Source organism: Mus caroli, chromosome 7 (assembly GCF_900094665.2).
Source record: "Mus caroli chromosome 7, CAROLI_EIJ_v1.1, whole genome shotgun sequence".
Lineage (NCBI taxonomy): Eukaryota > Metazoa > Chordata > Mammalia > Rodentia > Muridae > Mus > Mus caroli.
Window position 1 is genome coordinate 93,172,694 of NC_034576.1, and position 136,965 is coordinate 93,309,658.

Here is a 136,965-nt window from a genome sequence, read left to right on the forward strand (position 1 = left end):
AGGACCACAGGCAAATTAGATGGTTTTCACTGGCAGCCTGGACCACAGGCAAATCAGATGGCTTTCACTGGCAGCCTGGGATTCTGTGACAGCCCCCTCTTGTAGCTCTCTGTTGAATGGGGAGAAAGTGACAGGTGGGCAGGTGAATTCCAAACACAGCTACCTGCCAACAAGGTATGGGATTCAATCTGGCTCTAGAACCCTCTGAGTGATAGCTGCCTTTGCCTCGAACAAAAGGAAAGGAAAGGAAAGGAAAGGAAAGGAAAGGAAAGGAAAGGAAAGGAAAGGAAAGGAAAGGAAAGGAAAGGAAAGGGAAGGAAAGGAAAGGGAAGGGAAGGGAAGGGAAGGGAAGGAAAGGAAAGGAAAGGAAAGGAAAGGAAAGGAAAAATAAACCACATTCAGTCTAAATGTACTGTCCATGAGCAGGTAGTGAGAAGGCTCCGTCTCGGCAGCAAGCTGTGTGGTCAGAAGTTAGGAGACTGTTTTATAAACACGGCGTACCCAACGCGGCTACAAACCTCTTGGCTTCTGGATGAGGAATGGCAGATTAATGAGGACAATAAGTTTCTCATAACAGCTCCAAAGTAGTGATGATCTTGATAGGCGTTTGTAAGCAATGCGACTTTGGATTTGTCATGCATGTCTCCTGCCTGGGCAGATCCCAGGCACATAAACCACTTCTTTTCTTCCAAATCCATCTCAGCAGCCCCACTGAGAATTTTCTAGACCACTTGGCCCTAGAAAAGCTGAGAATTCAAAGAAACAGGGACTGGAGGTCACTATCTGAGTCACCGGGAGAGCTAACATTAAGAGCCAATTTCTTTCCCATGGCTTGCTTGAGGTAATCAAAGGAAAATACTTGGAGAATGAGGACATGTATGACATGCTTATCAAATATGCAGATGATTAAAGACTGAATGCTAACTTAACTGTGTTTAGGTAAGTTGTGCAAACTCCTTGGGCATTTACAAATGTTTTGGAGAAACAAGATAGTTGTTCTAACCCTATTTTTTTTCAAAGCCAGAGATGGAACACAAGACCACTCATGTGTTGTGTGAGCATGCTACCCCTGAGCTACAACCCCACCACAAGGCAGCTGGTCAAAACCAGGTTTTTCCAATTTTGTTTCTTCTTTTACTCCTTTTTGCTTCTTTTCTCTTTCTTATAAGTAAGTCTTAATGTTGCAAACATTTGTTCAAAAGAACACTTTTGGTGTTATAAATTTAGCTGATAAAAGTTTAGCTGCATACAATCCCATGTACTGCTTGTTGGCTCCCACCTCTTCTACTGGGTTCCTGGATGCAGCCTAAGAATCAACAGATCAGGCAATCTAAAAACTTCTTTCTGTTTGCAAAGCCACTGTTGATTGTAAGAATTAGCTCTTTGAACCACCTATAGTAGGCTGTCACACGACAGCCTTAGAGTGACTAGGGATAGGGCTTCATAGAAGTCCTTGCCTTTAAAGCTTAGCATTGACCAAACAAATAAAAACCTACACAAAACCAACAAAAAATCCCAACCAACCAGAATAAAACAAACAACAGCAAACATAGAACCCACACCAACCAAGCCTCAGAGTTGGAGATCTGGGTGGATCCTGCTCCACAGACTAATTACTTATGTCACTTCCAGTTGCTTCATCCCTCTGTTACCTTATGTATAAAAATGGAGGAAGTAACCTTTGTCAGGCAAGAACGTTTTGTAAGCTGTAGCAGACTAGATGAATGTACAGTATCATTAGCATTCTCTCCTGTGCTCCTCGTCCTTCGCTGCGAAGAGATGGCTTTATCTTTAGAATGACTCAGAGTAACAAGTGGGTTGAACTACTCTTTGGCAAGCTTGTTTGGACTTAGAGGTGACACTTATCACATTTGGACTTCATCTTTCCTGTGAGACAGGGTAGACAACATGGGCTATTAACACAAGTGATTAAACCATGGAAACACCATTTAAAGGAAAAAACTGTCCCCCCATAATGTAGCCTTAGTAATGATCCAGCCATAATCTCTTCTCCAGAAAGCCCAGTCTTAATAATAACTAGTGTTATTATTGGGTGCACACTAAATGCTAGATACTCTTTTTTAGATGGGCTATCTCAACATCACAAAGGCTATCTGCAATGATGTTATTTATATTTTATAGTGAGAAATGACCTAAAGAAGTAGAATGAGTTTTCTTTTATTCTTTTTTAGGGGATAAGTAATTTGCTGGTGTACATGCCATGGTCCCTGAAAGAGCCTGAACTCTGAATTCAAGTCTCTGAACTAGTTAGATCTGTATCTCCCAGTTAGAGGAAATTCTTTTCCTCCAACACATTGTGAGGGCACTATGCCTCCATCATTGTCGTGCCCTGGTCAGCCTCATCCCTCCATTTTTATTTCTTCCTCCATTTAAAAAGGCTTCATTAATCTTCATAAAACGCAGAAGGAGAAAGCATGGATTACTCAGGGATCCTTCCTCCCTCTAACCTCCCTTTTGTCTTCCATCAATAGTCTCCACTCAAGGAATCTCAGGGGACAGAGCAGTCTCTTCCTTTGGGGAGCGAGTCCTGTAACTAATACGTCTCTGTCAGGAAGATTTTCCTCCTCTGCTTGTCTCCATCTTCGGTTTTGCATGGTTTTGCATTTGGCCCTTCTTTCTATTGGCTGGCTGCTCCAGCTCTTCAGATCACGCTGTCCAGGCTCTCGGCAGTGCTCCTGACGAGCTGCCTCTTTCCTTCATATCGCAGCCACAGTAAAGTTCTTATTAGCATCTGGAAGATGCTTTCCACAGTGGACCATGGAAACCCTGAGCTGGGCTGAGCTCTAAATGGATAGTGAGAGAGCAGTTGGGGGAGGAGAGATGTGTGCACTAGTCTTGAAACCTGCTTAGTCAGCAAATGGCTTGAACACTTCTCTTAGTTGTCCTTCCAATAGCAGCAGAGGTGTTTGCTGTCCAGCTTAGGGCATTTCATCTAATTCATTTCGTTCAAGGCTGAGCTCTAATATCAGTGCCCAGGTCAAAGAAATAGGTGGGAGGTGCTGTGCCGCTGCAAGAGAAGACAGAACAGTAAAAAGAGAACAAGCAGTCTCTGGGATATGAAACACTTAATTTCTACCCGTACCTCACTTTTTAGCATGGCTATATGCCTTTGGTAAGTTTTTAAATATCCCAATGTTCATCTTACTCACTGTGATGTGGAGAAATAACACCTACCATGGGAATTTCTGTACAAATTAAAGGCACTGGCCAGGTGCACTCCACCCATAAGAAGGACTAGTTTTTGATGTTCCAAATCAAACCCCGACAACTCATTTTCTCCTAACCATGTGTCTCTAGACAGCTTGTCCTTTCCTCTTACTCCTTTCATCTTATGGTGCTACAAACCGTCCCAGTGCATTCTCAAACTCTAGATCTGTATCAGCAGCTGCTGCTGCTCCAGTTTCCCACTGCCTAGAAAGCAAAGCTGCGTGTTAGCTTTAAGATCTACATCAACATTGATTTTGCCCTCCAGTGCTCACTTCGAGATGAACTTAGCATTGGCATGCTGAAATAAATGTGGATACTAATCTACTTTCTATTTTTTATAGCCTCTTATACAAATGTTGACAATTTCTGATCTGAATCATCTGCATGGATCTGGTGAGAAGAGCTTCATATAGAAACAAACCCCAAATTGAACAAAACATTTCATTGAAATGCATCTCAGATTTTTGCATGCAACCATGATCAGGGCACTGCTTGCTTGTCTCTTAGATAGTTGACATCTATTCATTTAACAAATATGCATTGACAATCTCCAGTTTACAATGGCCTTGGATGAACTGGGATGCACTGGTCAGCAAGGCAGTCATGGGGTCACTGGAACAAATTCTCATTCTCATGTAGCTTACACTATAGTGAGAAAAACAATAAACAGGCAAACATGTAGACAAAGAAAATAAATTCAAACAATGTCTTCAGTAGAAAAAAACAGAGCTCTGTAATACTGACTAGAGAGAGTCTTTTGTTTATTTTTATATTTATTTTAATTTGCAAATAAAATCTGCATGTAGTTTTTTTTGAAGTCTAATGATCAGGGGAAGAAGAGGAAGGCTCCTCCAAGAAGCTGCTAATGAGCCAAGATGTGAACCATGGAACGACAACCCTAAGGGCAATCCTTTTAAGGAGAGGGAGTAGCAGTCCAAAGGTTCTGGTGCAAAGGAGCTTGGGCAGGAAAAGAACACATGGCTAAGTCCACCTAAGCTAGAAAGTGAGACTGCAGAGATAGCCAGACGGAGATCATATAAAGTTTTATTGGGTATGGCAAAACTTGTTCTATTTATAGCGAGAGACTATGGACAGAGTTGGAGTGAGCAAGGAAGAGGTTAGGACTTGGTATGTGCATCATGCACAGATCCCTGTGCATGGTCATGTTTGTGTGAGTGCAGGTATGTGTGTGAGTCAGAGATCAGCCTCAGCAGCTATACAAAGTCTTGTACTGGGACCTGGAGATTCCAAATTAGGCCAGGCTTAGATATCCAGGAAACCCTAGGGATTTTTTTTTCCATCTCTGCTTTCCTAGCTCTGGAGATTACAGACACACAGTGTACCCGGTTTTTATAGGTGCTAGGAATTAAACTTGGGACATCATATTGCACTCTACTACCTTCCTAGATCCCCATTTTTGTCTTTAAAAGATAGGGATTGAGCTGATGAGCTGGTGAACTGGCTCAGAGCTGGTAAAGGTGCTCTCTACCAAACCTGATGACATTAGTTCCACATGGTAAAAGGAAAAACCTGACGAACTCCCACTAACTGTTCTGTTATCTGAATAAACACAGTGTGGCACATGTAAGCCCCCACCCCACGTGCATGTGCACACAACATAAGTTAATAAAGACAGTTTGCAGGGTGTGATACAAGTTCTTATTTTGTGAACCAGGCTGGCCTTGAAGTCACAGAGATCTGTCTGTCTCTGCCTCTTGACTGCTAAGTTGAGCCACCATGAGTGGCAAGTATATGCAAAAAAGACTGTATCTTTAGATGGAGCATGGAAGCATGTGAAAACTCGTTTTTGTAGAAGTCCAGGTGAATGACAATAGCTTTGGAGTATGTGATGATGATGGTGCTGATGCTGGAATTCACAATTTATTTTGGAAGGGATGGTGATCAATTGGATTTGGGGGAACCAAACAGATTGGAAGCCAGAATGAGTTTTCTTGTGACTATTTTAATGTAAATGTCTGTGGGTAAGTGATGCCACAGAGATAAGATAAGAGATAAGATAAGATTAAGACGTGTTTAAGGGTTTGGTGCCTGCTTTGGTTGTGCTAACCATACAACCTATGAAAGCCCCACATCAAGTTATAAAAGGTCAAGTTGCTTGTCTAATTCAGGGCCCTGCTACTCTTGCTCATGCTGTGCAGCCCAGTAGTTGGCTAAATTGGGATCTGTAAGAAAAGGAAGCAGACATAGTTGCCAACTGAAATGCCTTTGTAATCATGTGTGACATTTCCTGAGAGCTAAATCCTAGACTGGAGCCCACCATGGGCATTCCTTGGACATCTACATTACACATTACGATGTGTCTAGACACTTGTGGCTTACAGAGGAAGCAATTTCTCAGAACAGTTACATTTGTCTACAAAACACTTCCAAACTACATATTTCTATCTGTAGATCCACTTGACATAAATAGGTAGAATGTGGCATAGTATGAAAGGCTGGAAATCTAGGTGGAAAATGTTTCTCAGATGTAGATACTTACATTTCAGATGCAAGTTCACAGATTTATAACCCTTAGATGGAGACTACCTAAAAACAATTGATTCAGCAAGAACACAAATGCCTAAAATTATAGCACGTGTGGGGAAGGGGTTTTCTACTCAGAAAAAAAAATGGCCTTTCCTTCCCACCTGCAGCATTCTTCTCTGTGTATTTGTTTCCTCAAAGGCTGTTAAATATGGATGAAATTTATTAGAATAAATTTGTATGTATATATATATAAACTTGCTTTCAAGTTTAAGTGACCTGGATAGTTAGACACCAAAACATTCAATAGAAAGACTTAACAGAAAGCGTAGTCATAAAAGATTTATTAAGGGCTGGAGAGATGGCTCAGCAGTTAAGAGCAGTGACTGCTCTTCCAGAGGTCCAGAGTTCAATTCTCAGCAACCACATGGTGGCTCACAACCATCTGTAGTGGAATCTGATGCCCTCTTCTGGTGTGTCTGAAGATAGTGACAGTGTACTCATATACATATAATAGATAAATAAATCTTTTTAAAAATATTTATTAAATATTTATTTTAAATATATAATTAAATATCAGAAACTGGGCATAGAAGTACATGCCTGTGAGACGATGCCGGGGCCTAGCAAACACAGGAGTGGATGCTCACAGTCAGCTATTGGATGTATCACAGGGCTCCCAATGGAGAAGCTAGAGAAAGTACCCAAGGAGCTAAAGGGATCTGCAACCCTATAGTTGGAACAACATGATGTACTAACCAGNACCCCGGAGCTCTTGTCTNTAGCTGCATATGTATCGAAAGATGGCCTANTCGGCCATCANTGGAAAGAGAGGCCCATTGGACTTGCAAACTTTATATGCCCCAATATAGGGGAATGTCAGGGCCAAAAGAATGGGAATGGGTGGGTAGGGAAGTGGGGGGTGCTATGGGGGACTTTTGGGATAGCATTGGAAATGTAATTGAGGAAAATATGTAATAAAAATATTAAAAATTAAAAAAAAAGCTTTAGAGAGAATTAAGATCCAGGAAAAAAAAAAAAAAAAAAAAAAGAAGTACATGCCTATAATCCCTGAATTCTAAGAGTAGAGGCAGGAGGACTGAGAGTTTGAGTGTACCTTGAGCCAAGCTATACCAAGCCAATATCAGATACATAGTGAGAACTTGCCTGAGTAAATAAATGAATTAAAGTCTAAAATTCATAGAGGATTATGTTAAATATGAGGCTTGAAGCTGGGCATGGTGGTTCATGCCTGTAATCTCAACATTCAAGGAGCTGAGACAGGAAAATCATGAGTTCCAGGCTAGCCTGGGCTATAATTCAAGGTCAGTCTGAACCAACTAGGAAGACCAATCTTTAAAGGTGGGGTATGATAGTGCATGCCCTTAATCCCAGAATGCGAGAGGCAGAGGTAGGTGAATCTCTGTGAGTTCTAGGCCAGCCTTATTGACAAAATAGGTTCCAGGTCAGCCAGGGCTACATAGTGAGACTGTCTCAAAAGAAACAAAAAGGCAAAAGAGAAAAAGCTAGTTGTGTCTGTAAGAAAAATAATTTTCTTCTGGGTTCAAATTGCTAACTTTGAAGAAGTAATTTCCTTTTTTTGAAAACAAGTTTAATGAGATTTATTTTCTCTTTTGAGGCAAGGTCTCGCTGTGTATTCTTGACTGGCCTAGAACTCACTATGTAGACCAGGCTGGCCTCATACTATAGAGATCTGCCTATGTTTGTCACCCAAGTGCTGGGTTCAAAACCCTGTGCTACCACACCAGCCTCACTCCCTTGTTTATAAAAATTCCATGTGGTAACCATGGCTGAAGCCTGCCTCTTCTATATGAAGCCTCTGCTGCATGTTTAAATTGCTCTGCGAATTTCTGGTCAGGAGATTTCGTGAATCTGATTCTTTCCAGAGGTTGGAGATCAGGTGAGCTAGAGGTCTTGGAGATGGCATCAAATGTGGCCTTATTGGAGTCACCCATGGGATTGTGCTGTCCCTGGCTGAAGTGTAGCTATCATCCACAGCAGTAGTGCCCCCGTAGATAGGGAAGGAGCACAAAGCACAAGCCAGTGATTTCTCAGTACAGAACAATGTGGAGGGCTTGCTGATCTTCTTCGTCCAGTAGCATCTCTGCCTTGAGACAATAGAGATGTTGATCAAGATGGTGGCCCTCAGATGGCACGGGCTACCCAATTAACATCCAGAGAGTCAACAAATGCCTTGAACCTGGGCTCTTCATCATTGTGAATCATGTTCTGAACTGACATGATAGTTAAAACTTTATTCTCAGTGATACCTCCAGAGAAATAATCTCAGACTCCTTGATGGGTAGGGGAAACACATCTCCTGCAGAGACTCAATCATTGATCAGCCAGCCCTATTCACTGAATAGTGAACTCACTGGGGATGCTATTCACTGAATTCAGCTTTGCCTTTACCACCTCTGTCTGGCCCAGGCAGATTGTTCTAAACCTTGTGCCCCTCTCACTGCACCTAAGCCATCTGCCATCCAGTATCTTTTTAAGGGAGTTTTCTATTTTTAACCAAAAGAAAGTTCTTCCCAACAAAATAACATCTACCTCGACACTAGCAGAAAAATTAATTATAACCTTTCATCTATTTTGTGACCATCTTCAGAATATTTTTTATGACTTTTCATTTCTCACTTGGAGTATTTTATCATCAACCTACCTGTTTAACTTATTTTATCTATTCATTAATCTTTTTTGAAAAGCTGAAATATATCTGCTGAAATTCTGCCTCCTCAGCATTGCCACCCCTTCTCCATTATTTCTGAGAGGCAAGATTTGGCAACATAGAGATGAAAATAAAGAGTGCAGTACAATGAGCCACCAAGATGCTCTATGGGAGGCAGCACAAACTCGACCGTATGAATTCAATCCCCAGGTTCCACTATGAAGGAGGAGAACCAGATTCTGAAGGTTGTGCTCTGACCATACATGCACTGTGGTACTTAAGCACATGTGCAAACACACACACACACACACACACACACACACTTCCAATTTTATTGCCATGACAAAACATCATGTCCAAAACGACTTACAAAAGAAAGCATTTAATTTGGGGTTCACTGTTCCAGATGAGTAGAGTCTATGACCATCATGGAAGGAGCATGGCATCAGGCAAGCAGGCAGGCAGGCATTGTACTGAAATAGCTGAGAGCTTACACCACAAGCGTGAGGCAGAGTGTGAGTAAGCAAACTGGGCTTTTGAAACCCAAAGCACACACCCAGGGACAAATTCCTTCCTCAAGGCCATACCTCCTAAACCTTCCCTGACAACTCTATCAGCGTCAACCCAAGCATTTAAATACATAAGCCTATGAGGGCCATCTCCGTTCAAATCACCACACACACTAATAAAATGTGTATTTTATGTATTTTTTTTTCTTCTAGGCAGGGTATTACTACATATCTTTGGCTGTACTGGAACTCCCTGGAACTAGGTTGAATAAATGTTTTTTAATTTAATTAAAGAACCACACCATCAGCAACAGTACACTGAGTGAGCATAGCCTTTTGAGGCATGCGATTCGGACCCATTAAACTTTCCTGATATCCCAGCTATTCAACAGTTCAGACTTTGCTATTATTTCTCAAGCTTTCTTAAAGAGACCCTCCCTCCCTCCCTCCCTCCCTCTTTCTTTCTTTCTTTCTTTCTTTCTTTCTTTCTTTCTTTCTTTCTTTCTTTCTTTCTTTCTTTCTTTCTCTCTTTCGAGAGGGTTTCTTTGTGTAGACCAGACTGGCCTCAAACTCAGAGATTCACCTGCCTCTGCCTCCCAAGTGCTGGGATTAAAGGCATGTGCCACCACCACGAAGATAGATAGTTCTTATGTAATTCTTTAAAAATTGTTTCTCTGATTGTTCTTTAGACACGCTAAATCAGAAAGGTTTAAAGGTCAAGGAAGTTAATTTTTAATAAACATTTCTTATGATTTATATGATCACAAAGTTGTGAAGACAGTAATACAGGCCATCAATACAATGATATTCTGTAAGTAAAAATCATAATGGCATGCAGTATCTTTATAACTTAATTTTAGTATACATAGGTTTGTTATGATCTTAGACAAGCCAGTTGTGCATATATATATATATATATATATATATATATATATATATATATTTAACTAGGCAAAGAATTTTATTAACCTTTTCCAAACTTTATTCCCAGACTTCTTCAGCTTAATTTGCCGCAAAGAATGAATTAGGTGTAAGTGAAAACTGAAAAGAGCTGCAGTGTCCAGGGGGCTTGGGCTTAAAAATATTAGAGATCTAGATTTTATAAACAGATCCATAATTTAAAAAAAAAATTTTAAAGCAGACATGATATAAAATAGCAGCTCCTGTAACTTCTGCAAGTATAACCTTCTTCAGAAGTTGTTTCAGTTCAATTTGCCTCATTCTCAGAAGCCTCATCAAAATTCTCCACCAGACCTGGAACTTCATCCTCCTCCTCCTCCTGTCCAGTAGTAGCAAGTGGTGCTTTTCGGTCCACAGATTGTTTGGGCAGAGCTTTAGCCCGGCTCCTTAAACAAGTCAGACCGTCTGCATCAAGCTGGTTTAGGATGCTGGGAAGCATTGCTGTCCGCTGCTTCGTCTCAGCGTGGCCTGTAATGGTGAAGGTGTTTGCTGCCAGAGACGCCTGAACTTTAGAATTGTTAAAATGGATCCCTGTTCCTTGGTTTGTAAACATGTTCACTTCTTCAGTACCAGAGATACTGTTTACTCCTAACTTCTCTAAGGAGAACTGCAGTTTTTTATCGTCTGCTGTGGTTGTTCTGTGAGCCACCTTCTTTCTAAGACGAGCAGTTCCTTTCCCACCAATGTGCACTTGTGCCTGCAGTTTGGCGAGTTTTCCCTGGTTCATGATCATTTCTTTCATCTGTCGGAGTGGAAATGGGGCCGCGCAGGGAACTAAGGTTCGCGCTCAGGGGGTCTCCGCAGACCAGCTGAGATAAGGAACACACAAGTGGGGACCTGGGGATGCAAGATGGCAGCTAGAGGGAGCGCTGATTTATATTTTGTCACTTTAACACAAAGCCAGGGACATCTGGGAATGAAAGGTCCAGCCTTAGCTTGGAGAGGGGTTCCCGAGGAAGGGGTGTTTGGGAGCAGCAGAAGAAATGACTCAAAGTCACTCACAGAAACAAGCTGACAATTGCGTTCTGCTGAGACAGCTCTCTGCTAGAGACAGCTCTTCACTTGCTAGAAAAAAATTCTAAAAGCTCTCTGGGTAGCTCATAGGTTTTCCAGGAAAAAAAAAGCAAGAAAACTTGTTAGAAAAAATTCTTTGATTTTCTGACAAAAGTCAGAAAGTCTGACAGACAAATTCTTAAATAGAAATACTATATCTCTCTAGACAGCTATTTCTTGCATACCCAAAACCCAGTCTTTTATTTACATATCAGTCCAATCATTTAACCAGGTTGCCTTTTGATCATCCCACGAATCATCATTACCATTTGACTCTTAGAAGAAGATAGCAAGTACATATTTTTTTAAAAACATAGCAAACGAATTCAGAGATCCGCCTGGCTTTGTAAGCACAAACAATAAGTTTATCTGGGTGGGATCTTGTCCTATAATCACCACTTCCTAAAACGCCTTCCTTAATATCTTTCTGACAAGCTGGCTCATAGTGCAGCTGCCTCTGATCTTTTAGGTCCATGAAGCCCCTCATATAATTCATATTGCATCATTATATTTTGCATAGTTGAGAAATCTTGTTTATATATTTTTGAACTCATGTTTTCAGAGTTCTTTCCCACAGCCTTAAGGGCTGTTCTGATGGTCTCAGCATCACAGAAACACATTCTTGCTTCCTGGAGTCGTGCCTTTCCTAATTATCATGGAGTCATTATCCTTAACAGGGAGAACATTCCCTGAAAGAGGAACATGAAACTATGTATGCTATTATACAAACAAGCCTCATGCTTAGCAAGTGTCAACACTTGTGGAGGCCCATACCCTGCTAGCTCTGCTTCTGGGGTGGGAATTTTGTCCTGCTGTCCCTTCTGCATGGGCATTCAGGACTTAGGAAGACAGAATCTCTGCTGTAAAAATTACTCCATCAGATTGTCCTGTTGGCAAGTCTGTGGGGGAATTTTCCTAATTAATGATTGATATGGGAGGCCCCAACCCACTGTGGGCAATACTACCCTGGGCAGATAGTCCTGAGTTATATAAGATATCAGGCTAAGCAAGCTGAGTGTGAGCGGAAGCCTGTAAACAACGTTGTTGTGTGACTTTGAAGGGGTCCTTCAGGTGTCATATAGGGAAGTGAACCATGTGAAAAGGAAAGATAAGAATAAAAACCCAGTGCAAATTGACTTCATCAACCTGGATCAGACTTCAGGGAGGCTAATAACAGGCTGTTTATTCCCAATGTATTTAAGCCCCATATAATTTGGAAAAAAAGTTTCTTGATGTAATAAAATCCTCATTGCACAAGGAAGCATAATTACACTGAAACTCAACTAAGGGTACATGTCATTTCTTCCAAGAAGATAGGTCCTAGAGATTCACCTAAAAGCCTAAGGACCCAAGGTCTGGCCTGATCTTGGTCATACAGATAGCAAGGTCATTTAGGCTATTAGCCACCTATGATCTTGGTTTTGGGAGTTTTGGGGAGCCTCTGACTATAAGGTTCATTTATATTACTAGTCATCTCTGATCCTGGTTGTAGGAGCTTGTTATGGCCTGGCCCAACAGACAATGCAGATCACCAGACTGTTAATCACTTCCAGTTCTCAGCTTTCTGGATGGAAGAACAGGTTTTTCCATCTTTCTCATTGGAAAGACAATCCTGTGTGCTTAATAGTCTTGGTTTCTCTGGAGATCTGTGGACATACGGACCTTTATGTTATGCTCTCAACATGGCTTCTGCTTCAGTTTGTGCCCCCAGGTTCCTGCCCTGTTAGAGTTCCCTGACTTCCTTGATGATGAATTGTAAGCTATAAGGTGAATAAACCCCTTCCTCCAGAAGTTGATGTTGGTCATGGTCTTTATCACAGTAATAGAAACCTAAGTAAGAAAACAGTAGAATATTTTAATTGGAATTTATACTAAACTTTTTCTGTAGGTTTTATAAAAATATCAAGTTTAATTCTGATCAGTGAATAAGAACTCTTTTGGAGCATTAACTGGCTTAGTATCAGAAGAATAAGGGCATCAAGTATTGTAAACATTTTAATAATGTACAGTGCTACATACATGTTTATTATAATAATTATTAGGCATACTAATTATAGCTATAATGGTATAACCTACAAGATCTGACTTGTGTGTTAACTAGCACACTGCATTTTAGTATACTGCTAGAGAATTTTTCTAAGCTTCATGGAAACAAAGCCTAAATATTATGTAAAAACAGCACAAAAATCTATTCTTGGTTGAATCCAAATTGTGATTTCTTTTCTCAGATTGACTTTTATCTGATTGGATGTTTTAGGTCATATTTTATGTTCTTGCATATCTTGGTGCTTTTCAGGTATCCAGACATGTATTTTGTGTTTACTGTCAGGATGACAATGTCAATGGTGATAATGTACTTTGTACATAGTGTGTAGTAGGATCTTGAAGGAATGAGGAGTATATGAGACTTAAGAAAGGTAGATATATGCCAGGTGTGGTAGCACATGCCTTTAATCGCAGCACTTGGGAGGCAGAGGCAGGTGGATTTCTGAGTTCGAGGCCAGCCTGGTCTACAGAGTAAGTTCCAGGACAGCCAAAGCTACACAGAGAAACCCTGTCTCGAAAAATTAAAAAAAGAAAAGGTAGATATATCTGTGGAACACCCACGGTTCTTTTCAAATGAATGACTATCATGAGAAATTTACTGGACTCCTTAAAGGGAACCATCAACTGTTCCAGTGGCTTGCACACAATCGACATTGGGTTCACTTCTTTTCAACTTTGCCTCTGAGCCCTGCAGTCAGCTGGAAGGGTGGCAATAGTGGGGGATGAATAGACACATTTCTGTTTGGAAGAGCTAAGCAAGTTAGGTGTGATGGATGAGGCCTATGGCCCCAGTAGTGAGGAGGCTGAGGCAGGAGGACCACCACAAGATCAAGGGTATCCTGGGTCACATAGTGAGTTCCATGTCAGCCTGGGCTACAGAGTGACTCCCTGTTTCAACAAATAAACAAATTAGAGCCCAACAGCACATGGATCTTGAGCCATAGCTATGACATGTGGTTGATGAATTATTTTCAAACTGCCTATGATATTCTATTTAATAGTCATGCCTATCTCCTGTCAGTGTAACCCAATAAACTGTATATCGCAGGTTTATCCAGTGTAGTTAGTTTATTCATATAGTAGACATGATTTAGCATCTTGGTTTTATCATTTTTTTTTTTTTGAGACAGGGTTTCTCTGAGGCCCTGGCTGTCCGGGAACTCAGAGATTACCTGCCTCTGCTCCTGAATTCTGGGATTAAAGGCATGCCCCATCACACCCTGCGTTTTGTGAAGCTTTGAATTTTTGTTGCCTATTAGCTAACACCTTCTCTTTGTTCCTATAATATAGTTCCTAGGATAAGATGGTACGTTAAGCTGGGTATCATGGTAAATGCTTTTAATTCCAGCACTCTGGAGACAGAGATAGGTGAAACTCTTAATTTGAAACCAGCCCATGCTAGATAACAAGATTCTAATTTATCTTAAACAAAACACCACCTCTGCAAAGCCTACATGTGGAGGGTAATTGAGTGTTGGCTATATTGAAAATGCATAAGAAGTAATATGTTACCTAATTAACTGCACTGTAGGACATTATTAGTCTTTATTTCTCTTCTTCTGACATTCTGCAAGTGACAATGATACAATTCTTTATAACGTTAAAGCTTGATGAGCAGTGTGTTTTGGGAAGGAATTAAATTACCATCCATGTGAATATGTAAACATGCTCACTAATAACAATCAATTGTACACACAACGTGTACTTTATTTTTCTCTCATTCTGGAAGAATCAGAAAGTGTCCAAAAGTTTGAAACAAACAAACAAACAAAAAGTTGTGGCTTTTTTTTTTCTGCCAGTGTATGACTAATTTGTATAACTGTTATGCATATTTTTATGTTCTCCTGAAATTCTTTGTCTCTCTTTTTTAATATTTAGTTTTATGTGCATGAATATTTGCCTTCATGTACATATGTGTACCATGTATATGCTTGACGCCAAAAAGATGAGAAGAGGGTACTAGATCTGGAACTGGAGTTATAGATGTTTTTGAGCCTCCCTGTGGTTGCTGGGAACTGAAACTGGGCCCTCTGCAAGAGCGGGAAGGCTATTGCTTGAGTCAGTCGACAAGCAAGACAGTGGCCAACAAATCTGACTTGACAAACATTGGAGAGGACATGGAGATAAAGGAGCCTGTGTTCACTGTTGGTGGTGGTACAAAGTAATACATTGTGGAAATCAGCTTAGAGATTTCTCAAAACGTTGATGCAGCTATTTTGTTGCTGAGCATACACCAGAGAACCCCATACCCTAGCTGTAGAGATATTTGCACTTTCATGTTTATTGTTGCTTTATTCACCATGACCACAAATTGGAATCAACAAATGACTGGGTAATGAAAATTTGGCAGATAAACAGTTGAGCTTAGAATGTATAACATTAAGCAAGGTCACGTAATCTCAGAAAGAAAAAAATACAAGTTCTCTGTCATATGTGAGATCTAGCCAATAATATATATATAAACAAACGTGCATTTGGGACAGCATAGCATGTAGAAAACAGTACAAAATACCTAAATACAAGGGGATGACGAAGGACTGAACTTGGGCTTTGAAGCAAGATTAGAGCCAATTGTTCTAAGTGGATTAAGGAACTCCACATAAAACCAGAGACACTGAAACTTATAGAGGAGAAAGCAGGGAAAAGCCTCGAAGATATGGGTACAGGGGAAAAATTCCTGAATAGAACAGCAAAGGCTTGTGCTGTAAGATCGAGAATCGATAAATGGGACCTCATAAAGTTGCAAAGCTTCTGCAAGGCAAAAGACACCNTCAATAAGACAAAAAGACCACCAACAGATTGGGAAAGGATCTTTACCTATCCTAAATCAGATAGGGGACTAATATCCAATATATATAAAGAACTCAAGAAGGTGGACTCCAGAAAATCAAATAACCCCGTTAAAAAATGGGGCTTAGAACTGAACAAAGAATTCTCACTGCTTGTGGACGTTGTACATCGTGGTGCGGAGCCTAGTGCGCACCACGATGTACAACGTCCACAAGCAGATTAGCCCAAAAACTTAGGATACCCAAGATATAAGATACAATTTGTTAAACGCATGAAACTCAAGAAGAACGAAGACCAAAATGTGGACACTGTGCCCCTTCTTGGAATTGGGAACAAAACACCCATGGAAAGAGTTACAGAGATATAAAGTTTGGAGCTGTGAAGAAAGGATGGACCATCTAAAGACTGCCATATCCAGGGATCCATCCCATAATCAGCTTCCAAACGCTGACACCATTGCATACACTAGCAAGATTTTGCTGAAAGCATCCAGATATAGCTGTCTCTTGTGAGACGATGCCGGGGCCTAGCAAACACAGAAGTGGATGCTCACAGTCAGCTATTGGATGGATCACANGGCCCCCAATGGAGGAGCTAGAGAAAGTACCCAAGGAGCTAAAGGGAACTGCAACCCTATAGGTGGAACAACAATATGAACTAACCAGTACCCCAGAGCTCTTGACTCTAGCTGCATTTGTATCAAAAGATGGCCTAGTCGGCCATCACTGGAAAGAGAGGCCCATTGGACTTGCCAACTTTATATGCCCCAGTACAGGGGAATGCCAGGGCCAAGGGGTGGGGGTGGGTGGGTGGGGGACTGGGGAGGGGAGTGTATTGGGGACTTTTTGGACAGCATTGGAAATGTAATTGAGGAAAATACCTAATTAAAAAAAAAGATTAGAGCCAATTGTTTTCTAATTCTGTTACAAATCTTTTATTTGGGGGGATGGATAAATACATAAAAATGTTTTCGATAATAAAAGTGTAAAATCAAATGTGAAGCTCTATAGCTTACATTCTGAATGGTTATTCTAACTGTATAGAAGTTCATTGAGATTTATAGAGTTTGAGTCTGGTTTAAGTTTGGTGTATGATTTTCTTATTTGCAAGTTCTTTTTATTTGATTTATTTATTTTTTTTTATTTTTATTTTTTTGAGACAGGGTTTCTCTGTATAGCCCTGGCTGTCCTGGAACTCACTTGTAGACCAGGCTGGCCTCAAACTCAGAAATCCACTTGCCTCTGCCTCCGAAGTGCTGGGATTAAAGGCATGTGCCACCACTGCCCAGCTTGGTAGAACTTTCAATTCATAATTTCCTATTATTCTAAGAAGTCTTTCTACTAGGCAATGGTGGTGCATGCCTTTAATTCCAGGATTAGGAGGGCAGAAACAGGCAGATCTCTGGGTTCAAGGCTAGCCTGGTATACAAAGCAAGATCTAGGACAGTCAGGTACACAGAGAAATGCTGTGCAAAACAACAACAACCACAACAACAACAACAACAAGTCGTCTTTCTAAGGAATGCTAAAAATTCTTCATAAGGATGTCCTTTCATGTAAGGATAGGATCTCCTAGATTACTCTACTGTCTTCAAGAAATTAGGGCGAGTACCTGTACACCCCAAACACCTAGGTGACATCAATATTTTTCTGGATATACCAACAAAGAATTCTCACTGCTTAGTTTTCAATAAGAATATCATGAATATTAAGTACTATGAGTTTTAAATGCTTTTTAATATGAGAGGCATTGCATGGCGGTTGGAAAGTCACTGGCTTGGAAACTTGGAACACAGAGTTGGAGTCCTGGTTTACAATAGTCTAATAGCAATTATTGTCTTAGTCTTCTAGTACTTGGAAAGGAATGCTATTTTAGTTCTCTTTGGGTGCCTACAACCTGACACCCATTTTATACTCAGTTTATGCTTATTTAATCAGCTCTCAATTTGAGGCAGCTTGCAATCTTTCCAGACTTCACGTTTTTCCTTAGAAAAGAGAGTAGTTCTCTTCTGCTGTCATTTCCAGCTCTGACACTCTGACTGCATGATCTATATATCCTGAACCCAGCTTCCCTAAGCAATCCATCTTGTCTGGGTCATTGAGAAATGGCATAGCATTCTTGCTTTCTTGTAAGAAGTGTCTTCATTTCTGAGTCATTCTTACTGAAAGCACTTCCAAAGAGCCTGGAGCAGTACTGTGTATTTAGTGGAGAACAAGTTAAAGAATTACCCATCCAATATTTGCAGAATATTTCAGAATTCCCTACTCTATAAAAGCTGCTAAGTATTCCACATAGTTCCTTATTTTAAAAAAAAGAACTTATTTTTTTTGGGGGGGGGATATCCCCTTGGAGACAGGTGTGAGAGGAATAGGATGAAGAACTGTGGGAGGGCAGATTGGGAGGGGGGCAAAGACTGGACTGTAAAAAAAAATAACAGTAATAAAACATTAAAAAATAAACCTAACAAACCAAATTAAAAAAATAGAGAGTGAGAAACTATGGGAATTTTTTAAAAGGATTATATCCAAAGTGATTCTGTTAAATCAACTATTTATGCACATACACACACACACACACACACACACACACCATATTTTCATTTTATGTGTTCAGATGTTTTGCCTGATGTATGTCTGTGTACCAAATCTGTGCCTGGTGCCTGAGGAGGCCAGAAAAGGTTATTGGATCTTCCGTAACTGGAATTGTTTGGAACTGGAGTTGTGAACCACCATGTGGGTTCTGAGAATTGAACCCTGGTCTTCTGGCAGAGCAGCAAGTGCACTGAGCACTTTTTCCAGTCCTGATGTAGTTTCTTAGGGATATCTTTCATCTCAAGGAATCTGTTATCAGTCTGTTTAAACAGACTTTGCTACACGTCAACAAATTTGTTTGATAAGAAGAATTCAGATACTTGATCCATCTTTGATTGCCTTTAAATCCTTGGGAGGCCTGTCCATTTGTAACACACTATCTTAGGACTACTATTTCAGTGATGAAACGCCATGAACAAAAAAAGAAACCAAAAACCAAAAAACTTGGGGAGGAAACTTGGGGCTTACTTGTTTTACATTTCCACACAGCTGTCCATCATAAATGAAGTCAGAACAGGAACTCAAACAGGGAAGGAACCGGAGGTTGGAGCAGATGCAGAGGCCATGGAGTGCTGCGCACTGGTTTTCCTACAACCTGATCTTATGGGAGAATTTTCTCAATTGAGGCTCCTACCTCTCCAATATGTCATGTTGACACAAAACTGACCAGAGAGCACACTGTAGCTTTTCTTTACCCATTCTTACTTGAAAGAGCTTTGCTTGAAGAACAATGAAAGGACCAGAATGATGATGTCAACTTTTAAAGGCTAGAATTGGTGGGAATTTGATATTTGTTGTCAGAGGCCTCAGTAGCTGTGTAAAATGAGGACAGTGGGTGAAAATTTCTAATTAGATGGGAGTTGGAGTTCTTTTCATGGAAAATTCAATCATTTTAATTTATAACAAATACACCTTTGTTCTTACCTGCTAGTCGTACTGAGTAACTTTATTAAAAGTATTGGCCCTTGTCTTAAGAATCTGCCCGAGACTAAATTAAAAAAAAAATAATTGACTAATTTCTTTGGCAAAGATTTCACGGCAGCCTAAGATTGACTCTGTCATGTGGTTATTAGTAATCACTCTTATGTAAGTCTACAGTGAAGAAGCAAGTGGGGAAAAAAGAAATACAAAATATATAGTTTAAGACGGATGGAAAGGAGCCTCTCCCTTCCCTGGGATCTGGGACTTTCTAGTGGCTGCCTCAGTTCCCCATTCCTCTCTGCTACATGTTTCTATTCAATTTCCTGATCTTCTGTACTTCTCTCCTGTCCCTTCCAATACCTGCTCCTGCTCCCCTTTTCCCCCTCCCCCTCCTCTCTCCCTCCATGGTTCCTCTCTCCCTTTAGCTCCTGTGATTATTTTGTTCCCCATTCTATGTAGGATTGAAGCATCTACACTTTGGTTTTTCTTTTTTTAAAGCCACATATGGTTTGTGGATTGTATCATGGGTATTCTGAGCTTTTGGGCTAAAATCTACTTATCAGTGAGTACATACCTGTGTGCTCTTTTGTGTCTGAGTTACCTCACTCAGGATGATATTTTCTAGTTCCTTCCATTTGCCTAGGGATTTCATGAAATCATTGTTTTTAATGGATGAGTAGTACTCCATTGTGTAAATGTACCACAATTTTTGTATCCATTCTTCTGTTGAGAGACATCTGGGTTGTTCCCAGTTTCTGGCTATTGTAAATGAGGCTGCTATAAACATAGTGGAGCATGTGTCCTTGTTGTATGTTGGAGCATCTTTTGGGTATATCCCCAGTAGTGGTGGTATATCTGGGTCTTCAGGTAGAACTCTGTCCAATTTTCTGAGGAACTGCCAGATTGATTTCCAAAGTAGTTGTACCAGCTTGCAGTCCCACCAGCAATGGAGTGTTGTTTCTTTCTCCACATCCTTGACAGCATTTGCTGTCGCCTGAGTTTTTGATCTTAGCCATTCTGATTGGTGTGAGGTGGAATCTCAAGGTTATTTTGATTTGCATTTGGCAATGCAAATCACTAAGGATGATGACTAAGGATGTTGAACATTTCTTTCTGTGCTTCTCAGCCATTTGAGATTCCTCAGTTGTGAAGTCTTTGTTTAGCTCTGTACCTAATTTTTAAATGCGGTTATTTGGTTCTCTGGAGTCTAACTTCTTGAGTTCTTTGTATATTTTGGATATTAGCCTTCTATTGGATGTAGGGTTGGTAAAGATCTTTTCCCAATCTGTGGGTTGCCATTTTGTCTGACTGACAGTGTCTTTTGTCCTTACAGAAGCTTTTCAATTTTATGAGATCCCATTTGTCAAATGTTGATCTTAAAGCATTAGCCATTGGTGTTCTGTTCAGGAAAATTTCCCCTGTGCCCATGTGTGTCAGTCAATGGCTTTAGCCAAAATACCCAGCAAAGAGGAGATACAAGCTGTAGAGACCATCTCCAGTAGTTAGGCACAGCCCAGTTGAGGTATGGGGCCACCCACGAATCTCAAATTTTTAAACCCAGAAATGATTCTGTCCAAAGGAAAGAAAGGAACAAAAAAATGGAACAGAGACTGAAGGATAGGCCATCCAGAGACCACCTCACCTAGGGATCCATCCCATCTTCAGACACCAACCTCCTACACTATTGCTGATGCCAAGAAGTGCTTGCTGACAGGAGCCTGATATGGCTGTTCCCTAAGAGGTTCTACCAGCAATACAAATGCAGATATTTGCAGCCAACCATTGGACTGAGCCCGGGAACCCTAATGGAAGAGCTAGGGGAAGGACTGAAGGAGCTAAAGGAGACTGCAACCCTGTAAGAAGAACAATAGCAACTAACTGGACCACCCAGAACTCCCAGGGACTAAACCACCAACCAAAGAGTATATGTACATGAAGGGAGCCGGACTCCAGATACATTTGTAGCAGAGGATGGTCTTATCTGACATCAATGGGAGAGGAGGAAGGCTTGATGCCCCAGTGTAGAGGGATGCTAGAGGGGTGAGGTGTGAGTGAGTGAATAAGCAAAGGGGATGGGGAGAAGGGGGTGGGATGGGGAGTTGGTGGAGAGGTAATGTTGAAGGGGGATATCATTTGAAATGTAAACAAATGAAATGATTAATTTTTTAAAAAAGAAAGAAAGGAGCAGCAGGAAATTTAATGTTGGAATCAAAGCTTGTGCTAAAAGAGATAAGATTGAAGAGAGAATGGTCATAAGCGGAATAAAATAAGGGGTGCCCTCAGGGGATAGCCCCACCCAGAGAAACCTCCAACTTAAGAAAAATAAAAACAGACCAAGGAGTTTTATGCTCCTAAAAAGCAACAACAAATAAAAACTGCCATGGATATGAGCCAAGGGTGCCAGGGTACACCCTAATTTTGTAGTTAACCTTGGCAGTGTTGTCTTTGTAAGTCTGGCTTTACAAGTCATGAATAAGAATAAAGGGGCTGTTTGAATATTCCTCCAAGACTAAGGGGAACCACTCAGGCCAGGCATGGGGCAAGGAAATGCCTGCATGGAGGCCCTGAAACATCATTGGGTGAAGCTGTGAATGTGAAGCCTGGATTGCATTGGAGACCCCAAGATCTTAAAGGTGCCAGAGCTGTGAAATATCTGCCAAAAAGAGCTGCATAGAAGGAACGGAACCAGCCCAAGAGAGAGATGTGTGATGCAAGCAACCAAGCGGGAAGGGCAGAGCCATCTATGCTCTTTAATATCAGACCTGGAACTATATAATTGCTCTGCTGGGTTTCAGTCTTGCTTTGATCCAGTATTTCTTCATGCTGTTGTCCCCATTCCTCCCTTTGGAATGGCGATGTGTTTTCTGTGCCATTGTATGTTGGAAGAATGTGATCTGCTTTTTGATTTTGCAGGAAGTTTCAATTAACAAATTGCTTTGAGTCTCAGAGGAGACTGGACTTTTAAATGCCCGAGATTATGAAAGACTGGAAACTTTTGAGGTTGGACTAAATGCACTTTGCATCATGATATGGCCATGAGTCTCTGTGGCCAGGGAGTGGAATGTGGTGGTGTGAGTAAGGATGGCCCCCATAAGCCCATTTGCTTAAATACTTACTCCCCAATTGATGAAATCCTTTGAAAAGGATTAGAGGCCTTGTTGGATGAGGTATGTCACTGGGGATAGACTTTGAGGTTTCAAAAGGCTTCTGGAATTCTAAGTGTTCTCTCTCTGTCTCTCATGGTTGTAGATCAAGTTGTGAACACTCTGGTGTTCCTTTGTTTGGTCATTGCCTTAGGAGAATTTTATTGCTTGAAGAGACACCATGACCATGACAACTCTTTCTTATAAAGGAAAACCTTTAACTGGGGCTGGCTTACATTATCATCATGATAGGAAACATGGCAGCATGCAGGCAGACATGGTGCTAGAGAAGAGCTGAGAGTATCTGGATCTTCAGGCAGTAGGAAGATTATGCCCCACTGGATGTGGCTTGAGCTTCTAAGACCTCAAAACACACCTCCTCGTGACACACCTCCTCCAACAAAGTCACACCTCTCCCAGGGCATGTCTACTAATAGTGCCCCTCCCTATGGGGGGCCATTTTTTTTTTTTAATTCAAATCACCACTGTCATCATGAATTTTAATCCTATGAAACTGTATACCAAATTAAACACTTTTAAAAAACAAGTTGCCTTGGTCATGGTGTTTTATCACACCAATAGAAAATTAACTAATAGAAAAGCCATAGCTTTATTGTCTAGACTACACTTCAAGTCTTTTGACCTTGAACCAGTACTTTTTGTATTACAGCATACTACAGATTAAGGACAAATGACAAAATATACATCAACATATCTTGGAGACCTGAGTTTTTAGTGGATAGGAGAGTCATATGCATTCTGGCACCTGTTGTGGGTTGCCCTGGTGCTGTTTGTATTTTGATGTTAATTTGGTTTCCTCAAGAGGGGCTGCTCCTCCACAAGGAATAGATCATGTACTCAGGTGATCTCACTGAACCTTCTCTCTATTCTGAGGTGCCAGAATGCATATGACTCTCCTATCCACTAACAACTCAGGTCTCCAAGATATGTTGATGTATATTTTGTCATTTGTCCTTAATCTGTAGTATGCTGTAATTAAAAAAAGTACTGGTTCAAGGTCAAAAGACTTGAAGTGTAGTCTAGACAATAAAGCCTGGAGCCGATGATTGGGCAGTGGAAAGAAAAGGAGGTCTCAGAGAGGAGGAGGAGGTAGAAGGAAGTTGGATCCGAACCACATAGCCAGGAGAAATTACAAGTAGCAAGGGGTCTCATAGCTGGGGAATAAATTAGTATAGTGATAGATCTGCCCAATCTAGGCATATAGCTTATAAATAATAATAACTGAGTTGTGTGGGTTTTTTAATACGGGCTTATTGGGATAAGAAATTACTGCAACAGGCACCCAAGGATATGACTTGGCAACTCTGTACATTTCCTCCACTAATCCCACCAGTCCTGATCACTGTCTGAATAATGTACTTGTTCCACTGGGGAACATTTCTGCATACTCTTTCATGTTCTATTTTAGTAATATCAATTTGCTAATTGTGAAGACAAAATTACTATATTAGATCATAAAGAAAGCCTGCCTTTGGTTTTGTTGGTTTTGTTCCTATTGCTAGTTAAAAGGTTAAAAACCTTTTAGTATGCCTTATAAGATTGCACTTCGCCCAAATGCTTAATGTGTAAGAAAGCTTAAGTATAGGCTTTGTCTTGTATTAAAATAATGCAGTTTTAGTTAATGTAATAAATTAACCAGTTTGCAGTCTGAGGTTGAAAGTGACATTTGCTTTGTTGAATTCTTTGGTACTCTTAAGAAAGCACCCTAGGATCCTTTTTAAAATGCACAATCAACGAACTCTGTGAAATACAGAAAAAGTGTTTAACCTAATTTGATAGGAAAGAGCCCAAATTACCTAATTCTTCATTTTGGAAGAATATGAGCATAACATTTGAGAAAATGTTACTACACTAATGAACTACAATAAATTCACAATGTTCTTATCCTCAAAGAAGTTGTCTCGATGTCGTGGACTTCTAGAAGGCACAGAGAATTAGGACGATTTGGCCTAAGTAGAAGAGGCAGATAGATGATTAGTGAAATAAGTTCAGATTGTCCTCTTTTGCTTACCCCAGAGAATAAGACACAAAAATCCCAATAGATCTTCTACCTCCTGGGAATAGGTAGGTATCTAATAAGGAAGAGAGACACTACATATAACCATGTCTTTGTGTGTGCATGCTTGTGTGTATAGGCCCGAATTTTCTAAGATCATTGTTTATACTTTAGTCATTATTAGGTAACACCAAATTCAGTTCACCAACCATTCATGCCAATTGAATAAGACTTTCCAGCCCAAATGAGTGACAGAGATGCACAGAGTGTGATCATCGACCACATCACACTGCTATAATTGTCCTACTTTGCCTGTGTGTGGTGTGGTGTGCTTGTAGTCCCAGATGCATGGGAGAGTAAGATGAGAAAGCCGCCTGATCCTAGTAATTTAGACCAGCCTGGCTGACGGAAAGGTCTTTTCTCAAGGGAGGCTATATCCTGTGGGTCTAGGGAGATAGAGCAGTGGTTGAAATGCTTGCCACACAACTATGAAGTCCTACGTTCAATGGAGTAATCTCAGCATTAGAGAGATAACAGAAGGAGTTCTGGACCTGTTGGCCAGCTAATCTAGTCAAATTGGTACACTCCATGGTCAGTGCAAATTAAAGAATGAGACTGGATGACTCACAGTAGTCTTTCTGTGTTAAAAATTTAAACAAGTTTTCATATACTGTACATGAGTCACTATCACCTCCTTTCTAAAACTTGTGTCAAGGACAGTTTCATGAGTCCTAGCAGAATGTCTTCAACCAAACACGTTATTTGACTAACACACAGTAGTAAGAGTTAATCTCATACTCCCTTATCATTACAGTTTTAGTATTTCAGACTGTCTTTCTGTTTTGTTCTCTCGAAAGCATAGACTGTCCTTTAGCACATCAATTGATATAATTTGATGTGCTGTATTTGACATCTTTTTTTGGGTTCACATTTTTTCTCATGCCAGCTTCTGCATTTTTCATTTCCCACAGAATCGGGACAAACTGTACATCCCCTGCAGTGACCAGGGAAGATTTGGCTAAATGTCAACTATGTTAATTGGTATAGAGAAAACAACGGCCTTATTTTTATCTGATTAAAAATCCCCACAAGCATTCCCTTATAAACTAAAGCCATGTTGGTACAAAGTGACTTAATTATAAGTTTGGCAGATGTACCCTTCCTGCCCCTCCTTTACTGTAGCATATAGAAATGTTACTGTTTCCTGGCAACTTCCAGAATCGCAAATTTTAACTCTATTTTTGGAAGCTTATAATTTGGTACTCAAAACTTTTTTGAATTATCAATTAGAATAAAAATGAACTTATTTTAAAATATTTAAACAATTGATGTACTGATTAACATATAGAATTTTACATAAAAGGTAGGCTGAGAGCCTGGGGCTATGGCTCAGTGTGTTAAGTGCTTGCTGTCCATGCTTGAGGACCGGAGTTCAGATCCCAAATACTCATATATGAAAACTAGGTGTGGCAGCCTGTGCTGGGGAGGCAGAGACAAGCGGACCCAGGGGCTTGTTGGCAATCTAGACACCCTATCTTAAAAAATAAGGTTCAGAGTGAAAGGGGAGGATACACACACACACACACACACACACACACACACACATATCAACCTCTGCCCCCCCCTCACACACACACACACACACACACACACACACACATATATATCAACCTCTGCCCCCCCCACACACATACACACACACACACACACACACACACACACACACACACACACAGAGACCACACCAACCAGTCTGAGATACTTTATTCTACTGTTAAAAAGTCTACATCTTTTTTTAAAGCCCCAGCATGAACAGGTTACATAATATAATTGCTTCAGTTAATTTGGGTGTAGGAGGTGTAGGTGTGAAAGAGTAAAAGGTAATGAACTTTGATAAATTTATATGAGCAATAAGACGGTATCAGGTAAAACTTAGTTTGTTCCAGAGTAGCTGTAGTCTCAGTGTTTGCTCGGAATTACATGCTGCCTCTTTAAGGTTGGGATTTCCCACGACTGTTCTGTCTTTAGCTTGTTCTCAGTTAACCTTCATAATTTCACGACTTCACCACTCATAGGCATGCGTGCATTGTCTGACACACTAGTATCTTTAGTGGAAGCCAAATGAGACTCCTTTGTTATCTCAGAGAGCTAGATCCGTTTGGATGCCTCATAACCAATTAAAAATCAGTATGCAAAGACTTCCAATTTCCATTTCCGCTTGGATGTACCATAGAAGTTACTACTTTATTGTAACAGATAGAATGCTAAATAAATGAGAAACATCACTAAGTAAAAGTTGAACAAATAAAAACATCAACAACATATTTTGGATCGGTTAAAACAGTGAAGTCAGAGGGCAAATCAAGTAATAGTCTTCTATACAGAAACAGAAGAAACACAACCAAAAGAATGAATATACATTAAAAGGAGATTATCAGATTGGTTTCTATGAAATAGTTTGGGTAATCCAACAGTGGCCATCTTCACACTGCAGAGGTTGAGAATCTGGTAGCTGCCCAGTTTGTTGGGCTGGCTGTCTCAGAAGTCATAGCCTGGTACTGAAGGACTGGGGGATTACAAGAGAGCATCTGGATCCTAGTATCAGTGGGGCAGAAGTAGCTAGACAGGCAGAACAGGGAGAATTTTCAAAGTAGGGGAACTATTCTGTGTACTATAAGATTCAGGTTATCATATACTCATCAAAATCTATAGAATGTGCAACACCAAGAGTGGAGCCTAATGCAAACTCTGTGTGTTGGGTAATAATGATATATCAGTGACATTTATTGTCAACATGCATATGTTGTCACAGTGGGGGAGGTTGTACAAATGTGGGGATACTTTTCCCCCATATAGGAAACCAGTGTTTTTTGCTCAAATTTTCTGTGAACCTAAAATGTCTTTAAAAAAATCAGTAGAGTTTACTTGATGGGATAGACACGGGGAGCCAAAGAGGAGTTGGAAAAGGGTAGATATAATCTTCATATATTTTATTAGTGTATGAAATTACCAAAGAATTTGAAAACATGTTAATGATGGTCATGGTGGGTCACAGCTGTAATTCCAGCACTTGAGAAATACAGATAGGAATACTGTTATGAGTTTCAGGCCAGCCTGGGCTATGGGGTGAGAGCCAGTGTTAATAATCTAAAAGAAGTAATTAAGTAAAGTTTTAATAGGTGATATTGCATGTCATGGATGATACAAAACTGATGCATTTTGCAAATTATTAGTGCATGCTTCATTTCTAACTCTCTCTTCTTTCAGTCAATATTCTCTGCAGTCTAAAACAAATATCATAGTGTTCTGATACACAATTAATCCAGATTTGTAGTGTTATTTGATAAGCTGCAATTGTACATTTTTTTTTCATGGTAGTCATCTTAACTTCTCTAAGTATCAGGTTTTCTTGTTCTTTTGGTTGAACGCTCATTTTAAACCATCCAATGTAACATTGACTATGTGGCATTTATGACTGAGAAGCATACATCTGGTAACATGTTAAATTATCTGTCTAGAGAGCAAGATGAAATAAGACCTTAAAAGGCATTTCAAAGCCATAACCCTAGATTAAAAAGAAAGACAATAAAACTATGTGCTATAACCTATCTAAACCTTAAAAAAAAAGAAAAAGAAAAAGGAATCAAGGACATGTATATTTTCTCTTTTTAAAATCTGGGTAGCCATCATTTAACCTTACCAGAACCTGAAGGATTAGCCCCCCTGTCTAGCCAGTGTCAAGGTTACAGTCTCCGGAACACCCTGAGTTAAGGGCAACAGGGTCCATTAGCAAAGAAGGGAATTATTCCAGAGGAAGGGGATAGTCAAGATGATAAATTAGCAAGGCCAAGAGGATAAGTATGCAAGAAGAATGTGATGCTCTGTGGGGTCTTGTTCCAACATTCTTCCATGGGAAGAACCTTCTTCATATAATCATCACCAATAGTTCCCACTGGGCAGTTATCTATTCATATTATCTGGAGTTCTCAACATGCCATATAAAATCCTTACTATGCTGGCACTATCCCTGAGGTCAACTCCTAAGATTCTATTTCTTCTTTTCCCTCTCTGGCCACCCTAGTCTTCTATAATGTAAACAAGTTCACTTTGTTCTTAGCTGAAACTCTACTTATTTATTTATTGTTCCTTTATATGAAATGATCGTTCCTTCCCTTCCCCCAATACCATTCCCTCTTTTGTACCCTTTTTGCTCCTTCAGTTTTTGACAAAAACTCATTCTTTAGATGGCTTCAAACTCTTGGCAATATTCCTGCTTTTGCCTTCATGGTGGGGTTATAAGCTTGAGCCACCTCAATGGGCATTCAAGTCAAGGATCACCTTAGAAAAGCTTCAGATTGGAGTCCTATTCTTCTATTTGTCTTTTAACAAATAGTATATATTTGTTGGACAACATAATGGGGTTCACTGATCCTTCTCTACACATACTGACCATGCTCACTGCTGACTACTGCTCCAATCCTCTCTGCATTGGTTTTGTAAGTGATGGACACTTGGCTGGGTATAGATGGAACCTTAGTGTACATTTTGATTTGTGCTTCTATGATGGCTAAGGATGTTAACACATTTATTTCAAATTTGTACTTTGAGAACTATGTGCTAAATTCATTTGCCAAGTCATTGATTGTACAATTTGTTACTAGTGTTTAACTAGTGATTCCTTATGTAGTCTAGATATTAATTCCACACTTGATGTATAGTTGACAAAGACCTCCTCATCTGTTAGTAATCTCTTTATTCTACTAATCAATGTATGTGCGATGCAGAAGATTTTAAATTTGATGTGATGCCGCTGTCAATCTTGGTATTCTTTCTTGAGCAACTGAAGTACTTTTCGGTACTTGCCTGTAGGTATCTATGTGTATTAGTTTTATTGCTGTGACAGAATAGCCGACAAAAGACCTTAAAGCAGGAGGGCTTTATTTGGGCTATAGTTCCATCTGCCACTGAGTCTATCACTGCAGGAACATGATGGCAACAGGAACTAGAGGCAGCTGGTCACATTGTATCCACAGTCAGGAAGCGGAGCCATGAACGCTGTTGCCATGCCCCCTTTCTCTGTTTTATTCAGGTAGAGACAGACCCCAGACCATGGAACCTGGCTCACATTTAGAATAGTCTTCCCCACTTCAATTAACCAATCCTAGAAAATCTTCACAGATGTGATCAGAGAATTCCATGGTGATTTTAAATCCTGTCAAGTTGACAGTCACGATTAAGTATCACAACTAGGAAAAAGCTTAACCAAGGAAGACCACTATAATAAAAACCTTTAAAGCAATGAAGAAAAAAACTGAAGACACTAGAAGATAGACAAAAAACTCCCACGTTCTGAATTGGCAGAATTAATACTGTAAAAGTGATTCAATGAAATCTCCACCATAATTCAACGGCATTATTCACAGGAAGAAGAAAAAGAAAAATCCTAAAAATCATAAAAAGCACAAGGGATCCGAATAGCCAAACTACAATGCAGCAAGACCAGCAGAAGCTTTGGAGCTCAAGTTAGATTACAGAGTCGCAGCATCAGACGTTTTAGATAACAGTTTGAAAGATTTCAGTCATTTTTAAATTTTATGGAAAATAGATTTCTCTCTCATACAAGTCACTCTTTAACAAAGCAAATACACTACTCTAGGTGTTCCTGGGCACACAGCTCTCCTTGGAAGCGCATCTCCAATGACTCGTTTGTCAACCCCAGGTGTCTTCCACGTTGTGGTTTCAACTTCATAATTCTCTGAAGTCTTATTCATCTGGAAGTAGGAAAAGAATGTTGAACACATGTTAGAGGTTTTCAGGGCTCATTGCCCAAACCATCATCATTTTCTGTCTGTGTTCTTGGACAGACATCAGGCATTTGGCCCCAACTAATCATGATGGTGGCCAGGAAACAGTCTAACTGTGTGCTTAAGGGAAGAAAGAAACCATTTGGTCATCAGATGTTTGTACTCCTTGAAGTCATGAAGCTGGTTCAGAGTGAAGGAGATAATGCACGTTACATGCTTGGCACAGAACAAGTAATCAACACTTGAATGTTATTATTATCATCACAAATATGAATGCCGAGAGCTTGAATTAGTCTCCTTCAACTGAAGCAGAGTCCTTGCTGGAGTTCTCTGTTACAAAGAAAAGTAGGTTATATAAGGCAATCTTTTACTCATTTGGCTGCATCATTAAGTAGAAGCAGCAGCTAAAGATAAGGGAGGAATGAGTTGCTGGATGTTCAGATCAACACAGTGCCACAGGGTTCTGATTTAGAAAACAATGTCGGAGGAGAGTGAGAACAGGGAATAAGTAGGCTCTCCTTGGACCTCAAGATAGGTTTAAATGAAGTAACAACTACACAAAACCTGGTCATTTCTTTCCATGGTCTTTTCCTTTCACTTTCTTTTTGACACAGGGTCTATGCAGGTCAGACACCTTGAGCTCTTAATTCCCAAGTTCTGGAATTACAGGCATGTGCCACCATGCCAGGCCCACTTTCTTACTTTTAAGTCATAGACATTATCAGGAGCCTCAGGTCAAGCACACACTTTAACTCTCACTTGTTTTTCTCCTCTCTTCCTACTTCAAGACTTTTTTAAGGTCTAAGAACAGGCCAGGGATGATGGTACATGTCTGTAATCTTAACACTAAGAAATCTGGAGCTAGAGGAACATGAGTTTGTGGCTAGCCTGGGATAAACAGTAAGTTTAAGGCCATGTTGGGCTACAGAATAAGAGCTTATCTCAAAATAAGATAACAAAACATGGACGCCTACAAATACAATTTTATTCTACCAAAGTCTAAGAATTGAAACCATGCTTATCGTGTACATTATAATATCCAAAACAACCTAGAATGCTGTCTACAGAGAAGATCTATTTGTTGAGTGAATTTAATTTATATTGTCAGTTGTTTCAATTATTGACTAAATGGTCTATATATAGTAATAGAAAAAAAATGAGTTCCTAAATCTTGTTTCTGACACTTAGAATCTGAGGAACTTAGGGAGGTTACTTTATTGGGCTTGTTTGTATTGCTGTGTTAGATAAGCACAATACTTTTTGCAATTATTATAAGAATTACATGAAAAAGTTTTGTTGTATTTGTAGTTGATAGAAGGCATTAAACACTGTTTATTCTTCCTCCTGGACTCCAGGACTCTATTCAACACACACACACACACACACACACACAAACACACACACACATTTATATTTAGTGGGGACTAACATATGCTATTCACATAGTTTCCTTCTGTTTGGGGACTATTCATTGTAAATCAAACTTGCCATCAAGTTGGACTGAAATAGAGAACGATAAGTTTGCACAGAACTACTGAGTTCATCATTAGACCAGGATAGAGCATTTAAATTTGTGCCTGACCCACAATAAATGTTCAATACATAGTTTTTGAAAGAATGGATTAATAAAATACTGAGTAAGGATGATACCTCAGACAGATATTATAGGATAATTATACAATGGACACAATATATTAATAGAAAGTCGGGAAAATTTTATCAAATGGAAGATTTGCAGTGATGGTCTATCTAAATAAGTTGTGTTTTCATTCATGCAGCCAACTATCATTACGCTGTAAATCTGATGTACACCAGCTGTAACGTAGCTTGAGGATATGTATCAGTTGCTTTTTTTATCACTAAGACAAAATACCCGACCAAAGTACCTCGTGAAAGGACTGTCGTTCCGGGTTTCAGAGTATCTCAGCCCATTCATCAATAGTGGGGAGATATGCAGAGTGGCACTGTGTTCGTGGGAACATGTAGCAGAGCTCGTAACATGACCGATCAAACAGAAAGCACACAGCAGGACCAGAAGGAGTAGGTCAGGCTATAACCCTCAAAGGAATACCTCCATCATACAGGCCCCACAACCTCCCAAAATAGTACTACCAATTCAGGACCAGGTATTTATTTATTTTAAAAAGTTTATTATTTAAAAATTACTTATAGGGGCCCATGTGTCTGTGTGTCTGTGTGTGTATATATATATATATATATATATATATATATATATATATATATGCATCTGTCTTCAGAGGCCAGGAGAGAACACTACATGCCCTGGAGCTGGAATTTGAGATGGCTATGATTTAACCCAGTTCCTGGGAACTGAACTCAGGTTCTCAGCAAGAACAGCAAATGTTCTTAACACTGGGCCCTCTCTACAGCCCCAGGAATAGGCACATGATTCTGTAGGAGGCAGTCTAGATTGAAACCACAAGCCTCTCTTTTTTTCCCCTCCCCATGTTAGTGCAGTAAAGCAACTGAAGAACTAAATACAGAATACTATCAGTAGCAAAAGGAGATTCATACCCATTAGGATGTACACCAAGATGGTATTTCTAAGTGTAGTAGGCAGCATACAGTAGGAGAATAGAAACAGATGAGGTCCAGTAAGTAAGTAAACAGATGAGGTCAGAGGTAGATCCTAAAGAGTCCTGTTGCCATGGCACAGAGACCTGAAGCTTCTAGGACAGTGACAGTGAAGTTTGCTTTACTTTTGGTTGCTATAGCAGAAGACTGCAGATTGGATAATTTTTGTTTGTTTGTTTTGAGACACGGTCTCCTTACATAGCCCTGGCTCTCCTGAAACTATGTTCAGGCTGGCTTCATCCTCACAGAGATCCACCTGTCTCTGCCTTCTAAGCACTGGACTTAAAGGTGCATTATCACCACGCATAACCACCACCATCACCCCCATCACCACCACCACCACCACCATCATCACCACCTCCATCACCACTACCTCTCCCATTACCATCACCATCACAACTACCACCACAACCAGCACCAGCACCAGCACCAGCACCAGCTCAGACTGGGTAACTTTTTTGTTTTTGTTTTTCAAGATAGGGTTTCTCTGTGTAGACCAGGCTGGCCTCAAATTCAGAGATCAGCCTTCCTCTGCCTCCCAAGTGTTATAATTAAAGGTAAGTGCTGCTGCCACCACAACCCACAGAACTGGTTAATTTTTAATAAGCATACATTGATCAATTCTGGAGGCTAGGAGGTCCCTGAAATCAAGAGCTTGGTTATTTTAGAGCACAAGGCAAAGAGAAAAAGAGAAAAGAGTAGGAACTTCAAATACTTTTATAGTTATTATAGTTATTATTAATCCATGTATGATTTCAATGCTTCCCATTAGGCCACATCTTAGCACTCTTTAAGATTAAAATTCAACATATTAATTGGTGGTATGGGGGTAGGGCATGGGTGGGCACATTGTGGAGACACAATCTTTAGAGAGTTCCTAGACAATTTTAGTGCAAAAACAATCCCACTATAGGTCCAGAAACTATTAACTGGATAGTTGGTTAAACATTGATAAAGAAATTAGCTATGAAATTAGTAGAATAGTTTGAGAATAAAAGAAATTATAACGGATTAAAACTTGCACACACATGTGAGTCACGTGAACATGCATACATGAGTACACACTGCAAACAAAAACCAACCAAAAAAAAATCCCTGGTCATTCCACTGCCTGATAAACACAGGGTACCAAACTACAAATGGAATGCAGATGCACCAAAGGGAGTTTTACAGTTTTGTGAATTTTCAAGCTGATGTGACAAGAATGAAACCTGCAGGCTTAATAAGAATTGTGAGTTCTTGCCAAAATCACCGTGCTTCAGAATGGCGTGTGAGATAGAAAGGGAATGTGAAGAGACCACAGAATTCCCCATACCACACACAATTTTAAACATCTATTAGCTTTTCATCCGTTGAGAGTTAACAGATTTAAGCACAGTATTCTAGATTTGGTTGGCAGATGGTGTACACAGATTTTGAGTACGCTCGAATCTCATTTGAAACTAGCAAGATTACATAGAACCATGATGGTAACTTAACATTCACAGAGAATCTAAAATTTATCCCTAACTCTTGAGTTAAATGTGGAGCTCTAGTAACATTTAAAAAGGCTTTGTTAATAGATGTTCTGGATTTCATAGATCTGAGTCTCGGGATGTAATACTGTTCTAAAATGCCTACAGGGCAGAGTCAATATCTTTCCATGGAAATCTGGCTCACACAAGAGGAGAAAAGAGGCCAAAGGGAAGAAAGGCTAAACCAGGGGAGATCGCAGGTACTGATGTCTGACTCTGAACGGGACTTCTCCTTTTACCGAGCTGTCTCACTTCCTTCTATGGTGTGGACCTTTAATCTCGCTGGTTGTCAGCCTTGTAGGGTCAAGTTAATCACTGTTGACATCACCCTACTACTTCCCTTTTCAAATTCCACTGAAGCTATGTGTTTCCTGTCGTATTTGACACCGCAGAGAATGAATACCGGGCTGGCTTCTATCTAAATTTAGACTGGCAGGAACGTGGCGACTTTTAGTAAGTCGAGATAAACAAAACTAGGTGACGTTTCCAACACTCTCAAGGAAGACGAGGGGGTGCAAAAAAAAAAAAAAAAAAAAAAAAAAAAAAAAAAAAAAAAAGCCAGGCAAAAAAAAAAAAAAAAAAAAAAAAAGCCCAAAAGCCCTGTTACTAAAAAGGAGAGCTGGGTGCATTTGAAGAGGCCTGTGTGTAGGCTCAGAGAGAGACTGGCTGGAGCCGTTTTCTTTAAGGCAGGAGGAGGGCCCTGGGGTCGGCGCCAAATTGAGCGAGGCGAAGCCCCGGAGCCCAGGCACCTCCAGTTCGGGGTGAAAACTACGCACAGGCAGCAGCTGCCTCACCTCTTTGTCAAGCCCACGGCGTCAGCCTCTGACACGAGGGCGGGCGTCCTCGCCTCGGGGGTGAAAGAGGGGCGCAGCGGGCCGCCCCTCCCCCCCGCCCCCCTACGACACGCGGGGCCCTGCCTCGGGCGACCTGTTGGCAGGGCGCGTCACGTGACGCGGCGGGCCGCGCCGTCCCCCGCGGGCCGGCCTCCTGTTGCGCCCGCCGGGCGGGTTCCACCACGTAGCGCGCGGGCGCCGCCCCGCTCTTCCCTCGCCGGAGCGAGGGAGGGGGGCGCGCCGGAGAGGAAAGGGAAGGGAGAAGGGGCGGGAGGAAGCGAGCAGGGGGCGGAACCCGAGTCACGTGACCCAGGGGCAGCCCGGAAAGCTCCGAGGAGGAGCCTGGCGCCGCCATTTTCCTGCAGCTGCCTGGCCCTCTTGCCCGGTCGGGCTCCAGCTGACCAGGGAAGGGGTGGGCCGAGGCTGAGGCTGAGGCGCGGGACCCGGGAGTGGCCCCGACTTGGTGTGGGAGCCCGTCGGGGGAACACGCGAGCCGGGGCTCTCGGAGCGGGTGGCGGCGCGCGGCCCTGAGCCCCGCCCCAGGCCGGCAGGCGGGCCGGGAGCCGGTGGGGGTAGGGGGTGCGGTGGGGGGTGGGGACCCTCGGGCGCTTGGGGGTCCCAGGCCCCGCCGGCTGCGGAGCGGAAGGGGTGGCGGACGAGCCGCAGAGATGTCTGGCCAGAGCCTGACGGACCGAATCACCGCGGCCCAGCACAGTGTCACTGGCTCCGCGGTATCTAAGACAGTATGCAAGGCCACGACCCACGAGATCATGGGCCCCAAGAAAAAGCACCTGGACTGTGAGTGAAGACCCCCCCACCCCCCGCATCCTCTCCCGACCCCTCTCCATCGTCCTCCTCTCCCTCTTGGGCTGCCTCTTCCCTCCCTGCGTCTTATCTGCACGATGGTTCCTGTGCCTGGTCGAGCTGTGTGTTCTTTTCTGCTCCCATCACACCTGCCTTTAACGGCCTCTGCTCTTCTCTCAAAAGAGAAGAAAAAAAATGTGACAAGCCATTGCGCCCCCAGAGATCCCCAGAGACCCTCGCCTCCTAGCCTCCGGCACCACCAAGCCCATCGCGCTCCACCAACTTGCCTCCCACCCAGCTCCTCACCCAGACTCCTCTCCCAGCTACTGCAGCCGTTTTGCCCTTCCATCCCACCGGTCCCGTACCTCTTAGCAGCCGTCGGCTCAGTGTCTCCCCGGCTAATGTCTCCAGGACTCACGCTCACCGCCCCATTGTTCCATTAGCTTTTTAAATTTCCTTTCTTTCTTTTCTTTTTTCGGATTTCCGTACTAACTCTGCTTGGTGGGCCCAGATTTCTGTCACTTCTCGGCCCTTGAAGTGTTTTTTTTTCCCCCTTCCATTTCTTTGTGGTTTCCTTTTCTACCTTTCTATCTACCTTTTCGGTCATCTTTGCCTTTCTAGCTTCCGTTAAGTTCCTTTGACTTCTTGTCACCTCCTTCTTTCAATACTATGCCCAGTTCCTCGGCTTTTATTCCATTTACGCTTGTGGGGAGTAGAAACAAAGGAATTCAGTGTGGTGTGGGGAAGGCTTTGTGGGAAGTTACTATTTTTATTTGCCATCATTATATTGTCTGAGTTTTGAAGTTGTGTGTTGTGAATGTTCTACCTCCCCCTTTTGTAATCCATATGAGGATATGGATAAGGGCTTTGCTGGTTTTGGTATCAGTTCCTGGAACTGTTAACATTGGTGGTTTGGATTTATAAGCTTGAGTGTGATGTGTAGCGGTTCGAAATGGGTCAATATATTTAAGTACAAATAATCAGGTTTGGAAACGTTTTAATTTATGCTAGTTGTATTTTGGATAAGTATCTTGCTTAAGCGGCATAATGTAACTCCAGCATAAACTTAGGTACAGTTAATAGAGCGGACTCCTCCCAGTTGCTTTCTAACCTAGGAGCCACCTGTAAAACCACCTCCTTTTTCTTGTTGCTCCTTTGCCCTAGGGTACAAAGCTCAGTGGATCAGTCAGTCAGTGGAATGTTTCAGGAAAAAATAGGGATATCGAAAGGATAGTAAATTCTCTTTTTAAATGACTCCCGGACACATTAGCCAAACTGACTTTCATCATACATGAAAGTTGCTTTGCCCTGTGAAGCAAGAGTGAGCTTGTCCTGAAAAGGGAATTCGCTGTAAGGAATCTTGTTTCTCACTTGGACTTTGGCTGTGAGGTTTGCACTTGGAAAAAAAAAAAAATACGGCGGTGTGAATTCTAAGATACACTGCTCATGAAGTGCTGTTAGAACAAGTTGTTGCCACAGACAAACCCATTATTCATTGTGATTTGTTTCCTGGATGTGGAAGTTTCATAAAAGTCATCATTTTGGTTGGCTGTGGTACTCAGACAGGCTGCTTTTTAACCGACCCTTGTTTAGAAAAGTGGAAGGTATATTTAAATGGTGACTCCACTATAAACATTCTTTAGGGTATTGTGAATAAATTATAAATGGGTTTTGAAAATATATACTTGGAGAGATGCTTTTGTTTACATTCTTTTGAAAGACTACCCATGGGATCCTTTTTTCCATGGATCCAATTCCAGGCTTGTCTCAAAATTTGTCTGTGTAGCCCAAGCTGGCCTTGAACTTGAGACAGAGACCATAGTTCTTCCTCAGCCCTCCACAATGCTGGGTTGGTTCTGTGGTACCAAACCCTACTGTTTTAGTGTCATTGCTGTTTGCGGGTTTTCATTTGTTTTTGTTGGTGGGGAGGGGGCAAAAGATACTTGGTAATCTGTGAAATGTTCTTTAACTCAAAGTGGTAAATCGTAGCAGATACAGCATTGAAATGTTCTTTATAAAGGGGACATCTTCAATTGCAGCAATGCTTATTGAAAAGTGTTGCAAGAATGGGTGGAGAAGGTAGAAGGTAGGTTGTTGGTTCGTTTTTCTTTTTCTTTTTTCCTTTTTTCCCTTTTTTAGGTTAGAAGCAAAGGTGGTTTTTAACTAGTTAGTGACCTTTGTCAATATTATAGATTGGAACTAGTTGGTGTTTAAGGATAACCTAACTTTTTCTCTTCTGTCTACAAACTCCCATACTTTTAGAGCTTGAGTTTACTTGGTAATGTTTTTTTTTATATAGTTTATTAAAAATAAGGTGCCTCTTCTTTTTCTTAATGAGGTTTTAAACGAATGATGATACTATTTTTCTTTTATTGTAAGCTGTTTTTCTCTAATACTTTAGAAAAATCTCATTAATGAATGGGTTCTAGCCCTCCCTTCACACTTCAGCATGTTTTGAAAAGTTATCCAGAGACAAGTTTTGGTGTTAATCTCAGGCTATATATAATAGAGAAATGCATCATTTCAAGTAATTTTTGCTCCTTTGAGTAATTTTTGGCTCTTTAAGAATTTTTCTTAGTTTTGAAAGCTTAGTTTTCTTATGCCTTTTAATATCTTCAACTACTAACGTCTCCTTCTTTGAACTGAGTAAGAAACAATTTCATCTTTAAAATGGTAGCATTTAACAAAAATATGCCTAGTAATTTAGCATGTGGAAGTGGCTTTTGTGTACTTCTCTGACAAGATTTTTCCATATTAGGAAGTGATTATTGTCCATAAATTATGAGTCAATTCATACTACATTTAATGCTTATTGAAGACTTTTTGCTTATAAGTATTAATGCATAACAGTATTTTAATGTTCCTACTGTTAAACTTGACAGATTTTCATTTAAATCCAGGCTTCTAATGGCCATTTATAATCAAGATAGAAGAGCACAACCCTTAAAATTTCAGATACAGCTATCTTCCCACCCAGATCCATAGCTGTTCAAATCCTTTGTATAAAGTGTATAGTGTTAGCACACAACCTCCACACCCTCCCATATATCTTAAAAGCATTTCCACATTACTTTATACCTGTATGATGTAAATGCCCTGTAAACAGTTGTAGTGTATTGTCCAGGGAACAATGACAATAAAATGAGTAATTGAGATGTTTTTGATCTGATGTTGTGGGACCCATGTAAACAGAGGGCCAACTGTACTACCTGTATTAAAACAAGAGAGCTGACGTTCATCCTTTGTAGCAAGCTGTTCTGTTTGTAGTTAACCAAATGAATTCTAAAACACTTTGGTGCACGCCTTTAATCCCAGCACTCGGGAGGCAGAGGCAGGTGGATTTCTGAGTTCAAGGCCAGCCTGGTCTACAAAGTGAGTTCCAGGACAGCTAGGGCTACACAGAGAAAACCAACAAAACAAAACAAAAAACATAGTTGGTCAATATGTTTCTTAAGTTTGTTGTATATCTCTCTTATGTGGATAATTTTGGAAAGCATCTTTTAGTTTAAAGGTGAGAAATAAAACACTTCATGGTGACTAGGCTATTTTCTCATGTTTTGAACGCTTAGGTTGGCCTGGAAATCTATGTATCCTGTGTTGGCCTTGAACCCACAATCTTGCCTGAGAGGTGGGATTGATGACAAGCATGTACCTCTATGACTGCTTGCAGAACATTTTCACGAAATACATTGATAGCTGAAAATACTGTGTAAAAATTTTAGTTATCAAAATCGATTTAATTTACAATAGTAGGGATGGAGTCTAGGGCCTTATACATGCTGGGCAAATGTTCTACCACTGAGTTATATACTCAGCTCTTTTCTTTCTTTCTTTTTTTTTTTTTTGAGGCAGGGTGGTCTTGAATTTTCTTTGAATCAAGACCTTGAACTTGATTCTGCCTTAGCTTTCTGTGTATTATGACCATAGGCCTGTGGCACCAGGCCCAGTGTTTTGCTGTAGTTTACTTTGTGTTTACTTTGATATTGACCATTATTTAGAATATTTAAATGAAAGTTTACAATAATTCATAGAAAGTTGCACATTTATTTAGTTTCAAAGTGCTTAAATTCACTATTTTTTGTTTGTTTGTTTTTAAAAAGTTTCTTGGGAAGAGGTTGGATGGAGTCCTCGCTGAAGAGGTGTCCTTAGACTTCCTGTTCCTTTGGCGGTTAAAGCGGCATTTCCGTTACTTTGTGTTCGTTCATTGTGTTCCTAGTTGAAGTGCTTTATATATTTCTTTAGAGAATTGGAATTTTGAGTATGCCCTTTTAGAATTTTCTATGTCCATTATGTATATTGTTCTTTTCATGAAGAATTGTTCACTTAGTTTTGACTAGTGAATTTATTAAAAAACTTATTGATAAACCTAAACTTTTGCATTGAAAATTAAATTTAGAGTTGTGATTTGCTGGATTTTTGTCGTAATGCTAAGGATTTCTCATATATTTGTATGTAGTTGGTGTATAGTTTTTGGGCTTATGCCTTGTTTTGTTTATTCTTATTTATTTGAAACAGGGTCTCAGGTAGACCAGGCTAGCCTCAAGCTCACAATGTAAACTGGTGATGACCTTAACCTTCTAGTCCTCCTGCCTGTACTTCTCAAGTGCTAGGATTATGGGCATGTGCCACCATGACCTTAACTGATTTTCTTTTTTTGATGAATATTTTGGGTCCATTGTATGCTGGAGACCTTTACATTTATTAACTAGTATTTTTCTTTTAATAACTTAATGTGAGAGGCTTTGTTTTTGTACAAGCTCTCATCCAGGAAGTGGTAGACTGGAAGTTGAGCTCAAGTCTAGGATTAGAATATGCTAAGGTTTCAGTGACTTTTTACATAATTTTCTATCCCAGAAAATGAGTACTTCTTAGAGCACTATTCAGTTCATAGGGTCAAAGATTTCTCATATAGTTACATATTCCCACACGTCTTTTATTATCAAAAACTCTATTTAAAGTGCTACTTGTGTATAAATGATAAACCTATTTTAATACATTACCCAAAGGAAGCAGTAACATTAGGATTCATTTTTGCTTTTGTACATTCTATAGGTTTGGGTAAATATCTGCATATATCCACTATTACATCATCATAAAACTTAATTTGACTGTCCTGAAAAGTTTTGTGGTTTTCCAAAACCCCTTGAAGCCTCTGATCTTTTTCTGTCTTCTTAAGCTTTCCTTGTTCCAGAAAGCCATGTGATTGGGATCTTCCATAAACTAGGTAGCCTTTTCACATTGGGTTTTTCACCCAGTATCAAACACTTCAGATGATCCTGTCTTTCCATGACTGCACACAGCCAGCCCATTTCCTTTAAACACTGAATATCACTCTGTTGTGTCTACCATGATTATTTGTCCATTCTCCTACTGAAGCTATCTTGTTCTGTCCAACTTCTGCCGATTATGATTTAACCTTTCATCAGCATCCTCTCTGTGTTACAGTATGTTTTGTTATGTGGGAGACTGCTAAACCATTTCCCAGAGTCACCTCATCACTTTTTATTTCTATCAGTAATGAATGAGAACTCCTATTCACATCCTGTCGTGCATTTGATATGTGTTTCATTCTGGATTTGCCCACCCTTTAGGTGGGTGGTAGGGTTCATACGTGTGTCTTACCAGGATGGTTCTTCATATTCTTGATTGCTATTTGTGGATCTTTGATGAGGTTTCTTCTGTTAAAGTCTGTAACCATTCCTAAAAGTCAGATTGTTTTCTTACTGCATTTTAAGAGGTGATTTTTGTTTTTGTTATTTGTATATTTTGGATAGTTGACTTTTCTCACATCTTTTCCAAATACTGTATCTGTGTCTAGTCTTTTTTTGTCTCTTGACAGTGTCTTCCAGAAAGCAGAAGACTTTAGTTTCAATGTAGTCTAGAGCAGCAGTTCTTACCTGTGGGTTGTTGACCCCTTTAGGGGTTTGAATGATTTTTCCATAGGGGGTCACATATCAGATATCCAGTATATTAGATATTTACATTACAATTAGTATCAAAATTACAGTTATGAAGTAGTAATGAAATAATTGATGGCTGGAGGTTAGCACACCATGAGGAACTGTATTAAAGGGTTGTATGCAGCTTTAGAAAGGTTGGGAGCCATTGGTCTAGATTATCACTACTTGGATTAGTTCTTCAGTGTTGTTTCTAAAATTAATCACCAAACCCAAAGTCATTTGGATTACTCCCCATATTGTCTTCCCAAAACCTTGTTTTGTATTTTTCATCTGGTTTTGTAATAATTTTGTGTATATTTCTGTGAAAGGTGTAAGGCCTGTGTCATTCATGGGCTCTTTTACATAGGTATGTTCATTTTTTTCTCATTGCATAGACCTGGGCTAGCCCGGTTCTTCAGGTATGAACCAAGGACACCTGTGAATATCTATAACCTTCAGCAAGTTTGTGAGGTCAAAATTTGGTATCCATATTTTAAGGTACAGCTTCCCTTCTCTATTCTGAGTTTCCCAGAAGCTTTGTGCTGTGTAATTATTGCAGCAGGTTGAATGTATTAGCTAACCATAAAAGCTTGACTCTTGGGGCTGTTGAGATCACTCAGCAGGTGAGAGAACTGCCTGCTCTTCGGAAGGTCCTGAGTTCAAATCCCAGCAACCACATGGTGGCTCACAACCACCCGTAATGAGATCTGACGCCCTCTTCTGGTGTGTCTGAAGTCAGCTACAGTGTACTTATGTAGAATAATAAATCTTTGGGCTGGAGCAAGCAGGGACTGAGTGAGCGGAGTCGACTGGAGCGAGCAGAGGTCCTAAAAATTCAATTCCTAGCAACCACATGAAGGCTCTCAACCTTGAAGCTACAGTGTACTCACATACAACCTGTACACAGCTACAGTGTACTCATACATAAAATAAATACATAAATCTTTAAAGAAAAAAAAAGAACTTGAGCCTCTGTCCAACTGTTCTTCTAGATTTTAAATACAGTTTTCATAAAACTTGTTAATACAATGAGTAGAGTTTGTTGTTTCTAAATGAATAAATTTAAAACTCAGTTTTAAGTTCTGACAGTAAATACTGACAGAAATCTCATAAAAAATGTTGTTTTAGAGTCCCAGTTTTTATGAGTAAAAGTACCAAGACTAAAAGACATACTTCTGGGAAGGCTATTAGGGAGGAGTAAAAGTTATTTCAGGAGGAACTTGATGTGCAAAAGATTTTTAAGAAAGATTTGTTATTTTTATTTATGTATGTCTGGGTCTGAATATAAATGCAGTGCCACAGAGGCCAGAGGCTTTGATTTCCCATTGAAGTCATAGGTAATTGTAAGATGTCTGGCACGACAACGGGACTCTTACTGCTCTGAAAGAGCAATAAGCACTTTCTTTTTTAAAAACTATTTTACTGCATTTTTTTTTTTTTTTTTTTTTTTTTTTTTTTTTTTTTTTTTTTTTTTTTTTGTGGAATCTAAGCTCAGAATCTCATGTAAATGGTTCACCAAGTAAGCACTCTTAATCCCTGAGCCATCTCTCCAACACATTTCCTACCATCTATAAAGTTTATGTTATGGCAGCCAGACTTGCGTGGCTTATGTGAAAAGTTTTCTTTGTAGACCAGGGATTTCTGTTTCATTTTTGTTTCTTGGCTTTTATGTATCCCTTCAGTAACATACTCAGCAGCTCTCTGAGTGTTCAGTAAATAGCGAGTGAGCATATATTTTCCATTATGGATCAGACTAAATCATGAAAAGTCTGAGGAAACAGCAGAGAGATCTGTTTCAACACTCTAAGAACGTTTCCTTATGACAGTTTACTTGTAGTAAAGTCAATTGTAGTTCTCTGATGGAACATCATTAAGACATTGTAACATGGGGCTGGTGAGATGGCTCAGTGGGTAAGAGCACCCGACTGCTCTTCCGAAGGTCCAGAGTTCAAATCCCAGCAACCACATGGTGGCTCACAACCNAAAAAAAAAAAAAGACATTGTAACATACTGCTGTGGGTTTCTTTGACCTCAGAAGCCCTTAAGAGAATTATTTTAGTTTAGTTGTTGGTTGGTGATGACAGAGTAACAGTGTAATTAGGAAAACTTTGATTATGACTGTTCAGTTTGAAGGAAGTATTAAAATGCACATCTTGAAGGCTGTTCTTGAAAGTAGAAGTGCAATTCTAACTATAAATAAAGTAGGACCTGAAACTAGAGCTGAAATGTTTGAGTCTCTTCAAGGAGGTACTAATCACATTGGCCTCCAAGATAACAACTATGTGGCAATGTCTCATCTATCTATCTATCTGCCTAGCTATTAATTTATTTGATATAACAAAGGAGAAATAAACAGTTGTCAGATAGAAATGAAAAATTGAAATTTGAGGTAAGGATTAGGAGAGGTAGTGATGTTAGTAAAAATATCACTATATCTGGAACCTTAAGTGTTTGCCAGGGATTGATGGAAAGTTTTCTCTGAAACCTGGGAATTCTAATCTTAGAAATGTGCTAGAAACTGTAGCATCAACTTATTACTTGAAAGAGTTGTAGGGGGCCAAATATTCCTCAAGAATAGTTCTTCCAAGAACTAGTCCATGGTTTACAATTGGCTTTCCTAGCTACAGATCGCAGGTTTGCTTTGCAGGTGTCTTCACAGGATATGGTCAGTTGTTCTATTTTAGTGACTATAATGGCAGTGTGTGTGTGTGTGTGTGTGTGAGAGAGAGAGAGAGAGAGAGAGAGAGAGAGAGAGAGAGGGGGGGNGGGGAGAGAGGAATTAGATATAGTACTTCAACTGTATACCAACAAATAGTAGGGAATGTTTATATAGAGTATTGATAAAACTTTGATATACTTCAGGTTGTTTAAAAATTTTTCATTTACTCATTGTATTAAGTAATTTAAAGTTATGTTTATATATAACTAGTTCTAAGGTGGCATGAAGGGGATTGTGAAGCAGTGTGCTTCCCCCCAACCCCTACACCGTATGTATATATTTATGTCTCAGATATTGTATTTACACATTTTAAGTTGAGAGAGAATTTTGTAATTGTTAAATTGAGACACAGTTCACATTGCCTACTGCTTACTGTTTCAAAGTGTTCAGTGGTGTGTGTTGTATATTCATGATATGTATGTGCCCATCACTATTATCTAGCTCTAGAACATTTTCCATTCCCCTACCAAAAAAATGTTAATAATCATTCCTAGTTTCTTCAGCCCTACCACAACCAGGAATCTGTAGTGTCTGCTCTAGGCATTTCATGTTAGTAAAATCTTAGCATATGATCTTTGCTTCACGCATAGTGCTTTGAAGGTTCATCCTTGGTATAGTAGTAACAGGTTAAGAGAATCTAAAGAAGGTTGAAGGTCTTTTTTTTTTTTAACTACCTTTTGTGCTCAACATGAAGTCCAGTTATACTACCTCAGTGTAATATGGAAATAGATTTTTTTTTTAATGTTAACCTATAGTACTGGCTATAGTTTTTTGATGGATGAATGGAATTATTTGTCTCAAGCATTCTCTCAGTTGGATGGACCACTTGATCAGTATGTTTTTAGATTGAGTTATGTCTTTTTTAATTGCCTGGAGGTAAAACATCAATAAATAATGATTTTGGTCATACAGAAATGTCTTGTACTGCCCTCTAATGATAACTTTTCATATCTCAGAGTTTGTTTTTGTTTTTTTAGTAGCTCTTGTAATTATATGTATGGAAAGGATCCCCATGCATCTTCTTTAAACATGTGAAATGTTTAAAATGCAGCATGGGACAAATACGCAATAAAAGATGCTGACTGGGTCACGTCAGGGTGAGGGTTTCCATGAAGTAATAGTAGTGCTTTCCGATCTTACGAAATGAAGAGAGAGAGATTGCTAAAGTAATAGTGTTTGCTCTGTTAATGATTTGTTTAAACAGTTTCTTTTCAGACTCAAGTACATTTTTATTCTGCTTTGAGAGTAAAGGAATGATGGTAACAGGGAAATAAATATTTGGATTTAGTTCATGTAAAACTAGGGCAGTTTGACACAAAAGTATTTATTCCAGAGCCTGCCTTTTGCTGGTGTATTTGATTTTAAACAGTTTGTCAGTAAAGTCCTTCAGCTTTTCTGCTTTCTAGGATTATGGGCTTATCTAGTTGTTAAAAATGGATTCTAGATAGTCACTGGTTTTAAATTTTTGGTTCTTTCCAATAGTTTGTATCTTGTGGTAGGATATATGACTTTATTTACTAAATGCTTGTGTGCTGTGATATAAAGTATTAGTAAAAACATTTAAAGTGTAGAAGTACTAGAAGAACTGAAGGCTGGACCCTCAGTATGCTGCTGTGCGTGGTAGTGGGAGTCTTCTGACCGCCTGCCTCAGCTGTATACTTCCTCTCCTGATTTCCATGCTGGTTTAGAAGGCAGACTTGTGGGTTCATCCTTGAATGAGAGTATTTTTCCTGAAGAAGGGTCAGATGACAAAATGAGACTTATTTAGTGGCATTTTAATGAAAGTTTCTAGAAACGTTGATATTGAAAGAAAAAAGTTTTCTTTTGTGCAACGTTTTACTGTATCCTAGGCTGACCTGGACCCCAGCAGTCTTTCTCACCTCTTGGGATTACAGGTGTGAACTACTGTGCCTACCTTTGAGTTACTATTGAGCAGGACTTATGCCAGTCTTGAATAGAATGGGGGTGATCACGGTTTAAGAAAGAGCATAGCAATGTGACTTTTTCCTTACCTTAAAAGGACCATGAGTGCTAAACAGTCAAGTAATTGAGGTACATGCATATAATTCGTGTGTGAAATTTCAAAGTAAGAGGTAGGAATTAAATCTAAAGGAGGTTGGTGACACACAGAGGAGGGGACCAGAATTTAAAGGATATAGTGATTTTGCAGAAGGATAGAAAGTTCTTTTTAAACTAGCATCTGCAGTGACATGAGGTAAGAAAGAGCTTTGTAGTGCTGGGGGAGGGTGGTAACTTACCTGTACAAAGCCTTGGGTTTGGAGACGTTGCTAGATGAGGCTGGAGAGGAGCCTTAAAGGTGTTGTTACTTTGGTAGGCTTTGTCTTCAACCTTTACTTCACTGACCTTCATCTTAGAGCGCCTCTCCCTTTACTGTTATTAAATGCCAGTGCCATGAAGCCAGGGAATGGTTTTGGAGGGCCTCTAAATGTATGAATGGACATAAACTCACTAGATGATAGTAAATTCTAAATATTTTAGGAGGTTTTCTTTGATTTGATTTAACTATTTTGATACATTTGTAAACGGTCAGTCATTCTTAATGTTTTAAGAGCTGAGTCTACCAAATGAGGCTTATAGTTTGGTAGGAATTAATAAACTCCTTAGTAATTACATATTGACTGTCTACTATTTATATGCCCAGGTTACTCTGTGGAGATTATTGGCAAATCTAGAAGTAAAAGTGCTGACTGGGTCTTTAATCTAGTAAGGAAAATGACATATACACATAATAGTATTACCAGGCAATCTAAGAGAGATACTAATTCAGTGATACTTAGAATCAGAGGGGAGGCATTGCCTTTAATAGGTGAGGCAACTGGGCCTTCAGTGATGAGTAATGAGGAACAATAGGAATTCCATGCAGCAGAAAAGAATGTATAGACATGTAGGTAGGAAGACTGCAGCAGTGTTTATGTTAACAGGTGCTTTGTTGAGAAGTGGGATTCTAAGGGTCAAAATATAGCTGAAGTCATTGACTTAAGGCCAGATTGTGGAAGGAGTTGAATTTTAACAACACACCTTTCTTCAGAGGTTATTGCCCAGGAGTTTTGGTCAGATTGTACTGTTGTTGGAGCTACTGTGTATTCTCTTTTGCCAGTATGAAGACAGGAAAGAAGACTTTGCTTGCTTTGAAAGCTAAATGTTATCTTCTACTTTTGCTTACTAGAAGCGTAAGTTACTAGATTGTGACCTCGAGCCTTTGTTTTTTGTTTCTTTGAGACAGAACTATGTAGCTGAAGTTGGCCTGCTAATTTTTATATTTAGCCCAGTCTGGCCTCAGACTCCTGAATATTGGAATTATAGGCGGCTCCTCTAAGCTAGACTATTTCGTTTTGAGACAGAGTTTTTCACTGTTTGCCCAAGCAGGTCTCAACTTTGGGATTTCCCCTTCCTCAGCCTTCCAAGTGTTAGAATAACTATCACAACTCTGGGCCAGAGTTTTACACTTTGACTAGTTCCAATGTCTGTACTTATATAGTATTATTTTATTACATTATTGTACTACAAACTATCGTTTAAATTTTTATGTTACTTTATTATTATAGATTATTAATAATAATACAGTGCTAAGTACTCCGGTTTGAGGGGTATTTGTCTTTCAGGTGAATGGGATCTCATTGAAGAACAACAGAAGGCTTAATGTAGATCTAATTTAGACCTAAATTTACATCCCTCCCTCCCTCCCTCCCTCCCTCCCTCCCTCCCTTCTTTCTTTTTTTTTTTTTTTTTTTTTTTTTTTTTTTTGACTAGGTTTTAGTATGTAGCCCACATACCTGTTTCCTGAGTGTTGAGTTTAAAGGCATGTACCACTATGTCAAGCTAAAAGTTTGTTAAAAGTTTAAGAAAACTTCAGTGTTACACAGAGTTGGATGAAATAAGTTTAGTTAAAATACAGTGTACACAGAGTTGGAGAATAATTCAGATTTGGGTTGTTATTTCTTTGTGTTTTGCATTGACATGTAGTAGCATACTTATAAAAACCTCTAAAAAAATTGTTTAACAATCTTGTTCTGGTTTATAAAGGTGGTACATGCCTTTAATCCTAGCACCCAGGAGGCAGAGGCAGTCAGATTTTTAGGAGTTCAAGGCCATCCTGGTCTAGAGTTCCAGGACATTGACAGCTATATAGTTAGACCCTGTCTCAACTCCTCACTCTTAAAAAAAAAGAAAGAATACATGGACATTTATCCATTTAATTTACTTATCTTGGAGTGCTGGAGTTTGAACCCAGAGCCTCATTGCATACTAGGCAAACATTCCTACTTCCATGATATATCCCTAGCCTTAACTTTCTTATTTTGGGTCAGAGTACATTTATTTTCAGATGATAATAAAGAACCTTGACTGGAAGTCTGGAGAAACCCCTTATCTAGCTCACAGAAAACTTTCAGAGACTGGGGAATAAAGGACTTGTCAACAAATAATGATTTCTATAAGTATGTAAAGTTCTATTTGGGAATAGCAACTTCAAGAGGGAACTCACCTTGTGGAGTATTGGTGCTAGCCTTCTCTCTGCATGACCTTAGAAAATCAGCTTGCTTATTTTCTAAATTGCCTTTTTCTCTGCTATTCTGTGATGCTAAATTTGTGCTTCTTTAGCTTTTTTGTTATTGGCTTTGACAATTACCATCATAACTTTTGAAAACTACAGTCAAGAAACTTTGTCTACTTAGCTCTTCCCTTATTTCCCACAAGTTTTCAGTCCCATGTACTAATATATTATTACTTAAAAAAACAATGAGAGCTTGTATGTCATGCAACTATTGACATTTTTTATGTGATTTTGTTTTTAGGAAAAAATGGCTAACAAAATGTGAAATTTCTTGTACCTTTATTGAAAACATGTAACTAATATATATGATAGAAGGCTTCCTATCAGCCTCTTCAAATATATGTCATGTTTGCTTTTAAAGTTTTCACTTCAGGTTTGTCATAGGATCTCTTTATTTGTGCGTTAGGTTGGAAGCCTTTGTTCAGTGAAGCACAGCTGTCTAGGTGGGACCCACATGAGCAGCCATGAGTAGCAACTGCAATAAGGTTGCTCCCCATGCTTCTACTGGAAGATTTTTATTTTTATTTTATACTCACTGCACCTATTCCTGAAAATAGGGACTTTTTGTTTGCTTCTGTATCTCTTGAACTAAGAATATTAATGCCTGTTGTATAAAAGTATTTTTTTGTGATTTTTTTTTTTGAGAATATTAATGCCTGTTGTATAAAAGTATTTTTTGTAAAATTTTGTTTTGTTTTGTTTTTCGAGACAAGGTTTCTCTGTTTAGCCCTGGCTGTCCTGGATTTAATGTGTTTTATGTTGCGCTTTGGTTTTGATAAAGGTCCTCATGTAGTTGAGGCTAACATTGAACCCCTCATCTTCCTGGTTTTGCATCTTGAGTGTTGAGATTACAGGAGTGCTCTACCACATCTGCTTTTAATGTACCTTTGATGACGACAGTGGGTTTGGTGTACTGGGCTAGTGAACCTTTCGGTGAACAGTTTTTAAGTGTTAACTTGTTCTTGAATAAAATTAATGTTTTAATGTTGAAAACAGTTAATGTGATATTGATCTTAAGTTGGTTCACTTGTCAGTTCAGAGAATTTATACCAGAATTAGTTTATATTTTAATTAGGAAAAGGTAAAGGTGTTAGTAGCAGTGCTTGTAACTATTTTCATAGACGAAATGAGGTACAGTGAGTAATTTTCCTGTATTTTTGGCTTTATCATAATAGAACAGTTGAGAGTGTTATCAGAAGTGTCATTAACCAGTTGCTAGGTTCTTGCCATAGCCTTATTTTATGTTTTATTTTGCTTAACACAACTATAGGGATATTACATTTGTTACTATTAAGAATTTTTAGTTGCTTGTTGAAAGGACTGCTGCTTTTGTGTGTGTGTTTATACATTTTCTTCTTTATACTAGAATTCTACAGTAGATCAGGGCTGCATTTAGAAAGTATGTAATTGTATGCATAGGTTTGGACTGAAATCTCTGTGTAGCTGGGATAACTGCTAGTAGGAGATGAAAGGAGTTTGTGTTTACTTGCAGTGAGTGATTTACTAGTTCTTGTGAGACTCTCATGCTGCCTGTGGTGTTAAGAAGTAAATTGCACAGCTAGGTTAGTTGATTTGGTATTTCCCCTTCCCTTTGGTTTTTGTTTGGTTTTGGTCCTCTAAGTGATTGACAATTAAATACACAACTTCCTGGTGTAGTTTATATAATCTTTAATCATGTACAGTTTGTAGTTATACTTAGAAAATTTGCCTTTTAACATTTGCTTGCTTCCAGTTTGTTTTTAGATTACATCTTTGGGAAGGAAGGGGAGGAATTTGGTAGCATTTCTGTGAGGTTAGTAGAATAGGAAACTGATTTCAAGTGGTAGTTGCTAATGTTATTTCAGGTGAGCTGCCTAGGGGAATTTGGGCTTTTATTTATAAGGCCAGTGAGTACACTGGAGGTTACTTTTTTTTTTTTTCTTTTTTCTTGAGATGGAGTCTCATGTAGTTCAGGTTTGCTCATTTGGGGCTTGAGACACAGTCTTACAATATAGACCATGCCGGTCTGGAACTCACTGTGTAACCCAGGTGACCTTCAACTCTTTGGCAATGTTCTCTACTCAGCAGCCTAAGCCCTAGGATTGCAGGTCTGTGCTCACATGTCTGGCCAAAACTAATAAAAAGAAGAAACTAAATGGCTGAGATAGCTGAAACACAATGATCAAGAATGAATTTAGAATTTGTTTCTAGATCTTTTACTCATCTGTTAGGTTACAGACCCGTTACATTGTAGTACAGTCATGTCCCATGGAGCTGAATGACATGTGCTTGAGAGAGCCAGGAAACCCTACAGCTGAACTGTAAGAGTGGAGAAATTATGTCTTCATTACTACTGAAGCAGAGATGGAGTAGCACTTAGGACAGACTATTAAGAGAGTGAAGCTCACTAGTGAGACTCCAAAGACTGCTAACTGGGACAGATGAACTTTAAAGGATGATGTCATAGGAAGGTCTAAAAATAGACAGTTTCTCACTTGCCAGTTATAGTCATTCTAAAAGGTGGTGTCCAACAGCAGCAGTGAAAAGATAAGCTGGTTCATGTGCTCCAGTGTTTGTCAAGTTTAAGGAAGGCTCAACTAGAAAAGTAGTATTTCCCGTAGTAGCATATTAGTTGAGCATAAGATTTATTTGAGGATCCTTTGATAAAATTACACTGGAAGTTAAATATTGGTATTGTAAAACGACAGAAGAAAGGTAGTTAAGGTTTTTAAAGGTGGCTAGCTCTCTATACTACTTAAGGTTTACATTATTTCCTCATGATAAGCCAACAAAAACCATAATATCCTTTCAGAAATTTAACAGACTTTTCAAATGTCATCCATAGATTGAATTTAGTTTTTGAAACTATCACGTGGCATCTATTTGGTTACAGATACTTAAATGAAAGAAGCAACTGCTTTTAGTCTTGAGGCTTTTATTATTAGCATTACTGCAGCTGTTAACTGTGCTTGGTACACATGTGAGCCAAATAAAAGGACAGTGAGGCATTAAGTATGATGTATTCTTAAGCTATCTTCCTTCCCTCTCTCCCTCCTTCCTTCCCTCCTTCTCTCTCTCCTCTCTCCCTCTCCTCCCAGCCTCCTTACCTACCATCCCTCACTCTTTCCTTCCCTCCTCTCTCTTTCCCTCCTCCCCTCCCCTCCCTTCTTCTTTCCTTCCCATTCCTCCTTTCTTGACAGAGCCTCATTATGTTGTCCTGGCTAGCATATGCTCACTCTGTAGACCAGATTGGCTATCATAGATACTTGCCTGCTTCTGCCTCTCAAGGGCTGGAATTAAGGTGTGTCCCTGTTCCCTGCACTTATTTTCATATTTTTTCAGTAGCACAAGCATGCTTATCAAGATTCCTTGTATTGAGGTGTACTTGACGTCTACAAGCTCATAATTAACAGTCGATGGGTAAAATGCTACTGTCTTTCAAATTTTAATAGAAGAAGTCATCTAATACTGCTTTTAAAAACATATTAAGTCCTGTAATTTCTTATTCTAGTATATTGGGTTGATGGGTTGATAGTTTTTACATAGTGAATTGAATAAATAATATTATTTTCAGTGATCAAATTTTGTTTGTATATATTTTGAAATAGTGTGGTGTCCTTCCTCCCACACAAACTATTTTTGGAGGGTAATGTTTGAAGATCTCTTGTAGCCCAGGCTACCTTTGAATTTGTTTTGTAACTAAACCTGGCTTCCAACTTTTTGATCCTTCTGCCTCCACTTTCAGAGTGCTGGTATTACAGATGTGCACCATTGTCTAGTGTATGTGGTGCTAGAGTTTGAAGCCAGAGCTTTGTGCATAATAGGAAAGCACTCAACTGAGCTTATCCTCAGTCCAACAAATATTTTTTGATGATCAAAACTTGTATATTTAAGCAGACATTTTTTCCTCTTTAGTTCATGTTATTTGAGTATAATTTTCATGGAATTTCTAAGTTTAAAAAATCAGCTTAATTTGGGCAGCTTTTAAGACAAAGTACATGATATTTTATAATGCCTTTTTAGAAAGTTAAGGCCAGCCTAGTCTACATAGTGAGTTCTAGGATGGCCAGGGCTTCATAAAAAAACCCTGTCTCAACCACCCTAGTCCCCATCACCCCCAAAAGAAAAGAAAGGAAAGGAATTTTTTTAAATGTTGAGTAGGTGGATATGGGTCTTATAATCAGAAGAAGAATTAATGTGGTTATAATATGTGTGAGAATGGGGATTTTACACTACTGTTTAATTTCATCTTGTAGAAATTAAAAGACTCAAGTGTTAACTCATTTGGAAAAATTCTTAAGCTTTATTTTATAGTGATTTATTAGCAGTGTGCTCATGCTTCTTCTTGTGGAGTTAGTTCAGAACTTACAGCCATGGAGACAGGCTACTTTCTGCTTCAGATTTCTAGCTGTCATTTAGCACCTTGAAAGTTCTTCTAAAGGTAGTTTTACTTTCTTAGTGGTCTTGGTGCCTGTTTGCCACAGTACAGTAATACTTGATGAAGTGTTTTAAGTAGATGCTGTTGATTTTGACTCACTTAAGGTTCACTAAATGTGTGGCAAATATTGAGTTTCTACTGTTTGTATTTACAATTTGAAATCCAGAGGCATTGTAAAATCATGTAGAGAAGATACAGTTCAGGGTCATTTATTTCACTTTGGCAAAGATGGGATGCCTCCATACTAACTGCTCTATGAAGTTGACTTTCATAGGCACGGCCCACTAGTACGTGCTGAGATAGCTTTATCTACTTTTTATCTAGGACTCTTTTCATTACTGTCATGTGAAAATAGAAACCTCCTCCAGATAAACCCCATCTCTGTACTATGTAACTAGCAAATACTGCCTGCTGCCTGTATTTGTTTTCTCTCCACTAATCCATAAACTCCTGATTATCTCCCCCTACCCATGTATAAACTACACTGAGGTGGAGGTTTTGTCTGTCAACTCTTCTGTAGTCCTAAGAAATTGGTCAGTTATTCCATATTGTGAATATGTGTAGAATAAATGGGATTTCTGTTTCTTCTGAGGTTTGCAAAGCTTTTGGGAGGTAGACCATAAAGATTTTCCTTTTCCTAGTTGGACTGGGGTTGGGGGTATGGACTAGTGTTTGTGTTTTCTCCGTGAGGGAGATAGGCAGAGAATTGAATTAGTCCAGTATTCTTTCTGAATAGGCAAAATAAATCATTAGAATGGGGAAGTCCTGTGAATTTCTGCTTACCTTGACTTGGTGGTTAAAAAATAACAGTGATCTGGGCACAGGAAAGAGCCTTTACTGGTTCTGCTCATTCTTCTTGGAACTCAAAAGTGGAGAGATGTGTTTTGGCTTCACCTCTGAACCCAAATATATTTATATCATCATATCAGCACATCTGCTAGATACAGTGTTCACATTGTGCAGGATAGATTCCAGAGATGTATTTAACAGAGAAGAATGCCTCTCACTTATTAAAATAAAACAGTCTGTGTATAGTTTCTTGTGGGCTTTGTTTCAGGCTGGTTTGGAACTTGCAATAATCCTACTTCTGCCCAACAAGTGTTTATGGTCTTTTTTTTTTAAGGTGTAAAAATTTTTGGACATAAATGTAAAAAATTCTAATATTTCCAACTCCCCAAAGACCTAACATTGATTTTTCTGAGAAGAAATGGTATTATCATTCGCCTGGGATTTTGCTGAAGATAGATTAGATGGTTTTCCAAGAGTACGTGAGACATAGGTGAAATCTGCTGATGGGATGAAAGGACCCAGTGGCTAGAAGAGAAGAATCATGTAAGTGCTTTAGGAAGGCTAGTGAAACCCCACAACACAGCACTCCAAGACAGAGAGCTACAAACAACCCAGGGTGGGTTGGTGGCACATCAGCTCCTTAGCTACTTTTGTGATCTTTCTCTAGGTTAAGTGATAACTAAGGTGACATAATTTTCATCCAAATTGGTTCACTTGCAAGTGAGAAGGTAGCATGGGGACAGGTAGAAACCAGGACACTTGGTTATTCACACTTTAGAACATGGTTTTCTCTAAATTGACCCAATTTCAATGAACATATTCAGGTGCTTTTTAAATTTTTACAGTAATCTGCTCTGCAGAGATTCTCAAACTTAGCTTCCTTTTTATTGTTCTTGGTGGGATTTGGAGAATTCTTTAATTGATTTTTTCTATATGATACTCCCTGGACTTAAGAGATTTAGTGGAGGTAAGGATAGTACTCATAATGTATGTTTTAATGGGATATTTTTATTGTATATATTTTGAGAATTTTACACAATGTATTTGAATCATATTACTGTCCTCCAACTTCCTCTCTAATTCCTCCCAGATTCATTCTTACCTCTCTACCTACCCCCAACTTCATGTCTTCTCTTTCTTTTAAATAACCAAACGAGTCCAGTTTGTGCTGCTCATAAACTTCTGGGTGTGGGCATCTCCTGGAGACTGGTCATCATACCAGGGGCTAATAATATATTGCCTAGGAATTGGTCTTTGTAAATTCTTGTTTTTATATGGGACTGCTTTTGAGAATACTGAGAATTAGTATCTCTGTCATCAGGTAATTTGGTGAGATTTTAGAATATAAACTTTATAGTTTGGCATATAAAATTTGAATTTCATACTGCTTGATACTTAAAATGTTTTCTTTCCTATAGGACAGATTGTAATTCTGAAACTTCAAATCTTCAAAGAAGAGAGGAAAACACCTTTTGCTTTATCATGGATTTATTATTATCCTCTGATCTTATGTTAATGCTTTCATTTTGGTTTTCTTATTCCATTTAAATAAATATTTTTAAATTCTTACATTAGGTGATGGGTTTTTATTCTATTAACATTTTGATTTTGCATTTTCTGATAAATTGAAAACTGGCATAGAAATCTTTTGAGGCAATACTTGTAAAAAATAAGGTTTCTGTGTATTTCTTATTTGTAATTTGTGTCAGGGTATGTAGGTTTGGAAATCATTACTCTAAAGGACATGGAAAATAGAGCCCTAACCTCAAAGTTAAAGAGCCTGAACTCTTCTTGCCAATGTCTGCCACCCAGTGGTAGGCATGCAGAGTCCAGCAGAACACAGAGGAGAAAGAAGCTCTGTATCAAGAGTGCTCACACAGTAATCAGAGGCAATTTGATAATGTGAGGATTGGGGCTCTGACTTGAGCCTATAGTCAATACTTGATACTTGATATTTTGAAAGTATATATTTTTCTGTATAGCATCTTCATAACAAACCTTTGCTTTTGTTGTAAGATTTTTTTTTTAATTTATGATAGATTAGTAGGTGAAAAGACCAACAAAATAATGGATAATTTTAAGAGACAATAAGTTAACCTGATTTGAAGAAATAGTTTTTTATTTCAATTTTAAAAGGAAAGGCAATTACAGAATGGCTTTCCATTAACTTAAATAATTTATCTTGCACTTTTACATTGAAGTATGTAGAGTTCTATAGATTTGGCTGTGCCTAGCTGTGATCGGCCAGCTCTTAGTGTATAATATCTCAGGGTGGCTTTTTGTACCTTTTCTCCATATAGACATATCTTTAACTATTCCTATTTGACTTCTTCTTTTTTCTGCTCTAAATGAAAGGGAGATCAGTTATTTCTCAGCTAGCTAGACATCTTTTTTGGAAGCACTTCTTTTGTCCTAGTATTGAGATACAGACTTTGTCATTACGGTGTTTGATACTGTGTCACTGTAGTGACTCTAGGAATGTGGAGTATTGTAAACATGACACAATGATTGCGAAGTTGTTAACAGGGTTCTTTCAGATGATCTCTGCACCAGGCCTTAGACTGCTTAGAATATTGCTACTTTCTGCACACATCTTCATTTATTGAATTGTTGGAGACTGAGTGCAGGGAGGGCTTCACGTGTACGAGGCAAGCCACCACTCTGACTATACTGCAACCCTCATACATTAATTTCTCTTCAGGACATATTGTGTTTGATGCTGGTAACACAATGGAAAAGATGGTGCTGCTTTATTAAGCTCAGTTTTAGAAGAGGAAGTCACATATACTCCACTAATGTTAATGAAATGTGTTAAGTGCTACAGTTGTGATGAAGGGAAAACACCCTGATAATAACCTCTTGCTCCTGGATTCTGTCTGAGCCCCATACATATAGATGCCAATGACTATAATGCAAGACTTTATTTAAAAAAAAAACGTCATTTAGAGAGAAATTATAAATACTTTGTAGACATAGCTGTTTGCTACTAAGCTCATGCACTCACGCGCACGCGCACGCGCGCGCGCACACGCGCACACACACACACACACACACACACACACAATGTAATTGAAAATTCTTGGGGCACAATCATCATTCTTCTAACATTGAGTTTTTTTTTCTTTAATCCTCAGTCTCTTCAAGGTAACTAATTTTATTGCCTTAAAGAAAGTTTCTGTGATCCTTACTACTTGGAGTTTTGTAGTGTATTTCCAGAAATATTTACTGCTCCTGTATTCAGTCTTTAAAATTATTTTTCTAGAATAATTTTCTTTAAGTTGCCTTTATTATATTCTAAAAGCTGGAACTTGCATTGATGGAGGTCTTTCTAGTTAGCGCCTTCTTTTAAAAAAGAACTTTGCTTAAAATAACAAAGTAAAGCAGGTAAGAGAATTTGCAGAGATTTCACAGCAGTTTCTCTTTTTTTTTTTTTTTGTGGGGCGGGGAAATGTTACTTCTATATAGAAACAACAATTAGTTAAAAGGGTTGAGAAAGTTTATTAATTAGGATAAATATAGTATCTTGTTATGCAATTGTAGAATTACTTTTTTTTTTGGTTTTTTTCGAGACAGGGTTTCTCTGTATAGCCCTGGCTGTCCTGGAACTTACTCTGTAGACCAGGCTGGCCTGGAACTCAGAAATCCGCCTGCCTCTGCCTCCTGAGTGCTGGGATTAAAGGCGTGCGCCACCACCGCCCAGCTGTAGAATTCTTAATGTTTCTTTTCCTGTTCATTTTGAGAACACTGACAGAAATAGCATACCAACTTTATGCTAACAGACTGGTCCTCTGCCTAGGATTGACAGAACTACCTTAGTTTAACTTTGGTATTTAGAGATTCCTTAGGGCTTCCATTGAGAAAACTGAATTAAGTTCAAAATACTTACCTAGTCATTGAATAGTATACTTCAGATTCTGTGCTGATAATTTGCTTGACACTGGATCTTTATGCAGTTCTGGCTGTCCTGTAGCTTGCTGTAGACCAGACTGGCTTCATATGCATCTGCCTCTGCCTTCTGCATCCTGGGATTAAAGGCATACACCATCACACTGGACTAAATTCTAAGCTCTTAAACAATGGAAGTCACAATGCTACCTTTGCCTCACAGGCTGCTTCCTGTTAAGCTTGTCCTTTTGGCTATTGGACTTAAGTTTCAAAGAGTCTTGTCTAAGTAGTACAGCATTGCTCTGTATGTGTGACTGAGGAGTGCTTGTCATAGTCCCAGAATCACACAGGTACTGGCATAGGTTTTTTGTATATCATCCGGACCCACTGTGCCAAAACTATAGAGGTCAGTACTTTTGTGTCTCTGTATTTGGGCAAATACAGTGTATGTCAGCAAATACACAACTAAAGTATACACTCTTTAGGTATGCATATGAGTCTGTTTCTTCTCTGTGGCTTTTGCTTAACAGTAGGTAACTATTTCTTCCTAGTCAGCTTCTCCTTTGTCATGTTTTTTAATAGTCTCTCATTCTACCTTTTAGTCAACTAATTCTGAATTATTAGGCATGTCCACTTAAGTGTGAGTTAGGGTCTTTACCTTCCTGGGTTGTTTGGTTTGGTTTGGTTTTTTCTTTCCCCTGAGTCATCTGGTTATTTTGTCTTTTAATACCTCAGATAGTCCTTTTCCATCTCAGGTTAGCTCAGTCACTACCCTGTAATGGGCATTGTATATTTTACCTTTTAAAAAAGCTATTTCCCTGTTACTACCCTAAAGTCTGTTTGGTAGATTGTTAAATTTCTCTCCTAAGGTACAAATATGACTCTATAAGTACTGTTTTTGCGTCTGAGACAGGTCTCACATGTAGTTGGGGCTCTCCTTGATCTTCCTGTCTAGCTCAGGCTAGCCTCAAGTAATAAACCTCTTATTCTGGTTACAAGAGTAATTGAGTTACAGGTGTGTGACATCATGCCAGACTTTTAACAAGTATACATTTGAATCTTAATGGAAGTTTTATGAAAATACAGCCTTATGCTCTTGTATGGAATTCCAAGCTTTAAATGTAATGCTTTAGCCGTTATATCGTTGTGATCCCTTACAAAGAGAGGAAGAAAGAGTAAGAAACATTTGACACTTAGGACTAGGGTAGATGGCTTTGGTTTAAGTCTAGTTGCAGCTACCATATTTACTAAATACATCTATTTTCTTGCTATATGATAAAAGGTTCTGCTACTTTACACCAGAATCTCAGAAGCTGTTTTCTTACCACAAGTTACTGTTGGTGAGCATTGTTCCATTTATTTGTATCCCATCCATGAAAAGATCCAAGGTTTTGAGATATGAAGTGCTGTTTAATTGACCACTTGATTTTCCTCCTAGCAACAAACAGAAACCTGAAGTAACAAAGATGTTGTCTTTTTTTTATTAGATATTTTCTTCATTTACATTTCAAGTGCTATCCTTCAAACCCCCTATACCTTCCCCCCACCCTGCTCCCCAACCCACCCACTCCAGCTTCCTGGCCCTGGCATTCCCCTGTACTGGGGCATATGATCTTCGCAATACCAAGGGCCTCTCCTCCCACAGATGGCCAACTAGGCCATCCTCTGCTACATATAAAACTAGAGACACAGCTCTGTGGGGTACTGGTTAGTTCATATGGTTGTTCCCTCCTGTAGGGTTGCAGACCCCTTTAGCTCCTTGGGTGCTTTCTCTAGCTCCTTCATTAGGGGCCCTGTGTTCCATCCAATAGACGACTGTGAGCATCCACTTCGATGTTGTCTTTCAAACAACTCTTCGGAAAGAGATAATTTGCCTAATGGTTATTTTAATACCACTCTTAAAAAGTATATGTTTTTGGTGAAGCTCATATGTGTTAGAAAATTCTTGTTTGCCAGAAGTCTACTGAGTGGCTATTTTTACATGGGAACTTGAGACTTTTGCATTTCAGTTTCGGATGCTACTGATTGGCATTACTTAGCTGCTGTACATACTGTATATGTGAATACTAAATGTCTTTGCTTAAGTTTCTGAAGTTGTTGAAGTTGGTTTAAGTATAGAGGTTTACTTATGGTTATAAGATAAACCATTTGCTGACTGTTCAAAATTTTTTGTACATTCTAAAAAAATTTCCTATGAATTCAGGCTGTGGTATTTATCCTATTTTTTTTTATTATGTTTGTTGTTAAGTATTCGCAATTTAGGACTTGCTTTAAATTGGACAGTTGCTTCTGGCTATGATGATACAAACCTGGTACTTAGGATGCTGAGGCAAGACTGTGAGTTTAAGGTTTCCCTGTCTTTTAAAGTACTTGGGCATCCTTTTTTATAAGTTTTTAAATGTCTTTATCCTTTACAACGATTTAGTTCTAGACATGAATCTGTCACATGGTAGTGAGTCCTGTGACCTCTTTACCTTTCAGAAAGAGCCATGTGTATATAAATAGAAATAATATCTGGTTTCTCAGATTCTAATTCTAGTAACATAGTCGTTGAGAGGATGTATTAATAATAAAAGCAGGAACATTTTGTTTGGTGGTTGAGGTGTCCAGTAACTGTGTAAGGGCAGTGATGCTCACTGTTGTGAGTGTTCTCCATGACATTAAACTCTAGAAAGTCTCATTATTTAGTATGGGGTTTGGGAATTGTTAATAAAATGTTGATGAAGAACTGTAGTGTTTATATTCTCGAGGTAAGTAATTATTAAACATTTTGACATGTATATGTCAACTTCGTTGCAGAGTTTTTGCTTTTAAGAAATAATGTCTCCTGGGTTGGTCATGGTTGACAAATGCCTTTAATTTCAGCACTTGGAGGGCAGAGGAAGGTATATTTCTGGGATTTTCAGGTCAGCCTGATTTACATAGTAAATTCTACACCAGCCAGGGGCACACATACACAGCCACTCACTATATCCTGGATTCAGAGTGGGACAAGAAATAGCCATTGAAATTCTTGTAATTGAAAGTTTTATTTAGAAGTTTGCTTTTGATTAGTTACATGTGGGGAAAAAAGCATTTTCCTTTCAGCATTGCAAGCATTTTAAGTTGCTATTATGTAGAAATTTCACACATAGGAAAAATTACCTTCATGAAGAGAATGACTGGCTGAATTAAGGAAGTGTGGGGAAATACACACAGCAGAGTTCATACAATTTCTTACCTTAGTAATATTTGTGTAATGTTAGTTTGTCATTTGGTTTGGTCTAGTACATAGTCCTATCCCGAATTCATTTTTCTTGTTGTATGTGAAATATTACCTAGGAGCCTCTGGAGTTATCCATTTTCCCCTTTGATTGTTTCTAACCTAACCAGAGTTCTTAAGGGTTTAGATGTCCTTTAACTTGAGATTTGAAAATTGCACATTATGGATTTGGGTTTGTTTTTCAAATTTTTAAGAAGAGCAAATAGTTGAAGCATGCTGATTTAGTATAGCTAAGAGACACCATTTTTGATGGATGGATTTATCCTGCCTTCTTCCCACCCTTTGCCTCATTATGTGCCTCTTCCTCTTTCCTCCCATTCCTCTCTCCCTACTTTTTTATTTTGGGGGATAGGGTGTCACTAGCTCAGACTGGTCTTAACTTCTCTTTGTACCCAGCCTAGACATTGTGGTAGACTCCTGCCTGTGCTTTCTTTTAAGTGTACCTATGCACTCAGCATAGGCCTGTAATTCCCAGTGCTAGGGAGACAGGCAGGAAGTTGCAATTTCAGGGAGGCCCGGGGCCAAATAGGTACACGTGTCTTCAAAAAGGAATGTGAAAGCATATATACCAAAATGAATAGTTTATTTAAGAAATATTAATGACCATTGTATGTGTGGCATTGTTTCAGGCCTCTGAGGAAATAGTGGAGAACAAAACAACTCTGTGCACACAAACTAAGTCTGGAGACAGACAGACAGTAAGATGAGCTAAGTAGTAACCAGCGCACAATGGAGTAGCTAATGATGGCGTAGTTGACCAAGGTACCCTAAGGATTTGTGAATACAAATTGATATTCAAAGATGAGTCTCTGGTACATGTGACATCTCAGCAAAGATCTATAGGAAGAAAGAGAGAATGCAAGTATCTAGGAGAAAGCGTCCAGTTAGAAGGAACAGCACTGTCAGAAACATCTGAGGTAAAACAGTGTTTGGCATTTGTGAAGTGTTGTAAAGGAAGACATTGGGATGACTAAAGTATGTGCAGGGGGAAGCAGAGTGTAAGGGGCACAGTATAATGTAAGTAGTGTCTATGCACATACATTATCAGTATAGTGCAGTACACACGTCCATGCACACCCACTGTGTATATGTGCAGAGTGTAGTTGAACCTGGAATGCATTCTACTGAAAAACTAGGCTTTTTGTTTAACCTTATCTATTTATCTCTGATGGATAAAGAAATGTAGCACCTTTTATGGTGACTAGTAGAACAAAATGATTTGGAAATCAGTTCAGTTTAGAAGAAAGTTCTGTAGTATAGAATTATTATGTAGTAGTTTCAGTGACTTTGTAGATTAGTTTGTAGAAGGGAAATCTTCATTTAAAAACAAAACGTTTTGAATAACGAACTTGAATGGAAAGATTCAGGTATGAAATAACAAACTATACCACACAACATTGCAATAGTGTTCTGTTGGAGGATCAGTAAGATGCAAGAAGAAAGATAGCAGAAGTTCAGCGACTTGTCCCATGCTGTCCGTAAGGACGTTATTTAGGCTAGATCGTGATAGTGTTGCTTTGTAGAGCACTCTTCTGTGAGGTGTTGTGGGGTAGGTGAGGTCCCAAGTCAGCTCTTACCAGAAATAAAGGAACTGATCTGATTAGTGTTTGAACCCTTGACAGTCCTGTTTGTTTCTTTTCTGAGGCGTCTCACAGTATGGCCTCGACTGGCCTTATGTTCACTGTAACACGTGCCAAGTGGCAATTCTCTTGCCCCATTGCTTGGATTACAGCAGGTACTGCTGTGCCCAGTTCAAGGTGGGTGATTTGGAGGTTTAGGAGGCGTGATGAGAAAGCTTTGGTTAATGATATATAGAATGTATTTCTGTACTAACATGTAGAGAGATGTTTGATGGCAGGTTCAGCTTTGGAAGTACATTCCAAAGAGGTTGGGGAAATGGCTCAGTTGGTAAAGTGATTGCTGTACTAGGATGAGGGCCTGAATTTGGATCCCCAGCACTCATGTAAACCACCGGGCATAGGGGCTAGCACCTTTTATCCCAGCCTGTCTCAAAAAACATGGAGAGCAATAGCTAAGAGACACCTGGCATTGATCTCTGGCCTATGTGTATGCGCACGTGTATGTACATTGTACACATATGCTCATATATCCACATGAGTATGTACTCAAATCACATAAAACACCAAACAAAAAAAATTAACGGTATTTTTAGGGAGTGGTTTTCTATACTTCAGAACTTCAGTAATTTTCTCAAGATACCTTCTGGAAGGATAAGAAGAAAAGTCTAGGGCTATAAAGCTAAATGGGAGGTAAGAATTTAGTTGCTTAAAACTAAGAATCAGGTCAGACTAGAAAGATCATGATTCCGAGCCAGCCTGGCTATAGGGACACCCAGTTTTTAAACAAAAAAGTAACAGCTTTGCCCTCTTCAGATTTTATTTGGAATAAAGCAAGCAGCAGACATCCAAGCCAGTAGAACTTTAGGTATAAAGTAGTATGAAGATTCAGAGAGGGTAGATTGGACTCCTTCCTTTTTAAAATTTGCTCTATACATACATCCCCAAGTTAAATTTATTGTTTTGTTACAATTGACTCGAATTTTGAAAGCTTTTGTTATTCTGATGTTGTATGTACTTTTTATTACATTGTTTGGTGCTTTATTCTTAAAGCAGTATTGGCTTGGGTAGCTACTTGTCTAAATTCAGTTGCTTAGCAAATGTTACCGGCTGGATCTACTAAAGCAAGTATTTTAAAGTTTATTGCAAGTATATAACTATTCTTAGTTATATTGTCATTTCTTGTAAGGAGTCAAGGCCAAGTTAGGTTTTCTGAATTTCTATTTAGTCATTTTCAACTAAACAGTAAAAGTGAAAACATTACTAATTTTGTTATAATCATAACTGACATATTTGTATATCATATTTGATATACATGTTGAAAGTAAAAGATGTTATGTCTAGATCTACCTCTCTAGTCTCTAGATTGGATCATAGTTTGGATTTCCTATATTGAATTTACTACTAAAAATTTTAAAGCAGATTGTAAGTAAAACTCGCTAATTTTCTTTTTCTTCTTTTTTTTTTTTCAGTCACACAGTTGTGTGCTAGACTATTTGACTATTTTATAATAACGCCTTTGAGTGTGAACTAAATCAGACTGGAATTTAGGCCAGGCTTGGTGGCACATGCCTTAATCTCAGCACACATTCAGGTGAATTCTCTGTGAATTGGAGGCCAGCCTGGTCTACATAGTGAATTCCAGGATAGCCATAGCTACATAGAGAGATCCTGCTTCAAAATCAAAGAAAGGAAAGCAAGGAAGGGAGGCAGGAAGGAGAGAAAAATCGATAGAGACCCTACCTCAAAATAAATAAGTAAATAAGATTGGAATTTAGATATACTTTTAGCAGTATTAATAACTTTTAATTTGGTAACTTAAATCTGATTTCAGTTTTGTTTGTCAGAATTAGCTAGTGGATCTTCTTTTTTTTTTAAAAAATTTTTTTCTTCCTAAAGATTTATTTATTTATTATATGTAAGTACACTGTAGCTGTCTTCAGACACTCCAGAAGAGGGCGCCAGATCTCATTATGGCTGGTTGTGAGCCACCATGTGGTTGCTGGGATTTGAACTCTGGACCTTCGGAAGAGCAGTTGGGTGCTATTACCCACTGAGCCATCTCACCAGCCCCGCTAGTGGATCTTCTAACCAGTGGGTCTGAGTTAACTAGTAGAATTGAGGGGGACAAGAGTGAGCCATAGTTTACATAAACTAAGATTTCCCCTGTCACAGACTTGTCACTGCTCCTTTCCTCTTAGTACAGACACTCCTACAAGTGGCCGGCCTACTTCCTGCTCAAGCTTCTTTATGTGTAATTTCTTTTGAAAGGGGTATGTGTGTGTGTGTGTGTGTCTGTCTGTCTGTAGGTCCCCCACACCCTCTGGGTCCTGAGTATTGATCTTTGGTCATCAGTCTTGGTAACACGTACCTACTGAGCAATCTTGCCAACCCTCTTGGAAGAGTTTTAAAAGTTTGTCCAAACTATTATTCTACTTACATTTTTTATAGTTATTACTGTTCAAATCTGGCACTAGTAGTAAATTACAACCGAAGAATAAACTAATCTTTCTTTTAAATTACAGACTTAATTCAGTGTACAAATGAGATGAATGTGAACATCCCACAGTTGGCAGACAGTTTGTTTGAAAGAACTACTAACAGTAGTTGGGTGGTGGTCTTCAAATCACTCATTACAACTCATCATTTGATGGTGTATGGAAATGAGGTAAGAATAACTTTTTAAAAAGTTTTATTATTGTGTGGGATGAGTGGTTGGGCTTCAGGGGTCAAATTCAAGTCACCAAGCTTGCAGGCTAAGCATCTTTACACACTGAGACATCTTGCCAGCCCAGGAAAAACTTTGACAAGTATATTGTTGTGATTCCTGATTATTTAACTTGCTTCTCTTCTTGAAACTTTGATGATAACTCACTCCTTCAGCTGAATGTCTATAAAAGGGCAAGTTCAGCCAGTGAAGGCGCTTGCTGCCGAGCCTGAGATCTAAGTTTGATCTTTAGACCCCACATGGTGGAAGAATGGAACTCATTTCTAAAAGTTGCCTTCTGACCTCCAGTATGTGCCATGGTGTGCCATACAAAAACAGAATAAATAGAGTACTCTGCAAGTGCAGATATGACCTGATTATACTTATCTGTGTCCCACTATGCTATATAGTAAAGACAGTTCTTGATTGTAGTTGATAAGTGCTTAATTCATTTAATTATCTTGACTTTAGTATTGTAGTTGATCATTAAGTTGTAATAAATGTCTACTAGTAAAAACTATTACGTTTCTGTGTTTGGTAACTAATGAGAGTGAGGATGAGAGATTGCAATATGCTTAGTGAAATAAGTTCACCAGTGCTTTCCTCCTACTTTCCAATTATGTTTGTAAGATGACAGCACCATAACTTATTGTAAGTTTTTGTTTTCCAGCGTTTCATTCAGTATTTGGCTTCAAGAAACACACTGTTTAACTTAAGCAATTTTTTGGATAAAAGTGGATTGCAAGGTAAAGACAATTTATTCTTTTTCTAGAAAAATCAAGAGTAGCCCCACATAATGATTATTGTAGCATTCAGCTATATAAATATATTGATGCTTCATATCACGGTTCAGTGAGTCTTTTGATTTGAAATTCAGATTGATTTTAAACCTAGCACCCAATCTGAAAGACAGTTATTTGCAAATATGGATTCTGGAACTTGACTGCCTGGACTTGAATTTACTCTTTACCACTTACAGCTATATAGACTTGATCAAGTTTACTTTACCTCTGTGTTGCTGTCTGTAAAATTAGGAATGATGACAGTCCCTGCTCAGTTGTTGTTATGTGGCCTAATGTAGTTAGTAACTAACCCTAATGTGTTCAGAATAATGCCTGCCACATAGGAAACACTAAACAAATACTGCCTTAATTTCTATTGCCGCTTTTTCATTTTGTTTTATTGTAAGAAATATAGTTGACATTATACATTGTAGGGACAAAGTTTAGTCTAGTGGTAATGACATAGCATGTCTGTCGCTGTTTAAATTAACTTTACATGTTTTTTTTAATTGAATATATTCCTTATCTGTGTTACTGTGTTACATAAGAACACTTTACCCAAGTATAGATTGTGAATTGAGCACTCCAATCAAATAACTCCTGTGCTTCTCTTTTTAACAGTTTCCATTTTCACTTTGAATCTTGCCACTTTGAATTGTCATGTTTCGGTTACAGATGTCGTGTTCTTCTGTCTAAATGGGGTCTGTTGTATTTAGTTCCAAAATTAGGCCATTAATATTATAAACTGTCACAGCTGGGAAGGATCACATAAAGGATTGCAAAGCTATTTGGAAACATTAACAGTGAGGTTAAGTCTGGGAAGTATTTCAGTGAAGACCTACTGTGGGGCTTTGAGAAGTGGAAGAGATTACTTAGTTTAAGCACAATTGTACAGATGTCCAAGGTATGAAAGGATATGAAATAGTTAAGGTTGATAGGAAGAATGACTATGAACTTAATGTATACATGGCACATTGGAGAACAGGTAGTTGTACCCCCCCTATAGGCACATCCTTTGTTCCCAGCACTTGGGAGGCAGAAACAGCCAGATATCTGAGTTTGAGGACAGCCAGGCTACACAGAAACCAATAAAGTGTCTGCATATATGTATGTGTGAGGGTCAGATCTTAGAGTTATAGACAGTTGCGATGATCTGCCATGTGGGTACAAGGATTTGAACCTGGGTCCTCTGGAAGAGCGGGTGGTGCTTTTAATTTATGAACCATCTCTCTTCAGCCCCTAAAGTTTTTTTTTGTTTTGTTTTGTTTTTTTTTTACAATAAGATTAAATAATAGTTAACATGTAGTCACTGAGTTTTTGCAAAGTAATTTTTTATCACTGATGGTACTGTGTCTTGTTAGGTAGAGTGTTATCTTATATAAAAACTTTAAGTAAACTAGTCTAGTCAGTAGGGTGGACCTGCTTTATAACTACCTGCTTTATAACTAGTAGCTACCAGTTATACCTGGAAAGAATATTGGAGCATGAAAAGTTAGAGTTATTTTTAAATAAGTTGATTGAGGCTTAAAGAGCTAGGGGTATTTTCCCTTTCAAGATAAGAAAAACTAGTGGGGAACAACGTGAACAAAAACCCAGGAGTGTGTGTATACTTTATAGTATGTTAACAGGTATGAGACTGGGTGGTGGCTGTAATTCCTCTTTTTCCCCCTTATCTCTTTTGTTCTGATTTTTAGTAGGCAGCTGGGTAAGCATTTGCAAACTGATAAGTATTAATGCCAAATCTTAGTTTTATGTGTGTATATATGTGTGTGAGTGTATATGTATGTTAATATTGCCTTTTTATAAAGTGTAAGATCAAGTCAAATCTGCTTGCTGAAGCCAAATTAAAAGAAACCCATTTATATTTCATTGAGGAGCAAAAATTTATAGACCTTTGACCCAGTCAATAGCTAAAATATAAGGTTTCTGGTATCTTAAAAAGTAATACCGACGAGATTTTATGTTGCTGCTGCTGCTGCTGAAACACTGTTAAGAGTAATTTACATTACTTTACAAGGTTTTATTGAAAATATTTAAAAACTTTTGGTTGTGCCTTCAGCATACATATTACTGTTTTATTGGACAGTGCTTTTATATTTCTTTCAAGGTTGGCACATATGAGATACACTTGTCCTAAATATTATGCAGCTACAGGTTTTACAAGTATAACAATAGAAATTTCATTTGATCTGAGGGAATTATGGTTCTATTGTTTATGCTTGAGTTCTGAGATATGCTTCCCCCCCCCCCCCCCCCCAATTTTTAACCTAAAACCAGAGTTTCTCTTTAGTCCTGGCTGTCCTGGAATTTACTCTATAGACCAGGGTGACCTTGAAACTCAAGAGATCTGCCTGCCTATGCCTCCCAAGTGTTAGAATTAAAGGTGGTACACACCACCACCTCCTGGTGAGTTCTGAGATTCTGGCTGTGAAGGAAACATTTTTATAACTCCTGAAAAGTAATGAATAGGCACGTGTGTCAGAAGAAGCAAAACAGACTTGTTTTTAGACTCATAGCTGAAATTTTAAGGGGAAAGGTTTTAAAGCTGCATATGATATACCTGACTTTAAAAATTTTGAAGAATTTAGTGTGGAACTTATTAGTTATTTAATTTGTATCACTGAATGTAATTGGGATATCATATTTTTGCTATTAAATAATAAAGTTTTGTAGATAACCTTTGGATTTTAATCATTTATGAAAGCTTTCTTTTGCAGGATATGATATGTCTACATTTATTAGACGGTATAGTAGATACTTAAATGAAAAGGCAGTTTCATACAGACAAGTTGCATTCGATTTCACAAAAGTGAAGAGAGGGTGAGTTAAGTTTTCATTTCTAATTCAAATATCAATTGGTGTAAAACAGGAATTTTTACCTTGTGAACTACAGAACTTTATTCAGTTTTGCAAACTTTTGTTTGAAGAAATGCCATATATACTTTCTGTAGTAAGATTTTTAAAAGTTAATTTATATTTATAACAACTTTATTGTTATAATTCTCATGATTAAAATTCATTTTTTAAAACTAAGTACTTTTTAGTATGTTTACAAATTTATGCGACATAACCCTACTTATGCTTTCATTTCCTATAATCTCTTCCTTTAGCCCCAATATCTGTCCTGTACTTACTCAGTTAATTATGTTTATCTTCTGGTTACTTTGAAATTCTATATGAGTTTTAGGATCAACATATCAGTTTTGGTAGAAAGACAGCCAAGAATTTTAGTTAGTTTGTTTGGTTACAGACAGAATGTAACTCATGTTTCCCTGGCTGATCTTGAATTCTCAAGAGATCTGTCTGCCTACTGAGGCCTAGCCTGGCTTTCTAATAAACATAGGATATCTCTCCCTCCTGAAGAAAAGGTTCCATCATAGTAGAGGTATTGAATGAGAAAGTATGGATGCAACAGGCACTTTAATTGCATTGTGTGGCAGTTTGATGGTTGTCTTAAATATGCCAAAGGTGCCACCAATATGCATCATGGTTTTCCCATTGCTGCCTGTCACCAGCTCTGGAAAAGGTGCTGAAGAACATCGTGGCTTCCTTCAGTGCTCACAGTGCAGCTCATGACAGAGCCCAACTTGGTGTAGTTTAAGTGGCTAGGCTGTGATGCCTGTTAGTGATCCACCTATGTTGCTCCCCGGCTCTCCCCCCAACCCCCATAGCAAAACCTAGGCAAAGCTAGACAGAAACCAAAGGGTACTTGTGGCACAGGGGAAAGCATGGGCTCACTTTCAGAGCACTTATTCAGGAGCGTAGCGCTGAGTACTGCAGGCCCTTTGGATCATAGGCCCTCCCATTGGGAACATGGAGCCATATGGAGGTAGACAGCTTTGGGCGTGACTTTAGCTCCAAGGCCAGGGCCCATAGTTTCAACATATTTTTTCAAAAATTATTTATCATCATGTGTGCATGGAGAGGTGGGAGCACATGTGTGGAGATCAGAAGACAGTTTCAAGGAATTGGGTCTCTTTTTCTACCCTTATGTGTGTGCTGGGGATTGAAATAAGGTAACCTTTCCCAGACATCATGCATATAAAGGGTGAGTTTAATTTTATTGCATTCTGAGTACTGATCATCTTAGCACAAGAACTAATCACACAGATAATGTGACCAGTACTTTGATCTCTGTAGTGTCTTCTGCAGCCTTTTTTCCGCAGGCTGAATTATGATAGCTCAGGAAAGAGCCAAAGGAGCAGTAAGTGTGTGCCATGTGCAGACAGACATTCCTGGTGAATGCCCTTCCAGGAAACTGCCCTGCAGCTTCCACATCTTAGAGATCTAGACACTTGCTGTGTGTGGGCTTCAACTTGCTCTTTAAATTATAAAATAGTTCCTGAAGTAGTTTTTGAGACAGGCTTTCTCTGGGTAGCCTTGGGTGTCCTGGAACTCACTCTGTCAACCAGACTGGCCTTAAACCCAGAGATCTGCCTGCCTCTGCCCACTGTGCCACCAGCTGGCCTGCAGTGGAAATCTTAAAAATGTAGACATATACAAGGTGAATAAAAAATGAAATAAAGTCTTTTTCTATAAACTTTCTTTTAATCATGGAGAGTTGATGGTTTTACCAAACTAACTTCTATAGATTTCATGTTACATATGTAGACAGTCTGTAGAAGATTGCAGTAGAGAGGTTCGTATCAGCAGTCTACTTTCTTACTTCCCTGTTCAATAAACTGTTTTCTATGTGGACTATTCCTGAATCATTTTGAGAGTTAATGATCTGAGAGTATGGGATGGTAGGCTAGGTCACAGAAGTAGAGGGAGGTTTGAAGGTGCTTTGCAGTTCTGTAGAAAAGACTAAGGATTTGAGGGAATCTTTACTACCTATGTGAAGTAGATAATCATGAATTTATGTGTCTGCCAGCGTGTGTAGTATAGTATTTAAAAACCAAAGGATTTATTGTACATAAAAGACTAATACTGACTCATTGACTGTATCCCTTGTGTGGGTTTTTTAAAAATTTGTACATGTATGGATGTGAGTGAATTATTTTTTTCACCCAGGATTGTGAATTTGCTAGGAGACTGACTGCAAGGGAGAACGGTGTAAGAAAATTGTTTGCAAAAGAATGTCTACGATAGTAACAATTTTGACCTTTTTCATTTGGGGGCTAAGAGGCTGCTCACTTTAAGATAAAGAAGTTGAGTTGTTCATTTAGATGTTGAGCTAAACAAAGAAGACTGAGACAAAACATCTGTGATGGGGAAATGTCCAGAAAGTAAAAATATGACATCAGCAAGAAGGGATTAGATGAGAAATGATGGTTCTAGGAAGAAAGTATGATAACTAAAAATGAGGACAAGTTGCAAAGAGGAATTGTGTCCTCTCAGATTCCAGCAACCAGTGTGTTTGTTACCTGAGAGAAAACAATGTTGAACATTTGATGGGTACATTATCTAAAAGCTAATCAAAACTGGCTGATGCAGACAGTATTTGTGTCATTAAACTCTGTGGAATCCCCACAAGGCAATATGGTTACTTTTTGAAACTTGTTGACAGTGTTCTTAGTATGGCTTAAATTAGAGTGACTTGATAAAAATTATATTTTATAAAACTGATTTTCTTTCAAAAGTCTTTGATATTTCACTCAAATATTGTTCCGCCCTTCCCTCCTGTTGGAGATTATGTTTAGGATACGTGTTACGCAAGTACTCTGTTGCTGAGTTAGCATGCTAGAACATTTTTATCGTATAATTTTATCTATTGTTATTGTTGTGTGAGCGCCATTATGCATGTGCTATGGTGTGTGTGGAGTTCATCATAGTCTTGTTATTTATATAGAGAACCAAATGGGAGAGTTAATAAGGAATTGCTTTTGATTTGTTTTCTTAATAGGGCTGATGGAGTTATGAGAACAATGAACACAGAAAAACTCTTAAAAACTGTACCAATTATCCAAAATCAAATGGATGCACTTCTTGATTTTAATGTAAGTTGATATGTTTTTGTAATTCAAGATTTCTAAACATTAGATAATCATAACTGGGTTAGCTCTAGCCTCAGGTTTTCATAATTTTGTCTACTCTATAATACTCTTTGGTTAACAGTATGGATTTTCTCTAGTGCTAAAATTTAGGTTATACAGACTAAAGCAAGCAAGTGATGGGTAAAGTGCTTAATTGAAACTTCAGAGGAGTTTCAGATTAAAAGTGTAAGGATTTCTTTGGTGCACAGCCTTCTTAATGTTTCACTTACGCTTGGTAGGACTCAAAGCATGATAAGCATTTAGAAAGAAGGAGGTTCAAATCTCATTTTTGATAGATTGCTATGTATTGCACAGTGACATTGCATCCCCTGGATTTTTAAAATGATGTTATTAGGGTAGTAAGTGTTGACTGGAAAGTGTCAGACTATAATGACTAGTGACTTGAGAATCTTTATCATTTTTCTATTTTTATATAGTTGGGACGTTTTTTGTGTGTTATGTGAAAATTTTATGAAATTAAAATTTCAGTGTCCACAGTAGCACTAGTGGTACAAGAATCTGTTCTTGGTTGGTTTGTATACTGCTCTGGCTGTTTTTGTGTTACATTGGTAGTTTTGGACTAACTACAGAAGAGAACATAAGTCCCAGTGCCTAAAAGTCTTCCCACTCATAAAGAAGAAAAGCACTTGGTTAAAGACTGTGGCTCTGGAAGACACAGAAAGCTGTTGTGTTTATTAGAGAGTATTATTTTGGCTCTATAGATGTGCAGAAGGTTTTTTACTTAATACATTGTTAGGGCTCTCTGTAAAATTATCTACTTATTTTAGTGTCTGTATATAGAAAAATTTACTGGATCTTACTTAGAGGTTCTTAGCTTTTCTAACCAGACACCCTAAATAGGTGTTTATGTATATGTGTGCATGTATGTGCCCTTTGTGAACTTACAGCAATTAAGTTATAATTAAGAGACTTGAGATGTGAAACTTAAAAGTTAAAAGATAAATGACATTTTTACTTGCAGTCATAATTGTAAACTAGAAGGAATGTTTAAAGGATGTTTTTGCTGTTTGCTTGCTTCTGGGTTTTCTTAAGAGTTCTACAGTGTTTGCGTGTAATTCTGAAGGTGAGAAATCAGGAGACTCACGTATTGGAAAACTTACTTGTAATGTATCTCATAAGGGAAAGTAAGCCCCCTTTTCCTAATGAGCTGACGTGTCTTAATTGAATTTTAGAGAAGAATCATTTTGTTAGTGTCATTTAAAATATGAAATGAGCTAGTCTTATTTACCATTTCCCCCTAGGTTAATAGTAATGAACTTACAAATGGGGTAATAAATGCTGCCTTCATGCTCCTCTTCAAAGATGCCATTAGACTATTTGCAGCATACAATGAAGGAATTATTAATTTATTGGGTAAGTACTACAATATTGTTGATAACTTTTATTTCATGTTGTACGGATTAGTGATACTGACAGAGTAGTTGCTTAAACTGCTGTGAAGTCCACTATGACTCACGTTCATTCTGAAAGTTTATTTGAAAAAATGTTTTTTACCTCTACACACACAACCACACGTGAATAAATTCTCATTTTTATAACTGGAATATTTTAGCTAGTTATACCTTATTTTTTGATATAATAGTAATTTTTTGGATTGTTTAGGTAGGTTTTAGAAATACTTAAAATCTGTAAAGTTAGATGGGAAAAGCCTTTTATTTTCTTTTTCTCAGAAAAAGTGTATTTCCTCAGTATGTCTTCTACAGTAAACCTTATGAAAGTAGTATGTGTATATATATAATTTTTTTTCTCCAAAATTTGAGGTACATATGTGTGGTCCTGGGTATTAAGTCTAGGGTTTCTTGAATGTTGAGATTATGCTGTGTAACTGAGCTGTATGCTTAGTCCCTAAACTTAATTTTGAAGTTAGGAATTTTTTTTAAAGTCAGTCAGTATTGGGGGGTGGGGAACGTTTTACTTTGGGGGAGTTTTACAATTTGTGATATTGTCTTACATGCCAAGATGTATTTGAAATTGTTTTGTGTAGAAATGTTTCTTTTAAAGATTCCACTTGTTTAATTTTTATGTTTATTAGTGGGTTTGTTTGTGTGGCTCCGTGTGTGTTGAGGTGTTTGTGGAGGGTAGCTGGGTCTCCTGGAGCTGGAGGGTCAGATAGTGGTGAGCTGCTTGACATGGGTGCTGGGAACTGAACTCTGGTCCTCCCAGAGAGCAGTGAGTGCTCTTAACCTCTAAGCTACTTCTTCAGCCCCTCCCCACCTCTTTTTTAATTTTTTAAAAATATTTTATTGAGGTTTTCAAGGACTAGAAAAGGAATAATAAGTGCCAAGTTATTATCAGATGCTGAGTGTATTTACTATAGTACGCCCTCCTCTTAGACAGCTTATTTATTTAAATGTGGTTTTCATAGACTGAGACAAGACAAATATATAGAGGGGTACTTCATAACTGAACAAACAAGGCTGTGGAAGTGATAGCCTTTGACTTCATGATTGGTAAATGTGGTGCTCCATATTTCTGTATACAAATTAAGGGAGCTTTTGAAGTAACATTGGTTAAAGTTGCAATTTTAGAATGTTAATACTGGTATAGTAAAATATTTATAAATGATTTTAGTGTTTTAAGTGTTGTATTCTGTGTGTTTACTTGCAAATATATTTTTGGAGAGTTGTGAGCAAAGCAATATTGTGAATAAAATAGAATGTGAATACCTTCAAGCAGTTTTTCATGTTGTAGGTCCTCAGCTCTAATTTGCTTCAAGTATCCAAACTAATAGCACTGATTTTTGTTGTGGAGTAAAAGTCCTTTGAGAAAATGTCAGTCTTTCCGGAGATACTGCCTAGTCTTTTTCCTGTCTCAGGAAACTTTTAGTTTTTTTTTTTTTTAATGTAAATAAGAATATTTTCATATTTCTTTGGGCAGAAAAATATTTTGATATGAAAAAGAACCAGTGCAAAGAAGGTCTTGACATCTATAAGAAGTTTCTGACTAGGATGACAAGAATCTCAGAGTTTCTGAAAGTTGCAGAGGTAAGCTATCTTCAGAGGCTATAGACTTTTAAAAAATATGTATAGATTTTGAAGAAATCATTAAGATTTTTTTGTATGCTGGTGGCAGTGATGGCTTTGTTTAGAATTAGCCATTCAGTTTTGATGGCTTACTCTGTTGGTGCTGGTTGGAACTGCTCAGTGTCAGCCTAAGCGCTTCCTCCAGACAAGCCTGCAGCTCGAGCTGCATACTTCAGTGCTCATAGTTTAGTTCACAATGCATACATGAATTAAAATTCATTTCTTATTATGAGAAGGTTATATATATGGTAATCTAATTTTATAAATCCTTAAAAGTGATTGTTTTGAAGGTGGTACAGAAGGCAGTTGTGTTTGCAGGCATCCTGTATGTTAGCAGAGACAGTTCATAAAGACTTCCCCCTTTATTTACCCTCTATCGTTACTAGAATTGCCCCTTGTCAGGATATTTTGATCACTTATATATATTTTTCCTAAATTTTTTTTATTATTTAAATGCATTTTATACATCAAACATAGTAATAACATTGAGTATTTTGAGAATCAAATAATACATAAAAATTTGTTCAACTTTTATATTCATATCTTTTCATACCCTAAAAATATCATTATGAACATTTAATACTATCCATAACTGAGGATCCTATATCTAATGTGGAATACTAAATTGTTTCAAAACATACAAAATATTCTTTGGGAGTTAAGCATAGTAAAAGCATAAAATATTAAAAAGGGATCATTAAGAGTTATGTTCAAAAGCCCTTACATGATACCACCTGACATAGTGAGAGAGTATTTAAAATGCATTATATATCTGTGTACATTGTCTAACAATCAGTTTACTTAAAAAAGATTATCAGTGTTTCTAGGAGAGAAATTATTTTATCAGTAAGTATGTTGTAAAAGTTTCAAAATAGCAAAAAGTCTTTGAAGTTAAACATTAAGAAAATAATAATTTCAAGCACAGTGAGAAAAAGTATCAATATTTCCATGATGTTTGTAGAACATGATTTCATTATTTTCAACTGTTAATATTCAACAGACAGAATAATTATTTTAAGATATATTTCATTGTTATGTCTCCCTTTTCAACTCTGATTTTATTAATTTGCATACTGTCTCTGTGCCCTCTGGTTAGTCTGACTAAGGGTTTATCTATCTTGTTGATTTTCTCAAAGAACCAGCTCCTGGTTTTGTTGATTCTTTGTATAGTTCTGTTTGTTTCTATTTGGTTGATTTCAGGCCTGAGTTCATTTCCTGCTATCTGCTCCTCTAGGATGTATTTGCTTCTTTTTATTCTAGAGCTTTCAGGTGTGCTGTCAAATTGCTAGTGTAAGCTCTCTCCAGTCTCTTTTTGGAGGCACTCAGAGTTGAGTTTTCCTCTCTTAGCACTGCTTTCATTGTGTCCCATAAGTTTGGATATGTTGTGGTTTCATTTTCATTAAATTCTAAAAGGCATTTAATTTCTTTCTTTATTTCTTCCTTAACCAAGTTATCACTGAGTAGAGCGTTGCTCAGCTTCCATGTGTATGCGTGCTTTCCGTTGTTTTTGTTGGTATTTAAGACCAGCATTATCCTGTGGTGATCTGATAGGGTGCATAGGATTATTTCAGTCTTCTTGTATCTGTTGAGGCCTGTTTTGTGACCAATTATATGGTCAATTTTGAAGAAGGTGCTGAGAAGGTGGTATATTTTGCTTTCCGATGAAATGTTTTATAAAAAAATCTGTTAGATCCATTTCATACCTTCTGTTAGTTGTTGTCACTGTGTCTCTGTTTAGTTTCTCTTTCCATGATCTGTCCATTGCTGAGAGTGGGGTGTTGAAATCTCCCACTATTATTGTGTGGGGTGCGATGTGTGCTTTGAGCTTTAGTAAAGTTTCTTTTATGAATGTAGGTGCCCTTGCATTTGGATCGTAGATGTTCAGAGTTGAGAGTTCATCTTGGTAGATTTTTCCTTTGATGAGTATGAAGTATCCTTCCTTATCCCTTTTGATAACTTTAGGTTGAAAGTTGATTTTATTTGGTATTAGAATGGCTACTCCAGCTTGTTTTTTGGGACCATTTGCTTGGAAAATTGTATTCCAACCTTTTACTCTGAGGTAGTGTCTGTCTTTGTCACTGAGGTACATTTCCTGTATGCAGCAAAATGCTGGGTCCTGTTTCCATATCTAGTCAGTTAGTCTGTGTCTTTTTACTGGGGAATTGAATCCACTGATGTTAAGAGATATTAAGGAAAAGTGATTGTTGCTTCCTGTTACTTTTGTTGTTAGAGGTGGAATTATGTTTGTGTGGTTTTCTTCTTTTGGGTTTGTTGAAAGATTTCTTGCTTTTTCTAGGGTGTAGTTTCCCTCCTTGTGTTGATGTTTTCCATTTATTATCTTTTGTAGGGCTGGATTTGTGGAAAGATATTGAGTAAATTTGGTTTTGTTGTAGAATATTTTGTTTTCTCTGTCTATGGTAATTGAGAGTTTAGCTGGGTATAGTAGTCTGGGCTGGCATTTATTTTCTGTCAGGGTCTGTATGAGATCTGCCCAGGATCTTCTAGCTTTCATAGTCTCTGGTGAGAAGTCTGTAATTCTGATCTGTCTGCCTTTATATGTTACTTGACCTTTTTCCTTTATTGATTTTATTATTCTTTATTTATTTAATGCATTTGGTGTTTTGATTATTATGTGATGGGAGAAATTTCTTTTCTGGTTCAAACTATTTGGAGTTCTGTAGGCTTCTTGTATGTTTGTGGGCATCTGTTTCTTTAGGTTAGGGAAGTTTTTTCCTATAATTTTGTTGAAGATATTTACTAGCCCTTCATGTTGGGAATCTTCGCTTTGTTCTATACCTATTAACCTTAGGTTTGGTCTTCTCATTGTGTCCTGGATTTTCCTGGACATTTTATTTTAGGGTAGAAGGTTTTTTGCATTTTTGCATTTTCTTAGACTGTTGTGCTAATGTTTTCTATGGTATCTTCTGCACATGAGATTCTATCTCTTGTATTCTGTTGGTGATAATTGCATCTATGACTCCTGATCTCTTTCCTTGGTTTTCTATCTCCTAGGTTGTCTCCCTTTGTGATTTCTTTATTATTTCTATTTCCATTTTTAGATCTTGGATGGTTTTGTTTATTTCCTTCACCTGTTTGATTGTTTTCCTGTAATTCTTTAAGGTATTTTTGTGTTTTCTCTTTAAGGACTTCTAGCTGTTTACCTGTGTTCTCCTGTATTTCTTTAAGGGAGTTATTTACGTCCTTAAAGCCCTCTGTCATGGTCATGAGAAGTGACTTTTGATCTGAGTCTTGCTTTTCTGGTGTGATGGTGTATCCAGGACTTGCTATGGTGGGAGAATTGGGTTCTGATGATGCCAAGTGACCTTGGTTTCTGTTGCTTATGTTCTTACAGTTGCCTCTTGCCATCTGATTATCTCTAGTGCTCCTTGCCCTTGCTGTATCTGACTGGAGCCTGTCCTTCCTGTAATCCTGGTTGAGTCAGAACTTCTTAGAGTCCAGCTGTGTCTGTGATTCCGGGATCCTGTGATCCTGAGATTCTGGGTGTGTCGAGGTCTGGAAGGGACCTGAGCCACTGGTCGGGCGGGGTTCCTGCGTCCCTGGATTCTGCTGGTCTCAGTTAACTCCAGGTGGTGTTGGAACACATGTTGTGTTCTACTCACCCCTGATCCTAAGATTCTGGGCAAGGTAGTGCACCTGGGAGTGGAGCCTCCTCTGGGGGCAGTGGGACTTGATGCAGAGTTCGCGCCCCAGGTAAAACAGAGTAGATTAGAAGTCATGGACTTCAAGTCTTAAAGGCAACAGTAATCTCTTGGAGTATGTTCCAGGGGAACAGTTGTCTCAGTGTGAGTGATGAGTTACTATTACCTAAATATAAATGAATTAAATTTTAACTGACTTCATTCTAAGACTCTTAAAAATTGAAAAGAAGAGGAGGATAATTAGAAAATAAAACTTAGTAAAGGGAGAAATACCTGATTCTAATTTGGATCCTTAATTACATACAAAAGTTGTTTTGAGAGTTCTCTAGTGCCTCAACACCATGAAAAGTGTTTTGAGGTTTGGTGGAGGTAGTTCTGTCCTGGTTCAATATCACTTCAAATTTGTGAAGATTTTGATTACCATAATAAACAGACCTCCAGAAAATAATGTATTTTATTTGTGTATATGGGGGCACTTGAATGCCATGGCATCTGTGTTGAGGTCAGAAAAACAACTCATCCGTTGTGTGCAATGTTAAATACAGAAGGAAAAGCACACTACTCCTACGAGGTGGTCTCATTTCTCCCAGTGTTACTATATGGTAGGTACATAGAAGAGGTAACATTCATATTATTATAATTTCATGTGTTAAATATAGCATTTCTTTTTTGCAGCAAGTTGGAATTGACAGAGGAGATATTCCAGATCTTTCACAGGTGAGTAGATTGTTAAAGCATGAAGTCACTGTCATGTGTGCTGCAGTGCTAAGATGACCAGTGCTATAGCAACACCTTTTAGGAGTAGTGTGCTTTTCCTTCTGTATTTAACATTGCAGTACATTGTTGAAGAGGGTTGGTTGTTCTTTCATTGTGACACAATGGATGAATGGTCAATTGATCTCTTACTCTGGTGGGTCTTTCCAAGTGCTATCCAGTTGCACCATGGAAAAGCTCACCCCAGCATGTGTAATAAATGACCCATGAAAATTGTATCTCTGAAATTTTCTATCCAGCTTTCAGGCAGTCTCACTTAGAGTCTCACCTTTCCTAATAGATTCTCAGTAGTTATATAGCCCTAAGGATGGGCCTTAAGAACCCTCCAATATTTATGAGTCTTGCACGTTTTCCTTCTCCCTTCAGGAGGGAATTATTTAGTTTTGAAGATACTCATGCACTCCTAAAGGTACTCCTAAACACACAAATACATATTTAAATCTATATTCCACATATGGCAGATAATATGGTATTTGAGTCTTGCATGTTTTAGCTTGATCGTTTCTACTTACATCTATTCTACTGGTAGTATTTCTTTTTACTACAATTTCAGTAAAATTTCACTATGTATGTATACCATTTGTTTCTTTATCCATTCACATACTGATGGAGATCTAGAAATTATAGTAATTGTTAGTAGTTAGAACTAAGCATGGCTGAGCAAGTCTCTCTGGTATGTTTAGTATCATAGGTGGGTCATTTGGTAGTTTTATCATTATAAAATATTTTGTTTTATTTATATGTGTTATGTGAATATATATCCTGTGTGTGCAGGGAAGCCAGAAAAGGGTGTTGAGTCCCCTGGAGTTATGTGGGCAGCATTTGTGACTGCAGGCAAACATATACCACAACACATTTCTGCAAGTCAGAGGACTACTTTCAGTTCTCTATTCTTACTGCAAGTGACAGTACCCCCTGAAGGACTAGTTTTCAAGCCCTGAAATCCATTATCTAATATGTAAATTAAAATAAGTATGTGCTATATTGTCAATAATATGTTTTTACTAAAATTTTATATGTATTAAATATTTAGAAACTTTAGCTTCTTATAAGTTTCTTAGGCTTTATGGTTATCTTTAGTTCTTAACATTTTTGGTGATGCTTATTAGTAACTTCAACTACTTTGTGTTCCAGTAATAGTAGTTGTAATATAATAGTAAAAGATTATAATTTTGGTAGCTAAAAAATGCCCACCAGTAATTAGTACATGAGGAGTATGTATTTCTGATGCTCTTATGTGAGATGACATTTGATTTATCTTGTCAAGTAGTGTAATAGTTATGAAATTCTTAATATTTGTGTTATTTCAGGCCCCCAGCAGTCTTCTTGATGCTTTAGAACAACATTTAGCTTCCTTGGAAGGAAAGAAAATCAAAGATTCCACAGCTGCAAGCAGGTATATATTTATATATTTGTATTTTTTGACAGTTGAAGATGGGAGTTATTTTTTCAGAAGGAGTAGATAAAACCAGCTGAAGTTCAAACTGTAGTTTCTCTATCTTGACTTGGTTATCTGTTAGATAGGTTTAAATAATATGAGTGTCACTGTCACTAGTAGTTAGTAACATTAGAATTAGTAACAGGATTCCATGGGGTTAATTTTAGTTCTTGGTTTAGTTCTTGATATCAGTAAGTATTGACATTTTAAGATGATATGAAAGATAATTTTGTATTAATTTGCTCAACTTTTATAATATCTTTGTGGTAGATGCACTAGTAATACCAGGATTCAAGCATTGAATGCCTGGTATCATATTTCAATTTTTGGGCCTTTTGATGGGATTGATTGTTGTCATGTTCTATTTTAATCAGTTCAAAATTTGGGCTAATTCCCCAGTTTATCTATCAAATTAGCAATAATAGAAATTATCTCTTGATCCTTTAATAAAATTTTTTGGTTGGGTGTAGTAATTGAATAATTACCCTTTTATGAAGATTTTTCTTCTTTATTTAAAATAAAATAATATATGAAATAGACAGTAAGGCTTCCTTTGGTTCATTTTTATTTTTAATTCATACTGTGTTGATTTCTCCCCTTTTTAGTAATAAATTTTAAGCAATGTCAGGTACAGTGACTCTTCTCTATAATCCCAGAATGTGGAAAGTTGAGTTAGGAGGAAGTCAAATAATTTTGTGTTTAGCTTGGGCTGTATATAGTAAGCTAAGGCCGGTCTGCCCTCCATTTCCCTTCCCCCAATTCCAAGGGGGAAAGTCCACTAATGAGTTTTTAAATAATACTTTGTGCAAGATTTTTATTTTATAGTACGTTCTTAGAAGTAGTATAGTCACCAAATGTTTGACTAGTTCATTATAGGACAGTCATGAAAAAAATCTAAACACATGCCTTAGGACTTATCTTGATGTGATTAGCATCTTTATTTCTGTCATAATTACATGGCTTCCATTGAGTCAAGGTGTAGTTATTTCCCCTAGAATTTAATGTTGGTTCATGGCTTAGTATGGATGACTGTTTACAAAGTGGGAATGTGAGATGTAATCAATTGGGCGTGTGTAATAGGTTTGAAAAGAGGATGCTGGCTTGTCACAATATCAGCAAGTACATAGAAAGAGGGTGCCACACAGACTGATGACTGAATGGAAGTCAGTATTCCTTTTCAAGGAACCTGGCATCCATTGGGGAATAGGTTTTGTGAGTATTGTAGACAGCTCCTATGCTAATTAACACCCTGGCTCTTGACAGGTCTACCACAAGAACACACCAAAACTTGAGCACCAGTAGTAAGTCGTCCTCTTCTAGGCTTGCTCGTGTGGTAGACCTGTCAAGAGCCAGGGTGTTAATTGGCATAGGAGCTGACTCTGAGAAACTAAATCAGTTTTGTTGTTGTTTTTCTATTAGGACTCTTCTAGGAATGTGAAGTCTCTTTCCTACTGCCTCTTTGTCTTGGGAGAGGCTATGTGTTCCAGTGCTGTACACTTTCACTAGAGTCTGATATGTAACTCTGAAAGCCACACATTTGCATTTTAGTTCACATTGTTAAAATTGTTGACTGTTCTAGGTCATTGAGTAGAAGGGTCTATCTGAAGTACTAATTTTAAGTCTATATACTTGTTTTAGTTTGTCAAAAGTAGGGTCACTTCATTTTATGTTCTAGATATGAAGTGCTTAGCATGAAGCCAAATTACTTTTATCCCCTTATCCTAGGGCTACAACACTTTCCAATGCAGTCTCTTCTTTGGCAAGCACTGGCCTATCTCTGACCAAAGTGGATGAAAGGGAAAAGCAGGCAGCATTAGAGGAAGAACAGGCTCGTTTAAAAGCACTAAAGGTAAGTAAGTAAGGGCATTTTCTTTGGAAGAACAAGTAGGGGATCATTATATAAATGAACCTCTTAGGTTTTAAATGTGTTAGCAGTCCTACAGGCTGAAACTCAGTTTATTTTTCATACTTACGTGGAATGCTTGGTGAAAAGTCAGGGAGTACCCTTCAGCTATTAAAGCAGACTTAGAAGATGTCCATTTTCAGAGTCTGAACCAAAACAGATCTGGTTTTAGATTCCTTATGCTTAGTTCCTTTTTCGACAGGAACAGCGTCTAAAAGAACTTGCAAAGAAACCGCATACCTCTTTAACAACTGCAGCCTCTCCTGTGTCCACCTCAGCAGGGGGAATAATGACTGCACCAGCCATCGACATATTTTCTACCCCTAGTTCTTCTAACAGGTACAACAGGCAATAAGGATGTCTGAGTATTTAGTGTAAGATAGTCTTCAAATTATATGTTTTATAGATTCTGTGAGTTTGATTTATGATTTTGTATTCACAAATTAATACTAAAGATATAAAATAACACAATTGGTATACTATCTAAATATAAATGAATAAGGTTAGGGTTATATTTTGTATGCTTGGGAATTGGAATATGGCTTAATTACTAATTATTAATTAGAATATAATATAAGGAAATGGATTTTTTTATTGAGGGGTACTTATTAAGTCTTTCCAGAAAAGTTGACTCAAATTCAATAGAAACTTAAGACGTGATGCTCAAATATTTTTCTGGGCCTCTTTAGAATTAGGTTAAATGAGGAACATGCCACTGTTAGCTGGCTAGAATTGTTCTTTTTAGGTTTATAGTGACGCTTTTCACTTTCAAAAAAACCTATTTTTTAATTTGCCCTTTTATTACTTATGTATAGACTATACACATGAGATCATGGTTTGTTATTCATATCATGCACATAATAGCAAATTGATTACAAGTAAACTAGTTAACTTGGCCTAAGTTTATTTTATTCATAATAAACTTTTAAATTTTTTATTTTATTTTATCTTATTTTTTGAGGTGGAGTGGGGCAGGAGACAAACTGATATAGCAAACTTCATCTAGAAATAAAACTGTTTTTCAAAATCTTTATCCTAGCACATCTAAGCTGCCAAATGACCTGCTTGACTTGCAGCAGCCAACCTTTCACCCATCTGTCCATGCTATGTCGGCTGCTCCTCAGGGAGCAAGTACATGGGGAGGTGAGTGTCACTGTCTTCTAGATATTGTGCGGGCTGCTTCCCTTGCATTAAGCAGCTTTCTGTCTTTCTTGTAGAGGTTTTGGTGATGCATGGGAACTTGAGAAATAATAAAATGACAGTAAACTGATTTTTATCTCCTGATGAAAATTTATAAGTGAAATACTAAATTCATAGTTAATTATGGAATAAGGTTTAATGAAGCTGAAATTAAATATAAGAGTAATAACCACTTTCTTAAGTATGAGATCACGCCTTTAATGCGAATTTCAAATGTATAGTAATTTCTGTGTTTGCTGTAGAAAAAATTTTCATAGTGGGTAATATGATAAGGTTCTAGTAAAACACAGATTGTGTTATCAACCGGTGAAGAATATTGTGACCAGATATCACATGGTAATTCTTGTATTTTTTTAAATTGTATTTTACTTTTATTTATTTATATAGTTAACTTATTTGATGTTAAATGTTGGTTAGACTTGTAACAGGAATGTCCTTCAGTAGGTTTTTAGTTCTAAGATGATCATGGTTTAACACTTCTAAAGCAGATTGATAATGTATGTCTATTATACAGTTTTAGTTGATTTAACATCATCACCTTTGCATGGTTTTGTTGTGTATGTATTTCTATACATATATATGTATGTATGTATATATGTGTATTATATAAGTAGTCACCAAAAATTGCTGGAAAGAGATTATCAGAAAAATGATACCAAGAAGAAAACTATAAAATATGTTGAAATTGGTATTTGCTTTCATATAACATTTGAATTATTAAATTTTTACAGACATGAAATAGATTTTCATCTTTAATCATTTGAATTAAAAATATAGTCTTGATGCTTCTTTCCTTTTTCCTTATCTCCCTCTCCCTTACCATCCTCTCCAAGGCTCCTTTGTGTTTTTCTTTTTTTTGGTGTGGTATTTTTGTGAGTATTGAATCCAGGGCATTGCACACACGAGGCAAATGCTCTGCCATTGAGCTGCATCACCAGCCCAAAGATGCTGTTTTGTATACTAGAATCTAAGCTCTGTGAAGGCAAGGGTTATCTATCATAGAGAACATTTTGTGGTGGTTGTTGTGGGGCTTACTTGTATGTCAAGATGCACATGTGGAGGTCAGAGAACAACTTTGTGGTATCATTTATTCCCATCGACCTTATGAAGGTTCTAAGAATCTATCTCGGGTCTCTACTCTGAGCCCTGTTGTTTTCTCACACTGTAGCCCAAGCTGGTCTCAAGCTCGTGGCAGTCCTTCTGCCTCAGCCTCTAAGTGTTAGGATAGTAGGGTTGGAACCATCACACCCAGCCCTAGAGTACTTCTTGTTATATGTAGCTATAAATAAATTAATAAGTACTTCATGGAATAAGTGGATAGTTTCTCTTCAGGACAAATTATCTATTTCCAAGGGAGTAGAAAATTAAAAATTATGGGCACTTGATTTTTAAACTAGTTTTGTGTAAGCATTAAGGTTTGTTTAACAAAATCTTGAAATTTGAGAGTAATTTCTAAAAGTAGTTTAATAAATATTTTAGAATTGTTTTAAAATTTAACTATAGGCAGTGAATTAAAGGCTAAGAAAGAAGTTTCTTGGTGCTGGAGAGATGGCTCAGTGGTAAGAGTGTGTACTGCTCTGAGGCAGGCGGATTTCTGAGTTCAAGGCTAGCCTGGTCTACAGAGTGAATTCCAGGACAGCCAGGGCTACACAGAGAAACCCTGTCTCAAAAAAAAAAAAAGGACCTAGGTGAATTCCTAGCAGCCATGTTGGGCAGATCACAACTATCTGTATAAATCTGATGCCTCCAGCCTCCTTACACACTTACATTCACATACAGAATCACAGACACAAACAGATTAAAGACTTAAATATAAAAATAAAAAAAGAATAGAAAGGTCTTCCTGTCTTCCTTCCTTCCTTCCTTCCTTCCTTCCTTCCTTCCTTCCTTCCTTCCTTTCTTCCTGAGACAGGGTTACTCTATATCCCTGATTGTCCTGGAACTTGCTTTGTAGACCAGGCTAGCCTCAAACTCAGAGATCTACCAACGTCTACATCCTGAGTGCTGGGATTAAAGGTATATACTACCAGTACCCAGTAGAATGATTTTTTAAATGTCCTAACAGATCCTGGTACTAAATTTTGAATTTGATACATTTTTATTCTTATTTTCTACTTAATCTCAATTTTACATTTTTTAAGGGATGGGGGTTGGAGGAAGACCTCATTATTTTGTCCTGGCTATCCTGGAACTTGCTATGTAGAGTAGGCTAGCCTCAAACTCCAGAGATCCTCATATCTCTCTGCCTCTCTCTAATCCTTTGCTGGTATTAAAGGCATATACCACCATGCCCAGCTCATATTTGCTTTTTTAAAATATTGGAGTGTGAGCTGGACAGATGGGTCAGTAGTTAGGAACACTTGTTGTTTATTTAGATTCAGTTCCCACTGCATATATGCTATCTCACAAATGTCTGTAACTCCAGTTCAGGAAGTCTAATGTCTTTTTCTAGTCTTTTATAGGCACCAGGCATGCACATACATATTTACATGGAGTCAGAACACTTATATGCACATAAAAGAAAACAATCTTTCAAATGTTAGCATTATTAGCAAGACCATTAAGTAGTTTTAAGTTTTTTCTTTATTTTTAGTTTTTTGATAATTACCCTTATTTATTTATTTATTCATTTATTTATTTATTTTAAACAGTTGATGGTTCCTTATTAGTCCTGCTTCCATGAGTGGTCAAGACCAAGGGAAAGAGAGGACAGGCCAGTTGCTGTAGGGGGAGGACATTTCTACAACATTCCATTACACATAGAACTAACAAATAAACATAGTCTCTATTCTGTTAACTTTATTTTAAAACTATATTTTCTTTATTGAAATTGATTGTGTGCGTGAGTGTAGAGGCCAGATGAAAACTTTTAGGAGTCATTTTTCCCTCATATAGGTCCCAAGGATCATACTCAGGTTGTCAGGCTTGGTGACAAGTGCCCTTATGTGCTGAGCCATCTCACCAGCACTTCTTTATTTTAAATAAATAAAATTATATGTTACCATGTGTATATATAGTTTTTAAAAATTATTTTGCTTTGTTTGCTATTTCTCTTAATAATTTGCCTGATGTTTTAGTATTTAGCTTGTTGCACACGAATAAGGAAGACTTTAAAAATGCAAATGGAGTGCTGGGCTTGAAGGCATATGCCTTTAATTCCAGCACTAATGAGGCAGAAGCAGGTAGATCCTTTGTAAAATTGAGGCCAGCTTGGTCTACAAAAACAAACAAAATGGAACTAACTCTGAAGAGGAGGAATAAAAGTCTCAGTTTCTTTTCCAAAACCTTAGTTACATGCAAGAAAAGGGATGTAGTCTTTACTATGATTCCTTTAGTTTACACAGAATTAAATCCCTACCTTCTCATAAAAATATTTAACTTCTGAATTGGTAATAGTTTTGGTGTTTTGGTTTATGCATGATGAAGTAGCTTAAGTATTTAAAGGACTTCAGTCAGTACAGGAAATTGTTGAGTTCATATCCTTGATGTTCAGGTTAGGATTTGTTTTTGTTTTTTAATTGAGGCCAATTTACAATAAAAAAACTTACATATAAGAAAATTGCATAAATAGTAAAAAGACAAAACAAAACTTTTTTTCTGTGGTTTTTTTTTTTTTTTGGCAATAATGTGACTGCAACCCAGACCCCAAGCATAATAGGCAAATGCTTTATCACTGAGTTGAAGTTTGAAGCTTGCCTGGGTAACATGAGGCCTTATTTAAGACAAAAGTAAATATAATGGACAAGATTATTTTTCCAAAGTTCTAAGGGTGCTAGGGACATCACTCAAGTCCTTGCTGCTGAGAAAACCAGAGGTGGCAAATTTGGGTCCTTGGAACCCATGTAAATGTCAGGTAGTTATGGAGCCCTACTGGTCATTTCAGAGTTTAGATGCTAACTGGAAACACCATCTTAAGAGTAAGCTTGCTAGATTGACTAGCAAACCAAGCTTGATTAGAGATCAAAGGAACTAGCTACAGGTGTCTGCTTCAGTCTGCTATGCCAACACACAGATGCAAAATATATGGACTCACAAGTGCACTTCATACACACGAGAGAAAGGTGAAAACAGTTTTGAGATTTGCCAGTCTAGGAGCTGGTTTAAGTTAGGATAGCCAGAACATCATCATACTTAATAGTTTGCACTTAGTATTTTGTCTACTAATTAGCACTGCCTAGATTAATTGCAATGTTTTGACAAATAGAACAAGTGCTCGATATTGTCTGATTGGTCTACCATGAGTGTATATGCACAGTTTTGCATATTCTCTTATTATTTGCTCAGCAAAGTAAAATGCGCTTTAAAACTATACATCATGCTGGGCTATGATCAGGCATACTTTTAATACGAGCATTTGGAAGGCAGAAGCACACAGATCTGTGAGTTTGAGGCCTGCCTGGTCTACAGAGTGAGTTCTAGGTTGATTGACCAGGGCTACACAGAGAAACCCTGTCTCAAAAAAACAACAAACCTCTACATCATCAACTATTTTCAAAGGATACTTCCAACTCTGTTAGTCAGCTCTAAACCCAGATGTCCTTATTATGCAATGGATAGCCAGCATTAATATAAGCACCAGTGCTTACTTACCAAACCAGGCTCTCTGACACCGTTAGTGGACATGAAAACCAGGCCAGGCTGGAGGGTTCGCAACAACACTAAGGCTGTGACAGGTTTATTCCAAGCAATCAGACCTTTATACACTTAGGAAGACAGAATGTAATGGTGGCTGCTATGATATAATGGTGGTTGCAATCTAGACAGGGTGTGCAGGACTAGCGTATAAAACTAATGGTTCAGCCAAACTGATACATACTTCCCTGACTTCAAAGGGACACAGAATCAAAGGTGGTTTGAATGCTTCACTGCCTAAAGGAGTGCCTTGCTTTCTCAGGAACTGAAATCACACAGAGCCACAGGAGCCATGGACTCTTAACCTGAAAAACCTATGTCACTTGCCTTTCAAGGCAGCTAGTCCAGGCCATCTGCATGAGTCTGCACATTGCATTCTGGCTTTACTACCAAAGTCAACTTCATGTATCTATCTGACTGTTTACTGCTGTTGATTTCTGAATTGTTTTTTTGTTACTTTGCCACTCCCTGCCCCCCCCCCCACTGCTGCATGCATGAGAAGGATGTTAAACTATCATTTAAGTTTGAGTAGTTAATTACTATATTTTGGGTTTTGAACTGATTTTTAGTGTGAGTTGATAATCTATAGGAATATTTACTTCCTGGACAAGTACTTACGATAAAAAATTAAAAATGTTATTTAAAGATGCTTTGTAATTAAACCCATAACTGTTATTTTCTTGTGTGTGTGTGTGTGTTTTCTGATTTTTAAGTCGTTACATTTAGAGTTAATGAATGCTTGCCTTGATTTGATTTACTCTTGATTTGATTGAAGTGTACCTGTTATAGTGGTATCTAGCTGGCCCTTAGTTCTTTGTGTGGTTATTGTTGATTTTTGTAGTCTTAAAGCAGCAATAGATTATAGAGGTGGCTTTTTGAAGGTATAGATAGAACCATCTTCTTGATTTTAGTTGTTGCAAAGAAAAGTATGATGCTATATAATATTTGCTATTCTTCTTTTTTTCTTTTTTCCTTTAGTTAACTGTTTAAATCTTAAGAAAAGGCTTTCATCACTAGAACAGCTATCTTAAATGAGGCATAGGAACAGGAAATATCTAATTCAAGAATAACTTTAGATCGAAAGTTTGTAGGAGAAAAGCTTGTTAGTTAAATGATGGGAACATCTGTTATCCTGTAGGAAATTCAAAGTTGTTCCCAGACTGGATAGTCATCTTTGTTCTTAGTTGTAAGTAGGTCCTTTCCCTTTCCTTAAATCTTTTGTTCATTTTATTTTAGTTTCTTGACTGTTGAACTTAAGCAGGAGTTTTACAAATGTTAGAATCAGTTTCTTACCTTAATCTGAAGTGACTTTTTATTCTTCTGCAAATCTACTCATACTATACCTTTACCAATGTTTATTTCAATGATTTGAGTAAACAGATTAAGCCATTAAAACCAGTGTTCTCAGCTAGAGCTGAGTGAGTGGCCCTTATATTTTGGTGGTTGTTCTCTTATTTAACTATGTGACTATTGACTTTCTCATGTGGGAGAGGAAGTCTGTAATGTTGTGCTGTGATTGTTAATGGAGACAATTCTTTCCTAAGGATTTCTATGTGCTAAATACAGTTCTTTCATCTTAGTGATGATGAATATATATTTGTGTGCAAAATTAATAATGATATAACTACTACTTTTCACTTTGCATCTTTTGACTAATCACAATACTAATATATTACTTCCTTTCTTCATTTTGCTGTAATTCACTGGGACTGCACAGATCCTTTCTCTGCTACTCTAGATGCTGTTGATGATGCCATTCCAAGCTTAAATCCTTTCCTCACAAAAAGTAGTGGTGATGTTCACCTTCCCATTTCTTCAGATGTATCCACTTTTACTACTAGGACACCTACTCATGAGATGTTTGTTGGTAAAGTACCATTTAACCTTTTTTCCCCAATTAAAGTCTACCCTAAGGTTTTGGGTTTTGTTTGTTTGTTTGTTTTATGTGTTAGTTACATTTAAAGTCCTGCAGTGATTACTTTGGATTTTAACATCAAATTTTAAAATTAACTGAAATGATCATATACTAAGATTCTTTAAATACTCCTGGTTATATTTACTGTAGATTTTAGGAAACAGATTTGAGTGTATTTTCTGTTGTCTACTATAGTTTAATATCTTGTGTAGTATCCTGTTAATTAGTTCACAGAATTAATTTAAAAAGTAGCATCTACATTTATATGTTTATATGTGTTTGTATTTTTACTTCTGTGTACTGGAAGGAGAGGAGTTATTCAAACTATTGCAAATCATAATTCCATATTGCCCTAAATGATACCTATCCTTAGTCCCCCCTGTAAGGGTATCTCTTCATTACTTGTCTGAAAAAAAAAAGTATGAGTTACATTTAAGTGACAAATTAGAAAAATGGTTGGACTAACCCATCGTTGTAGTATATGAAAAGCCAAAATTTACTTGAGTTATATAGGAAGTAGTAAGTTTTAAAAGTAAGGAAAAAAAAGTTACAATTTTTGTCAAGGTCTGCTTTATCTGACTTGTTTTAATTCCTTTTGGTTCCTCCATCCCCAGTCCTTCCTTTTCTCTTTCATCTTGTGTCCCTTGCCTTATGTGCCTTGTCAGAATTTTCTAGGTACTCAAGCTTACCCTAATACTGCTCTTTTTTTTTTTTTAAACATAGTGTCTTTTTTTCTCCTTTCCTAGTTTCCCCTCCAAAAATCCTCTATCCTGTCCTCCCTCCCCCTGCTCCCCAACCCACCCACTCCCATTCCCAGTCCTGGCATTCCCCTATACTGGGGCATAGAACCTTCACAGGATCTAGGGCCTCTCCTCCCATTGATGACCATCTAGGCCATCCTCATCTGCATGTATAGCTAGAGCCACATGTCCCACCATGTGTTTTCTTTGATTGGTGGTTTAGTTCCAAGGAGCTCTGGGGGTACTGGTTAGTTCATATTGATGTTCCTCCTATGGGGCTTCAGACCCCTTCAGCTCCTTGGGTACTTTCTCCATCTCCTTCATTGGGGGGACCTTGTGCTCTTATATGTCATGAGCCTTCTATTGTTGTTGACTTAACTTTGTTGATTAATTCATAAGAGAAGTTTCTGTTTTTCTCCCTGTAAAGTAAGTTTTCATAACCTCCTTTCCTTCTCCATGATGTAGGTCTTACTGTGTATCTCTGGCTGTTTTGGAAAACGCAGTATGTAGACCAGGCTATTCTTGAACTCATAGAGATCTGCCTGCCTCTACCTCCTAAGTACTGGGTTTAAAAATGTATCCTTCCACAGCTGGCTTAATTTTCATAAACTTGTTTAGAATAAATAGGCCTGCTCCCCTATCTCTCCCCCCTCCCCCACTTCATGTCCCCTGACCTACTCTGGTACTGAAGATTGAACCTAGGAACTTGGGCACTCTCAGCAGATTATACCATTGAGCTATATCTCAGTCCTTACTTGATTTTTTAAAATTGTGTCCCCCTCCCTTTCTATTCTTATTTTCCTTAATTTTCTTTTAGCACATTATGATTTTATAAGTAGATACCTTATTATACCTTTTAATCTGTACTTAGATATTTTCATAAGTGTATTTTACCTTTAGTATTACTAGCTTGTAGAATTTAAAGCTCTATGTATTCATTGATTTCTTTTCAACTATGGTGGGTTTTTTTTTTTTTAATTTATTCATTTATATGTATGTGTATGTCTGTGTGTGAGTATATGTAGCATGTGTAGGTGATTGCTCTTGATAGCCGTAAGAAAGCATTAGTTATCCTGGAGGCAATAGTGACCCACTTGATGTGGATGCTGGGAATTGAATTCTGATCCTCTGGAAGAGCTGCAAATACTCTTAACCATTGATTCATCTTTGTAGCTCTGCAAATGAGGGTGTTTTGGGGTTTTTTTTGCCAGTGTACTACAATTAAAAATAAGCCCAGATAATTTTGTGTATTTACACAGTATATGATTAAATTGTCATTATGTATACATACATACATACATACATACATACATACATAGTCTGGGAATTCCCAGCACTTGGGAAGCAGAGAGGTGGATCTCTACTATTGAGGCCAAGGTGGTCTATACAACAAGAACCTGTCTCAAAGAAAAAAACCAAAACAATAAATGTATATATACAGCACGAATGACTTCTTAAAAGGGAATTAATGAGGACATTTGATAGGAAAATGTTTGGAATCCTGCAAATTTTTGTTTGAATTCAAGTTCTACTTTAAACACTTAGTCTCTGTGAGTCTATGAAAGTTGGTATATTCTTGTGGAACAGTCAGGAGTTTATATGTAAATGCTTCATACCTAACACTATGCCAAACATTTACAAATATCACAAAACTATCATAAAAAGCAGTCTTGTATGAGTGGAATGCTTCATATTTTTAGTATATTTCTTACCTAAGTTATTTAAGCATCTTTAAGGCTGATTATTTGCATTGCTTTTATTTGTAGAATTGTTGAGTCATTTGTGTTGGGGGCCCAGAAGTAGCAACAAAAGTTGAAGTTCATAAAAATGATTTACTTTTAGTTAATAAAAACTGGAAAGGATAGATGGCTCAGCAGTGAAGAGCACTTGCTACTCTTCCAGGTGACTTGATCCCGTTTCCAGCACCCATATGGTATCTCACATACGGGTGTAAGGATCCAGTGCCCTCTTCTGTCTTCCAGGGACACAAATCAGTCAGGCATTCATTGCACACACATGCAAGCAAAGCACCCATACATGTAAAACAAGTAAATATATATAAAAATATATGTATATATATGTATATATACACACACACATATATAAATAAATTTTATTTTTCTCCTGTTTATATAAAGTGAATACACACACACTCATATGTGTGTGTTTTTGTGTGTGTATGTGTGTATAAGATAAACCTCAATAGTATTCTGGAATCAACTAATATTCAAGTGTTAGTAAGTCCTTGGCCTTAGATGAAATTGTTTAATCTATTCAGTTTACCAACCCAGACAGTTTCTCTTTTAAAAAAAAATTTTTTTTTTTTTTTTAGTGAGTGTTTGTATGTGGGTGTGGGTGTGTTGCAGTTGTTAATTAACCTCTCCTCAAATTGCCTCAGCGTAGTATGGCATGGGTTCCTCACTACCTAATCCACAATGCTCTGGGTTCTAAAGACACACACACACACACACACACACACACACACACACACCATTATATTTTAGTCTTAAATAGCTCAGTAGCTGGGCCTCTCTCAAACCTACATGCTGCCAATACCTCCCTTCTGATAGTCCTGAGTTATTACTTACTAAAATCTATATTCCGTCTGCCCTAAACCCAATTGGGTCTTTTCCCACTCTTACATGATTAGTATGCCCTCTCTTCTGTACCTCTCAGGCTTGGACCTTATTTCTTTCCTAGCATGGCTGTTGTTCTTCCTTCTTCCTCTCCTAATCCCCTTGCCTGCAAATCCTAAAGTCCTACCTCTGTCTCTCTGCCCAGCCATTGTCCACTGGCAACTTTATTAACCAGTCAGAACCAACTGGGAGCAGGGACCCTTCATATCTTACATGTTGATTCTCCGGCAACTTTGGGAACCCAATTAAGTTAATACAAGAGTTAGACCAAATCTACCACAGGTGTGGGTGTATGTATGTGAGCACCACAGCTTACATGTGGAAGTCAGGACAACTTGTTGCAGTTAGTGTACTCATTCCACCATGTGGGTTCTGGGATTGAACTAAGGTCATTAGGCTTGATGCTTTTACCAATTGAACTGTTTTGCTGGCCTGTTTTCAAAGATTTTTGGGATGTTTTTCTGCTCCAGTGCTAGTTATTTTGTGCCTCAGTTCATTTATGATGACCTTATGAGATTGGCTGGAAATACTGTCTGTCGATTGGTGCCAACCAAGAGCAGTTTTCTCTGGGTCTTAGGAAAAGTAGGAGTGGGTTTTCTCTTTCCCTTCCCTCTTTTCCTTTCCTTCCGCTGTCTCTTCCTCCTTCCTTTTCTTCTCTCCTCTCCTCTTTCCCTTTAAAGTGTATCTTTTCAAGTAGTGTTATTAGTTGTTGGATGTGTTGTTGCTTGCTTACTGTTTGTTTAGGTAGGGTTTCACCATGTGGCCCAGATTGGCCCCAGATACAGACGCCTCCTGCTTCTACTCTCTGAAGGTGTTTTTGTTCTTACAGTTTTCCCCAGTGTTATCTACCTATATGTGTATACGATGTGTTTGTGTGGTGTGTGCATGCAATGCCCTGACATGGAGGTTAGAAGATAGTTTTGTGGAGTTGGTTCTCTTTTATCTGCTGTGGAGCTCTGGTGATTGGTCTCAGGATGTAAGACTTCAATGGCATGCTCAGCCATCTTGTTGGCTCAACCTTAAGGTTTTGTATTTCTGTTTTAAGTAGCTTTTAAAATTTAAAAGTTGATAATCCTGATAAGTGACTGAAAAAGTGACAGGAGAGTGTTAGGCTAATCATATTCACTGAAATAGTAAACAAAATCTCTACCTTGAATGCATGTGTGCTCATGTCTGTATGTGTGTGTACATGCACAGTGGTATACAGAAAGGATGATTACCTTAGAAATATGTTGCTTGCGTCCCCAGACATTAAAAATTATTTGAAATTACATTTTTGTCTATGTAGGATTAAAAAAAAAAACCAACTCGAGGTACATGTTTTGGATTACATTTTTCCTTTTTAACCTTTCTTTTTGCACTTGTAGCTAATTATTTTTTAATTATTCAATTAATCACCTTAAAGACTTCAGAAGATGGTTCCCCTATAATAGGAAACAATGGAGTTGTTCTAAGATTGCTATAAAGGGTAGAAAGAGGGACATTATAGGAGAAATTGGGCATTAGCTGTAATTATATATATGGCCAATAGGTTAGTGATCCTTTAGCCAAGATTAATTCAAAAGTCCTTGGAGTAGAAGTGTACATCTTACAGTGTGATGCTGAGCACATGTGTAAGCATGCTTATGTTTTGTTCTTAAGAAGCTATGATAAGCCCATGGGACGTTAAAGCTTTGTACACCTATAATGTTACTAAATCAAAGAGTCTAGAATTCTAAGATCCTTTCAAAAGACTGGTCAAGAGATGTAAATACTAAATGAATTTGTACTATGTATTTGTTCTTCATCCTGAGACCAGTGTTTTTGATGTAAAAGTAATTTAAGGGTTAGAACAAGGTCAAACTTTAAACATTCTTAAAAACCTATGGATCTTAAATACTCATAACTCCAGATACTAGTTTAAAGTAGGGTCACTATTATGCATACCACTTTGTAAGGAATGGTGTCACAAACCATTGCTGGGGCTGAAGAGATGAGATAGCTGAAGGGTTGAGCACTGACTGCCTTTCCAGAGGACCCAGGTTCAATTCTCAGCATCACATGGCAGGTTCACAGTTGTTTGTAACTTTTAGTTCCAGGGAGATCTGATGCCCTTTTCTGCTCTACAGGATCCTGCCTGTGTAAGGGGCACATAAGCTCACACAGTCAGTCACACACACACATGCACACACGCACACACAAGAGAAAGAGTGAAAAACAAAAACTTATTCTTGAGGTTTTGAAGATGGGTCTCCTCTCTAGGAGGAAGAGAATCTGTGTAGAACTTCAGAAATTCCCTTGTTGATATAAATGATAATCTTATAAAATCAGGTGCTTTTATTTATGTGTTTTCATTCTGACTTGATAGAACCTAGGAAGCAAGAGAATTTAGAAGCAAGTGACTACAACCTCATATATGTCGTAAGAATCTCTTGTGATCCTTTGCAGACGATTTACCTAAGTAGTTTCAGTGATTCAAAGGTCCTCAAGTCCTGACACAGACCTAACATTTTTAGATGTTTTAAAATTATTTTTAGCTTCTACAATTTTACACACTGAACTTTAGAAAAATATAACCTGAGAATTAAAGCATTTATGTTAACTCAGCATTAGCAGGCCTCAGAGACTCAATCTTGGTACTTGTTATGTTAACACTATTAGCTCCAGAATAAAATAAGAAAGAGTAAGGTTGTCTTGTATGGGTGTGTGTTTTTCTGGCTAGTTTTAGACTTTTTAGCATACTTGGCCCCTTACTCGTCATTCCTAAGTGTTAAAAATGTTAAGTTGAATTGAAAGAGTGGATGGGAGTTGAAAGAAGAAAATCATTTTTCGTTAGTGTTTTTAAAACAGGCAGAAACATTTGTGAGATTGCAATTTTTAGAATCCTAGCAGTTCTCAGATTTATCTTACACCATGTAATTTCTCAGCCAGTATGGCTCAGTGGGTTAAAGGTGCTGTCTGCCAAGCAGTGAGACCTGAATTTGTATCCCAAACTCACATGGTGGAGGAAAGGAACTAACACTCAGAAGCTGACTTGTGACTTCCACACACACACTGTAGCACCTGCATGCCCACAAGCATACGCAGGCACACACAAATAAACTTGTTTTTTTTAATGTGTGACAGCTGGGGTGAAGTAGGGAAAAGGAAAGTAGGTACGAGAAATTCAGAATACAGAAAGTCGTAGGTAGAGAGATAGCATGGTGTTTTAGATGACTTCAAGTTTTAAGAAATTATCAGATGCAAAATTAAGATAAAATATAACAAAAGGTTTCATTATGTGATGAAGTAAACTCAGGAGTAAATGTATGTTGTTTATTCTGACTTTTTTTAGTGGGTGATTTTAGTGGAAATGTAACTGGTGTTGATGGTTCAGACCTTTAATCTTCACACTTGGGCTGAGGATCACTTGGACAACAATGTGATTGTATATCTTAAAAAACAGGAATGTGATATAATGAAGAGAACTTTTGCTTTAGAACTAGGTTTCTTGTTAAGCAATGTATTACTTTCCCATTCTATTCCCATTCTTAAAGGTACTTTATACTTACTATGTGTAACTGTTGAGACAGTGAGTGGAGAATTGAACACGTGTGTGTTTTGTTTGCTTTGTCTTAGGATTCAGTCCTTCTCCAGTTGCACAGCCACATTCTTCAGCTGGCCTTAATGTTGACTTTGAATCTGTGTTTGGAAATAAATCTACAAATGTTGCTGTAGATTCTGGTGGTAAGAAAAAGTTTTTGTTGTTTTTATTTAAAATATGATAGGTAACATGTTAATGTCGATCCTCTATAGGAAACATGATGCTGCTTTTAGCATTTATAAATTAGAGAAATTGATCTTCCCCCAAATCACTTGATGGGAACTTAAAAGATATTAATTTTACCTTTTTCTTGGTAGCATTTGAGAGTTTAGGGGAACTTTTGTTTGTTCCACTATACAATAAGAAAACAATTTCTTGGTAAAGTGCTAAATTGTTAGTGACTGTTTGGAAAGTACTATAGCTTTTGGTCATGACAGTTTTTCTTCTACTGAAATGAACAGTGACCAGTTGGAAGACATAGTGCGTGGTACCTGATTTATTTAGATAGTTTCTATATAACTTAAGTAGAGTATGTTAAAGGGCTTATGACTACAGGCTTTAAAAAAATTATTTTAGTACTGATTATTATTAAGGTACACCTACTAATTTGTATTTTGAAAACTATAAAACTCTAGAATGAGGATTGTACTTTATGCTTCTTGTTAGCTTGAAGTTTATAAAGTACACATGTTCTAATTTTATTCCTACACGGAGATGATCACTGACTTTGACTAACAATTACATTTTAACTTTAAAACATGTTGGGGTATTTTTAGTTACATAATGTTTAATTAGTTATCCAAAAAGTAAGAAGCAAGCTTGTTTGTATGGACTAGGAATTTATTTAGTGTATACAAATAGGTTTTGTATTTGAAAGCTCATTTGCATGTGCATGTAGGCACATTTTGGAAGCTAGAAAAGAGGGCATTGGATTCCCTAGAACTAGAGTTATAGGCAGTTGTAAGCCACCATGTGGGTAAAGGGGACTAAGCCTGGGTCCTCTGAAAAAGCAACCACTGGTCCATCTCCCCAGCATCTGACGTAGGTTCTTAAATTCCCAAATATGAGAAGTGTGAGAAGCTCTCTAATATATGCCTTCTAGGGCTTGTGAGATAGCTCAGTGGTAAGGGCACTCACTTATCTGCAAAGCCTTATAACCTTAGTTCAAGCTCCAGGATTCACACTGGAGAGAATCAACTCCTACGGATTTTCTTTCAAGACAGACAGACACACACACACACATTTTTACAAGAACAGTTTGTTGGGACTGAGCATGTTGGCATATACCTTTACGTCCACCACTAGGAAAGCAAAGATTGGTGGATCTCTGTGACTTTGATGTCAGCCTGGTCTACGTAGACATTCTGGCCCAGTTAGAGCTGTGCAGTAAAGACCTGTTAAAAAACGATTTTTAGTTTTTATTTTTTAAGTTAAAAGATTCATTTTTTTTTAATTATGTGTTTGGAGGGGGGTAGGTATGTACACATGAGTGCAGGTACCTGCAGAGGCCAGAGACATTGGACACACTGGGCTCAAGTTACAAGTGCTTCCCACCTGACATGTGTACTGAGAACTGCTCAGCCATTTCTTTAGCTCCAATATAAGACATTATAAAATATTCTTTCTCAACATAAAAAAGGACTTTATCCTAAAGTGTTTAGAAAAATTTTGCTGGAATAGGGAGAAACTTACATCCCCCTCCCCTTTTAGAGCGTTTTATTATCACCCCCTTAAATTTGGGTATAATTTTGTTATTAGATTTTAGACACACTGTTAAGTTCAGTTAAAGGTGGCAGATTTTTCTTTCCATGTGAGGGCATTTCCCATGTTCTGGGAAAACTTGTACTGAGCAAACAAGGAGAGAGGGGGAGAATTCCTTTAGAAAGCCGTAGCCTGTGAGGTTCCTTACGCATCCCATTTCATCTGTTTGTAACTTTAAGGCTTTGATGAACTAGGTGGACTTCTCAAACCAACAGTGGCCTCCCAGAACCAGAGTCTTCCTGTTGCCAAACTTCCGCCTAACAAATTAGTGTCTGATGACTTGGATTCATCTTTAGCCAACCTTGTGGGCAGTAAGTAGTCCTTTGATTCTCCAGTCATTCTTAAGCTGAAATTGTTAAAATGATTCTAGTTTGTAAAGACTTTTCTCTTTTCCTAGATCTTGGCATTGGAAATGGAACCACTAAGAAGTAAGTGTCTTTTTTTATTAGATATTTTCTTCATTTACATTTCAAATGCTATCCCAAAAGTCCCCTATACCCTCTTCCCACCCTGCTCCCCTACCCACCCACTAAGAAGTGTCTTATTTGTATTACTTAAATAGCATATAGAACCTATTCTGACTTTCACTTCAGAAGTACATATAGAGATGCCACCTTGGTACGATAAATGTTCAGTATGTTCATATAGTTCAGAAACATTGTATGTTTATGTTTACTTAAAGTGATGTAAGTTGGAGTCAACCAGGTGAAAAGAAGTTAACTGGAGGATCTAACTGGCAACCAAAGGTTGCACCAACAACTGCCTGGAGTGCTGCAACAATGGTGAGTTGGGGAAGCTTATACCTGAATGTTTTAACTAAATGTATAACAGATATAACGAACGTGGTAGACATAAGTGGAAACATTATTACTAAGTTTTATTAAGTACTTCATTGTTTCTTTAAAGATGATTGACTGTCTTTGTCAGGCACATTTTTAACTCCTAACATGTATTTAAAATGATTCAATCTAATGAATAATGTGTGGCTGTGGTAGGAGCTATTATTTCTCCCACTTAGTACATGCACAGTTACTAAGAAGTGCAACAGTATTGCAGAGTTCTTGAGTAATGGGATGTATTCTTAGTATTGTTGCTCTCAAATTTATTATTTATTTTTTGTAACCTAAAGTCCTATATCCTTTAGACCTGATGATGGGTAAACAAGTTATTTTCTTAGGTCTTCTAAGTATTATATAGTTCCTCATTATTTGTGGCCATTCAATACTTGATTTAAGTCCCCCTGATACACGAATTAGTGAGCCATTGCTAGGGAAAACATTCCTTTGTATATTTCACATTGTAATTTCACATCCTGAAAAAAGCCTCATTCTAAGCCAGACATACTGGTGCATGGCCTATAATTCCAAATATTGGAGGGACAACCTCTAATTTATTCCATCTTACTGAGGAAGGAACTGATGCATGTTACAATTTATATACCTCTGCACATGTGCATGAAAGGACTGTGAATACTGAATTTGGGGATTATAAAGTTTACTAACAGCAAGCAGATAATTGTGTGCTAGTTAAGTAGCAGCTAGAACCAAAGAGATTTTATTGATGCTCTTAATTACTGTATTAATTGTATTGTGGCCCAGAATAGCTTATGGCTACTTTCCTGTCTTTTCCTGCTTTATCTTAATCTGCCAAATTTCTTCTCCCTCAGTTAGGGAAATACATACTCCTTTCTTTCAGTGGGGATGATATGATAGCAGGGTTCTGATCACTTAGGTACTATATAGTATAGCTTCCCCAGCTGTTACTAGGAAGCTCCATTGTGCTTAATAAAGTCCCTTATGGAACAGTTACTGTGTTTGGGTTGCTTATATGTGGGCTGAGGCTAAATCTGTGTAAAAGTTTTGACTTTTTTTTTCCTCTATTTTAAGATTTATTTATTTATTTTCAGTAGGCGAGTACACTGCAGCTGTCTTCAGACACTCCAGATGGTTGTGAGCCACCTTGTGGTTGCTGGGCATTGAACTTAGGATGCGTGAAAGAGCAGTCTGTGCTCTGAACTGCCGAGCCACCTCTAGCCCTGGACTACTTTTTATAAAATGAAAGACTCAAGTTTAATTTTGTTGTTTTGAGGATGCAGGTGTGAGCCTGTGCAAAACTTATGTGATATACCCCACACTGACTCTGAGTTTACTAAGTGGTCCAGATCAGCTTCAAATGTACCATCCTTCTCCCTTGGCCTCCCAAGTGCTGGAATTTCAGGTTTCTAACATGTCTAGCTTCTTAGTTTAGGTTTTTACCCACAAAGGCAGCATATACAGTAAGTGTAAGAGTACAGTGCTCTCAGGAGAGCTGGAGTACACATATCACTTTGAAGTACAGTGTTATCTGTGCTGCTTTTCTAGATCCCCAGTTAAACAGCTGATTTAAGTTGAAACCTGATTCTGAATGTAGTGTTTTTCCTTTATAACATACTTTAGTGATGAAAACTGCTGGCAGCAGTTAAGTTAGTGTGCTTTCTGACTGCAGATAGGATTATTCATTAATAATATCTGTGTGATGCTGTAAGTACTACAACTAATATGAAGTCACGGTGGGTATTTGTGTATTTAATCTTAAGTCAGCATTCACCCGAAAGCTTTCGATAGTATTGACCTCAAGATTGACTACTAGAATGTAATAAACACCTAACCATCTAGCATTGTATGTAAGTTGTCAAAATAACAGTGTATTATATGTTAGTATGGGTCATCTCTTATGATATCTTACTTAAGATATTTGCGTGTATATGATAGTTTATTTTTTGATGGCTAATGTGTGGGGCCTGTGATGTGACTCACTAAGAAAAAACTGCTGCTTATGGTGTTTTTTTATATTTCTAACCTTTTGATTAATTCTTAAACACTGTCAAGGTTTTTAATTTTTTAAATTGTAAATAAATACACTTATTTTATCAAAATATTTGTTATGCCACAACCTCTTTTCATTGATGGTCCTGCCCTGGTGGTAGACATGTGGTGTCATGTTATTTTGAGGGTGCTCTTGAATTTTCCTTACTAATGTCACTATGTATCTTGTTTCAAATACATTTGTAAATAGTAAAGCATTGCATATATAAAGGGGGGGGTAGCTAAAAGTCCCTTCCCCTTATCAACCTTGATAGTGTTTTGGTAATAGATGTTCTTTTATTAGATATAGAAAATACCCAGAATTTTAGGTAGTGAATGTACATGTAAACTAAAATGCTCTCTGTGTATTTTGTTGTGTAAGTACTTGCTCTAATCCAGTGTTATTGCATTATGTAATTGTTCTCCCTGGGAAAAACAGAATGGCATGCATTTTCCACAATACGTAAGTGACCAAAAACTAGCCTCTTTTTTTTTTTTTTTTTTTGCAATAAATTGGCATGCTATTAACCACCGCTGCAGCAGAATCTCATAACCTTCCAGCTATTCTTTGTTTCCACATCAGATTTTCAGTGTGCCAGAAATTACTCCTAGCATCTACTGATTTTCATGGGTGTGTTGCAGAATTGATTCTCATGGTGGCATGGGAAATACCAATTTTTCTTTCTTGCTTAATATTCCGCCATTTGCTGCCAGATGGCTGGGTGTCTGTGTGTGTATCTGTGCTGCCACCGTGCACTTGATGACTTCTGAATGAAGGGAATTGTTGATTGTGGTAATGTTTAAAATAACAATTGCATGTAATCTTCCAGGCTTCTGCTGTACTTGGCAGTTTGTCTTACTGCTCTTGTAGATCTTGGTTTTGAAGTAGGGAGAGACCAATACGCCCTACATGCTCACCTAAATACTAAACTTCACTCTTTAGTGTTATTTTTAAAGTTATGCTTTATTTAACTTCATGCATATGTTAAAACTGCTGTATAATTTCATGTTTCAAACATACTTTAGCTGTGTTGGTCTTTCACCTGTATTCAGTTTTAGCTTTTTATGAGAGAGGGAATATTGTTAAGACAGCAGCCATACCTAAAATATTATGTTTCTAGTATGTTTACAAGTCATCAATAAAAGAAGTAGGAAAAGGGGTCCTCACTAATATATCAACTTAGAACATGCTTGTTCCTCTTTAAGTACTGGATAGTTTTGGAACAAATTAGAAAGCTAACATGTAGCTACTCATGTGAAAGCTGTGATCATAGGAGTAGTCACTCGAGGTCTTCCTGTGGTTTTTTGAACATCAGGTTCCTAATTGTAGAATCATAAGGTTTTTCTTTTCCCTTCTAGTACTGAAGAAACATATTAAGAAACAGTCCATATTATGTTCTTCTTAATAAACATTTCTTTATGAAAATGATGGGCTTTAAAGTTTGGAACTTTTGGATATTTTTAAATACCTGAAGACTTTTTAATTTGTTTTCTTATTTTGGTGGAGCTATGGATAGGACAAGCGCTCTGTCACAGTCTTTGAAAGCTATATGCTATAAAGTATGTTATGGTCTTAGACTGTGGTCGAGTCTAAGCTTAAGTGGTTTTTTTTTTTTTTTTTTTTTTTGACAATTTTGCTTTTCTGCTAATTTTGAGATTTTTCTCACTGAGTGTTAATTCACAGTTACCAGTAATCATAAATGTCACTTAATCATAGCTGTCTTAGCAATTGGTTTTAAAATAGAAATCTGACAGTCCTTTAAAATCATGAGATGCAGGAGTTAACATTTTCTGTTTTATTTTTTCTTTTGCCATATCAGGCCCCCCCTGTAATGGCCTATCCTGCTACTACACCAACGGGCATGATAGGATATGGAATTGTAAGTATATTTCTAAATATAATTTTGGAAAGTAATTTATTCTTAACATGATTTATTTCAACCTTAGTGGGGTTTTTTTTATAGCTTAAGAACCTAACCATTGCTTCCATAAGTATCTTTTAGAATATTTGTTGTAAAATAGCTATTATGATTGGTGTGCCCATTGTTAATAATTTGTTTTTCGACTCATAACTTTGCTGTATATGTTGTTTTTCATTACAGAATGACTTAAATGTTAATGTTAGCTTCAAGCTATTTTGTTACAAGTAGTGAGGTGATGCCACCTTAATACTGTGGGGTTGAATAATTGAGTTAATTAGGGGTAAATTTAATGTGAAATAGGCCAAAATGATTTTCCTCTGACAGTGACTGTTGGAGTACAAAACCAGTCTTTGAACCATTCACCATTCCCACAATGTATATTCTGTTACTGTCAGTGACATGAGGTTGATCTCTGAACTCCACACTTGTATTTGCACCTATATATACACATGTATGTATACACACATACAATCAACCATCATTTATGATCATTTACATAGTGACATAAAACTTGACTTGATACTCAAAGCAATTGGGTTGCTTTGAAGTATGTTACTGTTTAGCTGTAGAGCCTACAGGTTTTCTCTGTATGTGGACCCTGAGGACCTGGTTACTTGGGAAACCTTTCTCTGCCATTATCTTCTCCCCTTCCTCTTCTCCTCTCCACCCCCTTTTATTTTCTTTTTGGTCAGAAATATTTTTGTTTTACTATAATACAGTTTAAGTTTGGCAAACCCATTGGATAGGAAAGCTAGGCTTTATTTGCTATTTTTTTTGTTTTTGAGACAGAATTTCTCTGTGTAGCTTAACCAGCTGTCCTTGAATTTGCTCTGTAGACCATGCTAGCCACGAGCTCTAGAGATCCACCTGCCTCTGCCTTTTGAGGGCTGGGGTTAAAGGTGTGAGCCACCACCACCTGTCTATTTTCTACTTTTTAAGAGTGAACTCTGTATGAAAATAGTACTTCTTTAAAACGTACATACTACTCTTACTTGCATGCAGAATAATTTGTCCTTATCGTCTGAGCTAAGGCACTCTTAACCTTACATTCCTGTTAGCCTTCTTGTTTACTTCCTCCAGAATAATGAGTATGTAAACCAGAATTTCTTATTCTATCTTTTTAGCCTCCTCAGATGGGAAGTGTACCTGTAATGACACAACCAACCTTAATATACAGCCAGCCTGTCATGAGACCAGCAAACCCCTTTGGCCCTGTATCAGGAGCACAGGTACCAATGATGTGCACAACTGTTGCAATATGCGAATTTGGAAGGGCTCTATAACATTATCAATTTCTCTCATTCAAAAAAGACGTCAAACTTTGCTTTTTGTCATGGATATTACTTAGTACTTGCTTTTTTATCTTCCTGGTTCAAGTACTTTTCAGAATATTGATTAGTTCCAGAGAAGTGACAAGTAGATTATAGGTTTTATAGGTGGGAACTTCTTATAACTTCATGCTTATGGCTGAGGATCCTTGTTTCTTTATAATCCTTGCATTTAGACCCTCAATGCATCAGAGCCTTGCCTTGCCTCAGGGCATCAGATCATACCTAACGGCTTAGTATTTGCTTTAAGTGTTGCTCTGGGGATGTTTACAGACTCTTAGAAAGCCTACAAAAAGTTTGATTGTTATTTTTTCATTAGGTAAGTTTTTGTCACTAAAAATTATGGTAAAAGCAAACAAACAAACAAAAGGGCCGAAGCGTTAGGAAGCCGTGCTGATTTAGGTTCTTTAAAGGAGACTTCTTATGCTCTCCCTGTCCTGATAGTTACGTTAGATGTTCTTAAGTTTATTCTTTTGGGGTTGGGGAGCAGTCTGCATTTTGTTTATTGTATGCTATTTGATAGGGCCCTTATGAAGTGCAGGGTAACTTATCCTTCTATGTGGCTCTGCTCGTTACATATAATTATTAATGTATACCTTGGTTTCCTAGATGGTTTTCAAAGTGAAAAGGTTGGTAGACTAAATTTGAAGCTTATTTGAAGACAGAATATTCAGCAGTTAACTTGTATTTCTTTTCCATTTCCATACCTAGTACACTTAGGAGGATATATAGTGTTATAAAGATAGTGTATATTCAATTTGAATCTAGTCTCTATTTGATAAGTAGCAATGAATAGGAGGCCATTTCATATTTGATCTTTTTGGGTATTAAAATCATTGATTAATGTTCTTACATATGCTGAACATAAGCTTTGCTACTGAGTTACATCCCAGCCAAGTCCCACTGCCTTCCTTTGTTTTGGTGCATATTCATCATTCAGTACCTTTTAGAGATTGTCACTTGTTTATCTTACTTATAAAAGGGAGTTTTAAGGTCTTGGTTTTGCATTTTCCCAGATGTTTATGTAGAAAAAGCTGGGTCCTCACAGGTTTGTTTTTCTTTTGTTTTGTTTTTTTTTCTTTCTTTCTGTGCTTGTTCATGAGTTTGTTAATTTGTTGAGAATGGGGTTTTATATTCTGTTTTAATTTGTACTTTGAATACACTTCACTGACTTTTACAGAGTGTTCACTGATGTACAGTAGCTTGTAAATTCCTTGTTTGCCATGTATAAGTATTATGTCACTTAAGCATGAAGACAGTTAAACTAGTATTCGTCGTCTTTTCAAAGTTGCTGTGATAGGAAATAAGCTTTTAATGGGAATTTACATGATGATGGCTTTAGAGGTTGTTGAAGCTTTTTGATGATGGCAAAGGTTGATATGCTTGCCACATTCTCTCCACTTCTTTATATGTTAAAGCACAAAATTCAACGGGTGTTTTCATTTAAAAAATAAGATTATTTTAAGAGTTTCCTTGGTTCATTAACTAGGTTTCTTTTTTTAATGGAGTACTGCTAGTTTTGTCTAGGGAGGATGTGTGTTTTTATTGTGTTGGCAGTGAACATTTTTAAGCAAGTCTGACATCAGTTAAGTGTCTGAAAGGAAACTGACTTATGAATGCAGTTTCTACAATAAATAAGCACTGATGCCTTTAGATGCTGGCTTAATTCAAGTCCTGAGAGTGTGTGGGGCTAATGACTTTCTTGTAGGAAGCAATGACACTTTGCTTTTAGGCTTCATGTGGGCTTTTTTTTTATTCATTTACTGGTGTCTTGGCTTCCTACCAATCTTGGATGTTGATAGTGATAGTTCTCAACTGATTTGTCTAGCAGAATCTTCATGAATCATGTTGTTTGGATTTTCAGCAGTACTTTATGCTCATTTATCTTTTCCTACTTATTGTTATATAATATTATGAGAAAATTTACTTTGGGAATCAGATTTAGTACCATAAATGAAAAATTGATTCTGTAGCCCTTATTATATACCAGTTAATCATATAAAAAAATATTAGGAGTCTCATCTCTAACCTCTGTTGCTAATAAAACAAGTGCAGCGGAAGGTCTTACTTTCTAGGTTTTCTTTTTTTTTTTTTTTTTTTTTATTTTTTTTTTTTTTTTTTTTTTTTTTTAAAGATTTATTTATTTATTATATGTAAGTACACTGTAGCTGTCTTCAGACACTCCAGAAGAGGGCACCAGATCTCGTTACGGATGGTTGTGAGCCACCATGTGGTTGCTGGGATTTGAACTCTGGTCCTTCGGAAGAGCAGTCGGGTGCTCTTACCCACTGAGCCATCTCACCAGCCCTAGGTTTTCTTTTTAAAACCTTTATTTCTTGTCTTATAGCCAGAAAGCATTAATAAAGCCTTGGGTGGCCAAAGTTTTACAATGTCGTCATGGTGAGCTTCAGTAGCTCTGAGTGTATAGGAAGTGTGAGACTACATTTGTTTATAGTGTATGCTAGAAAAGTTTGTAACTTTAATTTTTTCCAAACCTTAATTTCAATGATGGTTCTTAAACACTTTAAATTTCCTTGTAGCCCACGACCCACCAGAGGTAGTGGGAAAGAAAGGATATAGGGGAAGTGGGCCTGTTTAGAAACGTTCTTTGGAGCAACTCCCCGACTGTGCTGTCTGGAAATTGGCAGTTCAGTTCACAGGTTAGAAGCAGCAGATCAATCCATTCCCAAACATTTCATGGATATGCCAGCAGTCTAGTTGGGTAGATTCGGGTCAGCAACAGCGGTGACACGACTTAGCAGACACAACCAGACCTCAGCCTGAGCTTGTCAGTGGGAGGGACCAGCAGGAACATCAGAAGTTCTGTGTTGTGCCTCTCTCAGGAAAGTGAAGATCAGCTAAGATGTGATCTTTACAGCATTGCACAGCTAACTGTACCAGCAGGCCAAGCTTTGTCATTCTGTATACCCTCCAAACATCATGTATCTTTTATGTGCCTTGCCTCAGCACAGATCTTGCTTCAGCACGTGCATTCAGGCAATCTAGAGTCCTCAAGTCCCAACAAAGGGAGCTTAAAGTTAGCAAAGAATCCTTCATTACACATTCTTTCACATGTTTCTTTAGCCATCCTCTCTCCTGTGCCTGCTTCAGTGAAATGTTCCTTCAGGAGTCTACCTTAGTCTTTCACCTGTATCTATTTATTCTTTCATGTTTGCCTCAGCAAAACACTATCCAACTGCTTTCCAAAGAACGTTTAAGTTACCACTTCAAAATTTCCTTTGAAAACTTCATAATCTCATTTAAAATGTATTGTATTATGTCTGGGTATATTGCCTGAGTGTCTATCCATGTTCCTGCCTGGTGCTTACAAAGGCCCAAAGAGGGCACCAGATCCCTAGAACTAGAGTTACACAGGTGTGAGTCATCATGTACCGATGCCAAGCTGAGAATCTAACCGAGGTCCTCAGGAAGAACAGCAAGTGCTGGTTAACATTGAGCAACCACTTCAGCTCTGATAGCACTTAAACTTCTTTCTATAAGTTAAATATCATGATAGAATTGAGTTGAAATAAACAGGAACTCAAATTTAATTTTAAGAACCAAAAAGCTAACAGCCTTAGAGCCCGCAGTATGTGCATTAAGAGTCTATTGGTTTCCAAGGGCAGCAGTAACAAAATATGGCAAGCTTTGTGGATTAATACAGCAGCTGAGTATTTACTTTCTGCCCCAGAGGCTGGAATTCTGAAGCTGTCCTCACATGGTGTCCTCTAGAAGAGGGCTTACCCTTGCCTCTTGCTTCTCGTAGAGGCAACCAAAGAATGGGACTGTCTTTAATAGAAAACTAGTGGCATACAACACAGTATAGTATGTGTGGATTCCCATCTAGTAAGTAGATTTGGATGTGCCACTAGTGATCTGGCTGTGCTCTAAACACCCTGAGACAACTTACGGTTTCTGAGACTGAATTTTGAGGCTGATTCTCTGGGATCTTGGAATAGTACTGTCTGTTATCTCTAAATATTTTTGATGACCAATCAGCTTTAAGAGAATGTGTTTTATTAGTGTTACTATATAAAACACACAAGCTGAGTAATGTGCAGTGAATTGAAATTTGTTTCAGTGGGAAATCCAGTGTCAGGCTGCCAGCATGTAGCTAAGGCTTTCTTGGTGCAGTAGAAGGACAGTGATCATGAACACACAACCTGAGGGAGACCCGTTCCTATAACAATGAATGAGCACACTGCTGTGTGTGCGTGTGCGTGTGCGTGCGTACATAGAGAATGGTTGGTTGATTTAGGGGCTGAGAATACAGTCTAGTGATCCAGCACTTGCCTAGCATTCTAATTGTGAAAGGAAGGAAAGAAGGGAGGGTGAGACAGATGGAATGGGTAGAACTATTAGTATCAGAATGTAGAACTCTTAAACTCCAACTACATGAACTAGACAAAAGGGCAATGGGTTCATTATTACAGAACTGGATTTGTTCTGTGTGTTCATGGTTTCTCCCCACCCAGCCCAACAACAGTTAGTTACTTTCTGTTCCAGAGGGATAAGGGGTGTGTGTATGTGAGAGAGAAAGACAGACAGGCAGGCAGGTAGACAGGCAGGTGTCATGCACTGAAACAGCAGCAAAGCATATAACCTTTCATATTTCTATAGGTTGAATTAATATGTTTCTACACTAATAAACATTAGGTGTAAAAGTAAATTTAAGCTGTTAAATTTTAAAATTAGAGATGTTCTAATTTTCTCTTATCTGAATTTGGAGGCAAGTCTATACAAAGGATTTTATCAACAAACACATTTTAATACATTTTAGAATGATCATAATATGTAAGTCCCTGGTGATAACTGACTAAGAGGTAAAATAATGTTGCCTTCACCTGAGGAACCTTAGGTGAGTGCCAGCCATTTGGAAGCCCAGGTGAATGAGTGGTAAAGTGAGCCTCTCAAGGAGGGATCATGGTACAGATACAACAGACAGCCAAGAGCTACACAGATGCAGGGACTTCTGATGAGAGCCTCCGTATGCAAAGGGGAATGTGTGATGGTCAGTGCTAAGTAGTGAATGAACTCATTTGAATTTCTGGTTTCTGCCAGGCAGGATGCAGAGTATTTACAGCCCCTCAACCTTTACGACTCCCATTTATCATAAACATGGGTTTCAGGTATTAAGGGCTTAAGTGTTCTAAATCCCAGATTATAAATGAGGCTGAATCCAGTTCAATTTGTCTTTCTATAAATACCTGGTGAGTCATTCCAGAAGAAGCAAGGCCTAGTTTTCTCTTGAGTTCCCGTCTGTTTTTGTAGAAAAGTTGAAGGGTCTGTAAGATTGACTCTTACTCTCTAGTCTTTTGAGTTACTGGAGAATGTAAATGTAAAGATATAAGGAAGTATTTCCTTAGTTATAGGCATCTATATTTTTGTTTTTGTTAATGTTTTGGTTTTAATTTTGAGAAGGGTTCTCAAAATAGCCTACTCAATTTATTTCGTACCTTAAACTTCTGATCTTCTTGCCTTGATTATAGGCCAGTGTTGATGGACCCAGATCTTCCCTAAGAACTTAAGTACAAAGCTACTACTAATGTCTTAGAAATTTTATTTTCATAAACTTTTTTGTGGTGCTGGGGATCGAACCCAGAGTCTCCTTCAGGCTAAGTTTTCTGTCCCTGAGCTATACTCCTCAACTCTCTTAGTTATTTGTAGATTCTGAGACAAAGTTCCACTAAGTGTCTTGATCTGCCCTGAAAATTAGAATTCTTGGGAGACTCTCTGGTTTACAAGCTAGTCCCTCAGCTTCTCTCATAAGGCTGTTGGAGCCTGGCTCATCTTGTTCTAACCTGCAGTTTTTAATTTGGTAGTAAACAAGAATAAGGAAACAACTATTTTTATTTTGTGAAGTTTGTCAACTTCCTGAAGTATATTATCAAGTGCGTTTTAAAATATTTGTCTTTTGTTAATTTGTGATTTCACTACTCAGTCTCTACTGAGCGCTGTATAACCAAAACAGGAAAAGATAAACTAGACAACTCTGCTCTAAAGCAAAGAGCTTTCTGGAAATATTGATGGCTTTCTCATTTTCACATGTATTTTTATTAAAATGTATTGTGCATATGTGTGCATGGGGACGGATATGTCCTGGGGCAGATGTATGGAAGGCAGAGTATCTCTTGAGGACAGCCTTGGGACATTGGTTTTTCTCTGCACCTCCGCATGCAGCATTCTGGGGTCAGTGTGCTTTCCGGGCTCCCAGCGGTGCTTTCTGCTGCCAAGCCACCTCACCGCTCCTGTTCCTCCACAATGATGCGAGTGGCAGGAGAATTTCAGCCAGGAGTTACCAGCATTGATTACTTATAAATCTTAGTAGTTTTCTGCATATGATGTTCTTTGCAGTATTTCATTTTCCTGTTCTTTAAAAAAAACGTATGTCTGTGTTAGAGCAGTAAGGAGGTATCTTTAATTATGAACTAAATCACTTTATTTGAGCTGACTCATGACTATGTTAACTCTTAGTACTGGAACCTCAAGGTAGAGATTGTTATTGGAAATGTGGACTGAGACATTTTCTGTTGTAATTTTGTTTGTTACACATTTTTGTAATGGTATATTTGTAATAATTATTTTATACCAGTTTGTAAATTTGATTTTATGATGAATTTGACAAGTTGAGTTTTTTTAAAAATTCCTTTTCCTCCAATATATTAACTTTGCGTTTAGGTGTTCCTGGGCAATTTTAAGCTAGGTTCTTTAATTTACTCTTTAAAAAAAAAGATATATAAAAGAGGGTCAGCACTTTATCTTTGGTGACTTCTTCAGACTTGAAATCATGCTGCATCTTAACCGCCTTGAGTGTTCTTGCCCCTCCATCCCTTTTCTTCCTGCTTTCTTTGAGTGGTAATGTGGGCAGCATGTCCTGTTCTGTCCTTCCTTATTTCCCCCTCCATCTGACTACCTTCCCACCAGTGCAGGCTTTGTTTATGCATTTTGCTGGTGAAGGGAGAGGATGGGAGTAGGTGCTTATAACCACTGGGCATCCCAGGCCCTGGAGTAGTACAGTAGTAGCCAGGCCGCTCTGGGATGTGGTTTTGCCTGTTTCAGCAGGATAAGGCTAAGAAACATAGTGTGGAGATAGATACTGGTACTGAGTTTTGTTTTTTGACTGGTGGCCTCAAACATTTAATTTTCTGTGTATACATATAAGACAGCTGTGTGTCTTTAAGACTTTGAAAGACTAGAAGGAGTTTTGGATAAGACAATACTTTTTTCCCAGGGTAGATTGACCCCTTTCAACGCCGTGTGTAAAACTCTAGGACTCCTGGCAGCATGCTCATGTTTTGAGAATGATAATGTCCCTTTTGTGTTCTTCGGGGACATTTTCTTCTGATGCTATCAGGTCTTCAAACTGCTACCCACCTGAAAACATGATTTAAGGAGACATTTTAGTATGGGGCCCTTATAAGAAAGTGTCATTTAGATACAGTGTACAATGAACAGGTTGGTTTGTAAGTGAAGTTAAGAGTGGAAGGAAATACTAAGGTTTGCCCTTCCATCTCAGTGATTAATGAGTATTTGAAACCCTTTCCTTCTGAACAGTCATCTGTCCGTGGCCCCTGGAAGAAGGCTGGGGCATCTTTCCAGTTAGGTTTTGCTTTACTCTGCCCTTAGAGTGGCGGGACCGGTATTGTAACTTCTAGCCAGGACAGACACATTGCCCTGTCCTCCTGTCTGTAGCTGCATGTGCAAGTCCATTATCCTTCTATCGTCTCTTCTTACTGTCTTTGAACATGTATTTCTAAAACAGTATGTGGATTGGGAAACAATCTTGGTGACCAGAATAACAAAAGATGATTTTCAGATTTGTAAGTTGGTTATAATGCCCTGAATGGCAAATTACTTACACTGGTGAGATAGTATATTTTGAAACTCATTGCCTAATCATTCTTTATGGTGTTTTTCTTTAAAACAAAACAAAACAAAACAGAAGCAAAGAAGCAAACGTAAAAGCAAAACTTAAAAAGAGATGAAATAGGCTGTCGTGATCTGATCACGCCTTTAATCCCAGAACTTGGGAGGCTGAGGCAAGCAAATCTCTTGTGTTTGAGGCCAACCTGGTCTACAGAGTGAGTTCCAGGACATGCAGGGCAACACAGAGTAACCCTGTTTTGAAAAACCAGGGTGGGAAGGGGGGGCAGTAATTTTTAAACCAGCAAAGAGATTTTCATTTTGTGACTTCAAATTATTCATCTAATTTAAGGGTTAGGAATATGAATTGAAGTTGTTTTACTTAATTTTAATTTAATACTTTACTGAATATCCCTAAACACAATTCTTTTCATAATGACCCTGTAATTGCAAACTCCTCTATGATCCTATAGTGAGGGAGAAACAGAAAAAAACTTTTTTTTTTTCAAACTAAAAGTTGCTTATGTTGGGTTTTAAATGCTAGTAGATCAGCTTGGTGAAACACTTGGACATGTGCACAAGTAACATCTTAATTGTTGAGAAAAACTCTTGTCTTTGGTAGTAAAGATAGTGTTACTTGGTGCAGTGGTCAGTTTCCTCTTCAAAGTAAAAGAAGGGGCAAATTCTGAAAGCATGATGAACGGATTCAGACTGGAAGCAAAGCAGAGACCTTGCCTGTTTCCCTTAGTCAGAGATTTATTTCTTCCCTTAGTTCCCATTGTGTGGGCCCCTGCCGCAGGGTAGAGACCCAAGGGCAGGACTTTGTGCCCAGTGGGAAGAAGGCAGGAAGGAATATTGCATTTGGAAATGTGGGATCCAAACAGAAGTCAGTTTGGACTGACTGTGGACAGATATCTGAAAACAGGAAACTAGCTTCAATTTGTTTTTTCAAATCACAATTATGCATCCTTTCTCCTGTACTCCCTCTCTCCTCCCTGATGCTAACAGTCTTGACTTAAGTCAGTTTATATCAGCTTTTACAGATAAAAGACTTTCATTTCATGTTTCAGAGGCATGCATTCGTTCTCTGGAAAACCATGCCATTGGATATCTTTTAACTTGACATGCAGTAGCATTTTTTTTTTAAAACCCATTTTCTACAGAGGCTACTTTTATATTTACTAAAGGTGACAAAACACCTCTTCCTTCATTACACTTTCTGCTCTCATGTTCTGTCATTCTGAGATCTTTTTCTTCCCTGTCTCTGTCTTCTTTCCCCCCAGCTGTCGGCAGCATCCAGCCCCTCAAGGCACAGTCCTCACAGAGCTGCAGGAAAGGACCCCTTTGCAGAGCTCTCTCTGGAGGACTTCTTATAAGTCACTTAGGTATTGCTGCGTGTGGGGGCGATGGGGATGTGGATACTTAAGCCAAGATTGCCAACACTGAGTACCATGCACCTTCTCCTTTGTTTATTTAAAGGAGTCTGCATTCCTTCTATACCTCAGCTGCCTCCTCCTCTTCTGTTCTTTATGTGGAGAATAAAAACAGTTTGAGATAGGACAAAAGAAGAAACCACCTTTGGAACATAGCTTTAACGTAGTTAAAATTAGGGAGCTGGGGGACCATCTTAACACAAGCATCCACTGCTCACAGCCACTGGGTGTGGTCAAACATCACCCTTAAAAATAAGGTGTTTGGTCATCCTTAAAAGAACTGTAGAAAATGTCTGCCCCACTTTTACATCTTGGTTAGAAGTAGCCTTAGTTTTACTGTAACAGCCATGGCTCATGATAAAACTTCATTTATGTAATTTCTTTAAAGAGTTGAATTTTATGTGTTCCCTTTGTTCAAGATAGTAACTTTAAAAAATTATTTATTTATTTGATTTTTTCGTTTGTTTGTTTGGTTTGTTTTTGCTTTGGTTTGGTTTTACTTTTGTTTTGTTTTGTTTGAGACAGGGTCTGTATGTAGTACTGACTGACTCATTCTGTAGATCAGGCTAGCCTCAAACTCTCACAAGAGATCTACCTATCTCTGCTTCCCAGCTACAACTTGGTTTTTACTTAAGGGCAAGTGACTACAAGGATATGATCTACACCACATTCCTCTTCTGGGAGACAGTTTAATTTGTTCTTCTTGATGCCCCAGGCCCAGGGTACATTTACCGTCTAGGTCTTTGGCAGTTTGACTCTTACTTGGCAGGTACATCCACCTCAGATTTAGCTGCCTCAGGTTAAGCAGTTGAAGATAAATGAGCGAGGCATTTTTTGAGTGAACAGTGACTCCTGACTGAAAAGTTTCTTTATAAATTCCTCAGATTTTTCATTGTATTAGCAAAGAGTTGAATCAGTGCAATATTACTTTTTACTTTATTCTCTAATTATGTATTTGGAAGTAATTTACATTTTGCTTTCCCGAATAAGTTACATAGGACATTTGTGCTTATGGGTGAATATTTTTAACTTAAAGAAAAAAGTTTATTGGTCTTCTCCCCTCATCTTTACTGTTTCTTGCTTTTTAGTAACTAGGAAGATGATTAGAATACCTACCATACGCTGCACTGATTAAGTTCCGCCATATTGGGAGCTGGTGATACTTTTTGGCCATCGGAGTCTGTCATAAGCATGTTATCTCTAGGCTGGTCAAATGGTAAAGGCATAGAGTGTTTTTATCTGTGAGAATAATGCGGTGAGTTAACTAATTTATACTATGACTTTCTTTCTCCAGATACAGTTTATGTAACTAGATGGAAGAGAATGGAATTACTCCAAGAATACAAGTGCGCAGGTGGCAACTCCTTACTTCCAGCAAAATTGAAACTGCTGTCTCTGAAACTCTTCCTCCATTAGAGCGCTCCAGTAACCCATGAAGGCCCACAGCTGGATGGGACTAGTTTATAGGAGAGCGTTGTCAATACCACTTATAAAGCCAAGAATTGCCATGATTTAAGACTAAGATCTGTCTTTTTGGTGACTAACACTTCAGTTCTTTCAACTCCTATTAATACCCATAATCAGTAACCTACCAGGAAAAGCCCGTATTGGAAGTGTGGAGTTTGTGTTGGAAAAGCTGCCTGGGGAGAAGAGTCGTGTCCTTTACCATGGCAACAGGACTCATTGGGGGATCAAAATCAGAATTTTAAATTATGCATTATATTTCTTTTCTCCACTCCTCACATATACAGAAACCATAATTGAAGTTAACTTTTCTTTTTAAAAAAATTTATATTCAGTTTGCAGTAGACATTCCTTAAGTATTTGTATTTATTTATGATTATCAATTTTACATAACATTAATATTATATCAAACCTCCTTAAGAAAATGAGTATGGATGTTCACAGTATGTTTGATTTTTATCCACAAGAATGAATCTGATTCAGAATGCTTTTCAGCTGACATACAGAGCACTAAATACTTTACGGCAAATCCATAGGTCTGACTCTCTTAAGAATTCTCAGTCTCTATGGGAAGTAGGGACGCATTATAAATGCATTAATCCTTATAGTCGATCCTGTGCCTAGGATTTTGCAAGGGAACAGTTCACTGACTAGGAAAAGCACTACATTTAAAACTCAGCATTAGTGCATTGGGAAGGATCTTTACTGCTTTGTGCTTGGCATGTCATTATTTTCCATTTGACATTAGGGCCTTTCCAAATGAATGTGAGGAATTGCTTTCACTTCAAGACTCTCCTTCTTTTCAGTAAAATTTTAGGAGACGTTATGGGGAAAGGGAGGGAACAGAAGTCCTTGAACTTTTTATTTGGCGTGTGCCATGTTATGATCATGTACCTTTTAAATAAGGGGAGATAGTATCTTTAAAGTCAATGTCTAGCCAAGAGTTTAGTTAATGAAGAATTAAACTGCACTGTTGATCGGTGCTTTCTGTAAATACATCTTATCGCTTGGGTTGAGAGGGGCCTTAAGAAGGACAGTTCATTGTAGGAAAGCAATTCTGTACATGAGTTAAGCATACTTGTTGCATTGTCTCTGCAGATTCTATTTTTGTTTACAATATTAAAATGTATGTTAGCAAATGGGTGGATTTTCAAATAAAATGCAGCTTCCACAAAACATGTTACGGTGTTCTGGTTTGAGGTGTGTTCTCCTTTTTCCTTCCACTTTTTTTTTTTTTTTTTATTATTATCAGTCTCATCAGTTTTTGCTAATAAAGTTATGCCCAGGAGGTTATATCTATCTACTGGTCAAATAAAATGTAAAATTTGTTTTATTTAACTATACAAGAATAATGTCTGACTTCTTGTTACCATCTGGGCTTGCTTAGACACATGACTGCACTTGTTCACCTTCCTTCCTGATGGGACGCCTTCAGTCAGGTAAGTTAAGGGAGAAAGTGCGTAGGATTGTGTTTGCTAAAGAATGGCTGTATCATATAGTGTAGTGGATAATAAACGAGCATCAGAGTGCATCAAAGAGACATCAAAAGCTGTATACTGCTAAGTGTTTGTTCTGGTATGGAAAAATCACAGTTTTTAGCCATTGTGTTTTTGTTAATGACTGATTTTCAAATTTCACTATTATTAAAATGTTTCCATATGAACTAAGAAATTGTGTTTTAAATTAAGAATCCTTAAAATAGTAAATATTGATTTATTTTGGTTTTTTGAATGGGTATTTTAAGCTATGTGGCTTAAATTCTTTCATGACCTTATTTTGATAGTGTGTGCATATGAAGTACTTTACAACCATCTCCATTTTATTGCTTAAATACTTCTGGGCTCTGTTGGGTAAGAATTGCTCACATCCGGTGTTGGTCCAGGGAGTTAAATTAGCAGGTAGAATAGGTGGCTAGACAGTGGCATGGTTCCTTGGCTTGCTGTCTGTCATTCATTCACAACTGAATGGGCATCATACCCCTGCGGTCTAGACTGTTGGCCACTCTTGACTCCCTGAGGATCTTCTGTGAAGCACATTTCCTGCTGCTTTTCTTGAAGTCTGACAGAGTTGATAGGGAGGAATATAAAATATAAATCTATAACATTAATCAAAATACAATGTGCAGAGTAAATCAGCAGTTTGAATTCGTAGATCAGCTGCCTTAGATGTTTAAGTCACCATGACAAGGACTGCTTATAGTCTCAGTTTTGTGACCACACAGGAGTGTTGGGTATGGGTTCCTTCTCATGAGTGGGTTTGCCCAAGTCAGATAGTGATTGGTGACTCCCACAAGCTTTGTGTCACTATTGCCCTAGCAGATCTTGCAAGCAGGCAGGACTGTTGGAGATGACAAAGGTTTTGTGTGGCTGGCTTGGTGTTTACACTTCTCTTCTGATAGTGCTCAGAGTGCCTTCCCGTACAAAGACCTAGGCTATGGGGCGAAGGCGCTAGGTAGGCACCAGCTCCACTTCTCCATGTTCAGTGAGTTGTGTAGGTGTTGTCTTCAGCAGTGGAGCCTTGCCAACAGTTGGGAAATCAACCTATAATTTGGGCAACAGCCTGGGTTGTTGATCCCTTGGGACCCCTTTGGCCAACAACTCAATTAAATGTAACCCAATCCTAGTACTGGAAGGTGACAAAAGATGGCCGTTGAGGCTCTTTTTTCCCCATTATTTAGTGATTTCATTTAGACCGCCTTTTTATGTGTATATATATTGGTAAGCTCCTGTTTCAGGTTCAATACTATCCCTCAAATGGCCCTTAATTTTAGCGTATCTCTATTTCCTCCCTTGTCCCACTTTTTTCTCCCCCTCTCCACTTGATCTTCCCGTTCCAGCCCTCCCCATCTACCCATAACTATTTTATTTCCCTTCCCTAGGGAGATATATCTGTCCTCCTAGTCCCTTACTCCGTACCTAATCTCTGTGATTCTTTAGACTTCAGTTTGGTTATCATTGACTTAAAAGTTAATATACACATAAATGAAAATACATGTTATATTTGTCCTTTGGGGTCTGGGTTACCACACTGCATGATTTTTGTTGTCTTGTTCCACCTGTTCGTGATTTTATTTTATTTTTTAATCATCTGAGTGATGTTCCATTGTGTTAGGATATTCCATCCTCATTTTTTCTGTATCTGTTTTAGTTAATTTGAACTGCTGTGAACAGATACCATGACCAAAGACAACATTTAATTGGGGCTGGCTTACAGGTTCAGAGGTGCAGTCCATCATCTTCAAGGTGGGAACGTGCAGTATCTAGCAGGAATGGTGCAGGCAGAACAGTTCTACATCTTCATCTGAAGACTGCTAGTGGAAGACAAAGCAGCTAGGATGAGGGTCTTAAGCCCACATCCACAGTGACCCACCTACTCCAACAGGCCACACCTATTAATAGTGTGACTCCCTGGGCCAAGCATAGACCATCACAGTATCCATTCTGTTGAGGGACATCTAGGTGGTTTTCAATTTCTGGCTATTAGGAATAGAGCAGCAATGAACAACTGAGCAGTGCCTTTGTGGTAGGATGAAGTGTCCTTTTGAATGTATGTGCACTACTGGTATAGCTGGATCTTGAGGTAGATTCCCATCTTCCTGAAGAGCTACCACACCGATTCCCACCACACTGACCACAAGTTTGCACTCCCAACAACAATGGATTGAGTGTGCCTCTTACTCTGTATCCTTGCCAGCATGAGCTGTCACTTTTATTGTTCATAGCCATTCTGGCAGGTGTAAGATGAACTCTCCAAGTTGTTTTGATTTGCATTTTCCTGATGACTAAGGATGTTGAACATTTCTTGAAGTGTTTCTCAGTCATTTGAGTTTCTACTTTTGTGAATACTCTTTAGATTTGTACCCCATTTTTTAATTCAGTTGTTTTCTTGCTAACTAATTTTTTTTTTTGTTTTTTGGTTTTTGGTTTTTTTTTTGTTTTTTGTTTTTTTTGTTTTTTGTATATTTTGGATATCTGCCTCAGACTTTTTTTTTTAATTTTGAGGTTAGAATACTTGTTTCAAGGTGCTGGAGAGATGAGCCAGCAGTTACAAGCACACACCGCTCTGCAGAAGAGTAGAGTCAGGAGTCAGTTTGATTCCTAGCACTCTTGTTGGAATCTCATAACTGACTAAATTTCCAGGGGAATCCGATGCCCTCTTCTATCCTCTATGAGCTCCTACATTCATGTATATGAATTCATGTACCTGCAATAGGCACACATACATATAATTAAAGACCTTTTTAACTTTTTCATACAATATAGTTTGATAATGTTTTCTCCTCCCTCAATTCCTCCCATACCGTTCCCACTTCCCTTAGCCACCCAACTCTGTTCTCTCTCTCCCTTAAAAAAAAGAAAGAAAACAAGAAACAAAAACCCCACAAAGAACAAAAATGAAAATCAGATAACAGTATTCTTGCTTGATAATTTCTTACCTAAAAGCTTCTGGGAAAGGGGATAGCTTGCCCTGTGGTGGCCTTGGATATTTGGTTAGTTCTAGCTTGTAGATCCTGTGACTTCCCTGATGGACTCCAGTGTATCTGTGTGGGATATTGCTTTTCAAATGTTTGCTCTTTTCCACAATTGTAACCTTTCTCAAGTCTCAATTCTTGGGTCTTCTATTGAGGTTAACCCATTTTCTCTCCCTTGATACAGTTCTGGGATATCTGTTTCACTGTATTTCTCTGTTTTGCCTGTTATACTTTACTATTCCTGGGAGGGAACTATCATCTCCACTTACTGTAAGAGGCAGTTAAAAAAAATCAGAAATTGATAAAAAAAAAATTTTCTTTTGCATTGCTTTGGAAGTCTAAAGTCCAAAATATGGGAAAGAGTGGAAAATAATATTCATGGTGGCTGAGATTAACAAAGGTTCTCTTCAGTGTCAGTATAAGGAATGGCCAAACCAAGGATGAGTCTCATTAAAGCACTGCCATTAGTCAGGGGGGTACATGGAACCCAAGAGTGGGTCATCAGGACTGAAGGAGAACCAGGGGAGAGGCATTAAGGACTTCACTGAAACAGAGAGTGGTAAGCATGAGTGAAGTATAGCCCCTCCCCCACCCTCCACCCCCGGTTGAGTCTGGCATTTGATCATTAACTCTACAGCAGAGGCAGAAGTCATATCACTCAGGTTTGAGAAAGGAAAACATGGAGGTATACTTAGTTGAGAACCAAGTTTGGTCAGGGACAACCAGTGTACAGGCTGGCCAATTAAGTTTCCAGTGAAGTAGATCCACGAGTCATCGACCTACTAAGCATACCGAATGCTCTCCGTGTGCCAGTACTTAGTTGTAGGGATGAGAGGTAAAGTTGGCAATGTACCTCAGAGATGAGTGTTTGAGAAGTCACTCAGGGAAGAAGTGCTGCTACCAGCTGAGCATGGTGACATTTGGATGGGGAAAAGGAAGTGAAGGGGTGAGGTGGGGAAAGCCATGCTTCCACATGTACACAAGCAGAGGAAGGTAAACATCTGAAGGGGTTTGTGGTGGTCTCTTCCGACAAGCATCAAGGTTGTCAGTAAGGCCAGCCCACCATAAGCTAGCTAGCTGCAGGAGCTCAGTGGATGCTGAGGTCTGAATGGACCAGGACTTAAGCATGCAGAGACTTGGACTTCTTCCTGAGCTGGAAATACAAAAACAAAACTAGAAATGCTGCAAATTACTATGAAGTTTTGTTTAAAAGGATTGATTGCTCTAATAGGAGAGAAAAGAAAAAATAGAAATATATAAGCCAGTTAAAAGACCATTGTACTAGTGAGAGAAATAAACCTAGGGTTTAGAGCTGGTCCAAAGGCAAGAAACTACAAAACCTATGGGAGAGATGGGATGGATGCTTAGTTTTGCCTGGGGAGAAGATGCAGCAAATGGGAGGAGGGCAAATAAAATCTGGAAGATGCATCTACAGGGCAGAGTGGAGAGATCCCTGTCTCGTGGAGAACAGTCCTTTTCATTTCAGAGTCTCTCCTGAGAGAACTCATTTCTTGATGAGCCAGTGAAATCTAACAGTGATGGACTCCATAGTCCTTGGAACCTCCGTTTCTTTATCTATTAAGTTAGGCACAGCAGTGCCTTCCTCATAAGAGTGTTGTATTTACTGAGTTAATAAGACATTTATAATAGCCTGGCACATGATAAAGCTTTCATACCTAGCTTATTCCTACAGGGATGTTCTACAGCATGGAGTCTAGAGCCATCTGGAAGAAAAGTGCCTAGTTTTTCTAACTAGCATGAGGACTTTAGAAAGTAGCTAAACTTGCTCGTAGCCTGTTTCAGTTCTAGCCCCTACCTCAGGGTTCTAAATACAGGTGATAAAAGGGCCTTCCTACACATACTTAAGTGTTTGCTGCTGTTAGCATTTCTTCAGCCTTAAAGTTCAGACCTCAGCATGTCCACTCAGCTCTTTTGCATCATTAACAATAGTCCCCAAATCAGTAAATACTGAACCTTCTGACAGCACATGCTCTTGTGAAAGCTGAGTCCTTGGGATTCTGAGGCAGCAGGGGTTTTTTGTTTGTTTGGTTTGTTGGTTGTTTGGTTTTGTTCTGTTTTTGTTTGTTTGTTTTTTGGTTTTTGTTTTTGGTTTTTTTTTTTTTTTTTTTTTTTTTTTTTTTTTGGTTCTCTGGGAATGGAACTTAGAGCCTTGTACTTGGTAGGCAAGGGCTCTAACCATTTAGCTCCAGGCCTAATATATTTTAGTGAGCTTTAAAATAACATTTTTGGGGTGGGGCTGGGATATAACCCAGTGGTAGAGATCTTTCCAAGCATGCACAAGGCCCTGGGTTCCATAGCCAGTACTGGAAACAAACAAAACACTTGAAAACAGCCAGGTCCATACATACAATATAATTAAAATGGTAGTCTGAGGTGCCCAAAGGCACTTGGTCAAAGAATACTTTTTAATGTGTAGTTTAACCTCCCTCCCCTCTTTTTCTCTCTTTAACAATAAAGAACTGAGGATCTAAAGTCTTAAAGACACATTTTGTTATGAAACCGGTTTTTCTGGATAACATTTTAGCCTCTATAGTTGGACTTATTTCTTCAACAGAAAGCAATGATGATGAGTCAAACAGAATAGACTCACTTTCATATGTGACACTTGACTGGCACTCTGTAGCTTTGCTCCCACAAGATTGTTCTGTGTGCATTGTTCAGTATGTTTTGTTGCATGGTCCTTAAGGTGTGTGTGTGTATCTGTATCTGCCTCCTTCCCCATCTAAGACCGGCGGAATGAACAGATTCTATGGAACAAGGCATAGAATAGACTCAAATGCAAGCTAGGCCCTACTATTCAGTCATGCAGCTTGTATCAAATCAATTGTCCATTTTTTGAAGTTCTTTTCTGATGTCTTTAAAACATTATCATATAGTATAGCTTCCATTTTATAAATAATGTTAGTGTTAGCATTGAAATATTTTAGTGAAAAGACAAAAGTTTTTAAGTGAGAAAATTAGTGTTTCCATTGCTGTAAAAAGACACCATGACCAAGCCAACTCCTATAATAGAAAACAGTTGGGGCTGGCTTACAGTTTCAAAGGTTTAGTCCATCATCATAGTGGGAAGCATGGCAGCATGCAGCAGACATGGTGCTGGCGGAGCTGAGAGTTCTACATCTTGATCCAAAGGCAGCCAGGAGGAGACTGATTCCACACTGGGCAGAACTTGAGAATGGAAGACCTCAAAGCCCACTTACACAGTGGTGCACTTCCTCCAACAAGGCCACACCTACCCCAACAAGGCCACACCTCCCAATAGTGCCACCCTCTGTGGCCAAGCATTGAAACGCCTGGGGACCATACCTGTTCAAACCACCATCACAAACATACAGTACTAAGCCAGAAGAATATTATATGCTGTGTTAAATCTCAGGGACTGTAGAGATGGGACGGTCAGTGGTTAAGAGCACCAGCTGCTCTTGTAAAGGCTCTGGGTCCAATTCCCAGCACCTCCATGGCAGCTCATAGCAGTCTGTAATTCCTATTCCAGGGCTTCTGACACCTTCACACAGACAGGTGCAGGCAAAACACCCATGTATATAAAGTACAGATAAATAAAGTGTGTATCTTTTTTTAAAACCAGATATTAGATCTAGCCCTATTCCACATTGACATTTTTACATAACTAGTACCAAAGTTAAAGAACCCTTTTTAACAAGTGACTAAGAGAAAGCTTGTGGTGTAAAAGTTTAACTTTCACAGCGTATCATAGATACCAAGCTAATACCAAGCTCAGAAGCGTTCTCTATAACCTCAGATATGCCTTGTGTCAACAGCCCTCCTCACTCTGTAGTCTTGAAGTAGAAGCAGTCTTACAGAGGATATAGCATCCTTCCTTTCCTGTTATGAGGGAAATGTTGCAAAGGCTAGCACATTTTTATAGCCGAGACTATACAAAAAGACAGCACTAACCCTCCAAGACAAGGTCAGCAAGTTGCATCCAGGATTGAGGGCAATGCTGACAAAGCTTGATACCAAAAGTCTATGTGGCTGTCTGCATCTGCACTTACTGTAAACCTTGCTTGTTACCACTCAGGATGTCTGAAAACATTTCTACTCAAAGAGGGTTTTTTGTTTTTGTTTTTGTTTTTTTTTGTATCTTGACTTTTTAAAAAGCATCTTATTCATATTATATAACACAGTAACCTAAAACTTAAAAAGTCACAGTAAAAAAAAAAAAAAACTTTTTGGGAATTGAGTCATAGGAATGGGAACTGCCAAGGCTTAATCTAGTTGAAGCCACTAATATTTAGAAAGCTTCTATTGCTTGAGGGCACCCTTTCTTGCCATTAATGCAAATACCTGTTTATTCCAAGAAAAATACAGAGAACTCTTGTGTTGAGGTCTAGTGAAACCCACTAGGACCAAGCGGACTGTTAACAAGCAAGCCTTTATTGCTTCAAAAATACCCTAGCTGGCGTCCCTGTGCCCTGAATTGCCCCAGTGTCTAACTAACTACAGAGAACAAAGGGAACAGAAAGCTCTATGCATCCCGTGTCTTGCACTCATTAACATTTAGGAGCTAGCCTCGCTCCTTGGGCTGGTAAACATGTGCAGGTCCAGCGTGTAGCCTCTTGGGTCCACCAGGGCAGGCTGGCCCCTCACACCAGCGGTGCCTGATGACTGACTTGCTCGCACTATTCCTCCATAGCAATGGGTGCAGCCCCATCGTCTCTAGAGGCTGGTTTGTGCCCTCCCCTTCCAGTAGTTAGGGCAAGATACTGCTCTATGTTACCAGAAGAAGCCAAACATTTTTGGCTTGGTTTCCAGAACATAAAAATTATTGTAGAAAGGTCAGTTATTTCAGCTGTGACCTAAAGCTGGTCTGTGAAGTACAGCAAACTAGGGTTTAAAAAGGTTCTGTAGCTGCCAGAGTCCACATTTTAGCTAGTCTCAACAAACTGTTTTTTAAAACTCTGTCTATGTCTTAATTTCTTCAAATCTTTATAACTTCTGGGCCAACAGAAGTGAGTTCTGAGTCTGAGGCTAACCCTGCCACCTCATGGTCTTCATTCCCCAAAATCTGTAATGACAAGATGCAAACATAACGCGATTCTGAGAACTGAAATGTACATCAAAGCCATCAGATTCATATGGATTGAAGTCCTTTCCCAAACGTATCGCTAATCGTGAAACTAGAGTAATTCTACTTAAACACAGAGATTAAGTGGGCACTCACTCACTTAACAGCTTGTCCTGTGGGCTCCTTCTGCTGTGTGCTAATGTTTGGTTGCTTTCTATTGAAGCAGATAATACCTAAGGTGACTCAGCCTCTAACTGGGCCATGAGATGATCTTCCCATCTGCTAACCCTCACACACAGTGTCAGACTGGAAGGTTTATACCATGAAGGAACAAGGAATTGGATCAGGGACTATGAGTTCAGTGGCCTAGTGATTTTACTGATGTGTGTAATGTAGCCATCTAACAAACAAAAACAAAACAAACAAACAAACAAAAAAAACCACACACCAAAAAGCCCAAAACAAACTAATAAAAACCCACCATAGATTTGTTTTCGAAGCTGTCCTATTCTAAAGTTGAAGTACAGGAAATGATATCACCAGTAGGCAAAGGCAGATGCCAAACGATGCTTTTGGCAGTGTTGGGTATCGAACTCTCCCCCTGTGTATGCTAAGCAAGCTCTCTCCACTGAGCTAGATCCACACGATGCTTTTCTACTCTGACATGTCGAAAGCACGTCATTGTATATTTTCTTTGATTGTGAAGTTAAATCCAGAACAATGAGCCGGACCTTTGGCTTGTTAAATCACACTCTGAACTTTCCCAGTGTGTGACAGAAACAGTGTTAAGGCAAATATTTATTGACTTTCCTGTCAGGACACATCCTTACTATGTTTCCAATCACTGGACAGAAGCCAGGCCTTCCCATGTTGTCACCTTGGGGAGTGGGTTAGAATATGGGGATCTAGGGACAGTGTTTCCACAGTGTTTTGAAGTATAAAATATATGCATGTACTTAACCTACCTTATATGATGAGTAAATGTTTAATGAAGTTCACACACCCACGATAACCACCACTTAGTTCAAGATCTACAGAAAGTTCATACCACATTCTAGGTATCACCCACCGCAAATGTAACCACGCCTCCTTCTCCACCCAGGAGGTATGCTGGCTTCTGATGTTTCTCCTTAAAAGGGAATGCTGTGTGCTGTGATAATATTGGCCTTGGCGAGTGATCAAGAGTTTCCTTTCCCCTGGCGAGTTTGTGTATGGTTGGTGTAATTCCTTTCCAAGATGATTGAAACAGTTCCCAGTGGAGTTATAGGGCTTGAATTTGTGTGTGTGTGTGTGTGTGTGCACACGCGCAAAACTTTCAAGCCAGACTTGATATCTCTTAACAGATTTTCAGAATCTTTGTCTTTTCCTGATTTTTTTCAAGAAGGTATTTAAAAAATGTTTTCATTTTATCAATATTGTCAGATTTTTTGGGAAGGTGTTTTGTTTAGGTTTGGTAATATCGACTATATTATCCATAGTGATATTTCATTTTTTATGCATTTTCTTTCTTGGCTCTTCAAAGAACCAACTTTGGCTTTCTGGTTTTTAATAGGTTTTTTTCATTTTATTTTTTTTTTCTACGTTATATTTTGGAATCCTCCTCCCCTAATTTAAAAAAGGTAAAATCCTAGATTGCTGATATTTTTCTACCTTTCTGTGCTTTTTAATTAGTGAGTTAAAACTACCACATTCTCCATAAACAGTAAAGCTGCTTATGTGCTTGATGGGCGGCATGTGGCTTGACTTCTAAGCCTTCCATGTGCACATTAAGGGAGTGTGTATTCTACAGCAATTCAGCCTTTTATAGCCTTGAGTTTTTCATCTAGTTGGCCCATTATCACGTTGTAGTACTTTTGTGTGTATGGGTTAGTGGGTGGTTGCACTGGTGTGTGGATGCATGAAGCAGTCAGAGGCCAACCTTGGTGTTGTCCCTTAGATGTCTCATACCTTATGTTTTGAGACATGACCTTGCTCTGTTGTCCAGGCTGAGTGTCCAGGGAGCTCCGGTCTTTTCCATCCCAGTGCTAGGATTACAGCCATGTCCCATCATGCCCAGCTTTGTAAGGTTGTTTCTGGGGATCAAACTGAGACCTGCATTTTACAGACTGAGCTATCTCCCTTGGTCTACCATTTACTGAGAATGTAAGACTTCTAAGTCAATGAATTTGTATATATCTCTTTGTTTTCCCCTTCTCATTATGATAAAATGCAAGATTTGCTATTTTTTTTTTAAAGAAAAAACAGTTTAATTACTTTGGAGTTTTTGAGACCATGCTTGTTGCATAGAGGCAAATCTAGGAGTATTAAGTAGTCTGGATGGATTGTCCCATTATTATCAAATACTTTTTTTCAGTTCCTCTCGGTACTTACTAAAGTCTACCTTGTTTGATGTTAGGTCCTACTACCCTGATTTACAATGCGTAAACGTTTTGTGTGCTGGCTCGTTTAATGTCAAACTTGACACAAGCTAGAGTCATCTGTTAGGAAGGAGTCTTGATGGAGAGAATGCCTCCATAAGATCCAGCTGGAGGACACTTTCTCATTTAGTGATCAAAGGGGGGAGGGGCCCAGTCCATTATAGGTGGTTCCATCCCTGGCCTGGTAGTCCTGGGTTCTGTAAGAAAACAGGCTAAACAAGCCAGTAAGCACCACCCCACCATGGCCTCTGCATCAGCTCTTGCCCCCAGGTTCCTGCCCTGCTTGAGTTCCTGGCCCAACTTCCTTCACTGATGGACTACAATGTGAAAGAGTAAGCCAAATAAACCTTTTCCCCTCGACTTGCTTTTAGTCATGGTGTTTCTTCACAGAAGTAGTAACCCTGACCAAGACACTTTATCGATTACTCTTTTGTTTTCAAAATGGTATTAGGTATGAATGAAAAGGAAAGAGCTTTCCCAATGTTCCACAAATCACAATGGGCAAGAACCAAACAGTTTGGATCAGTGGTTCAAAGTGCAGATATATTTTTGCATCGAGATACAATTTCATCTCCACTGCTTTTTGTTTTGTTTTATTTGTTTTGAGACAGGGTTTCTCTAGGTAGCCCTGGTCACCCTAGAACTATGTAGACCAGCTGGCCCCAAACTGACAGAGATCCACCTGCCTTGACCTCCCAAGTGTTGGATTAAAGGCATGTGCCACCACACCTGGCATCCCTGCAGTTTCTAAAATGATCCCTGAAAATAGGCCATCTTGTGAGAATCCTCTTTCAGGTGCCCTTTGACTCAAAAAGCTGGTGGTTATGTAGAGTAATGTAGGCATTCTACAAATTCTTGCCAAATATACAGTAAACCTTATATGTCCATATTTGTGTGTGTGTGTGTGTGTATGTATGTATGTATGTATATATACATATACATTTATATGTATATGTATATATATATATATATCCTTTCATGTATTATAATTATATGAGAAATATTTTGTATTCTTCACGAACCCTGGGCAGCACAGTGCCAGGTTGCTTATGAAATGACATTAGAATTTACTTTTATCCATAACTGGGGTTTCAGACATTTGTCCTTCCTGTGCAGTGTGGCAGGTGGCCACACTCTAGGCCCATGCTTCTTACTGTCATTCTGTGCAATCTACTGCATCAATCTTCTGACTTCTTATGAGGGGTCAAGACCGTATATTTAAATAGATTCGTAACTATTTAAAAATAAACATGTTTGAGGCTGGAGAGATAGATCAGTGGTTCTATCCAGCACTTGCTACTTTTCCAGAGGACCGGAGTTCAGTTCCCACCACCCACATTGCATGACTCACAACTGCCTATAATTTGAGCTCCAGGGGATATAATGTTCACTTCTGACCTCCACAGGTACTTATGTGTATACACACATGCAAGAGATAAAATATATACATTTAAAATACATACATACACTGTCACCTTCCAGATGGAGGATTACATTCACACTATAACAACTGTTCCTGACTAAATACACCGGCTTGAGCTTCCTTTGTTACGATCTTTAAAAATATAAATAAATAAACCAAGTACTTTTTAATGTTTCATTTAATCTCACTTTACCTTAGTAAACTTATGGTGGGCAGCAAAAAGGTTCTTGCCCTCACAGATAGCACCAGAGAAGCCAGTGATGTTAAACATGTAGGACCGCCTCTTCAAAGGAAAAGATGGACACCCTGTTTTCTTCCCAGAAAACTGGGAATGGAGGTTACTAAGAGCCTAGGTAACTCCTGTGCTGTCTGTAGGGCCAGGCAACACAGATGTGCCACCCACAAATTACCTAAGCTATCTACAATGTATTCCATCTTCAACAGTTTAGATATATGTTGCTTTTATTTATGTGCATGTGTGTGAGGCTGCGTTTGTGTGTAGCCCAGGTGCAGCTCCCCAGAGCTGGAGTTACAGGCAGTTGTAAGTTACCTAGTGTGGGTGCTGGGAACAGAACCTGAGACTTCTGTAAGAACAGTAACTGCTCTTAACTAAGGAGCCATCCCTGCATCTTCCTATATTCAAGAACCCTCTCTGTGTATAGAATTCTAGACTGGGTCAGGGGTAAATCACTCCAGTTGGCCAGGACTTAGTTGGGGGTCAGGGCTAGTTGTCAGTCTTTTTTCTTTTTTCTTTTTTTTTTTTTTAGATTTATTGTAAGTACACTGTAGCTGTCTTCAGACACTCCAGAAGAGGGCATCAGATCTCATTACAGATGGTGGTAAGCCATCATGTGGTTGCTGTGTTTTGAACTCAGGACCTTCTGAGAGCAGTCAGTGCTCTTAACCGCTAAGCTATCTCTCCAGCCCCAGTTGTCAGTCTTATCTAGACGTAGTCCACCTGTGTTTAAAGTCTCTTGAGTCTGATACCTTCTTGTTTCAGACTCCACTTCCACAAGACAGAGTATCCCAGCTCTATCCTTGGAGCCCATTTCTGCTGACACTCAACCCCTACATGATGTCATCTATGCTTTTATAATTCTAAGTTCAGTCATTGCTGCCAATTCCCAGATCTGTATTCCTAGGCTTCCCCTCTCCCAACAAGCAGATGAGATTGCATTCAAAGAAAACTCTCAAGAGACGTTTAACCAAACATGCATGCACAATGGTGCTGGCTGGACTGTTGGGAGGTTGAACAGATAGTGAATAAAATATCCTACAGATGGCAGATGAAATGGCTACCTCTTCCAATCCTGAGCTAGACCTAGAGAGAAGCCATATTAAGTGAGCCTACCAAAGTGGAGCTGCGACCTTTGGCATAAAGACTGCTAAATGATGTGACCTGGGGGGAATACAACCAGAGCTGGGAGAGTTAGTCCCACCCACTCCTTCTTGGTCTGTTGACAAAATCCTTTCCATGAGGACAAGGGACTTGTTGTAATGGCACTTACCTTGTCTCAGAGCTCAAGGAGTAGGCAGAGGCAGAACCAAGGGTTAGAGATGAGCCTCCATAGTAAAGCACTGTCTCAATAGAACAAAAACATTTAAAATGTATTGGAAGTTGGACGCCTGGGGCAATCCCTGATGTAGTACATTAAAGTGATGTTTTTGGTGTTCAGAGAGCAGGGTGAGAGCTGTTTTGGAATGGTCCAGTAGCCTACATTTTGACTCTTGTGCGTGACTAGTAGGCATTTTATTTGCTTATTTATTTACTTTGGCTTTCTGAGACAGGGTTTCTTTGCCACAGATCCCTGACAGTCCTGGATCTCATTCTGTAGATCAGGCTGGCCTCACACTCTGGGTGATGGGGCTAAAGGCATGCACCACCACCACCTGCCTATTAGGCATTTTAATAGATTTGGTGAGGCTTGGAGAGTCGGAAGAAAGCCTGTTGACTGGATACCAAACATGATCTCTCTCTTGCCCCTAGACCCGTGTGTGTGTGTGTGTGTGTGTGTGTGTGTGTGTGTAAACGAATGCATGTGCATATAGGTGTCAAATGAGGGAGCATGGAAAAGAATAACAGACTCAGCAAAAATGTATCTGACTATGGTGGAGATGGTGCCCTGTGTCTATATCTAGCGCTTCCAAAGGAGCATTGTTATGTGAAAGTAACCCGGAAAACACAGAGTTAACACAGAGTTAATGAAAGCACATGGGCCCTACCCAACCTGAGGAGCAGAAGTGTCATCCACCATAGAGGGCCACAGAAATCACATCTTTGCAGGAACAACAGGGCATCGGTGAGAATGTGGTGCCCACAAGAACAGAGCAAAGGAAACCAGCCGTGGCATTCACCTGCTGTCTATTTCCAAGGGCAAACATGGACCGTTTAGGAGAGACCAGAAAGGGCCAGGAAGCACTGAATGCCATGGGAACTAATGTATTCCACTTAATAGCACTCAGTTGGTGGTGGCACAGCCCTCTTCTGAGGACATTAGGAAAATGACCAGTACTGGAGAAGTTAACCTACAATGATCAAGGATAGTGCTAGCATTTGAAATCACCCTGGTGAGCTCAAGTCTGTGCTGCACAGTTATCACTACTAAAATGGCCAGTAACACCTATCCTGTGAGGCAGGGGGGTTACCTTTTATGTAAAGAAACATGATACTGTAATCTTGTCTGGTCCTGGAGCAAAAAGACTGCTGATTAAAGTCATACAGTTACCATATCCTTGGCTTACAGTGTCCATATGGGAAAGTGCTGGTCGCTTTGCAGGGGACATGGTAGACAGACTTAAGATAGCTCCAGAGGGGAAGAGCTTCCTGCTAGTGGAATTCTTTTTCCTTTTTTTTTTAGCCCAGACTTTATCCCCCTCCCAGTCCACCCTCTGACTGTTCCACATCCCATACCTCCTCCCCTGGCCCTGTCTCCAGGAGCATGACCCTACCCCCCCCCATCCCTGACCCCAATGTACCAGATCTCCCCACTCCCTGCGGCCTCCAGTCTCTTGAGGGTTAGATGCATCTTCTCTGACTGAGTCCAAACCTGGTGTATATGTGTTGGGGGCCTCATATCAGCTGGTGTATGCTGCCTGGTTGGTGGTTCAGTGTCTGAGAGATCTTGGGGAGTCCAGTTTAGTTGAGACTGTTGGTCCTCCTACAGGGTCTCCCTCCTCCTCTGATTCTTCCAGCTTTTCCCAAACTCAACCACAGGGGTCGGCAGCTGCTGTCCGTTGGTTGGGTGTAAATATCTACATCTGACTCTTTCAGCTGCTTGTTGGGTCTTTCAGTGGGTAGTCATGATAGGCCCCATGTTGAGTTTTTAAACTTTCTTGTTTTTAGAACTTTTTGGACAGTTAAATTACCATTTCATATAAAATTTTATATGAACTTTAGAAGTCGCTCAACAAAAACCTTACTCAGCCATCTACCTAGGCTGTGCTGTGCTCATAGATGAAATCGGGAGCTTACACTTTGACAGTATTCCATTTTGTAATGTAGTCTACCTTTCTATTTATTTAAACCTTCTTTAATTTTTTTTATTAGTGAATGGTCTTCAGCCTTCAGTTGTGCTTATAGTTTGCTAAAATTTTCTTGCATGTTAATTATTTTATTTGTTCTTCTCTCATATATTATACCCTGACTGAAGTTCCCCTCTTTCTACTCGTCCCACCCCCTCCTCCCGATTCCCCTTCCTGGCAGATCCACTCCCCCTCTGTTTCCTTTCAGAATGTAGCACAGCTTGGTTTCAAACTTACTACCTAGAGCTTTCTGGCTGTGCTCTCTAAATCCTCTTGCCCTAACTTCTCAAATTCCGGATTTTATGTGTGCATCACCACATCTGATTTTTCTGCTATGGTCGCTAGCATTTGTTTTGTTTGCTTGAAATATCAATGAATAGAATGAATAGATAGTAATATGGTTGACTTTTGAATATTCACATTGGACCTCACATCCCTGCAAAGTTATGTAGAGATATTTTGTGAATTATTTGTGTTTTTCTGCGTACTCCAAAATGTCCCGTGTAGGCTCAGTGGGTAAAGATGCTTACCATTCATTTGATGATCTCAATTAAATTCCAGAGACTCAGATGGTGGCAGGACAGAAGCAACTCTGGCAAACTCCGTCTATGGACCTGCATAGATGTGCCATGACTCCTGTGCACACTTCTGTGTATTCACACATTCTTGTCTGCAGGGTGGCTTTGAATTTACAGTCTTCCTGCTTCAGCATCCTGAGTGTTGGAGATTACAGGCTTTCTCTTGAACTCAGTTGAGTGGCTTTGTGAAGGAAAACACCACACAATGTTAGTTTAGAATCTACAAGTAATACAATCATTGGGCACAGCAACTAGCATGTTAATTTGTTAACTATCCTGAGTTAGAAATCCTCTGGTAGCAGACCCAGGCAGATCTGCCACCTGAACCGGGGGCCTTTCCCACATACATTGTGTCCTCCATGATTTTTTTCTGTCCAAAAGCCTAGTGGAATATTTTTTTAAATTAATGAATATACGACTACTACTACTGTTACTATTATTATTATTATAGTGCTATCATGTGATGGTTAGTGCTGTCAACTTGAGAGGCTCTAGAATCACCTAGGAGACAAGTCTCTAGGGAAACCTGGGAGAGACCACCAGCCTCAGGGCATCCTATGAGGGAGTATCTTGATTAGGTTAGTGGGGTGAGAAGGCTTGGGGGCTGGGCTGTTTAGAATCTATGAAGTCAGTTTAGCATTCACTTTCTGTTCCGTGAGTTCAGATACAATGCTGCCAGCTTCCTCAAGTTGCAGCTGCGGCAGTCAGGGCTCACACACACTCAGCCCTTCTCCCTAAGTAAGCTCTTAACCCTAAGCCCCACCCCAACCCCTACCCCTCTCCTCTTTCCCCTAACCCTTAACTGCTAGCCTCCCACTCCAACCCCGACTAACCCTCTGCTAGTCCCACCCCTGCCCCTAACTCCTACCCCTGCTGGCATGATGGACTTACCTTCAAGCTGTGTGCCAAAATAAACCCTGTCTCCTTCCTGTAAGTTCCTACTGTCGGGGCCTTTCATCTCAACAAGAGATAAACTAATTCACATTATAAATAGGATAAAAGGTAGGTTTACATTACAGTGATCATCAGTTAGTACTCAGAGGGGGAAGTAGACAATGATATACATACCCTAAAATCTCTTAAAAACATTTCTAACAATGACTCTATATTGGGTTCATGAGTGATTCCATGAACTTTCAAATGAGAAGGATTTGAAATCTTAAATATATAAGTACAGAAAGCAGTGTGTTTTCTGTCACTTATGATGGGCAGGTATATCAAATAGCTTGATAGCTGAAGCCAGGATTTTAAAGGTAATTACAACCATCAGAAACGCCAGCTTTGCTAACGATGGCTGTGTGAGGAAAGTGAACAACTTGGGCCATTTAATTCTCAAAGAATTTATAAAGAAAGGTGTGGCTCCCAGGCCTAAATAAATGTCTTCATCAGCTTATGTGTGATATGGCTCTCAGGGTTCCTCTGCATGTCTTCATAAACTTCAGCTGGAATTTCCTTTTCTTGAAAATGAATGGGCATTTTCTTGCCCTGTACAGTCATTAGCTTCAATGCCAGTGGGCCCAAGTTTACGTATTCCTGTGGGCAAAGAGACAGAAGGAGATGTAGTTGGCAAGTGTGTGTGACAAATGAGATGCTCTTCCCTGGGTTGGCCTTCACCTGACAGAGCTCATTGCCATACTCGTCATGTGACTGTAGTATCATAAATGGAATAGAAAATCCAGAGCAGAATTTAAAAAATGTACTTTTCAAGTTTATATTCCCTGAGGGCTATAGTAGACAGATCTCCCAGTGACCAGACTGGAGGGCAGACTGGAGGTCTTATAGGGCGTTGAGGTGGGTAGGGTACTGGCTAGTGGGGATGTTGGGGGCTGCTTTGATGGTGAAGGTATAGTTGTTGATGAAGGATGTATATAGTCCCTGACTTACCAAGGCATAGCCACAGCACATTATTATTATTCAAAAGTAGTTGGGAGGATCCTGCAAGGGCTACTTAGACTAGATAATGCAATCCGTGAGCAACCTGTCCAAGAATTTAGATCTTTTCACACACTCTTTAGCTAGTGTATATCCCATTGTGCCAAAGTACAGTCAGTCAATGAAAAGAACTGGAAAGTTACTTCCTGTAAAATCCTCTAGGCAGCTACAAACTCTCAGGCCCTTCCTGGGAAGACTTGTAAGCAATAATTCAAAACACAGCGCGCATGCACACACACACACAAATCTTTCTGGAATGCTCCCTTTGCCTATGGAGGGCTGGGCTGCTATGATAAACAGTGTTGGTGAGGGACAGTATAAATTATGTGGCCCCTCTTTATATGGTAATTGTTGATTTGTTTCGGTAATGCCTCCTTTGAGACTTTAGCCCCCCATTCTCTTGAAATTCCCAAGCATAGTGGGTACCCGGTGTGTTGCAGGGTGCCCAGGATTTATGGGAACTTAAAAGAGTGAGAAGAGGAGGCAATGCCTTGTCTTTCAAACTACTTACCATTGGATGTAGTTTTCAAAGGAACACAAAGTTGAATGGATCCCGACATGCTCTATGCTATGGCCACCACAGCCCCTCCATCAATGCTCACAGAATACCTTGCATTAACCCCGGGGGCGTACGGCTTGAGCTCTGCTGTCTACAGATTGGCCAGATGTCAGCATAAAGGGCCAGGAGTCAGGATTCCAGGCAAGTGGTGGTGTTTGGGCATTTAAATGGCAAAACACTAGAACATCCATCCTCTTTCTTTCTTTCTTTCTTTCTTTCTTTCTTTCTTTCTTTCTTTCTTTCTTTCTTTCTTTCTTTCTTTCTTTCTTCCTTCCTTCCTTCCTTCCTTC

General features: G+C 38.5%; 2 protein-coding genes, 1 long non-coding RNA gene, 1 other non-coding gene and 1 pseudogene across 23 annotated transcripts in view; 1 reads left to right on the top strand and 4 right to left on the bottom strand.

The window, feature by feature from the left end:
- Window positions 1-10,120: 10,120 nt before the first annotated feature.
- LOC110299473 lies at window positions 10,121-10,618 on the bottom strand (annotated as a pseudogene).
- Window positions 10,619-11,022: 404 nt separating this feature from the next.
- Window positions 11,023-11,081, bottom strand: LOC115031588. The gene has a single exon (XR_003837265.1). It is a non-coding gene; the product is annotated as a U7 small nuclear RNA (small nuclear RNA).
- An 18,274-nt stretch (window positions 11,082-29,355) lies between these two features.
- Window positions 29,356-35,425, bottom strand: LOC115031519. The gene is made up of 2 exons (XR_003837163.1): window positions 35,142-35,425; window positions 29,356-30,205 (listed from the first exon to the last, which is right to left on the bottom strand). It is a non-coding gene; the product is annotated as an uncharacterized LOC115031519 (long non-coding RNA).
- A 62-nt stretch (window positions 35,426-35,487) lies between these two features.
- On the top strand, window positions 35,488-121,488 carry Picalm (phosphatidylinositol binding clathrin assembly protein). 20 transcript variants are annotated; one of them, XM_029479502.1, is made up of 22 exons: window positions 35,539-35,978; window positions 65,671-65,813; window positions 66,523-66,598; window positions 69,352-69,454; window positions 72,480-72,573; window positions 73,872-73,983; window positions 75,508-75,614; window positions 79,988-80,029; window positions 81,397-81,482; window positions 83,250-83,373; window positions 83,630-83,766; window positions 84,467-84,570; window positions 90,977-91,126; window positions 98,148-98,255; window positions 100,053-100,184; window positions 100,271-100,301; window positions 100,556-100,655; window positions 103,156-103,179; window positions 104,537-104,596; window positions 105,763-105,867; window positions 115,113-115,214; window positions 116,557-121,488. In XM_029479502.1, the coding sequence occupies exons 1-21, from the start codon at window positions 35,849-35,851 to the stop codon at window positions 115,203-115,205; spliced, it is 2,061 nt and encodes a 686-aa protein (XP_029335362.1). In that variant the 5' UTR covers window positions 35,539-35,848; the 3' UTR covers window positions 115,206-115,214; window positions 116,557-121,488. The 20 variants fall into 20 exon arrangements, with proteins under 20 accessions (XP_021023902.1, XP_021023903.1, XP_021023904.1 ...); XM_029479503.1 differs by having other exon boundaries at window positions 100,068-100,184; XM_021168238.2 differs by having other exon boundaries at window positions 90,998-91,126.
- A 14,023-nt stretch (window positions 121,489-135,511) lies between these two features.
- Window positions 135,512-136,965, bottom strand: part of Ccdc83 (coiled-coil domain containing 83) — a 39,179-nt gene continuing 37,725 nt past the window's right edge. Inside the window, exon 11 of the mRNA XM_021168112.1 lies at window positions 135,512-135,717. Within this exon, the coding sequence (XP_021023771.1) occupies window positions 135,553-135,717 (165 nt within the window). The 3' untranslated portion in view covers window positions 135,512-135,552. The remainder of the gene's footprint in view (window positions 135,718-136,965) is intronic.

Bases quoted from the DNA above. Each gene is read 5' to 3' on its own strand.
- Picalm (XM_029479502.1), top strand. From the start codon at position 35,849: ATGTCTGGCCAGAGCCTGACGGACCGAATCACCGCGGCCCAGCACAGT. The intron at 35,979-65,670 runs GTGAGTGAAGAC...TTTAAATTACAG, and splicing joins CAAGAAAAAGCACCTGGACT to ACTTAATTCAGTGTACAAAT. The intron at 65,814-66,522 runs GTAAGAATAACT...TTTGTTTTCCAG, and splicing joins TGATGGTGTATGGAAATGAG to CGTTTCATTCAGTATTTGGC.